General features: G+C 44.5%; 1 protein-coding gene across 4 annotated transcripts; it reads left to right on the top strand.

Annotated features, from left to right (window-relative positions):
• Positions 1-24,649: 24,649 nt before the first annotated feature.
• Positions 24,650-141,190, top strand: LOC121859062 (thyrotroph embryonic factor-like). Of its 4 annotated transcripts, none has more exons than XM_042355722.1 (8): positions 24,656-25,115; positions 105,604-105,737; positions 107,020-107,416; positions 118,331-118,419; positions 123,375-123,413; positions 123,730-123,867; positions 131,444-131,557; positions 139,143-141,190. In XM_042355722.1, the coding sequence occupies exons 1-7, from the start codon at positions 24,929-24,931 to the stop codon at positions 131,528-131,530; spliced, it is 1,071 nt and encodes a 356-aa protein (XP_042211656.1). In that variant the 5' UTR covers positions 24,656-24,928; the 3' UTR covers positions 131,531-131,557; positions 139,143-141,190. The 4 variants fall into 4 exon arrangements, with proteins under 4 accessions (XP_042211657.1, XP_042211656.1, XP_042211659.1 ...); XM_042355724.1 differs by lacking the exon at positions 24,656-25,115 and adding an exon at positions 93,238-93,418; XM_042355723.1 differs by lacking the exon at positions 131,444-131,557 and having other exon boundaries at positions 24,650-25,115.
• The last annotated feature ends 1,787 nt before the right edge of the window (positions 141,191-142,977 follow it).

The raw sequence follows: 142,977 nt of genomic DNA, 5'->3' as shown, positions 1-142,977 counted from the left end.
GTACTGTACCTCTTGACGCCAGATGTGTGTACTGTAGCTCTTGACGCCAGATGTGTGTGTAGCTCTTGACGCCAGATGTGTGTACTGTACTGTAGCCTTGACGCCAGATGTGTGTACTGTACTGTAGCTCTTGACGCCAGATGTGTGTGTACTGTAGCTCTTGACGCCAGATGTGTACTGTACTGTAGCTCTTGACGCCAGATGTGTGCGTACTGTAGCTCTTGATGCCAGATGTGTGTACTGTACAGCTCTTGATGCCAGATGTGTGTACTGTACTGTAGCCTTGATGCAGATGTGTACGCCGCCCTGAGCCAGATGTGTGTGCTGTACTGTAGCTCTTGATGCCAGATGTGTGACGAGCCAGTGTGTACTGTACTGTAGCTCGACGCCAGATGTAGCAATTGCAGCTCTTGACGCCAGATGGGTACTACTGTAGCTCTTGACGCCAGATGTGTGTACTGTACTGTAGCTCTTGACGCCAGATGTGTGTACTGTACTGTAGCCTTGACGCCAGATGTGTACTGTAGCTCGAGATGTACTGGTAGCTCTGATGCCAGATGTGTGTACTGTACTGTGCTCACGCCAGATGTGTGTACTGTACTGTAGCTCTTGACGCCAGATGTACTGTACTGTAGTTCTTGACGCCAGATGTGTGTACTACTGTAGCTCTTGACGCCAGATGTGTGTACTGTACTGTAGCTCTTGACGCCAGATGTGTGTACTGTACTGTAGCCCTGACGCCACATGTGTGTACTGTACAGCTCTTGACGCCAGATGTGTACTGTACTGTAGCCCTTGACGCCAGATGTGTGTACTGTACTGTGTAGCTCTTGGACGCCAGATGTGTACTGTGTTTGACGCCAGATGTTGTACTGTACTGTAGCTCTTGACGCCAGATGTGTGTGCTATACTGTAGTTCTTGACGCCAGATGTGTACTATACTGTAGCTCTTGACGCCAGATGTGTGTACTGTACTGTAGCTCTTGACGCCAGATGTGTGTACTGTACTGTAGCCTTGACGCCAGATGTGTGTACTGTACTGTAGCTCTTGACGCCAGATGTGTGTACTGTACTGTAGCTCTTGACGCCAGATGTGTCGTACTGTAGCCTTGACGCCAGATGTGCTGTACTGTAGCTCTTGACGCCAGATGTGTGTACTGTACTGTAGCTCTTGACGCCAGATGTGTGTACTGTACCGTAGCTCTTGACGCCAGATGTGTGTACTATACTGTAGCTCTTGACGCCAGATGTGTGTACTGTCTGTTGCTCTTGACGCCAGATGTGTGTACTGTACGTAGCTCTTGACGCCAGATGTGTGTACTATACCGTAGCTCTGACGCCAGATGTGTGTACTATACTGTAGCTCTACGCCAGATGTGTGTGTACTATACTGTAGTCTTGACGCCAGATGTGGTACTATACTGTAGCTCTGACGCCAGATGTGTGTACTGTACTGTAGCTCTTGACGCCAGATGTGTACCTGTAGCTCTTGACGCCAGATTGTGTGTACTTCTGTCAGCCTCGACGCCAGATGTGTGTACTGTACTGTAGCTCTTGACGCCAGATGTGTGCACTGTACTGTAGCTCTTGACGCCAGATGTGTGTACTGTAGCTCTTGACGCCAGATGTGTATACGTACGCAGTCGGACGCCAGATGTGTGTACTGTACTGTAGCTCTTGACGCCAGATGTGTGTACTGTAGCTCTTGACGCCAGATGTGTACTGTTCTGTAGCCTTGACGCCAGATGTGTGTACTGTACTGTAGCTCTTGACGCCAGATGTGGTAGCCCTACGTACTGTAGCTCTTGACGCCAGATGTGTACTGTACTGTAGCTCTTGATGCCAGATGTGTACTGTACTGCAGCTCTTGACGCCAGATGTGTGTACTGGTCGTAGCTCTTGATGCAGATGTGGTACTGTACTGTAGCTCTTGACGCCAGATGTGGTACTGTACCGTAGCTCTTGACGCCAGATGTGTGTACTGTACTGTAGCTCTTGACGCCAGATGTGTACTGTACTGTAGCTCTTGACGCCAGATGTGTGTACTGTAGCTCTTGACGCCAGATGTGTGTACTGTTCTGTAGCTCATGACGCCAGATGTGTACTGTTCTGTAGCTCATGACGCCAGATGTGTGTACTATACTGCAGCTCTTGACGCCAGAGTGTGTGTACTGTTCTGTAGCTCAGACGCCAGATGTGTACTGTACTGTAGCTCTTGACGCCAGATGTGTGTACTGTACTGTAGCTCTTGACGCCAGATGTGTACTACCTGTAGCTCCTTGACGCCAGATGTGTGTACTGTTCTGTAGCTCATGACGCCAGATGTGTGTACTGTACTGTAGCTCTTGACTTAACTGTTTCCTCAGTTCTTTCCTTCCCGCTTTAATGTAATAAGCTGAGGGCGTCTTAATCTTCAAGTGAAATAAGCTGGGGTGTCTAATCTTTAGGTGAAATAAGCTGAGGGCGTCTTAATCTTCAAGTGACCCAAGTATAAGAAGTGTTATTTTACCAGTGACTGAGTAAATATTATTAGGTATAACTTAAACCATCGTCCTCGAGAGGTTTACAAGACTCGTAGCCACCAGAGTGTATGAGAGAGAGAGAGAGAGAGAGAGAGAGAGAGAGAGAGAGAGACTTGTGCCACCTCCATTATCACCACCGTCACCAGTACCACCAACACCCTCATAATCACCACCACTAATTCCATAACCACTGTACCATCACTATCACCACTACCACCATCGTACACAGCAGGATGAGTGTGTGTGTGTGTATAATGAAGATAATGATGAGGGTGATGATAATGGTAATGACAATGATACTACTACGGAGATGATGTTTGATAGTATGAGAATAATGTATAGGAATATTGTAAACGTCTAACACACAGTACAGAGAGAGAGAGAGAGAGAGAGAGAGAGAGAGAGAGAGAGAGAGAGAGAGAGAGAGAGAGAGAGTTAACATCACCCAGGTTGTGTACTGTATGTGTCTGATCCTCTATACAATAATCCTTTACATTTTTCTCTTAAGTTCCTGCAAGTTGTTTTTCTCACCGTCATAATAATATAATGTGTGGGTGAGATCGAAAGGTTTGACGAGACTACCCTTTCATTTGCTGTCCTTCATTATGTGTGTATAGGAGTATGTATGTGTGTGTGTGTTTGTTGATGTATGCGTGTGTTTGTAGATGTATGCGTGTGTGTATGTTTGTATGAAGGCGACCTGGTAAGGATCAATAGAGGGCCCCACAGGTGGGATGGAGACAGGGGGTCGGCCCGGGTCGGTCACTACTGCTACACCGCCTTCATAGGAGGAAGACCTCAACATGGGTGCCGTAGAGCCAGAGAGAGAGAGAGAGAGAGGAGAGAGAGAGAGAGAGAGAGAGAGAGAGAGAGAGAGAGAGAGACCCGCTTTACGTAACGTTGCTTCCTCCCTCACTGCTCCTCACCAGTTTGGGGGAGAGGAGGGGGCGTGTGGGGTAGTGGGGGAGGGGAGCGCCACAATGGTATCGATCCTTCGCGGTGGCCCTTTATTACTACCCCCCCTTTTACGTGTGTGTGTGTGTGTGTTGTATTAAAATGGGACATCATATAACTAGAAGAGGTGGTGCTTTTCCCCCCTATAACATTTCCAGAAAGAAGGCGTCAAGTAGTGAAGATGAAGGTGTAGAGGCGAGGCTGAGTTATAACACTCCACCATACAGCGCCTCTGGGTGACGAAATCAATAGTCTGTTAATTTAAGAAACGGATGAGCCAACGTGTTGAGAAGAGGGACATTATTGACACGTTGATGTGGGAGGTCTTGTTCAATTGGTCATACCTGGGGGGGGATACCTGACCTGTGTGTGTGTGTCCGTCTGTTTTATATATATTTAATGACTTATGTAAATTATGTGTCGTATGTATAATTTTTGTTTTGTATATTTTGTGTCTTAAGTATGCTCCTCATGTATGCCATGTGTATTAAATGCGTCTCGTGTATCTTGTATGTGTCGCCAGTGTTGCTAGGTACTGTACGTGTCCTCGCTCAATGAGTCACGTGTCAGTATTTGTAAACAGAGTGACCCGTTGGCATGAGATGGCTTCAGTGGGACCATTAACCTGTGGAGGCAACAGGTGAGGAACTGGAGTACAATAGCAAGTAGTTTAATTACACAAGAACATAAGGAGTCTGCAATAGGCCGGTTGGCCTGTGCATGGCAGCTCCTGTCGAGTGTTACTACCATTCTCTATTATTCATGAATCTATCCAGCCTCCTTTTAAAACTCTCCAGCGTTCCAGCACTTACTACAAAGTTGCTGAGCTTGTTCCACTCGTCCACCACCCTATTTGTGAACCAGATCCTTCCTATCTCCCTCCTAAACCTTAACTTATCCAACTTAAATCCGTTGCTACGAGTCCTATCCTGCTCGGATATTATAAGAACTTTATCTATATCCCCTTTATTGATTCCTTTCACCCACCTAAATACTTCAATCATATCTCCCCGCACTCTTCGTCTTTCTAGGGAATGCAAGTTTAGTTTCTTTAACCTATCTTGATATGGAAGGTTTCTAAGTCCCGGAATCATTTTCGTCATTCTTCGCTGCACCGACTCCAGTGAATTGATATCCATTCTATAATAAGGGCACCAGAACTGAACCGCATAATGGAGATGCGGCCTGACTAGCGCAAGATATAGTTGCAATAAGACCTCTGCACTCTTGTTACTTACACTTCTAGATATAAAACCCAATACTCTGTTTGTCTTATTTCGAACATTAACGCACTGTTTTCTAGGCCGTAGGTCCGGGCTTACAAGTACCCCTAGGCCTCTCACAAGTCGACTTCTCTAGGTTGATGTTGTTAAGGCTGTATACATTGACAGTATTTGTTCTACCAATATTAAGTACGCTGCACTTGCTGGTGTTGAATTTCATTTGCCATTTCTCTGACCATTCCTGCAGTTTATTTAAATCCTCCTGTAGTGCATTTGCATCCTGCCTGAATTAATCTGCTGCCCTAATTTGGTGTCATCCGCAAACTTGCTTATGTCACGTATTAATACGTATTTACCTGGAGATTAGACACCCCAGCTTATTTCACCTGGAGATTAGACACCCCAGCTTTTTTCACCTGGAGATTAGACACCCCAGCTTATTTCACCTGGAGATTAGACGCCCCAGCTTATTTCACCTGGAGATTAGACACCCCAGCTTATTTCACCTGGACACCCCAGACTTAGACACCCCAGCTTATTTCACCTGAAGATTAGACACCCCAGCTTATTTCACCTGATAACTAGACACCCCAGCTTATTTCACCTGATGACTAGACACCCCAGCTTATTTCACCTGGAGATTAGACACCCCAGCTTATTTCACCTGGAGATTAGACACCCCAGCTTATTTCACCTAATAACTAGACACCCCAGCTTTTTTCACCTGGAGATCAGACACCCCAGCTTATTTCACCTGGAGATTAGACACCCCAGCTTATTTCACCTGAAGTTTTTGTTGTTGTTAGATAAATTGCCTCACCTGAGCTGTTCGACTCTGATGTTTGGCTGTGGGCTCACCTCACCTCACATATACAGTAGCTATTTTTTATTCTCCGCTCGACCAAGTAGTGGGTGATATTATAATGAGCCTCGTCATGCCTGTCCGTGTGTGTGTCCGTCAGTCAGCCCGTCCGTCAGCCAGCCAGCCAGTCCGTCCGTAAGCCAGTTCGTCCGCCAGCCAGTCCGTCCGTAAGCCAGTTCGTCCGTCCTTCGTTTCCAGAGCCTAAGTCAAAACCGATTATAATTATCTCTATTAGACTTGGTATATTTATACTTTATCCCATTAAGAATTAATTAATAGCAAGGAGCCGTTTGTTAGACTAAATAGGGTGGTCTCTTTACGTCTCTTGTGGACCATGAGGGTTGTTATCGTGGTGGTACACATTAATGAGCTCTCAATCTCTCTCTCCAGTAACTGCTATATTCTCTCTATATATCAGTCTCTCCAGCTACCGAGAATCGAACACTTGATGCAAACTTGTGAGTGGAGGTAAAATTACTCAGGTGTGTTCAAGGGCAGGTGTGTGCGTGTGTGTGTGCGTGCGCCTGTATCAGATACGGCGCAGTAACTGTACGATCAAGGCTGGGTGAAGCCCAATTACGGAGGGCTCCCGTGTGTTTTTACTCCCTACCGCTCTCCCTTACTCCCTCCCTCTCTCCCTTACTCCCTCCTTCCCTCTCTCCCTTACTCCCTCCTTCCCGCTCTCCCTTACTCCCTCCCTCCCTCACCTACCTCTATAACCTCGTTCCCTCCTTCCCTACCGCACACCTCCGAAACTCCCTCACACACACACACACACACACACACACACACACACACACACACACACACACACACACTCTTATATAATGTTATTGACGGGCGGCCGCTACCATGTATAGCCGACACCCCGTAACCTAACCTCCCTGGCTCACACAGTCCCACCGGAGAGAAGCGTGTGTGTGTGTGTTGCTTCGACTGATTTATAGCAACGTTATGCATGCCATTGTAATCTGCTCTGTGTGTGTGTCCGGCAGTGGTCGAGTTTACCTGTCCAGATTCATTAACCTTCTGAATATTGATTTTTGCCTCCCCAGTTTAGTGGTGAGTAAACGTATCTAGTTAAGGTAGATGACGGTGTAGGTGTGTTAAGTGTTGCTTAGTTAACGTGACTATTATAAGTTGTGGGAGTGATATAAGATATACAGTATATGCTATAACCTTTTGGATTAATTATTGAACTGTAGTGTATGAAGGTTGGAGAGGCGTAGCGGACGAGAGTTGTAAACAAACATGGCGGACGAGGGTTGTAAACAAACATGGCGGACGAGGGTTGTAAACAAACATGGCGGACGAGAGTTGTAAACAAACATGGCGGACGAGGGTTGTAAACAAACATGGCGGACGAGGGTTGTAAACAAACATGGCGGACGAGGTTGTAAACAAACATGGCGGACGAGGGTTGTAAACAAACATGGCGGACGAGAGTTGTAAACAAACATGGCGGACGAGGGTTGTAAACAAACATGGCGGACGAGGGTTGTAAACAAACTAAAGGAAAGAATTTTGCGAAATGTAGAGGAAAAATAAAAAACTAAACACTTTTGCTCGCCTTTATAGCTGAAGAGACTGGCGACTAACCTAACCTAACCTAGGGATAACGTTAAGGTGTTTACTCATCAGGTGGAATACATTTTTTGGGGGGCTAATCTTCAAGTGATAATTCAAATATAAAAACTTTAATAATATAGGTAAATATTCAAACATCATTCTCGAATATACGGTAAGACGCCTTAACTGGAAACGGAGGAGGAGGAGACAGGTAATACCCCTCATGACACTTCGTAACACACCAATCTACACCTGGGCCAAGTTACGTAATAAATAATAATGATCATAACAAGAGGTGGTGGTGGTGGTAGGGGCGGGTGATTAGGTAATACACGGCCTACTCCACACCTCTCTTGGTAGGCTTAGTTTATCTCGGCAACAACCGTAGGGGGGGAGGGGGGGGTGGCCTTCCTCTGGGTAACCTGTACTCTGCCAAACTCAAACGGACTGTGAATGGTGGGTTAAATTATGGTTAGTCGGGCAGGGCAGGGCGGGGTGGGGTGGACTGGGTGGGGAGAGGTAGTGGTGATAGGCCTATTTCTGTATTGGGTGATATATTGATGACAATTTAATGTTTTGTTTTTCGTAAATTAATCTCAGATGTTGCAAGTCTTGGCGGACACTGACTTGTACCCATTCAGGAGGAACACACACACACACACACACACACACACACACACACACACACACAAAACATCAACCAAACATGTTATAAATCTAACCTAACCTAACCTTACCTTACCTCTTATAAACCCAACCTAACCATTAGAATCTGGACACATTAACGTTGCATCCCCACAGAGCCCATTATAGAGTGGGACTGGCTTGAGAATGGAGGTCCTTCAGTATTAGGACCCATTCAAGACTGTTTTGGTTGGGTTAGTAAAATAATAATAATAATAATAATAATTAACGGTTTATTGAAAGAGCATGGCAGTCCGAAGGCTGAAAATATACAGTTACGTAATTGGGGAATGAGTTTCGATTACAAATAATATACAAGTAACATAAGTGATACAAATAAGATATATAATAACTAGGTGGGGAGAAGCTCAACCTACAGGGCATTTCAACATTGTGTGTGTGTGTGTGTGTGTGTGTGTGTGTGTGTGTGTGTGTGTGTGTGTGTGTGTGTGTGTGTGTGTGTGAGTGTGTCTCTGGCTAGCCCTACACTGCCTCACGGGATAACGGAGAGAAGGATGGAACACTGAGTCTAGGATGTTGAGGACGCGGTTTGATGTAGCTCTCTCCAACACATTATAGTAAAAACAAGTGGGGTTTATATGTTCGTTATATAAAGCCGCAAAAAGATTAGGACAAGTTACCACAGACTCGCGAGTCAGAGTTTCAATTTATTTTGGGGACGAACTGGGAACGATGTTGCCTGTGTATCAAGTAAAGTAACCCCCCCCCTCTCCCCCCTCACTCACACACACGATGTTGATATGAACTTAGGATGCATGCTCAGTTATGTAAGATATTTAGGTGAGGTTAAGTTAGGTTTAAGTTTAGTTTAAGACAAGTTTGGATAGGTTAATTTACTTAAAGTTAAACCAAATTGGGTATAAATCTGATTAGGTTAAATAAAAGTCGGATTAATACACATCACTTGGCAACCGAATTCCTTCCCCTCCTGACTGACTGATAATATTTTTCCACACGAGGGAGTTTGTTTTCACGAGCTCGGACCCAGACTTAACACTGCCTGGCGTATGATTAGCTCCTCACTACCAGCAGCTGTGGATCACTGTTGACGCATATTAAAGGTGGGAGGAAAGGGCGGCTATTATTATTGTTATTATTATTGTTATTATTATTATTATTATTATTATTATTATTATTATTATTTTTGTTATTATTATTATTGTTGTTGTTTTTGTTGTTGTTGTTGTTGTTGTTATTGTTATTGTTATTATTATTATTGTTATTATTATTGTTATTATTTTTATCATTATTTTTATTATTGTTATTATTATTGTTATTGTTGTTGTTATTATTATTTTTATTATTATTATTGTTATTGTTGTTGTTATTATTATTTTTATTATTTTTATTATTATTATTATTGTTGTTGTTATTATTACTAAGTGACACAAGGTACAGGTGTGTGAAAATGATTAAGACAGGTGTGTAAATACCCTCACCAACATCTAGTTCTCGTAAGTCATGGAGAGAGAAACAGTGAGGAGGTGGAGGTGCTTCCGACACTGTTTAAAGGGAGGAGGAAAGCTTGGGGGGTGGGTGGGAAGGGCGGGAAGGGCGTCAGCCATTGGTGGAGGGCCGGCGTGGTGAGCTTACGTAACCTGTTAGCGCCACCAATCAGCGGTGCCCATACTCTTGTAATGTATAACACTAATATAGGAGTTATTATTGTTCCCCCCCCCCCATAAGATTCCACTTGAGACTAAACACAAACACACACGGCTGGTAACATAGAGAGACTGTTGTGGTGGTGGTAGTGGTGTTGGTTACATAAGTGTGACTCCTTCACCTGTGGTTGTAATGTATGACCCGAGGTAATGTACGTTACTCACTGTGGTATAGTCCTCAAGTTATAACTCCAGATAGTATGATAGTAGTAGTAGTAGTAGTGTGTCTTTGTGGTTTGGAATCGATAGTTTGGGTTATGTAACGGTGGCACAAAATGGCTCTACTTTAATACATAACGCAAGAGTGACTCAGTACAGCTCACCTGTTACTCTACCTGTAGTAAATATGATTCTTTTAAATCCTTTATGTGTTAACTATGACTAAAGGTAAGGAAGGTGTGTATAAGTTACTGGTGTGTGTGTGTGTGTTAAGGTTTGTTCTTACACACAGACCTTCGCTTTACGTAACCTCGTGTAATGTGTAAACAAGCTTAGCGAATGTCTGGCACCACAAGTCATACAAAGAATAAGTAGTCTTATTTAGCCTGGCAGGGTTCTGGGCTGGGCTCTGGGCTGGGCTCTGGGCTTGGCTGGGCTGCTGGGCTCTGGGCTGGGCTGGTCTGCTGGGCTGGGCTGCTGGGCTCTGGGCTGGGCTGCTATTGTAAAGGTTGACGCCGGGACGCTAGCTTGGGTACTTGATCATTATAAGCTTCATGCAAATGTGTGCAGCTAGTGTAGGGGCAGGTGGTGGAGGGGTGTAGGTGGAGGAGGGTGGTGGTAGGAGGGGTGTAGGTGGTGGAGGAGGGTGGAGGGGTGTAGGGGTGGTGTAGGTGGTGGAGGAGGTGTGGTGGAGGTGGTGGTGGAGGGGGTGTTAGTGGTGGTGGGGGTGTAAGTGGTGGTGTAAGTGGTGGGGGGTAGGTGGCGTTAGTGGTGGTGGGGGTGTAAGTGGTGGTGTAGGTGGTATAAGGGTGTGTAGGTTGACTTACATAAAGGAGCCTCAGCACCACACACCCGTCACTCAACTCGCCCTGGTTCTCAGAAATCAATGTGCTGAATTTTCTTGGTAAATATTATTGTAACAACGTAACTAACTGACAGGCTGGCTGGCTGGCTGACTGACTGACGGAGTGGCTGACTGACTGACTGGCTGACTGACTGGAGACGTAACATAGACACGGCCTTTAAAAATGTCATCATAACCTAACCTAACCTAACCTAGGACTGTACTATATATGTTGGGTGTCTCTTAAAAAAAAAAGTATACAGGGTGTCTCAGAAAATATACAAACATTCACACGATCTCCACCAAAATATGAAAGGCAATGTGTGTGTGTGCGCGCGCATCCATTTTCCCCTGGGACACTGCAAGACGACTTAGGGGTGAAAGTTTACGTAAAACATCTTAAGTGAATTATTAACACCCATAACTATAGTGTAAATTATTCTGGTATGACCATTAAATCAACACTATAAGCTGAGAGTGTAATAAGCTTGTGCGGTACGAATGTTTACATAAAGCTTTGATTACGTAAGTGTGGTATATAACCAGGCTTAACGCACTCCTATGTTGCCCCAGGCTTTAATATCCGACATAGTGGCATTACTCCCACTACTTCAACATTTACTATAATATAAAGGGATTAATTGAGTAACTTTACGAATACCTTACAAATTTTGGCCTTACGTAAGAGTTGCATTCACGTGGATGTGTTCCTGAGAGTGTATCAGAAGCGCTTATCATATCCGTTAGTTGAGGACTTTAAAACTGAATGTAATATATGTTTTTAAAGTTTAATTCACCATTATTTGTCTATTAAGTGATCTAGTTCGTTAGGTAAGCGGTGCAATGGGTCTAAACTGCAGCTTCTACCCTGAATAAGATACACTTGTACTTCACACATATATATATTTTAAAGTTAACTCTATCAAGATTAATTTTGATGTATTTTATTTATTAGGGAAGCATTTTGTGTTACGTGATGGGTACAGTGTGTTACGTGAAGGGTACAGTGTGTTACGTGAAGGATACAGTGTTACGTGATGGGTACAGTGTGTTGCGTGAAGGGTACAGTGTGTTACTGAAGGGTACAGTGTGTTACGTGAAGGATACAGTGTGGTGCGTGAAGGGTACAGTGTGTTACGTGAAGGATACAGTGTGTTACGTGATGGGTACAGTGTGTTGCGTGAAGGGTACTGTGTTACGTGAAGGGTACTGTGTTACGTGAAGGATACAGTGTGTTACGTGAAGGGTACAGTGTGTTACGTAAAGGGTACAGTGTGTACGTGAAGGGTACAGTGTGTTACGTGAAGGATACAGTGTGTTACGTGAAGGGTACGGTATGTTACGTGAAGGATACTGTGTTACTTGAAGAATACAGTGTGTTACGTGAAGGATACAGTGTGTTACATGAAGAATAGTGTGTTACTTGAAGAATACAGTGTGTTACGTGAAGGGTACAGTGTGTTACGTGAAGGGTACAGTGTGTTACGTGATGGATACAGTGTGTTACGTAAAGGGTACAGTGTGTTACGTAAAGGGTACAGTGTGTTACGTGAAGAATACAGTGTGTGTTACGTGAAGGATACAGTGTGTTACGTATTCACTTAATCCAGGATACCTCTGTGTGTGTGTGTTGAGCGGGAGGTTGATAGGGGGTAACTGCCCGTCATCTAGGGGAAAAACCAACCGTGGCGGGGAAAGTATTGACTAGTGTATGTATAGATGGCAACCCGCGCCTCGCCACCCCGCCAGAGGTCGCCTCACTGGGTGTGCCGGGTGTACGTACGGTAAACCCCTTCACATAATTGGCGGTGTGAGATCTCTTCTAACTGGCTGGCTCACAATCTAATCTAGGTGGCTGCTGGTGGCTAACTGGCTGGCTCACAACCTAACCTAACCCTAACTGGCTGACTCACAACCTAACCTAACCTAACCCTAACTGGCTGGCTCACAACCTAACCTAACCCTAACTGGCTGACTCACAACCTAACCTAACCCTAACTGGCTGACTCACAACCTAACCTAACCTAATCCTAGCTAGTTGGCTGGCTGGCTCAGTTTTCCTTGCACGCAAAAATAACTTCTGAAAACGTTCGCACTTAAATTTCCCGCAATACCTGTTGGCGTGTGGCGTTTATTTACGTTTGCTTAAGTTAACGTTATGGCACAAAGATGGCGACCACAGTGACGTCAGACACAAACATGGCGACTGCAGTGACGTCAGATGTACTTTTTTTATATTGTTTTATAGGCAGAAACGACCTTGTACACCCAGCTGGTAGAGTCGAGAAGACAATAACTCAACTCTCTCTCTCTCTCTCTCTCTCTCTCTCTCTCTCTCTCTCTCTCTCTCTCTCTCATTGCCCGAGTCTTAACAGTTTTGGCCTATTTTATTTTTGTGTGTAATAATAATAATAATAATAATAAACGGTTTATTAATAGAGTTGCAGACGGTGGCTGAAAATATACAGACTTACATTTGATTTAGACATAATGATATAATATGCGTTGAATACATTTACAGGGCTGTACAGTACATAAATCAGGAGTTGTTTATTATTTTAACAATAGATGGGATGGTGCTGTTCTTACTCTCTATCGGTGCGGGCTCTTATGGGCTGAATTGTTGTAGTGGCGGACTGCGCAGGAGTGGGCAGGGACTGCAGGTGTGTGTGTGTGTGTGTGTGTGTGTGTGTGTGTGACCAAGGGAGACATCCCTGCTGCCCTCTCAGTCCCTCACCCTTACGTAACCTCTCCACCCTTGTAAGACCCACGCCCTTTCATCTCCCCTCACCCTCCCTCCCTCCCTCCCTCCCCTCCCCCTTGGCCTCACTGGAATGACCATTTTGTTGCCTCTGGCCTACCACCGTCGATCTACACACACAAACTATAATAATTTGTATGTTCAATTCATGTTCCTTCTCCTTTCAGTAATGAAAGCTTTTGTTAAACGACCCGCCCACCCAGTGTCTTTGTATGTAATAAGTCATTTTTGTCCAAAGTATATTTACAGCCTTCGGGCTGCAGAACTTTTTCAATAAACCAATAATAATAATAATTATTATTATTATTATTATTATTATTATTATTATTATTATTATTATTATTATTACCACCTTCCGGTATCATAGAATTAATTAGTTTGTCTGGTTTAGTTAGGTTTATGGAAGTACATGATGTTAGGTTTGGTTAGGTTAGGTTAGGTTAAGTTAGGTTAAGTTAGAAACGTCCCTGAATTAAGCTGTTTGAACTTGTCATAACTTATTATAAGGTTGAATTAGGTTACGTTAGGTTAAGTTAGGTTAGGTTAAGTGTGAGAGTTTACCTGTGTCTGCAAGTTAAGGTAAGGTAAATGAAACAGTCAGGTAACACAATCACAGCCTCAGGTGGTGGCTGTCGGGTGTCTGATGGTCCATATTTGTCTGATAACTTGTCACCTGCACTGAGGGCTGTTACTGTTCTCATCCTAACTCACCCGGAAGTGTATAAGCTGGACACACACACACACACACACACACACACACACACACACAGTCTAAAGGTCACTGTATACTGTATCTCGCTATAGTCTGCAGGGTGTGATTTAACGTCATTTTTGAGGCGAGTTTGATGTGTTGTCACGCCTCCAAGGGGAAGGGGGGGGGGGCCAGTTTACTATGATTTGTAACTTTGAGAGTGTGTGGTGGGGGGGTGTTGTGTGTGTGTGGTGAGGAGTTTAAGGCCTTAGGGGTGACTATGAACTGACTTACACAACATTGGCGCGCTAGAGGAGCCCCACACCCCTGACGTGGTCTTCTGAGGGAGGGGGGGTGGTAAGGAGAGGGGAGATAATCTGAGGGGACGGGAGGGAGGGAGGAGAAGAGACTAGGGTGAGGGGAGGGGGAGGCTGGTGAAGGGAAGGAAGGAGGGCAGGGTAGACTTTGATTGAGTAGGTTACCTGTGGGAATGGAACAGGTGGCAGAGAGGGTCCTTTTGTGTGTGTGTGTGTGTGTGTGCTGGCTGTGATGATTACACCCACACACACACACACACACACACACTGGGTAGATTGTTAGCAGTAACCCAGTGCACGAGGCATCTTAAGTAATAATAATAATAATAAATAATAATAATAATAATAATAATAATAATAATGGCAATAATATTAATGTATCTGGAGCATATTTTATTTCGGACCTGTGTTGGGATATACAGTAGGTTGGCAGGTGTAATGTGGACAGGTGTTATCCAGGCAGGTGTTAAGAGAGTGAGAGAGTACAGATGTCGTGAGAGGTGGCTCGACGGTCAATGGGTTTTGTACTGTACGCCACTCGTCTGTCCCCGAGTAACCTAACATTATGTGCCGTTGGATCAAGGGCGTAGCGAATTGTTACCTCGTTGTCTTCCTCTCAAACTCCTTCTCCCCCTCCTCCTTCTCCCCCTCCTCCTCCTCCTCCTCCTCGTCTACTTTATCCGCTAGCACTGTCTGCCTCCTCCTCGTCCTCCTTCTCTTCCTTCTTTTTTTCTCCTCCTCTTCATTCTTTTTCTTGTCCTCCTCCTCCTTCTTTTTCTTGTCCTTCTCTACCATCTTTTTCCTGTCCTCTTCTTCCTTCTTTTGCTTGTCCTCCTACTCCTCTTCTTCCTTCTTTTTCATGTCCTCCTCATATACCTTTATCATCGTCCTTCTCCTCGCGTCAGTGTCAGGGAGGGAGGTTGTGGTAAGTCTGGTCAATGAGGCGGTGGTTCCCTCCTTCCGTCCACCACTCAAACAGGATGTGTTTTAAAGATGCCGAATGGTGCTGTTGAGTGACTGAGGGCTCCACACACACACACACACACACACACACACACACACACAAACAGAGGTAATAAATAGTGGGGTTGGTTTAGGTTCTGCAAGATGAGAGATTGATAAACTATTCATAGGTCTTCTTAGATGGTTGATTTTTAGTGATAATATGTGTGAGTGTGTGTGTGTGTGTGTGTGTTAAGTCAGTCGGTGAGATACATTCTTACATCTCCAGCCACGAGGAAAATTGAACGAATATTCTTTGGGGAACCCACGGCGAAACTTTGGCCCTGCGGAGATAAAGTCCCCTTCACTAGTGCGTTTACAGGGGGTCGTCATATAGCCTAGGTACAGTTCCCTTCACTAGTGCGTTTACAGGGGTTCGTCATATAGCCTAGGTACAGTTCCCTTCACTAGTGCGTTTACAGGGGGTCGTCATATAGCCTAGGTACAGTTCCCTTCACTAGTGCGTTTACTGGGGGTCGTCATTTAGCCTAGGTACAGTCCCCTTCAATAGTGCGTTTACAGGGGCTCGTCATATGGCCTAGGTACAGTCCCCTTCACTAGTGCGTTTACAGGGGCTCGTCATATGGCTAAGTACAGTCCCCTTCACTAGTGCGTTTACGAGGGCTCATCATTTAGCCTAGGTACAGTCCCTTCACTGAGTACGTTTACAAGGCTTTCGTCCTTCCTGCTTTCGAATGGTCCTTCACTGGTGCGTTTACAGGGGCTCGTCATTTGGCCGTGCAGTCACATGCTAGTGCGTTTACAGGGGCTCGTCATTTTAGCCTAGGTACAGTCCCCTTCACTGGTATGCGTTTACAGGGCTCGTCATTTAGCCTAGGTACCGTCCCTTCACTAGTGCGTTTACAGGGAAGCAAATCATTTTAGCCTGGTACAGTCCCCTTCACTAGTGCGTTTACAGGGGCTCGTCATATAGCCTAGGTAGAGTCCCCTTCAGTAGTGCGTTTACAGGGGCTCGTCATATAGCCTAGGTAGAGTCCCCTTCAGTAGTGCGTTTACAGGGGTTCGTCATATAGCCTAGGTAGAGTCCCCTTCAGTAGTGCGTTTACAACGGCTCGTCATATAGCCTAGGTAGAGTCCCCTTCAGTAGTGCGTTTACAGGGGCTCGTCATATAGCCTAGGTAGAGTCCCCTTCACTTCTGCATTTACAGGAGCTCGTCATATAGCCTAGGTAGAGTCTCCTTCACTTCTGCATTTACAGGGGTTTGTCATATAGCCTAGGTACAGTCCCCTTCAGTAGTGCGTTTACAGGGGCTCAGCCAGGGGAGCTGTTTGCAGGGCTCGTTATGCTAAATCTCTGACGTTAGCGGTAGTTAAGGTGGTCACAAACACCTGTGGTATTACCTGAGATATATCATGAGGCTCTTAGTCTACTACCCACATCTGTGAGGCTCTGGGGCTCTGAAGATATAGAGATTTCCAGCCAGAGTTTTTGAGGTGCAAGACGCTGGTCAATGTCTGTTCAATATGTCTTCCCCTTTATTACTGCCTCTATCCTCCTCCTCCTCCTCCTCCTCCTCCCTCCCTCACTCCTCCTCCTCTCACTACTCCTCCTCCCCTCCTCCTCTCCACTCCTCCTCCTCCTCATCTTCCTGCTGTAGTGAGACGTCAACCTTCACCAACTTACTTGTCTCCTAATTGGCTCATTCAAAACCTACGTCACAAATGGCGGCTTTAATGAGACAGACGAAAATACGTTAGAGACACTAATGTTGTTGTTGTTGTTCCTCACAGTGTTGAAGTTTTTCTGATTGGCTGCTCTTGTTGTCGTCTGGTTCGGTGCGTATTCTGATTGGTTGTTCATGTTGTCGTCGGGCTCAGTGCGGATTCTGATTAGTTGTTCATGGTCGGGCTCATTATGCATAATTGGCTGTCTTGCTTGAAGTTGTGTCCTTGTCAGTTTTGTATATTTATATATTTTTTTGTGAGAGAGAGAGTGGGTAGTGGTGGTGGGTAAATTAAGGAGAAGGAAGTATGTGGGATAAATGAAGATAATATGGTAACACAATGGAGAACCTAACGTGATGACGTAACATACCCAGGTATGACGTAACAGTAGAGACCACCTCGTCACAATACACTACTGTACAATAAGTCAAGCCAGTACAATATATAGTTTACATTAGTCTACAGTCAATGTAAACCCACCAGTGACACACACACACACAGGCAAAATGACGTCAAAATTACGCTGTGACTCGACTCTGGCGTCAGTGGCCACCCCCCCCGCATCTTCCTCGGGTACGTGAGGGTTCGAGTACAGTAACTGACTGTATTATGGAGGCAAAGATTGACTGCAGGGATGTTTCAGGACCCAGATTGGTGACTGGGCTGAACCTTGGCACACTCCAGGGGTCGTGATGGGTACATATATCTGTTATTCGGGGCACGTGGTGGACAGGTACGTGGGCGTCATTTGTGGAAGTCACCAGGTATGTAAGAACTGCCAGAGAGAGTCATGTGTGTGTTAGGTAAGCGCGAGAGTCAACTTTGGCAGCGGTATTGGCAGTAGCGACTATTGCTGTGTTAATGGTACCAGTACTCTATGAAGGTGTAGGGACCACTCTCTTGTCTATACTTCCCCTGTATCTGAATTCTTGTACAGTACTTGTGTCTACCTCCTAACACACACACACACACCTTAAACACACACACACCTTAATTTAACAACAGACTACAAAACATTACAGTGATTTAGTATCTGTATTCCTTCAGTTACCGTCAGCTGTCTTAAGGAATGGTTATAATTATTCGTCTATCATTTACGCTCCCTGCAGTGGTGGACGCGTATCAGGAGGAATATTGTTATGGAGGTCTTGCTAACACGCCGGGTCCTCATGGTTAATACATCAGAAAACCTCTCCTCCACGACAAGGTTTATCACGAGGTATTGTTTTTTTTTATTTATCCACAGGTGATGATCTTGTCTTGTGCACCTGTTTTGTTTTTCTGGGAAATTAAGGAAATTGTGGGGTTAAAACACGTAAAATATGGTAAGGTTAGGAATTAGGTTAGGTTAGGTTTTCTTTTTAGGTCAGGTATGGTTAGGTTAAGTTGATATTTTTTAGGTTAGTTTTTCTGTTTTAGGTTCGGTTAGTGTTTGTTACTACTGCAATTAACCATAACGGTTATCGCCAGTGGATACAGCATAAAAAGAATATACCTGTAGAAATACCTGTCTAGTTGCTAGGTCGAGAAGCCGGTGTTTACTGTATATTCGCCATAGTTATTTTATAGTTTGTGTCATCCGTGAAGAAGATGTGTCCGTTTTCTGTAATGTGATGAATGAGAGAGAGCACAGTCAGTATGTCTATGCCACACTAAAACAAATGTTCCCTGTTGGATTTTTCCCCGGAAGTCACCACAAGCACAACCGCTGAGGCCTCTCCCCCACCACCATTTTTTTAATTTAAACCACTCGGTACAAAAGTTAAACAAACCTAACCTAACCCAAGGCTCGTCGGATAGTTTAGGCTAAGTTAAGAGTGGTTTTGGATGACTGGAAAATATAAATGGTTGGGTGGTATTCTTCCGTGTTGTCTCCTTAAACAATGGTTCTCGCAGTTGGCTCCGTTAGAGGTTTTGTGTCTGTGATTTAGTCTGAAATTCCTTTGTATTATATAATGTAGACCGCGGAACTGTCACATGTAACGACAGAATAAAGTATTTCATTATTATTATTTTATCGGGAATGTGATATAATTGTCAGAAGTTAAATTTACCGCCTTAAGAATTTCGGAGTTGATGGAATAATCTGTTGGGTGAATGTTGTGAGGCCACCTTTGAATTCCTACCCTACTGCCGAGGGAAAGACATCAGTGACCTGTGTATGAGCCCTCCATTGTTCTTGTTAATTTTGTCAAGCTCAGTACTGCTCTTGGTGCCATGACATATGTTGGTAGACTGTATGAAGAAATATTTCCTTATGTTCGTTGTAGGTGCAGGTTACGCCAGCACAATTACAACAATTACTAGTCATAAGTCAGACCCGGACAAGCTCAACAGTGTATAGTAGAATATTAATTAGGCTTTTGCCCGGCCGCCGAGTGGTGAAGAGTTATATAAACAGGTTACCGAACTACGCCGTCACTCACCATAGAAAACGTTCGTGTATGAGAGAAAATGGTGCCAACCAACCCGAGTGAAGCGTAAACTTAACTATATTGTATGGACGGGTGTTAAGGCCTTCTATTCCCCTAGTTTGTGTCTGCTTATTTTTTATTTAGTTTTTTTTCATTTGGACGGAAAACTGATCCTAACAATTACGGTGTTTGTATTTTATGTGTGTGTGTGTGTGTGTGTGTGTGTGTGTGTGTGTGTGTGTGTGTGTGTGTGTGTGTGTGTGAAACGGTAATTGATTCTGGACAATAAACCCCCAAGAGAGAGAGAGAGTATTCACTGGACATATTAAGGTTAAAAGTAAAAATGAAACACCACTTTTGAATATACACAACATACAGTACATTAGTTATCATCCTAGTGGTAAAGACAATGATTTTACAATACCTCTTCCAGGATAATTTAAATACGTGTGATATTATGTTAGCAAAAAGGAAGGGATGAAGGGAGGGGTGACTGAGGGAGAGTTCATAGTTGTATAATAAAGTAAAATCAAATACAGTAGTCTGAATTTATTTTGAAGTATGAATTGTAGTATTTGTTCTTATTGTAATTACATATTGGAAAAAAAAATCACATGATTATTAGTTCCCCTTTTAGCTTAATTCACATGACTAAACACCCTAATGCTTTCTGGGATAGGGGGTGGGGGTAGGTTAGGTTAGGTCTGGTCAGTGTCAGCATGTTTCATCAGGTGAAATAAGCTGCTAACTTAGAGAGCTTGAAGGCGCCACACGACAGCTTGAAGACGACACACAGTAACACTATACATTGGAGGTGTTATCGCCACAGCCTGTTGTTATCACCAGACGGTTAAAATGTTATCACTTATTCCACAATAATAACATTTGTTTTATTTATTTATTTATTTTTTGTTACTGATGGATTTATAAAATATTTTGGGTTAATAATTGGTGAAGTAATTTGTGTAAATATTAATGATAATTGAGTCATGTTACTACTCCTTCAGCCTCCATCCTCCCCAAGTAGCCACACCTTCGCCGCCATTTTATTACCTTAAAATTTAATATCCTACTACTACACTAATAACAACAACAGTAGCAGCAGCAGTAGTTGTGGTGGTAGTAATAGGTTTAAGGCATTGTAGTGAAGAAGCATTATGTGTTATAAATAACTAATAAGCCAATTTAGACGATCTATTTAACTTGTTGACGTCACTATATGGTTGACCCTAACGTTGTACAGTAAACCTTAGTGAATCACCACACGGTACAACCTTTAAACTTCCGTGGAGGCTAGCTGTGGGGGTGTAGACTGGAGGCTAGCTGTGGGGGTGTAGACTGGAGGCTAGCTGTGGGGGTGTAGACTGGAGGCTAGCTGGAGGCTAGCTGTGGGGGTGTGGGCCTGACTAAAATGTAGGGGGTGTAGACTGGGAGCAGCTGTGGGGGTGTAGACTGGAGGCTAGCTGTGGGGGTGTGGAGCTGGAGGCTAGCTGTGGGGGTGTAGACTGGAGGCTAGCTATGGGGGTATGGAGCTGGAGGCTAGCTGAGGGGTGTAGACTGGAGGCTAGCTGAGGGGTGTAGACTGGGGCTAGCTGAGGGTGTAGACTGGGGGCTAGCTGTGGGGGTGTAGACTGGAGGCTAGCTGAGGGTATGACTGGGGGCTAGCTGAGGGGTGTAGACTGGAGGCTAGCTGGGGGGGTGTAGACTGGAGGCTGGCTGAGGGGTGTAGACTGGAGGCTGGCTGTGGGGTGTAGACTGGAGGCTAGCTGTGGGGGGTGGGCTGGGGGGCTAGCTGAGGGGTGTAGACTGGAGGCTAGCTGTGGGGTGTAGACTGGAGGCTAGCTGTGGGGGTGTAGGCTGGAGGCCCCAGCTGTGGGGGTGTAGACTGGAGGCTAGCTGAGGGGTGTAGACTGGAGGCTGGCTGTGGGGAGTGTAGACTGGAGGCTAGCTGTGGGGGGTGTAGGCTGGGGGCTGGCTGTGGGGGTGTAGACTGGAGGCTAGCTGTGGGGGTGTGGGCTGGAGGCTATCTGTGGGGTGTAGACTGGGGGCTAGCTGGCAGGGGTGTAGACTGGGGGCTAGCTGGGGGAGGTGGAGCTGGAGGCTAGCTGTGGGGGTGTAGACTTCGGAAGCTAGCTGTGGGGGTGTAGACTGGAGGCTGGCTGTGAGGCGTAGACTGGGGGCTAGCTGAGGGGGGTGTAGACTGGAGGCTAGCTGAGGGTGTAGGCTGGGGGGGCTAGCTGAGGGGTGTAGGCTGGAGGCTGGCTGGGGGTGTAGGCTGGAGCTACTCTAAACTGGGTAGGAGACTAGGAGACAACTGTAGTTGATTGGGTAAGGGAGGCTGGAGGCTACTGTAGGGGAGTAAGGGAGGCTGGAGGCTACTGTAGTTGGGTAAGGGAGGCTGGAGGCTACTGTAGTTGGGTAAGGGAGGCTGGAGGCTACTGTAGGAGAGTAAGGGAGGCTAGAGGCTACTGTAGGTAAGAAGATTTTGTGTGGGTTGTGTCATAGACCTGACCCGTTGCCGTGACAACCATGACGCTGCTGTGTTTGAGTCATCGTAGTCGCCCCCGTCATACTCGTCTACAATTAGCGTGACTTGTATATATAGACAATACAGGTATATACGGTTTACAGACTGTGCAGGTAAACAAACAACAGTAATTTGACCAAGGTTAGTCAGTGTTTATCTCTAGCTGGTCGTCATGCTGCGTCTCTGATCTCTCATCTAAGGAAGGTATTATACGTGGACCCAGCCGGACACCCTTGTTACTGGTAGGTGGCGGTGTGTGTCTCGCCAAGGTCAGCCTCTTCACAGGTGGGTCTAGTAAACTGCGTGGTAATGGTTTTATCACGTCATCGCTCGTAACTAAAGTGAGAATTGACCGTTTTCTGTATTTTCTTGCTTTGGTTGGTTAGGTTAGGTTAGGTTAGGTTAGGATAGGATAGGATAGGATAGGTGTGGGGAGATTTGACGCTGTACCTGTGGTGTAGGGGGGGGGAGGAGGCTGACCAGGAGATGCCATGACCCAACCACGTGCTGACGCTGGGCAATGGTGTACAAGCATAGGCTGGTTGTATAAGGGCTTATCCCCGTGTCCTGCCCCACATGCACGTACTCCACACACACACACACACACACACACAGTCCATCACAGTGTTGTTGTTTTTGTTGTTGTTGTTATACTAATATATATTATACACATAATGTCCAGTATAAGAGGCGGTGCAGTATTAAAATGGACGGCAGTAACTCCCAGCGTGGTGGTGATGGTGATGATAGTGGTGGTGAGGAAGGAGGTAGTGGTGGTGAGGGAAGGGGTAGTGACGGTGGTGATAGTGAGGGAGGAGGTAGTGATGATGGTATTGGTTTGTGGTGTGTAATGATGGTGATCGTTGTGGTAATGATGGTGGTAGCGGGATAGTGGGCCGAGGGAAGGTCACCTTGATGTACACTCTTCATGCCTAGTCTCTCTCTCTCTCTCTCTCTCTCTCTCTCTCTCTCTCTCTCTCTCTCTCTCTCTCTCTCAGGGGGTGTGGGGTATGGTCAATGGAGAAGAGGAGGAGATGAAAGGAGAGGAAGGAAAAGGAGGCTGTATGGGTGACGGTGAGGAGGAATGGGGGGTAGGGGGAATAGGGGATGGGTTAGGGCCAGGGGAGGAGGGTTAGGGGAGGGATAAGTAGAATTTCAGGGTCAACCGGTAATACAAGGACGGTCGGAAGGACGGAAGGACGGATGGACGGACGGAAGGATGGATGGACGGACGGACGGACGGACGGACGGACGGACGGACGGACGGATGGATGGACGGACGGACGGACGGACGGACGGAAGGATGGATGGACGGACGGACGGACGGACGGACGGAAGGATGGATGGATGGACGGACGGACGGAAGGACGAACGGATGGATGGATGGACGGACGGACGGACGGAAGGACGGAAGGACGAACGGATGGATGGATGGACGGACGGACGGACGGAAGGACGGACGGACGGTCAGGACTTCGTCTCACCGCCAGCCTCTCACTCCTGACGACGACTCCTGCCAGCAACAATCACGAGACCGATGATGACTAGGAGTGAGCAGTTTCACCCCAACTATATCTGTAATGAGAGCGAGAGACATACATACATACATACATACATACATACAGAGTGATTGTAGGCCGCTCACATGTACAGTATAGCACCGTCATCCACCCCTATGGCCGCTGCTCTCTCTCTCTCCTCTCTCTCTCCAGGTTAGGTTAGGTCAGGCTGGTCAGGTTAAGTTTGTGACCTCTAAAAGTATTAATAAATACTTGAGATAAGGTTGGGTCAAGTTTTCCCAGCAACGTGCATGGTGTAGGACCTACAGTACAGTACATAGTGAGTGAGTCGCATCATCACTGCATGACGTCACCTACAACTCGTGCACGTCACTCAATATGAAACTAATCCAGATTTTTGTCCCCACGAAAATTCAGATTAATGGTGACGGCGACACTTCCAGATTTAGGGCAGTGACGTTAGTGTTTAGATATTATTATTATTATTATTATTATTATTATTATTATTATTATTATTGTTGTTGTTGTTGTTGTTGTTGTTGTTGTTGTTGTTGTTGTTGTTATGGGTAGGTGGGTGGGTAGGTGGGTGGGTGGACGAGTGGGTGGGTAGGTAGGTAGGTGGGTGGGAGGGTGTGGGTAACAGGTTTGGCCCGTGTGTGGTTTGAGTGTGTCACACCTCTTGTCTGCACACCTGACACACACACACACACACACACACCTTTTATCTCCTCCCTCATTAACCTTTGGTACCTGAGATGCTCCACACAGGTAAGTCAGGTCAAGGACACATAAAGCCAGATCAAGGTGTGGGTTACAGGTACAGTAATTACAGGTATAATGATTCTTATTTGGTGGCTGTAACTTGAAGATGGAATTAATATTGACGTGGTGGGTGGGAGAATACAGATAAATAGGTTGTGTTTTAGGTAGTGTGTGTGTGTGTGTGTGTGTGTGTGTGTGTGTGTGTGTGTGTGTGTGTGTGTGTGTGTGTTGGTAAGATGTGTACATGGGTGTGGTGGGGTGTGGGTATACATGGTGTGGTGGTAGGGTGTGCTTGGGGTGTAATGAGGGTCAGGTGAGATAGTTTACATGGTGTGGTGGTAGGGTGTGCGTGGGGGTGTAATGAGGGTCAGGTGGGGTGTGGGTAAGGTGAGTGGCGGTGTGCGTGACGTCACCGTTACATAAGATGTGACAGGGACTAGTGGCAGGTCTGCGGTGCCACTGAGTGTGCCGACGGACACAGGAGGAGGAGCGCGCCTTAACCTCGCCTCCTACAGTAGTGTCATTACCAGGTCCATCAGCTGTGTCACGTCCACTGCTGCTGACTAGTGTTGTGTTGTGTCGGCCGGTGTTCACCTGTGTGTGTGGTCGTCGCCTCACGAACTGAGTGTTACAAGTAGTTAGGATTTATACAAACTGCCGTCCTTCTCCAGCCGTCCACCGTCTAGTGCCTGTCACCTAGCATAACCCAGTCGCCCGTCCTGCACCACGCCAGGCCATCAACCAAGATGCAGGCAGCACCCGTGTACCCGCCGTGTGCCTTTCCTCCGTCGTTCGCGGCCTACTGTAACTTCCAGCAGTACAGGTATTCCCAGTACCAGTGGCAGAATATTCATAACGGGTTTAGTCCACACACTCACGCCAAGCCCATCGTCCCTCCGTCAGCGCCCCCGCCTCAATGCTACAGCAGCCAAGGTGACTCCCTCTTGCCCTCTCTATGTTGTAGGTCCAGGGTTATGTGTCGGCAGGACTTGTTGTTGTCACCATCCTAACCCGTCAACAATAACACGCAAGAAGAATACAACTGAGCCCTCTCTCTCTCTCCTGAGGGTGGTGACGTCTCTCATGACTCTCTTGTCACCACCGGCCATTCAGTATAACTTCCCAGGTGATTAATCTATTTTTTTTTTACAGTTTTATTATATTAACCTTCCTGACGTTACTCCTAGTGTCACCTTCCTATTTCCTTCTCAATTGTTCCTACTTCCATCATCATCATCATCGAGTTCGTCCTCAGTCTAGCGTGACAGGAGAGGTATGGTAGACGGAAAGGAGTGAACGGGTGGAGTGACCCCTACTACGTATTACTCCGCCCAAAGTAAATCCTAACCCAGCCTCACTCTTTGGGATCCAGTACTGATGGTTAGGTTAGGTTAAGACTCAGGTAGGACCGAGGGGGGGCATTTCTACGACAACAATGAAGGTAACATCAGTTTAATTGAGTTACCCCGAGAGATCTCAACCTGGTGTGTCTCCGTTTTCTCTTACACTCCTTAGAACACGTTTCCTCTTCTCTCATCTTGCTCCTCCTCTTCCATTGCCTTAATCTTTTCCTTCTGTTATGGGTATTTTCTTCTTCTTCTTCTTCATCCCACTTCCTTCTTTTCTTCCCTTTTTGTTTTCTCTTCGTTTTCGTCCTTTCCTTGTCTTCCTCCTCTTCCCAGGTATGTTCGTGGGGTCAGGTGTTATACCAGTTCTTTTGTGTGTGTGTGTGTGTGTGTGTGTGTGTGTGTGTGTGTGTGTGTGTGACAGAACACGGGGATAAACTCTTATACAACCAGCCTATGTGTGTACCTCATGCCCACGTCAGCTCGTGTAACCTAACCTAACCTTTTCAGTGTATGTATGTGTGTATGTATGTGTGTGTGTGTGTGTGAGAGGGGAGGCTTAATCCAGTCATCAAAATTCCTCGATTCTCATAATTTCTTAAGTCAATTTTTTATCCCGTAAGTTAAGATTCAAAACAAAAGAAAAACAAAAAACAATTGGAGTTGTTTGAAGATCATCTGTGCACTTGTCATGTCATCTTGGTCTTGCTCCTGTGAATCGTATCTTAAGTGGACCTGACGAACAAGGACCTCCCGGTCTACTGTTACCTGGGGGATGGGGTAGGGAAGGGTGGGGAGAGGGAAATTTGTCGTAAGAATCTTTTGAGAATTAATATTTACGTTTGAGTCTCCAGAAATATAATAGAGAGACTCATTTGTCTTATTTTATTATTATTATTTTGTTTAAACATTTACAATTTACAATTGCAAGGTTAAATTAAGCTATGACGACGTAAACAGGGTGAATAGAGTTGGGTCGATATTGTTGAGTGTGTTTTATTAGGTGTTGCCCCCCCCTCTCTCTCTCTCTCTCTCTCTCTCTCTCTCTCTCAGTCACAGGTTGGTGCCACAACTGTTGTTTTACATCACCATAAACCTGTGTGTGTGTGGGTGTGGTGTGTGTGTAATAATAATAATATATATATATAATAATAATTAACGGTTTATTGAAAGAGCATGGCAGCCGGAAGGCTGAAAATATACAGTTACGTAATTGGAATGGGTTTCGAATTACAAATAATATACAAGTAACATAAGTGATACAAATAAGACATATAATAACTAAGTGGGGGCTCAAACTACAGTGCATTTCAACATAGTGTCAGTGCAAAGTAGTATTTACTGGGAGTGAATACACTGGTTTATTACAAGTTATTGATAATTTTTACAATGGTTGGGACTGGGCTGTTCTTGTAGCGATCAGTTCGTGCACGTATGGGCTGGATGCGGTTGTGGTGTCCGAACAGCAATTCTCGGGCTAGGGATCTCAGGTGGTAGTAGGAGCCGGTGTCGAGGATGGTGTAAACTTACCAAATTTGCAGATGAGGTCGTGGTGATGGTCAGTGAGAGTCGAAAAGGGTCAGTGTGTTGAGCGCTTTGATATGGAATAGGAAGGGAAGAATAATCTTGCATGCCCTCTTTTGCACTTTTTCCAGGTGTTTACGTTGTGTGGCATTTAGGGAGGAAGACCAGGTAGGGAGGCATAGGTGAGCTTGGGAAGTATGAATGTTGTGTAAACACTGAGGAGCTCTCGGGTGCAGGAACTCGAGGGACTTGAGTCAATGGGGTAGGTGGAGACGGAAACTGGAGGTTGACAACTTCTGACGTGTGGTTTCCAATTTAGTTTGTTGTCTATGGTGACGCCGAGGAACTTCGTGGAATCTACAACCTGGGTGTGTTCCGGACCTAAAGTAATGGAAGGAGGTGGGACAATGTTCGGAGGAGAGGTTGATGTGCAATTCATAACCATGGTCTTGGTATGGTTGATGGTGACATGGTTGTTGGTGGCCCAGTTTTGAGACTTGTTCATTAAATCCTGAAGGGCGGTATAGTCAGGAGCAGAAATGTTGACGCTGATCCCAATGGTGGAGTCGTCGACATATTTCCAGCGAGCGGGGTTTCTTGGTGCCTTGGGGGACGCCACAGGTGAGTGACTGAAGGTGGAGACAGCCCTCGGAAGCGTACAGCAGCGTCGGTCACTGAGGAAGTCTGTAAGCCATGGTATAAGACTTCTCCGAAGCCCAGTCAATAGCTTTGTTGATGATTATATTGTGGTCGACTAGGTCAAATGCTTTAGTGAAATCAATGAAGGCGACAGCTACAGACGTTTTCGTTTCTCGAGATGGCGGTATATGTAACCGAGAAAGCTGACAAGACAGTGAGTGGTGGAGGAAGTTTTCATATTGCCAAATTGCTGAGGTTCTACGACTCCTGCAATATCAGCATAAGCCAGTCGAACACAAAACTTTCACAGACTAGGCTGGGTATTGGGGTGATTGCAATAGGTCGTAGCTGATTTAAGTTGTGGGCTGGTTGACTTGGGCACTGGTGATACATAGAGGTCTTCCAGTCAGCTGGGCATCTGGCTTGACTGAAAACTTGATGATGGAGCATAGGTGTTTAGCAAGCTCAGGGAGAACTCCTTGAAGAGTTTCATTGGTAAGTCAATGGGGGTGGTGGAGCGTTTTAACTTTAGTTTGTCCAGGCGTTTTGCTACTCAAACTTCTACTAAGTCAGTGGGAAGGGGGGCTGGTAGGTAAGCAGGGAGAGAGAGAGTGTGTGTGTGGGGTAAAGTTCATTAGTTATCAAACCAAATAGATATTTATATAAGCCAATATTCACAGTACGTTCGACCCCCCCCCCTTTCCCCTCCCCGTCAGGTTGTCTGCCCAGGGGGGCGGATGGAGGAAGGAGGGGGTTGGTTTTCCCAGGATAGTGGCGGTGCATGGTGATAAGACGGGCGTGGGGCAGTGATTGTGGTGGTGGGTGTATTGTGTTGTGTTGTACGTGAAGCTACCCCTGAGTGTGTGTGTGTGTGTGTGTGTGTGTGTGTGTGTGTGTGTAGAGAGAGAGAGAGAGAGAGTTATCAGTATTTAATCTTTGTGACCTTAACAAAATCATCTGTTCCACAAACTCTCAAACAGAATCACACGAACCTGTGTACAGATGAGGATGATGACTCTCTCTCTCTCTCTCTCTCTCTCTCTCTCTCTCTCTCTCTCTCGGGTGCCAACGGCTGGCTTGCAGTAATGCCGTAGTGCCACCGCTGAGACAGGCTATGGCACCCTATGATTAATGAACCCAGACTCGGGTTCGGTTATATAGGGTGTGAATCCAGCTCCATATTTCGTAAAGTTAAAAAAATAGAATGTTAAACCTTATGGAAAATAGTGTTTCATTCTGCCATTTTGAGTCCCGAAGGGTTCAAACATTACCATTAAAGGTTAAACCATCGTCATCAAAGGGTAAACCATCGTCGCCAAGTGTTGTTAAACCATCGTCGCCAAAGGGTTAAACCATCGTCACCAAGGGTTAAACCATCGTCACAAAGTGTTAAACCATCGTCGCCAAAGGGTTAAACCATCGTCACCAAGGGTTAAACCATCGTCACCAAAGGGTTAAACCATCGTCACCAAAGGTAAACCATCGTCATCAAGGGTTAAACCATCGTCACCAAAGGTTAAACCATCGTCATAAAGGGTAAACCATCGTCGCCAAAGTGTTGTTAAACCATCGTCGCCAAAGGGTTAAACCATCGTCACAAGGGTTAAACCATCGTCGCCAAGGGTTAAACCATCGTCACCAAAGGGTTAAACCATCGTCACCAAAGGGAATCGTCGCAAAGTGTTGTTAAACCATCGTCGCCAAAGGGTTAAACCATCGCCAAAAGGTTAAACCATCGTCGCAAAGGGTTAAACCATCGTCGCCAAAGGGTTAAACCATCGTCGCCAAAGGTTAAACCATCGTCGCCAAGGGTTGAACCATCGTCGCCAAAGGGTTAAACCATCGTCACCAAAGTTAAACCATCGTCACCAAAGGGTTAAACCATCGTCACCAAAGGGTTACCATCGTCGCCAAGGTTAAACCATGTCAAAAGGGTTAAACCATCGTCACCAAAGGTTAAACCATCGTCACCAAAAGGGTTAAACCATCGTCGCCAAAGGGTTAAACCATCGTCGCCAAAGGTTAAACCATCGTCCCAAAGGTTAAACCATCGTCGCCAAAGTGTTGTTAAACCATCGTCACCAAAGGTTAAACCATCGTCGCCAAGGGTTAAACCATCGTCGCCAAGGGTTAAACCATCGTCGCCAAAGGTTAAACCATCGTCGCCAAAGGGTTAAACCATCGTCGCCAAAGGGTTAAAGTGAAAGGATAATTATTGTTTACGGTCATTTAAAGGGAAGACGTATATAATTAAGATCCGTTAAAGGGAAGGCCTCACCATTAACACCTTTTAAGTGATAGATGTGTACCATTAATTAAGGGGGAATTAAGGGGGCTAAAACACCATTAACGAAGACTTTACTGTTTTATAAGAGGGAGAAGGAAGAGTAGGAGGACGAAGAGGAGAATGATGGAGAGGAGAAAAGAGAGAGAGAATGATGGAGAGAGGAGAATGGAGAGAGAGGAGAATGATGGAGAGAGGAGAGGGAGAATGGTGGAGAGAGGAAGAGGAAAATGATGGAGAGAGGAGAATGGTGGAGAGGGAGAATGGAGGAGAGAGGAGAATGGAGGAAGGAGATGGAGGAGAGGAGAATGATGGAGAGAGGGAATGGTGGAGAGAGGAGAATGGTGGAGAGAGGAGAATGGAGGAGAGAGGAGAATGGAGAGAGGAGAATGGTGAGAGAGGAAGAAATGATGGAGAGAGGAGAATGGAGGAGAGAGGAGAATGATGGAGAGAGGAGAATGATGGAGAGAGGAGATGGTGGAGAGAGGGAATGGAGGGGAGAATGATGGAGAGGGAGAAGAGGGAATGGTGGAGAGAGGAAGAGGAAAATGATGGAGAGAGGAGAAGAGGAGAATGATGGAGAGGATGAGGAGTGTGTCATTGGTGTGCTTCAGCGGCTTTACTTGTGTCAGTAATGTTGGACACTGGTGGAGAGTCACGCCCGCTGTCAGAGGCCGTGGGCGTGATTGCAGTGCTTGGTGGGGAGTGGGGGACGATTGACTGAGAGGGTTGGAGATTTGGAACGAGAGAAGTGGGGTGATGGGGGAGTTAAAACTGCTGCATCATCCTCATCTTTCTTCCTCCTCCTGCTTCCCCCTCCCCTCTCCCTTCCTTTCTCTCTCTCTCTCTCCCATCCTCCTCACCCTCCCTCCTTGTCTCTGTTTTCCTCCCTCCCTTTCCTCCACCTCCCTGCTCCATCGTCCTCCTCACTCTCTCCCCTCCCCACCCCTCTCCCCTCACCCCTCACCCCCCTCCTCCCCCTCTCCCTCTCCCCTCTCCTCCTCACCCCCTCCCCTCTCCCTCCCCCTCACCCTCTCTCCCACCCTCACCCTCTCCCCTCACCCCCTCCACCTCTCCCCCTCACCCCCTCACTCCCACCCTCCATCGAAAATAAAATAAAAAAACTTTAACAGGAAAATATTAATTAGGGTACTTGTTGATATCAGTAGTAAGCATCCCACAGTGTCAGTCACGTGTGGCCTAGAATAGATCACGGTGGTGTAGTGGTGGTGTGGTGTGGTGGTAATGTGGTGGTGTGGTAGGTGTGGTAATGGTGGGGTGGTGGTGGCGTGGTAATGGTGGTGTGGTAGGTGTGGTAATGATGTGGTAGTGGCGTGGTAATGGTGGTGTGGTAGGTGTGGTAATGGTGGTGTGGTAGTGGTGTGGTTAATAACAGTTGAGGTGCCACGGTGCGTAAGGTTTAGTAATTTTGTTGGGGGCCTTGATGTGAAATATGGCACTACTACTAATAATGATGATGATAATAGTTTGAAAGGAAAAAACCGGACCTAGACGGGAGTTATGAGAGATGCTGCGTCACTCCACCTCACCTTGTACGTGTGGCCAGGTAGGTCCTCTTGTACAGTGCCAGGTACCAGGTGATCTATATCTACATGAAGTGGCCAACTCGTCTCTCGGGGCCAGGTTGTCAATATGTCTGAGGAGCCACCAAGCTGAGAGGCTGTACACGTGAGGTGGCAAGAGTTATGACCTCATCATCATCATCATCATTATTATTATTATTACTATTATTATTATTATTATTATTACTATTATTATTATTATTATTATTACTATTATTATTATTATTATTATTATTATTATTATTATTATTATTATTACTATTATTATTATTATTATTATTACTATTATTATTATTATTATTACTATTATTATTATTATTATTATTATTATTATTATTATTATTATTATTATTATTACTATTATTATTATTATTATTATTATTACTATTATTATTATTATTATTACTATTATTATTATTATTATTATTATTATTATTATTATTATTATTATTATTATTATTATTATTATATTATTATTATTATTATTATTATTATTACTATTATTATTATTATTATTACTATTATTACTATTACTATTATTATTATTATTATTATTATTACTATTACTATTATTATTATTATTATTATTATTATTATTATTATTATTATAATTATTATTATTATTATTACTATTATTATTATTGTTATTATTATATTATTATTATTATTATTACTATTATTATTATTATTATTATTTATTATTATTATTATTATTATTACTATTATTATTATTATTATTATTATTATTATTACTATTATTATTATTATTATTATTATTATTATTATTATTATCTCAGCTGCCCCGACCACAACAATTAATCATATGTAAGAGAGACAGTAGTGTGGTGTGGTGTAGTGTAGTGTGTGTAGTGGGTGTGGTGTATTGAGGCCCCGGGGTGTAGTAGGCAGCTCTCTCAGTGTAGGATAGGTTAGGTTAGGTTAGGTCTTTAGGTGAACTAAGTGTCAACTGTCGAAAATCAGAAGTGGATTGGTGTAACAAAGGGCAGAGAGAGAGAGAGAGAGAAAGAGAGAGAGAGAGAGAGAGCTTAGGGTAGTATTGGTGTACAAGTGTTATAGGTAGACGAGGGGAGGGAGGGGGCAATGACCGACTTTACTTGTTAGGTGGTGGTGGTGGTTGTTATTGAGACCTCTTCACCTGCTGATGACGCACGAGGCTGGAGTCAACCCTTTCACGCCCTGGCCTCACCTTGGGTCACCTAACACAACACAACCTAAACACATCACACTAATTCATATTAAATCGATTTGACATTATTATTATTATTATTATTATCATCATCGTTATTGTTGTTGTCCAGGTGTGGTGATTGCTGCATGACAGGAGATGTTGGGGGGTAGTAATTAATAATATGAGTTCAGTAATGGTGTCTGTGTGTGTGTGTGTGACCTATGATGAATGATGTACCTCTATTGATTTTTTTACGTTACCGCCACGCCCTTCACACACACACATTCTCTCTCTCTCTCTCTCTCTCATAAGTCAGTGGCTGTCAGTCTGTCAAGATGGTAGTAGTGTGGCTTAATTTTTCCTCCTTCCTTATATTACTGTATTTCTTAGGTTTCATGTTTATACCTACCTCTCAGCCCCTTCTCCTTCCTTCCCTTCCTTCCTTCCTTCCTTCTTCCTTCCTTCCTTCCTTCCTTCCTTCCTTCCTTCCTTCCTTCCTCTCTCCTCCTTCCTTCCCTCCTCGTGTTGCTGTTGTGATGGCTAGCGTTGTGGTTGTGGTGTTGCTGGTGTGGAGATGGTGGTAGTAGTAATGGTTGTGGTGGTGGAGAAACAAAGAAAACGGAATCACATTATAACCACAGAAAACGGGATATAGCAGCAGCCGTAGAACCAATGGAACCGAGAACCAATGGAGCCGAGAACCAATGGAACCGAGAACCAATGGAGTACAGTAGTTAGTTACGGAGTGGTGGGGAAGGTAGAGGAAGGGGTAGGACAGGGATAGGTGGGTAGGGATGGGGTGGGGAGAGGGGTCACTTGGCTAGTTGTTATGTAATTCTGTCCATCAGTGATATAGGAGGAGGGTAACACTGTCCACTGAGATGTGTGTGGGGGTTAGGTTAGGTTAGGTTAGGTTGCTGTACCTGTATATACTAACAAAACTCTTATTTAATTTAATTGTTTATATTTTATACCGTGAGTCGCCAGCATGTCTGACCCACCGACTCATAAATTGACTCATGTCATTCTCTTCTCCACAGGTGAGTCAGTCGGGAGAGTCATGCCAGTCTCCGGGTCATGTGAGTGTCTGTCTTTGTCTGTCCAGTTAGATACCTTAGTCATGTTATAATACGGAAGCCGTCCTTGTCCTGTACAATAAACAGTAAGTAAATTTGACAGTAAAGTATCCTAGAGTTACTTAAGTGTTTTGTAAGTAATAATTGTGTAGTTTAATTTATTGTGTAACCTGACCTGACTTAACGTAACCTAACCTAACCGTGGCTCCTCCTGGGTCATAGTTTGATGGCGTGTCGTGGGTGGAAAGTTTTAAGCTGGCAATCATGTGTTTGGGTTGAATAGTGTGGTGGTGATTGTGGTGGAGATAGTGGTGGTGGTGGTGGTATGGGACAGTCATGGTGATGGTGGTGTTTAAAGAATAGGGATCACCTGAAGAATCGTCACCCCAGAGTCCGGCAGGGCGACAATTCTTCAGGTGGGGTCAGGAGCCTCCACGGTTGTTAAAATTCAGGGTAGTGTAGTCAGGACCCTCCAGTCAGGTAGGAGGACTATATAATAGTAAGTGGACTCAAAAATATTTAGTCAATTTTGTGGATGTGAATACTGATGGTCACACACAAACGATTGAATCATATTGGAACAAGAACAAGAGTTACATCAAGACCATGCGTGGCTGCAAACTAAGCTTTTTAAATTCTTACCTTCAAGAATTTATGTGGCATGATCGTTTTTCTGATAATCCTCTGGAAATTTTATGTCAACACATTGCTGTTCAGTTCCCTTTGTATTATGCATCACAATAAAGAAGCATAACACAAAGGGATATATTTATGTTATCCTAATTCACTGTGGGCTGGGGCGACGACTCTTCAGGTGGAGCAGGCTGGGGTGACGACTCTTCAGGTGGAGCAGGCTGGGGTGACAATTCTTCAGGTGTGATATCCCGGGGTGACGATTCTTCAGGTGGACATTCTGGGGTGACGATTCTTCAGGTGATCCAAGAATAGTGGTGGTAGTGGAGAATGATGGTGTAGTGGTGATGGTGGCGTCATATGCAAAGTTATAGTGAGCAGCATCAGACTATACTTAGCTAGTATGTTGTGGTTGTTCTGAGGTTTGAGCTGGAAGATGTTGGCTGACTGCCCGCGACCAGGTGACTCTCCTCTCTCTCTCTCTCTCTCTGCCTTTGATGACAATGGCTTAACTCTTAGGAGAAACTTGGAGGATTAACGTGTGGGAGGTGACGGCAGGTAAAGTACACAGGGTGAGGAGGAAGGGAGGTAGAGGAGAGATGGAAGGAGGGGGGTAGAGGAGGGAGGTAGAGGGAGAAGGTAGAGAGGTAGAGGGAGAGAGAGAGGGAAGAAGGGGAGAGAGGGGAGGGGGGAGAGAGGAGAGAGGGAAGAAGGGGGGACAGGGAGGAGGAGGAGGAACCATACTCAGGTGACCTGGTTTGAGTGAAGTCACCCAGAAGGTTTATTCTACCTGCCCTAAACGTACCAGGGCGACGCTCCTGTTGTGGTAGTTTTATTACGATGGTAGGTGGTCGTGATAGTAGTAGGTGGTCGTGGATGGTGGGTAGGTCGTGGATGGTGGTAGGTGTCGTGGATGGTGGTCGTGATGGTGGTAGGTGGTCGTGATGGTAGGTGGTCGGGTGGTGGTAGGTGGTCGTGATGGTGGTAGGTAGTAGTGGATGGTGGTAGGTAGTAGGGTGGTGGTAGGTGGTCGTGGATGGTGGTAGGTGGTCGTGGTAGGTCGTGGATGGTAGTAGTGGATGGTAGGTAGTAGTGGATGGTAGGTGGTCGTGGATGGTGGTAGGGTAGTAGTGGATGGTGGTAGGTGGTCGTGGATGTTGGTAGGTGGTCGTGGATGGCGGTTGAAGATGACTGAGGTGGGTTGTGGGGATGTCTCGTGGATGGTGTGGCAGAGGGGAGACAGCAGGAGGGAGGATAGGGAGGCAGTAGGAGAGGGAGACAGGGAGGGGGGGGAGACAGCGGGAGGAGGATAGGAAGACAGGAGGAGGAAGGGGGCAAGAGCAGAAGGGTTGATAGGGAGGCAGGAGGAAACAGGAGGCAGCAGGAGGAGGAAGGGGAGACAGCGGGAGGGAGGATAGGGAGGCAGTAGGAGGAAGGAGGAAGACAGGAGTATGGACGGTACTGTTCACTTGACATGATCAATTGTAGAGCGCACCCAAGGTTAATTTACGTAAGGTAACTGCTGCCTCATACTGCCTCCACTCACGTCTATTGTGGGTCAAGGGTGGGTCGCTGGGTGATTGACACGTCTATAGGGTGGGTCGCTGGGTGATTGACACGTCTATAGGGTAGGTCGCTGGGTGATTGACACGTCTATAGTCATGAGGTGGGTGGGTGATTGACACGTCTACAGTATAGGGTGGGTCACGGGGTGGGTTGGTGATTGAGGCGTCTATAGGGTGGGTCATGAGGTGGGTGGGTGGGTGATTGACACGTCTACAGGGTGGGTCGTGGGTTGCTGGGTGATTGAGGCGGCTATAGGGTGGGCCACGGGGTGGGTGATTGACACGTCTATAGGGTGGGTCATGAGGTGGGTTGGTGGGTGATTGACACGTCTATAGGGTGGGTCACGGGTGGGTCGCGTGATTGACACGTCTATAGGGTGGGTCATGAGGTGGGTTGGTGGGTAGGTACAGTAGCTAAGTGTACGGCATCTTGTAACAGGATAGTGATGCCCCACCTCTAAGAGAGAGAGAGAGCTCCACTACCTGGTGATCTTAACAGCAGCTTCGTTCTTTAAATGTCTAACCCGTCAGTTTTCATCACGAGCTTATTGTTGGCCAGCAGAACTATCAAGTGTTGTGAGGAGTAGGATCTGCTGGAGTACGATATGCTGGAGTAGGACCTCAACCCGACGCCTCATCCTCCAGACAGTGTGTAGGTCTTTGGTGTGTGGCTCGGTGTGAAGACGGTGACCCCCCCCACCACCCTTTCTACTGGGGGCTTCCGTGATGACGTCAGATGTCTGTACTGTAGGTGTGTCTCCATGTGTTGTGTAGGTGAGGGGAGAGGAGGGGTGAGGGAGAACAGTGAGGGGAGAACAGTGAGGGGTGAGGGGAGAGGAGGTTCAAGTAAGGCCTCCCTGACTTCATACGACCTCTCTTGGGGATGCTCTTACATAGCTGTCGGGTCACGTGAAGATTAGGCACCTCAGCTTATTTCAGCTATAAAGCTTAAATACCATAATGCTAACCTAACCTAACTTAACCAAACCTAACCTGATCTAACCTAACCTAACCTAACTAAATGCTTAACCAAACCTAACTTGACGAAATACTAACCCAACCTAACCTAACCTAATCTAACCTAACCTAACCTAATCTAACCTAACCTAACCATGACATAAGCGTAGTTAGTTATCAGTAAATTACGGAAAAAGAAATAAAAATAAATTAGCATCTCATTTATTAATCTACAGGTGGACAGTAATATAATCTAAGCAATTAAAGGAAAAGTACTTTACAGAATTGTCAAAAGTTAAATAATATTACACGTCAATTAGTAGTACACACACACACACACACACACACACACACACACACATTATCGTTCAAATGTATCATAATTTTGTTTTTATCAGAAAGTTTGTAAATAATGAGTTAAAATTGGATTATATTTGAGCTGGTTAATAATTTATCCTTACCTGTGTTGTATAATTACCCCAGGATAACAAGTCCAGGTTTAAGGTGAAATAAACTAGGTTGCTTAAATCCCCCGGGTAACGACACACACTACTATCAACCTGGACAGACAGGTGACAGGCAGGTGACAGACGGGTGACAGACGGGTGACCTATATATTTCAACAGATTCTCTTTCATGTTTTGGTAAGGTGGATCTCTGTGTGTGTGTGTGTGTGTGTGGGTCAAACAGTAACAAAACAAAACAGTGTGGGTTCATATCCTCCCCCTTGCAGGACCTCACTGGCGTGCCCTGTGGACCACCATCACTGCCACTGATTATTACTGATTGATTCTGATGGTCCGGCCCTAGATAACGTATGGTGTGTGTGTGTGTGTGTGTGCGTGTGTGTGTGTGCGTGTGTGTGTGTGTGGCACAAGAATGAGACAGAGAACAGGTAAACAGCAGCTACCTGGTGGCGTATCTCCCTCACACCCCCTTCAGGTGTCTTGTTCCCCCTCCTCCCTTCCTCACCCCTCACTCTCCCTCAGGTGTGTTGTTCCCCACACCCCTCCCCGTTACCCTCTCCCCCTTCCTAAACCCTCTCCCCTCCCTCGTAACCCATTCCTCCTCCTAACCCCCCCTCCCCTCCCCACTTCCTCTCACCCACTCCCCTAACCCACTCTCCCAACCCCCCTCCCCCAACCCACTCCTCCCCCAACCCCCCTCCTCACTCCACCCCTCCCTACTAACCCATTCCCTCACCCACTCCTCCTCCTCCCCCACTCCTCCCCCCTCCTCCTAACTCCTCCCCTCACTCCCCTCCTAACCCCCCCTCCCTCTCCCCTCCTCCTAAACCCAGTCCCTCCTTACCCATCTTGTAAACGCCTTCAAAACCCAACGTCAACTACGACTGTTACTTCAGTATTGGAAATATATCAGGATTTTGGATTAATGTCCCAGAGATAGATAGAGACGTCTCATCAATGTGGGTCACTCATGAGGCCCTTGAGGAAGTAACTCATTCATAAGGTGAGTGACGTGTGCCAATCAAGTAAGGGGTCACTCAATGGGCAGTTGGTGGCAGTGACGATGCAGTGGTTGTTGCAGTGTGGTGGTGTTGTAGAGCAGATGTAGTGTGGTGGTAGAGTGATGTGGCTGTATGGTGTTGTAGAGTGATGTTGCTGTATGGTGTTGTAGTGTGGTGGTTGTAAAGTGATGTGGCTGTATGGTGTTGTAGAGTGATGTGGCTGTATGGTGTTGTAGAGTGATGTTGCTGTATGGTGTTGTTGAGTGATGTGGCTGTATGGTGTTGTAGTGTGGTGGTGTAGAGTGATGTGGCTGTATGGTGTTGTAGTGTGGTGGTTGTAAAGTGATGTGGCTGTATGGTGTTGTAGAGTGGTGGTGTTGTAGAGTGATGTGGCTGTATGGTGTTGTAGAGTGATGTTGCTGTATGGTGTTGTTGGAGTGATGTGGCTGTATGGTGTTGTAGTGTGGTGGTGTTGTAGTGTGATGTGGCTGTATGGTGTTGTAGAGTGATGTGGCTGTATGGTGTTGTAGAGTGATGGGTTGTATGGTGGTGTAGAGTGATGTGGCTGTATGGTGTTGTAGAGTGATGTGGTTGTATGGTGTTGTAAGGGGTGGTGTGCTGTAGAGTGATGTTGCTGTATGGTGTTGTAGAGTGATGTGGCTGTATGGTGTTGTTGAGTGATGTGGCTGTATGGTGTTGTAGTGTGGTGTTGTTGTTGAGTGATGTGGTATGGTGTTGTACAGTGATGTGGCTGTATGATGTTATAGTGTGGTGATGTGGCTGTATGGTGTTGTGGTGTGGTGTTGTTGTTCAGTGATGTGGCTGTATGGTGTTGTTGAGTGATGCGGCTGTATGGTGTTATAGTGTGGTGGTGTTGTTGAGTGATGTGGCTGTATGGTGTTATAGTGTGGTGATGCTATATGGGTATAGTGTGGTGATGTGGCTGTATGGTGTTATAGTGTGGTGTTGTTGGGTGTTGTGGCTGTATGGTGTTGGGTAGTGTGTGTTGTAGAGTGATGTGGCTGTATGGTGTTGTAGAGTGATGTGGCTGTATGGTAGTTAGTGTGGTACAGTGGACCTGATACGGTGTGTGGTGATCTGTGGCTGGACGACCCTAGCGACCATTTCATTGCCATAGTAACCTCTTATCACACTTCCCACCTCACCTACCACCTCACCTACCCCACCTCACCTACCACCTCACCACCCACCTCACCTCACCTCACCTACCACTTCACCTCACCTACCACCTTACCTTACCTCACCTCATACATCTACCACACCCCACCACCACCACTACACCTCACCTACCACCTCACCTCACCTACCACCACCACTCTCACCCACACTCACCACCTACCTTACCTACCTCACCTCACCTCACCACCCACACCTCCACCCACTCTCTTACCTTACCTCACCTACCCACCACTCACCTACTCTCTTACCTTACCCTCACCTACCACTTCACCTCCCCACACCCTCACCTACCCACCTACACACCTTCACCTCACCCCACCTTCCACCGCCATTCTACTTTACATAACAATCAGGTCATGCCATATAACAAACACTGTACAACAAAAATAGACACTCCTTGTATTCAAATGATGTGTGTGTGTGTGTGTGTGTGTGTGTGTGTGTGTGTGTGTGTGTGAAAAGTAGAATCATTAGCGTAAGAATGGATAGAATTAGCCAGTGTGAAGTAAATCATTGATAAAAGAAGGAAGAAAGTAGGTGAAGGAACAGAACCCTGTGGGACACTAACTATTGGTAAGAAAGGGAGAGGTCGATCCCATGACAACAACTGCCATGGATCGGTTCTCAAGGAAGCTAGAGATTAGAGAACAAAGTGGGGAAGAGAAACCAAGAGGAGTTTAGAAAGCAAAGACTTGTGCCATACTCTGTCAAATGCTTTGGAGATGTCGAGGGCCACGACAAAAGTTTCCCCATAATCCCTAAGAGAGGATGACCAAAGATGGGTGCAGTAGAGAGCAGATCACCAGTAGATCTCGCCTGGTGAAAGCCACACTGGTGACCAGACAAAAGAGAATGGCCTTCAAGGTGACGGAGAAAATGGGAGTTAAAGATAGTTTCGAAAATCGTGGGGGGGTTAGGTTAGAATGTTAGGTTAGGAGGTTAGGTTAGGTGGGTTAGGTACCCTCGAAGTTTCAAACGATCCTATCTCGTACCCATTACCTCTGTCCGTTATCTCTCTATCTCCCGGAGTCTCACTTCATTCGATTACAGTACCACCTGAATATACGGGTCACCTTCTCTCTCTCTCTCAGGAAGCGATGACCTTTTTATTCCTTGTGTTGTTGTTATTTATTTAATTACTTTTTAGCCTCTTATTGTGTATCATCTGTTACGTCATCGTCTTCATCTGTATACGACTATTTTTAATTTATCTTTTTTTGTTTATTGTTTATGTTTTTGTTTGTCGTGTTTTCTTCTTCTTTTTTGTTTGTCGTGTTTTTTTCTTTCTTTTTTGTTTGTCTTTTTGTTTACGCCTCTGTCTCCACCACCACAACACTTCGTCTGTGCTCAGGTCCCCACTCCACCCACCCCCCCCCCCACCCACCGAGGGGGAAGAGTCAGAACTCTGAGATCCATAATGCAAGTGTGGAACAAAGAGTGGTCATGGTGTGTGTGTGTGTGTGTGTGTGTGTGTGTGTGTGTGTGTGTGTGTGTGTGTGTGTGTGTGTGTGTGAAACATCAACAACAATGGCTGGCTGGAGAGCACCTGTGGCCAGACAATGTAGGTGGTGGCAGCTGATGAGAAAAAAAATTTGGTGTGCCAGGTATAGGTGGTGGATGGAAATGAACTGAAGGTGGATGTGGATAGAGTTTGGTTATTTTGAGATCACACACACACACACACACACACACACACACACACACACATATGTCTCAATCAAATATGTATATTTTCAGCCACCAGCTACCCAGCACTCTCTATGTAACCGTTTATTGTGTACCTCAAACGTGTAAGTGTCATAAATGGAAGCCTCCTCACCTTTCCTCCAACATATAAACTTTCCTCTCTACCCATAAAATATACCTCCCAGTGTGTTTTTTCAGCATAATTTAGCATACCTCAGCGTTTTTCAGCATCTCTCAGCGTCTCTCAGCATCTCTCAGCACCATGGCATCTCTCAGTGCCTCAGTGTCTCTCAGCTTCTCTCAGCTTCCCTCGGCATCTCTCAGCGTCTCGTAGCATCTCTCAGCGTCTCTCAGCCTCTCGCAGCAACTCTCAGCGTCTTGCAGCATCTCAGCATATCTCAGCGTCTCTCAGCATCTCACGTCTCAGCATCTCTCCCATCTTTCAGCTCCCCAGCATCTCTCAGTATCTCTCAGTATCTCTCAGTGCTCTCAGATATCTCAAAATCCCACACCCGTGTTTAACAACAAGGAGAGAAACTCGTAGTGGTGGACAATGACACACCAGGTGAAGGCACCAGGTGGAAGAGACACCAGGTGGGAGAGACAGCAGGTAGAGGGAGACACCAGGTGGAGGAGACACCAGGTGGAGACATCAGACCGGAGACACCAAGTGGAGAGGGAGACATCAGGTGGAGGGGACACCAGGTGGAGGGAGACAGCAGGTGGAGGAGACAGCAGGTGGAGGGAGACACCAGGTGAAGGAGACACCAGGAGGGAGACACCAGGTGGAGGGAGACACCAGGTGGAGGAGACATCAGGTGGAAGGAGACACCAGGTGGAGGGAACACCAACACCAGGTGGAGGGAGACACCAGGTGGAGCAGCAGGTGGAGGAGACAGCAGGTGGAGGAGACAGCAGGTGGAGGGAGACAGCAGGTGGAGGGAACACAGGTGGAGGGAGACACCAGGTTGAGGGACACATAAAGAGCACAGGAAAGGGAGACATCAGTGGAAGAGACACCAGGTGGAAGGAGACACCAGGTGGAGGGAGACAACAGGTGGGAGGGAGACAGCAGGTGGAAGGACACCAGGTGGAGGGAGACAGCAGGTGGAGGACAGGTGGAGGAGACACCAGGTGGAGGGAGACAGCAGGTAGGAGACATCAGGTGGAAGGAGACACCAGGTGGAGGAGACACCAGGTGGAGGAGACAGCAGGTGGAGGGAACAGCAGGTGGGAGGAACCACCAGGTGGAGAGAGACACAACACAAACACCAAAACACCAAAACACTGGATGGAGACAGCATGTGGGAGGAGACACCAGGTGGAGGGAAACACCAGGTGGAACAAAAACACCAAGAGACACCAGGTGGAAGAGACAGGTGGAGGCACACAGCAGGGAGGAGACACCCAGGTGAAGGAGACACCAGGTGAAGGGAGAGCCCAGAGGAGGAGACACCAGGTGAAGGAGACAACAGGTGGAAGGGACACACCAGGTGGAGGGAACACCAGGTGGAGAGAGACATCAGGTGGAAGGGAGCCACTGTACCCAGGTGGGAGGGAACACCCAGGTGGAGGAGACACAGGTGGAGAGGAAGACACCAGGTGGAGGCACATTGACCACCAGGGAGGAGACACCAGTGGAGGAGACACAGGTGGAGGGAGACAGAACAGGTGGAGGGAGACAGCAGTGGAGGGAGACACCAGGTAAAGGAGGGAGACATCAGGTGGAGGGAGACATCAGTTGGAAAGACACCAGGTGGAGGGGAAACAGCAGGTAGAAGGAGACAGCAGGAGGGAGACAGCAGTGAAGGAACACCAGGTGAAGAGGGACAGCAGGTGGAGGGAGACAGCAGGTGGAGGGGGACACAGCAGGTGGAGGAGACAGCAGGTGGAGGGAAGCAGGTGGAGGGAGAGACATCAGGTGGAAGGGAACACCAGGTGGGAAGGAGACACCAGGTGGAGGGAGACAGCAGGTGGAGGGAGACAGCAGGTGGAGGGGAGACAGCAGGTGGAGGAGACAGTGGAGGGAGACAGCAGGTGGAGGGAGACACCAGGTGGAGGGAGACATCAGTGGAAGGGAGACACCAGGTGGAGGGGAGACAGCAGGTGGAGGAGACCCAGCAGGTGGAGGGAGACAGCAGGTGGAGAAAAACACCAGGTGGAGGGAGCACCAGGTGGAGGGAAGACACCAGGAGGAGACACCAGGTGGAGGGAGGACAGCAGGTGGAGAGGAGACATCAGGTGGAAGGAGACACCAGGTGGAGGGGAGACAGCAGGTGGAGGAGACACCAGGTGGAGGGAGACACCAGGTGGAGGGAGACATCAGGTGGAAGGAGAACAGGTGGAGGGAGACAGCAGGTGGAGAGACACCAGGTGGAGGGAGACAGCAGGTGGAGGGAGACAGCAGGTGGAGGAGACAGCAGGTGGAGGGAGACACCAGGTGGAGAGAGACACCAGGTGGAGGAGCATCAGGTGGAGGAGACACCAGGTGGAGGAGACACCAGGTGGAGAGAGACAGCAGGTGGAGGAGACAGCAGGGAGGAGGACAGCAGGTGTGGAGAGGAAACACCAGGTGGAGGGAGACAGCAGGTGTGGTACGAGGAGGGGGAGCCCCCTTAGTGTGTGTCATCACCTGGGTCACTAGACTGATACTGCACACCTGACTCTAGACTTACACTGCACACCTGACACTAGACTAATACTGCACACCTGACACTAGACTGATACTGATGTTGATTTGGTTCATCTTATATTCGTGTTGTGACAAAATGTGGAGATTGAGTTTACAGGAGAGTGAGAGTGAGTAGGTAGGTGAGTTGGTTAGTTAATTAGTGAGTGAGTTAATTAGTGAAATGGTAGAGTGAACTAATGAGTGGAGTGAGCTATTTGGTTAGTAAGATTTAGCTAGTGAGTGAGTTGGTAAGGTGGTGCAGTGGTCATGTCTGTATACACCTGTCCAGGAGATGTATCGTAAGTGCAGTAGTCATGTCTGTATACACCTGTCAAGAGATGTGTATCGTAGGTACGTTAGTATGTCTGTATACACCTGTCAGGAGATATATCGTAGGTACGGTAGTCATGTCTGTATACACCTGTCAGGAGAGATGTATCGTAGGTACAGTAGTCATGTCTGTATACACCTGTCAGGAGATGTATCGTAGGTACGGTAGTCATGTCTGTATACACCTGTCAGGAGATGTATCATGGTACAGTAGTCATGTCTGTATACACCTGTCAGGAGATGTATCTGTGGGTACGGTAGTCATGTCTGTATACACCTGTCAGGAGATGTATCGTAGGTACGTAGTCATGTCTGTATACACCTGTCAGGAGATGTATCGTAGGTACAGTAGTCATGTCTGTATACACCTGTCAGGAGATGTATCGTAGTACAGTAGTCATGTCTGTATACACCTGTCAGGAGATGTATCGTAGTACAGTAGTCATGTCTGTATACACCTGTCAGGAGATGTATCGTAGGTACAGTGGTCATGTCGTATACACCTGTCAGGGAGATGTATCGTAGGTACGATAGTCATGTCTGTATACACCTGTCAGGGAATGTATCGTAAGTACGGTAGTCATGTCTGTATACACCTGTCAGGAGATGTATCGTAGGTACAGTAGTCATGTCTATACACCTGTCCAGGAGTATCGTAGGTACAGTGGTATGTCTTGTATATACACCTGTCAGGAGATGTATCGTGGTAAGGTAGTCATGACTCTATACCTGTCAGGAGATGTATCGTAGGTACGGTAGTCATGTCTATATACACCTGTCAGGAGATGTATCTAATGGGTACGGTAGTCATGTCTGTATACACCTGTCAGGAGATGTATCGTAGAATGCAGTAGTCATGTCTGTATACACCTGTCAGGGAGATGTATCGTAGGTACGGTAGTCATGTCTGTATACACCTGTCAGGAGATGTATCGTAGGTACGGTAGTCATGCACCTGATTATTAAACACTCATGCGCTACCTGGAGAGGTTAAGTTAGGTTTAGGTTAGGTTAAGTTAGGTTTAGGTTAGGTTAAGTTAGGTTAGGTTTAGGTTAGGTTAGGAGGTGTTGGAGGAGGAGGGACACCTGATGCAGAAGAGCCAAGGTTGGTGGTGTATCATGTGTCAGTGTGTGGTCTCTCTCTCTCTCTCTCTCTCTCTCTCTCTCTCTCTCTCTCTCTCTCTCAAATGATATGGTATCGACAAAGGAACTTAATGCGCGCACACACACACACACACACACACACACACACACACCTGTGGCGTCCCCAAAGGCACCAAGATGGGACCACTCTGCTTCCATATGCTCATCAATGATGCCCTAAGAGAAACCCCCGCTAGCTGGAAATATGTGACGACTCCACCATTGGGATCAGCGTCAACAATTCTGCTCCCGACCTATACCGCCCTTCAGGATTTATTGAACAGTCTCCAAAACTGGGCCACCAACAACCATGTCACCATCAACCATACAAAGACCATGGTTATGCATCAACCTCTCCTCCTACATTGTCCCACCTCCTTCCATTACTTTAGGTCCGAACACACTTCAGGTTGTAGATTCACAGCTCCTCAGCGTCCCATAGACAACAAACTAAATTGGAAACCACACGTCAGTGAAGTTGTCAAATCCTCCAGTTTCCGTCTCCACCTCCTCCGCCGACTCAAGTCCCTCAGGTTCCTGCCCCGAGCTCCTCAGTGTTTACTCAACATTCATACTTCCCAGCTCACCTATGCCTCCTCTACCTGGTCCTCCTAAATGCCACACAGCAAACACCTAGACAAAGTGCAAGGGGGCATGCAAGATCATTCTCTCCCTTCCTATTCCACATATCAAGCGCTCAACACACTGACCCTTTCGACTCTCTCACTGACCATCACCACGACCTCATCTGCAAATTTGGTAGGCTTCTGCACCATCCTCACTTCACAGCTCCTACTACCACCTGAGATCCCTCGCCGAGAATTGCTGTTCAACACCACAACCGCATCCAGCCCATCAGTGCACGAACTGATCGCTATAAGAACAACCCAGTCCCAACCATTGTAAAAATTATCAACTTGTAATAAACCAGTGTATTCTCTCCAGTAAATCCTACTTCTTACACTGACACTGTTGAAATGAACTGTAGTTTGACTTTTCCCCACCTAGTTATTATATATCTTATTTGTGTCACTTATGCTACTTGTATATTATTTGTAAATCGAAACCCATTCCCCAATTATGTAACTGTATATTTTCAGCCTTCCGGCTGCTATATCTTTCAATAAACCGTTAATTATTATTATTATTACACACACACACACAGGTCACCTTCAACAACAAAAGATAATTACTCCATTAAGTGCTTAATTACGCATGACGTCACTGGTCCCGGGTCAAATGGGCGTGCAGTAGTTTGCCTATTAAGAGTTTATAAGTGGTCAACCTCTTTGTTATTTTGATGCAGGTAATTAGTAATGGTCTCTTGATCATTTGTCAGGTGAACAGGTGTGTGTGTGGGAGGGAGGGTGTACTGACGATAATGACTGTGTAATGATAATGGTAATACCTGTAATAATAATAATAATAATGATAATAATGACGCTATATATTCACCTTACCTTAACTACCCTCATTTCCCCTCACATCCCTCATCTCTCCCCTCATCCTCTCAGCGCCTCCAGGAATAGCAGTAGATCGATCGAACCTGCTTAGCTGCACCCCTCTCACCCCCACTCCTCTCACCCCCACTTCCCTCAGTCCCCCCCTCCCTCTATTACCAACAAGAATCAGGTCAAGGACTCGGGGGGCTGGGAGGGGGGCAACGTAGGAAGGAAGGGAGGAAGAATGGGAAAGGAGAGAGTGAAGTAAGGAGAAGGCAGGAGGGAGTGGGAGGGGCGAGAGTAGGGAGTTAAGGGGTATAGAGTAGGGAGAGAGAGAGTATAGGGAGGTATGAGGAAGTGAGAAGAGGGAGGTGGATCAAGTATAACAGGAAGGGAAATATCCGGGTGTGTGTGTGTGTGTGTGTGTGGTCAATTCTGACAAGGTAAGAACCGTAACTTTATCAAGTGTCAGACACCTGAGGTCTATGAAACACTCAGTACTGTTGGATTTGACGGGGTTGTCCTGGTGCCTCCTGCTGACCTGCGGACTGTTGCCACATCCTAGTTAAACACTTCCCTCTATACTCTGAAGTCAGATGCTCGTAACTTTAATCCACGTATACTCAGTATACGTCCTACCAACACCCTGCGAGAGACCCACAAGCAGCTGTCATAGTTAAATGGAAGGGGAAGGAGTGCCCACCACTGTTGAGGCCCACTCAGTCCTCCATCCACTGTATGCAGAACCCTATCACCCCAGGCCTGCTTTTTGTGTCATCTTCTCCCATTGGGGTTTGCACCTGCACCGCCTGCTGCCGACGTGATCGTCCCAGATGTTGCTTCTGTTCACCAAACCATCACTCCTCCGTCTGTGCCGAGAAAATCAAATACCACCTCAATGGGGGTGGTGTGGGCCTTTGTTGACCCCAGGTGCTGTAATTGTGGTGGCTGGCACAATGCTGACTCGCGACAATGCCCCAAACGTCACCCTGTCCCAGGAGAAAAGCTTCCCAAAGGAAGGCTGCGTCAACCTCAACCTCCCCCTAGCCACGGGCCGCATCTCGTCCCTCCTCTGAACACCTTCAGCAACACCTGCCCCTGCCTGGCCTCACCTGGCTGCAACACAGCAGTCCAGCCGTCTCCTAGCTCAACTACTACTGGGCCTCCTCCTGTCTGTACTCTGAGGCTGTCAGGCCTTGTGCTCCCACCGGTGCCCCCCACAACCCCCCTCCAGTGACACGACACGGCGGGAGTGAGGAAGGAGTAAACGTCACTGTACCTGACCTCTGTGAGTTAGGTTAGGCGAGGTGACCTTTTATGTGAGGCTCACTGGAGGACAGAGGCACCTGGAGGCACATGACCTGCTCTCCCACCCCACCTCTACGTCCCACACTCACCGTCCCCCTCCCAGAGAGTTTATCACCTCAAAGCTCTCTCTCTCTCTCTCTCACACACACACACACACACACACACACACACACACACACACACAGAATTTCAGACATTTAGTAAAAGGAGGAGGAGCATATAGGGAGAAGGAGCATGGCGTGAGGAAGAGAGAATAGAGGGAGGAGAGGGAGAATAGAGCGAGGAGAGGCAGCGCATGGAGGTGGAGGGGCAGCATGGGGAGGAAGGGCAGCATAGAGGGAGGAGAGGGAGCATAGCGTGAGGAAGAGAGAGAAGCCGTACTAGAGGGAGGGAGGAGTGTGTGGTCAGGATTAACTACGTAGCTGTGGTTGGGGCAGTGTGGGTACAGGAGGCTGTAGGTCAAGTGGATCACTGTACCTCTACCCCCACTGTGGTAGAGGTCGTGGGTAGTGGTGGTGGTGGTGGTGGTGGTGTGGTTGGGGGTGGTGGTGTGGTGGTGGTGGTGGTGGTTGGGGGTGGTGGTATTGGTGGTGGTTGGGGTGGTAGCGGGTACTGGTAGTTGTGATGTAGTAGTAGTTGGTGATGGGTGGGGTAGGGTGGGGGGGGGTGGGCAGGGCGTGGTGGTGGTGTGGTGATAGTGGTGGCCTTCACCGTCATCAGCTTATCATGTGGGGGAGGGGTGAGGGATGGTAGGGGAGGGGGGGTGAGGATGGGTGGCAGGATGTGGGTAGTGGGTGCAAGGATGGGAGGTAGTGGGTGGCAGGATGTGGAGTAATGGGTGGCAAGGATGTGGAGTATGGGTGGCAAGGATGTAGATGTGGTGGCAAGGATGTGGGTAATGAGTGGCAAGGATGTGGAGTAATCGGTGGCAAGGATGTGGAGTAATGAGTGAAGGAGTGGAGTAACAGTGTAAGGATGTGGAGAAGGGCTGGATGTGGAGTAATGGGTGCAAGGATGTGGAGAATGGCAGGATGTGGAGTAATGGGTGGCAGGATGTGGAGTAATGGGTGCAAGGATGTGGAGTAATGTGAGCAAGGATGTGGAGTAATGGGTGGCAAGGATGTGGAGTAATGGTGGCAAGGATGTGGAGTAATCGGTGGCAAGGATGTGGGTAATGGGTGGCAAGGATGATGGAGTAATGGGGCAGGATGAGTAATGGTGGCAAGGATGTGGAGTAATGGGTGGCAAGGATGTGGAGTAATGGGTGAAGGATGTGGAGTAATGGGTGGCAAGGATGTGGGTAATGGGTGTAGGATGGATGATGATAGGGAGGGGCGGCGGTGATGGTAACAGTAATTATCACTTATTATCGGTGTGTGTGTGTGTGTGTGTGTGTGTGACCGTAATCTGGCAGTACGGTTGAGAGATACTATTAGTGTTAAGGGCCGTACTACTTCCCACACCTCGAGGTCCTGTACTTGTGATTGACCTGTCTTGACCTGTGATGTGTGACCTGTCTTTACCTTTGATGTGTGACCTGTCTTGACTGTGATGTGTGACCTGTCTTGACCTTTGATGTGTGGCCTCTTGACTGATGTGTGGCCTGTCTTGACCTGTGATGTGGACCTGTTTGACCTGGATTGACTGTCGACCTGGATGACCTGTCGACCTGTGATGTGTGACCTGTCTTGACCTTTGATGTGTGACCTGTCTTGACCTTGATGTGTGACCTGTCTGACCTGTGATAATGTGGCCTGTCGTGACCTGTGATGTGTGACCTGTCTTGACCTTTGATGTGTGACCTGTCTTGACCTTTGATGTGTGACCTGTCTTGACCTGTGATGTGTGGCCTGTCTTGACCTGTGATGTGTGACCTGTTTTGACCTGTGATGTGTGACCTGTCGACCTGTGATGTGTGACCTGTCTTCTCTTCTGATGTGTAATGGTGACAGGTTGATGGTGTGGTGATGGTGACAGGGTGATGGTGTAGTGATAGTGTGTAATGGTGAAGTCTGTGGTGAGAGGGTGATGGTGACGGACTCCAGAGAAAACGGGTCTTTACCCCTAACTTGTCTAGAGTGTTTCTTCTGAGGTACACACACACACACACACACACCATCTGTGAGGGAATTACTACACCACGTGAGGCCCCTCATAACGCCATCTGTAAGGGAATTACTACACCACGTGAGGCCCCTCATAACACCATCTGTGAGGGAATTACTACACCACGTGAGGCCCCTCATAACACCATCTGTGAGGGAACTACTACACCACGTGAGGCCCCTCATAACACCTGCCCTAGAGGTGGGAATTACTACACCACGTGAGGCCCCTCATAACACCATCTGTGAGGGAACCACACACCACGTGAGGTCCCCTATAACACCATCTGTGAGGGAACTACTACACCACGTGAGGTCCCTCCTATCACCATCTGGGAGGAGTTACACTATGTTTTGTTGTTCAATACCTAGCATTAATCTGTATGTTCACTGTATGTTCCTTTACCTTTCTCTAATGAAGGCTTTTGTTAAACCACCAATGTATGTAATAAGTCATTTATGTCCAATGTATATTTTCAGCCTTCGGGCTGCAGAACTTTTTCAATAAACCGTTAATTATTATTATTATTATTATTATACACACACACACACCTGGAGAAACAGACACTCACTCCCTCCCTTAAAACATACAGAAGTTGCATATGTATTAATACAATAGACACAGGTGTGGGGGGGGGGGTGTATTAACAGGTAATTAGTATATTAATGAGGGTCTTTAATCTATTTTCAGGTAGGTGTCAAGGTGCCCACGAGAGGTCGTTAGTGAGGTGGTAATGTACTGCTGTTATTGTTGTTGTGGGAGTGAAAAGTGAGACAAATTAACGTGTGTTTGTTGTTAGGTTATTATTATTATTGTTGTTGTTGTTGTTATTGTTGTCGTTGTTGTTATTGTTGTTGTTGCTGTTCTTGTTGTTCTTGTTGTTTACTCTTCGCGTACCTAGACAAATCAACCATGGACAATCCAGCAAAGAGTGGGGGAGGGAGGGGTAGAGTTCTGCCTTGGGGGGGACTGAGCTTTGTAGAGCTGACACAGGTAGAAGTATTCCCACCAAAGGGGGAGGGGTAGGAGGAGCACTTGAGCATCGTCATGGTGAGACGTGGGCGGGCTCTCCTCCAGGTAGGTAGTCAGTACGGAGCGGCTGTATGGACAGGTCCTGGGGTGATGCTCCTGAGTCACTATCAGTCAAATGAGGTTCTTATTCATAGTAGACGCCCAATCTAAGGATGTGGTTGTATATATAAGTAGATGGCGCAAGAAAGTGGATAAAGATAAGTGGATGATACAAAAAGTGGATTAATGGATAAACGTAAGTGGATAATGCAGAAAAGTTGATCAGGTATTAGGCAGCTACCAAACAGGGAGGTACTACCGCCTGGGAAGATATTGGAAGCATAATGTGTTGTCTAATGGTAGACCCTGCTGCCATATGGCATCACGAAAATTGTGACCAAGTCCCAGGTTGATGATCTGACTTTCTGCCTCATTTACACACAATTGCAGAGTCTCAATTGTTTCTTACTATTAACAACACAACATACATATATTGTTTCTCACTATTGATTTTTTATGATCTTTTATTATTATTATTATTATTATTATTATTTTTATTATTATTATTATTATTATTATTATTATTATAATTATTATTATTATTATTTTCGCCCCCCAGGCCTAGATGTATTTATATATATATATTATAATTATCTCCCGTGTAAATTAGTGAGTTATAATTTGAGTTTTAGTTGAGGATTAGGTGAGACTCACAACAGGTAACATCCGATACTGTATCTAATTAATTTACAGGTATAGTATGTGTGGTGTTGTATATATATATATATATATATATATATATATATATATATATATATATATATATATATATATATATACACTTCATTTTTAGTCCATATAACACGCGTTCCCTAGTCCCACCCAGTAGGTCGAGGGTTCGAATCCTGGCTGGTGAGGTTATATATATATATATATATATATATATATATATATATATATATATATATATATATATATATATATATATGTATGTATGTGTGTGTGTGTGTGTGTGTGTGTTATCCACTGTCGAGGCTCTTAAAAGTATACAGGAAATTGAGTCTCGTTTCGCTCGTCCGGAATAAATCTCATATTTATTAAACTAATATTAAACACACACACACACACACACACACACACACACACACACACACACACACCTGGTCTCACTGACTTCTTGAGTGGACGTTGCCAGGCAGTGATGTATCAGGGCTTGGTCTCCACATTCCAACACCTCACCTGCCGTGTTCCCCAGGGGACCAAGATGGGTCCACTGTGCTTCCTCATCCTGATCAACGACGCTCTATCGGACACTCCTCACAGGTGGAAGTACGTGGATGACTGCACTGTGGGGGTTTCAGTGGACAACACCGCACCAGACTACTCATCGCTACAAGGCACCCTGGACAGGCTACAGGCATGGACTACGGAGAACAAGGTCACCATCAACCACACCAAAACCGTAGTCATGCACATCAACATCGCCACCACTCCAGTGCAAGCCCCAGCAGTCACAGTGGGTGCCCATCCTGTCCAGCTGGTGCAGTCTGCCAAACTCCTGGGTGTAACTATAGACAACAAACTTGACTGGAAGGCCCATGTAAATAACACAGTCAAGGCTTGTGGGTCCCGATACTCAAATATTAAGGTGGATCCCCGTAGAGTTTACCCGATACAGTATATGCCCTTCTGGAACTAGAGGAGTACAGGTGTTTTATTAGTCAGGTACATAAATACAGGTGTTTTATGAGGGTGGTACATAAATATAGGTGTTTTATTGGTTAGGTACATAAATACAGGTGTTTTATGAGGGGGGGGTACATAAATATAGGTGTTTTATTGGTTAGGTACATAAATACAGGTGTTTTATGAGGGGGTACATAAATATAGGTGTTTTATTGTTAGGTACAGAAATACAGGTGTTTTATGAGGGGGGTACATAAATATAGGTGTTTTATTGGTTAGGTACAGAAATACAGGTGTTTTATGAGGGGGGGGTACATAAATATAGGTGTTTTATTGGTTAGGTACAGAAATACAGGTGTTTTATTAATCAGGTACAGAAACAGTAATAAGTTAGTCTAGTTTTATTTTGGTGTAATTTAAACCACAAAACCCTACCAATTTCTTGTGTAATCTCGTCAACAAAAAGAGGAATGGAACAGACAAATCAGCGTATTTCACCTGAAGATTAGGCACCCTAACGCTACCTGGGGTTAGTTAAATTTGGGTTAGGTTTGTTATTTCATATTTTTATCTATATTATTCCAATTCCTGTTATTAGTATATTCTTAGGTTATTCCTCATTTATTATTTTATTTGTTTTCCTCTTATTCTTTATTTTCTGTTTTTCATTCCGATAATTATTTTTTGTTTATCCTTTTTTTCATGTTTATTATTATTATTATTATTATTTCCTTTGTTTTCTTTTTTCATTTATTATCTTCTTAAAGTTTCTTCCTCCTTCCCTTTCTTCCTTCTTCCTCCTTCCTTTTTTCCTTCCTCCTCCTTCCCTTTCTTCTTCTTTCCCTTTCTTCCTCCTTCCCTTTCTTCCTCCTTCTCTTTCTTCCTCCTTCTCTTTCTTCCTCCTCTTTCTTCCTCCTTCCTTTTCTTCCTCCCCTTTCTTCCTTCTTCCTCCTTCCCTTTCTTCCTCTTTCCTCCTTCCTCCTTTTCTTCCTCCTTCCTCCTTTTCTTCCTCCTTCCTCCTTTTCTTCCTCCTTCCCTTTCTTCCTCCTTCCCTTTCTTCCTCCTCTTTCTTCCTCCTTCCTTTCTTCATCTTTCCTCCTCCTTCCCTTTCTTCCTCCTCCTTCCATTTCTTCCTCCTCCTTCCCTCCTCCTCCTCTTCACTCTTCCCCTCCTCCTCCCTCTTCCCCTCCTCCCTCCTCCTCCTCCCCTCTCCTCCTCCTCCCTTTCCTCCTCCTCCTCCCTTTCCTCCTCCTCCCTTTCCTCCTCCTCCCTTCCTCCTCCTCCCTTTCCTCCTCCTCCTTTCCTCCTCCTCCTTCCTCCTTCCGCTTCCGCTAACTCGTTTAATTAATTTTGTATTCCTTAAAATTAGGCAACCTAATTTCTCCTGATGATTAAACACCTTAACCTGCTACCTCCTCCCTCCCCCACAAGGTGACGTTACTAGCCTACCTCCTCCCTCTCCCCACAAGGTAACGTTACTAGCCTACCCTCCCTCCCCCACAAGGTAACGTTACAAGCCTACCCCCTCCCCCAAGAACGTTACTAGCCTCCCCCTCCCCCCCACAAGGTAACGTTAACCCCCCCAAACACCCCCCCTCCCCCACAAGGTAACGTTACTAGCCTACCCCCCTCCCCCACAAGGTAACGTTACTAGCCTACCCCCCTCCCCACAAGGTAAGGTTAGGGTGTAAATCATCAGGTTTATAAACTGGGGTGTCTAATCTTCAGGTGATCCGTTATTATTATTTTAATATTTTTTTAAATTATTTTATTATTATTATTATTAATTATTATTCGTATTATTATTAGGATTGGTTATTATTATTATTATTAACATTTATTATTTTTTTTATTATTTTATTATTATTATTATTATTATTATTATTATTATTATTAATATTTTATTATAATTATTATTTTTATTCTTATTTTATTATTAATATTATTATATTTTTTATTATTATTGTTATAAATATTATTATTATTATTATTATTATTATTATTATTATTATATTTATAAATATTATTATTATTAATATTATTGTATTATTATTATTATTATAAATATTATTATTATTATTAATATTATTATTATTATTATTATTATTATTATTATTGTTTTTATTATTATTATTATTATTATTGTTATTGTTATTAATATTAATATTAGTTATTTTTATTATTATTATTATTATTGTTATAAATATTATTATTATTATTATTATTATTATTGTTATTAATATTAATATTATTATTATTATTATTATTTTATTATTATTTATTATTATTATTATTATTATTATTATTATAAGCGTTAATTAAGCCCCAGTATGTGTGGTTTGCCCGCGTGTTTAATGTCGCGTCTTCCCTCCGTCCGTCATTCCTTCCCTCCATACATCTACTTTTTTACTTTTATCCTCTTCACCACATTCTTGGTGTTTGTTTGTTTGTTTGTCTATACAAGTAGCGTGTTTGTGTTTACTGGTTTGTATGATTGTCTGTCTGTATGTGACAATTTTCACGCGTGTGTGTGTGTGGGAGGGGTGGGAGGTGTGTGATGGTGATGTGGCAACGCTGCTTGGCTCCCCGCCAGCCGGGTTATATAACAGTGACTCGCACAACACTGACTCGGGCTAAAACTCAACTTCCAATTTAAAAACTAGAAGGTCTTCTAAAAAATATTTTGCAATTCTTGAAAAAGGAAGAAAGTAGAAGACAGTATTGGGACAGTAAAATATTGGATAATTTGGTAGTAAACGGGGTAAATTTTGTCTTGTGATATCTGACGTTGTATGGAATATGGGGACCATATGTATGGCAACACAGGTTTGGCCTTGGCCGAAGTTGAAGTGTCCGAGGCCGCTTAAAGTCTTATTTTATCTTATCCGTTCTTATTATTCCCTTTTTCTATCTTTCCCGTAGTTAATTGGTTTTGCTGAATACTATTTTGCGGATGTGTTCGTTTGCGGTGTGTGTGTGTAGCCACTTGACCCGTCCCAGACCTTTAAAACTTATCGTATCAACTTCCTGAATCAACATTGCAGTTGTGTGGACAATTGTACACGATTGAGTGAATTGGGTGACGTGTTCAAATTAAATGTGAAACACTCTGTCATACATCACGATGGGAAACTGTAAATATAAATCAAACCAACTAGGTGTTTTTAGTCCCACTGTAGCGGAAACCAATAGGAAGCTCGGAAATTAACACGTCATGCAGAGCCGCGTAGTAGCCCAGTGCGCCTAACGAAGTAGTTCTCACGACACACTTCAATTGTCGACCGTCTATGATGCCCCTACACCGCCCCTACCGATGGGAAAATTAATAGATAATGAACTTGTTTTCACTTAACACGTGTCTGAAAATTCGTAGAACTTTGTACAGGTTTCTAGTACAGCGGGGAAGGGGGAGGGGTATGTTGGGAGGGGGAAGTGAAGTGTATAGGTGGATGGTAGGGGGGCGGGGGTAGGTGGTGGGCTAGAAGCAAGTTCCTAGTTGCCGGGGAGTGGCAATAGCACTAATTTGGTGGAGCCGACGTGGCCGCCAAGACACGTAGGGCAAAATTGAAGGGAAGTAAAGTCTCCTGTTGACAAAATACCGCCACACGTTCCCTCGGGATAGCGATCATGAGTATCCACAGATTAAACCGACCTCTAGCTGGACCTGAAGTAATACTGGTAACTGTTAGCATCTTTAAGCTGAGGTTAGGTTAGACTAAACTAGCTGAGGTTGGGATAGATTCGGTCAGCTTGGAATAGGTGAGGCTAGTTGTACTATAGCTTAGGGGGGGGGAGCAGGGACAGGTGGAGCTGGTTAGATGGGTGGGTTATATCTGATGGGTGAGGTAGTGGAAGAATGGGGGGGAGATGGGGGGGTTGGTGGAGGAAGGTGGGGGGAGCTTGTTACAGGTAATGGCAGAAACGTTGTCGTGATTAACTCAGGTAGTTGATAATAATAGTAAGGAAGACATCCTCCTCTTTCCCCGCCTTCTATACTCATTGTTATGTTAAGTCTGTGTGTGTACTTTTAATATATTCCTAATAGTTGCACACTCACTGCTATCATTTGGCTCTGTCCTTTCTCCCTCTCCTCCCTCTCCCCCTCTCGCCTCCCCCTCTCATCTCCCCTCTCCTCCTACAGACACACTCACATACACCTGTAGCTGTAGTGTCTCCCCAAAGTGCGTCGTGTAAGGGCCTCACCAAGTGCCTTTCTTACATGTAAATATTAATTGATTATATATGGATCACCTTTAACTAGCCCCTCTCCCTCTCCTCTCACCTCTCCCTCACCTCTCACCTCTCCCTCACCTCTCACCCCTCTCCCTCACCTCTCACCCCTCTCCCTCACCTCTCATCTCTCCCTCACCTCACACCTCTCTCTTCTCTCTCCTTCCCAGCTTAATTCACCTGTTGATTAAGTCCCCTAACACAACCTGAGGGGTTAGGTTAAGTTAGGTTACGTTGAGCTTTAAGTTAGGTTAGGTTAAGTTGGGTTGTTTACTCGCAAGGTGAAATAAACTTAGGAGGATAATCTTCACTATCACAGGTAAAAGGTTACGATTACGTGACCTATTGACCTTTGGAGTCCACACGTGTTAGGATGCTAGTTGTAGGGCAGGGCTAGTTATTACACGGCCAGTTACTTAAATAGTTTATGACATGGCTGTTGTTACACGTAAATAGTTGTCACACGGGCTAGTTACGACACGGGCTAGTTACGAATATCGGGCTAGTTGTTACACGGGGTTAGTTGTTACATCGGGCTATTATTACACGGTGTTACATTTGGAGCTAGTTAAGACATGGGCCAGTTGTTTACGGGGCTAGTTATTACATCGGGCCAGTTACTTGGGGCTAGTTATGACACGGGCTAGTTGTTTAACGGGCCAGTTATTAACGGGCTGAAGTTATTACACGGTTAGTTACTTGGGGCCAATAAGACATGGGCCATTGTTGTATTAGTTACTGAAATAGTTACACGTAAATAATATTACACGTAAATAAGTTATTACACGCAAATAGTTAATACATCGGCCAGTTAACACGGGCCAGTTGTTACATGTAAATAAATATTAATACGGGCCAGTTATTACACGGGGCCAGTTGTTACAACGGGCCAGTTGTTACACGGGCCAGTTGTTTTCACGGGGCCAGTTAATACACGGGGCCAGTTGTCACACGGGCCAGTTATTGCCACGGGGCCAGTTATTACACGGGGCCAGTTGTTGCCATCGGGCCAGTTGTTGCCATCGGGGCCAGTTGTTACATCGGGCCAGTTGTTACACGGGGCCAGTTATTACACGGGGCTATATTACACGTACAAGTATTACATCGCCAAGCAGCCACGGGCCAGTTGTTACACGCTGAAGTTGTTACACGGGGCTATATGTTACATGTAAATAGATGTTACAAAGGAATAGCATCTTTATAATACTAGTTATACCTTGTTAGTTATGTGGGGCTAGTTATAACACCATGCTAGTTGGTAAATAGCGGTGCTTAACGATGGTAGTGTGTAGTGTTAAGCCAGGGTTGTAGTGTTAAGCCAGGGTTGTGGTGTTAAGCCAGGTGTTGAAGTTTTAAGGCGGGGTTGTAGTGTTAAATCAGGGTTGTAGTGTTAAGCCAATGTTGTAGTGTTAAGCCAATCTTGTAGTGTTAAACCAGAGTTATAGTGTTAAGCCATGCATGTTGTGAGCCTCCTCCCCCCCCCCCTCCGTTACCTGCTGCTGAGTTAGTGATGACCATGCCTACAGGTGTGGTCTACCTGGTGTTGGTAATAAGCAGAGTGCCAGGTGAGGTACTGTGACGTCATCTTCATCGTCGACGTTGTTGTTGTTGTTGTTGTGTATCTTTATCATTATTGTAATCATTATTATCATCATCATCGTCATCATCATCATCATCATCATCATCATCATCATCATCATCATTTGCATCTCCCCAAATTCTCAAAAAGTTCCCTAAATAATCTCCCTAAATTTCAAAGGTTCCTCAAGGTGGGATTATTTACCACCACTGTTTCGTAACTCGAGGGACAGGTATCGTCACTCCGCTGTACCTACGATACTTATTTATGGTTGCTAGAGATTACCTAAAACTACGGCCAGAGTACTTTTATAATGGCACTCCGAGAGGCGACCGTAACTACGTGCTTTAACAAGAGGTCGTAGTTTGTTTGAAAATGCCCCGTGTCTCAATTTCCAGCAGGTCGCTTTAATTACCTCTGGGATAGAATTAATGTACCGCAGCTGTTGATTGCGTGCGTGTGTGTGTGTGCATTACGTATACAGAGATGACCTCCAGATATATTTGTAACCTGACTCGATGTGGGTGGATTAGTAGGGTAAGGTGTGTGGTATGTTGTGGTAGGCAGGGTAAGGTGTGTGTGGTATGTTGTGGTAGGTAGTGTAAGGTGTGTGGTATGTTGTGGTAGGCAGGGTAAGGTGTGTGGTATGTTGTGGGAGGTAGTGTAAGGTGTGTGGTATGTTGTGGTAGGCAGGGTAAGGTGTGTGATATGTTGTGGTAGGCAGGGTAAGGTGTGTGGTATGTTGTGGTAGGCAGGGTAAGGTGTGTGGTATGTTGTGGTAGGGCAGGATAAGGTGTGATATGTTGTGGTAGGCAGGGTAAGGTGTGTGGTATGTTGTGGTAGCAGCAGGTGTAAGGTGTGTGTATGTTGTGGTAGGCAGGGTAGGTGTGTGCATGTTGTGTGTTGGCACTGGTGTGCCTGACAGTGGTAGTGGTGGTGGTGAAGGGTAATTGTGGTGGTGGTGGGGGGTAAGTGTGGTGGAGGTGGTGTGGTGTGGGGCGCTCGGGCTCCTGCTCCAGTCACGTTGTATCGAGCGTGCACGCCCCCCCAGCCTGTCGTCATCCCCCTCCCTCCCCCTCCCTCATTCCCCTCCTCATTCCCTCTCTGCTCTTCCCCTCTCCTCCTCCCCCCTCCCCCACAATCACTACGCACACACTACTGTACTCGATTCTTATTTGGGCTCTTTGTGTTTTGTTATATATGTTGAAGACACACACACACACACACACACACACACACACACACACACCACACACACACACACACACACACACACACACACACACACACACACACACACACACACACACACACACACACACACACCACACACACACACACACACACACACACACACACACACACACACACACACACACACACACACACACACACACACACACACACACACACACACACACACACACACACACACACACACACACACACACACACACACACACACACACACACACACACCACACACACACACACACACACACACACACACACACACACACACACACACACACACACACACACACACACACACACACACACACACACACACACACACACCACACACACACACACACACACACACACACACACACACACACACACACACACACACACACACACACACACACACTCTGTCCACTTGACTGACATTGACAAGTGGACAGTCATACCAACAAAGTGTGTGGATATAACAGATTGGATGAGACCGTGTGGATCAAAATTAGTGTCTGGGTAGAGACCCCCCCTCTCCCCTCCTCCCCAGCTAGTAACGACAGGTGAGGTGGCAACACGCCCGTCTTAGTGTCAGAGTGTACGTGGATAAATTGACTTTTCTTCAGGTTGGGCGGTGGTGGTGGTGTGGTGGTGGTGGTGTGGTGTGGTCGTGGTGGGGTGGTGGTGGGTGGTAATGGTGGTGTGGTGTGTGTGGTGTGGTGTGGTGGTGGTGTGGTGGGTGGTGGTGGTGGTCGGTGGTGGTGTGGGTGGTGGTGGGTCGTAGGTGAGTGCTGTGTCGTTGTTCACCTGTCTGTCACGACCATCATAAGGCCTCCATTTATCCACCGCATTACTCCTGTCAGGACTATCGCGTCTTAATGTATAGTCTATCATTTAGTATTGAGTAAAACAGTGGTTAATAATAATAATAACAATAATAACAATAATAATAACAATAATAATACAAATAATAATAATAATAATAATAACAATAACGATAATAACAGTAATAATACAGGTACAGAACTAGACTACACTGAAGGTACCAAACCCCACACTAGGTAGAACCTTTGACCGAGTTCTGTCTCTTGACCTCTTGACGCCTTAAACAGAGCAGCCTTCAAGCTTATGGTGTGTGTGGGTGTATTGAGCTTTATGTGTGGTAGGTAAGCTTCAGTGCCATGATTAACCTCCCCAGCTTAATTCACCTGATATTAATCTCTCTCTCTCTCTCTCTCTCTCTCTCTCTCTCTCTCTCTCTCTCAGTAGTGGTTGCTACAGGCGGCGCTTCAAGAGTCATGGTGATGGTAGATGTTGTTGTGTAGTGGCCTGCCGGGGGGCCTGCTGCTGCGTCTCCTTCTCTTCATTGTGTCCTCATGGTCGTGTTGGTGGTAGTGGTGGAGGGGGAGAAGGGTGGTGGTAGTAGGGCTAGGTAGGGTAGTGGGTGGGCTGAGTGGGGTAGCGGGTGGGCCGAGTGGGGTAGTGGTGGACTGAGGGTAGCAGGGCAGAGTTGGTTAGCGGGGTGACTGAGGGGTAGCGAGGGCTGAGGGGTAGCGGGTGGGCTGAATGGGGTAGTGGGTGGGCTGAGTGGTAGCGGGTGGGCTGAGTAGTGGTGGCTGAGTGGGGTGGGCTGAGTGGGGTAGCGGGTGGGCTGGAGTGGTAGTGATGGGCGAGTGGGGTAATGGGTGGGCTGGAGTGGAGTAGGATGGGCTGAGTGGGGTAGTGGGGGCTGAGGAGGGAAGTGGGTGGCTGAGGGGGGCAAAGGGTGGGCTGAGTGGGGTAGTGGATGGGCTGAGTGGGGTAATGGGTGGGCTGAGGGTGCGGGTGGGGCTGAGTGGGGTGGTGGATGGGCTGAGTGTGGATGGCTGAGGGGTAGTTGCAAGTGTTGCAACCAAACAGGCTAGCGATCCAGGTGACACTGATGCTGGCCTGGTACCTGTGTTCTCAACCCCATCACCCCATCCATCACCCTCCTCCCATCACCTCCCCCATTACCTCCTCACCTCCTTCCCATCACCCTCCTCCTCCCATCACCCCCTCTCATCACCCTCCCTTCCCATCATTCCTTCCTCCCATCACCCTCCCCGCCCATCACCCCCTCCCTTCCCATCACCCTCCCCTTCAGGTGAAATAAGGAGGGTGTTTAATCTTCAGGTGATCCTAGGTGTATTGTCAGTCTCCACGGCGATAAGGGAGCATCTTGGCGGTCATGGGAGAGAGAGAGAGAAGAGAAAAAAAAGAGAGAGAGAGAAGAGAGAGAGAGACTAGGGAAGTAGGTAGCACAAGGCCGGGGGGGAGGGGGGGACAGGTGCCACATGGATTTATATTCTTGTCCTGATGTTGTTGTGGACACCTCCTCCTTCCCCCTCCTCCTCCTTCCCTCCCCTGTTCTACCTATAACACTTCGAAACGAGACAGGATTAACTATTATTTTGGTGTGTGTGTGTGTGTGTGTGTGTGTGTGTGTGTGTGTGTGTGTGTGTGTGTGTGTGTGTGTGTGTGTGTGTGTGTGTATATCACCATATATCACTTCCTATGCAAATAAACAGGGTGGTAGTGGTGTAGGGTGGTGGTAGGTGTGGTAGTGGTGGGTAAGTGGTGGTAGGTGTGGTACTGGTGGTAGGTGGTACTGGTAGGTGTAGTGGTAAGTGTGGTACTGGGTGGTACTGGTGGTAGTGTGGTTGTGTGAGCAGCATATTTAGTGGAGTCGGGAGGAGGGGAAGATGTTTAGTTATATAGAGAAATGGGTGGAGGGGAGGGGTTGGGGGTGTTGTAGGGGAGAGGAGGGTGGAATAGGAGAGAGGAGGAGGGTGGGTGACGGAGGTGACAGTTCATCAATATGGTCGTGTGACTGATGGTGATCTCTACAATTCTCAGTGAGTTCCCACGCAACATGAAATTACTACCACTATCACCACCACCACTATCACCACCTCACTGCCACTACTCTGTCACCACTATCACCTTTACTAACACCACCACTACCTCACAACACTGCCACCATAATTCACCACCATCATCCGTTCCTATGTTCATCGTCCAGTGTAAATGATGGACAATTTCTTAAATCATCATCGACATTACCATTGACAATTTATTAATTTGAATTCTTTCATCAAATCGGAGGTATTAGTAACGTTCAAGTCGTTTAGTTGTGTCGTGTGTGTGTGTGTGTGTGTGTGTGTGTGTGTGTGTGTGTGTGTGTGTGTGTGTGTGTGTGTGTGTGTGTGTGTGTGTGTGTGTGTGTGTGTGTGTGTGTGTGTAAATACTCTTACCTTGACTACTTGTGTAACCTGTTTATATTATGAACCTGTCGGGAAGAGATCATATTGTCGCTCTTAATTCCGGGTCACATTAACAGGACCTTTGTATATAGTACCATTAATAGTGTTGTATTAGTGGCACTCCTGTGTGGTGTGTGGTGGTGGCTGAGGGGATGGTGGTAGTAGTGGTGGTGGCTGGGGATGGTGGTAGTAGTGGTGGTGGCTGTGGGGATGGTGGTAGTAGTGGTGGTGGCTGGGGATGGTGTTGTAGGCTGTGGGGATGGTGGTAGTAGTGGTGGTGGTTGTGTGGGATGGTGGTAGTAGTGGTGGTGGCTGTGGGGATGGTGGTAGTAGTGGTGGTGGCTGTGTATGGTATAGTAGTGGTGTTGGGATGGTGGTAGTAGTGTATAGGTGTAGTAGGGTGGGTGGTGGTAGTAGTGGGTGGCTGAGGGTAGGTAGTATGGTGGTAGTAGTAGTAGTAACATCATATTGATCATTACGACTTCTCCCTTGACTACCTCTCTATATCCTCCCTCTCTCCCCCTCCCCTCTCCCTCTCTTCCCTCTCCCCCTCCCTCTCCCCTACAAACCTCCAAAACAATTATACTTTTCCTATTACCGTTTTTTCTCTCCTCAATTTTCCCTTCCCTTCTTCTTTCTCCTCTCCTCACCCCTTCCCTCTCCTCCCCTTCTCCCTCAGGTAATGAGGGGTAGAGGCGCCACTATCAGGCTCTTGGCTGTGCCAAGGAGCCTCAGTCGATACCTTAAAAATTCAAAGCCGTAGCCCTCCCTCCTCCCTCCTCAGCACCTCCCTCCCTCCTCCCTCAGCACCTCCCTCCATCCCTCCCTCAGCCCTCAGCACCTCCCTCCCTCCCTCAGCCCTCCCTCCCTCCCTCAGCCCCTCCCTCCCCAGCCCCTCCCTCCATCCCTCCCTCCCTCATTGTCGCCATGGATATTATGTCAACACCAGCCCCTCCTCCTCCCCCACCACCCCTGTCCTCCAACTCGTACTTCCCACTTTCAGCTGCAACTTTTTGACAGAAACAGCAGACTGAGGGTAGGAACACACAGGAGAGACCTACCCACTCATGAGGGAGTCCTCAGGAGCGTCCTCTCCCCCCCTTATATATTATCTACACAAGTGACACCCCGCCTCCCACTAGAATAGGTAACGAAGATATTATGTATGCAGATGACATCACTCAAATAACAACACATCAAGGAAAATCGCGATCGTTACAGATCGACAACACCAGTCAATTAGAAAGGGTAAATAATTACTTAAAACAATGGAAAATCCAAACCAGTCTCCCGGAAATTCACAGTGATACCCTTATGCAGAAAGAAAACCCATCCATTAGTAACCAATAATGTCCAGATAGAATACAAAAGCAGAGGCACCTCCTGGGCCTACATATATCCACGACAGGTTACTCCCATCATGTCCACAGCAGGAAGGAAAAGGCAAGAAGAGCTGAGAAACTATACCGCTTTAAAGCGCTTTCTGAGAAAATAAAAACTCCGCCTGGTGACATCATTTATCACACCGATATTAACTTACCCAGCAGTACCTCTTCATACTATGAGCACCAATCAAATATTAAAATTACAGGTGGTCCAAAATGAGGCCCTAAGATTTGTCACAGGTGAAAGATAATCCTCACCAGAACCACAGCCGAGATACATAGAGACCTGAGAATGAAACCCATCAACCAGCAGCTGCACACCCTGGCCAGCAGAGTCTGGCAAAAGATAGAACGATCAGAGCAAGAACTCCTTCAAAGACTCCCACCAGACAACGACAACAACCATACATGGTTCCCAAAAAGTTACCAAATCTCAAAAGGTCCATTACCACCCCCGATCTACACGGCCAGGCAATAGACAACCTCCCTAGACCAGCATCCGCCAGTATGGTCGGCGGAATATGAATAAGGCCCTCAAAACACCCATATATGGGATAGTGTAGGATGTCTAGTGCCTGTACCGACAGACAATAACTAACCCATGACACAACCCTAACACACTATTAGCTTAGTCAGCCCGCCCTCTCTTACCTCCTCCTAAATTTCTTCAATTTCCGAACTATAACTTCCTTCCCCCACCTCTAATCTTCTTTCACCCTCTCTATCTGTACACACACAAAAAACTCTTCTCTTCTACCTTCCTTCTCCTCCTCCTTACGCTTCCATCTCTTTACGCCTCCCTTCCCCTCCTCCCCACTCTTCCTTTTTTTCCTCCTTCCGCCTCCCTTTTCCTCTCCTTAGGCCTCCTTCTCCTCCTCTTTAGGCCTCCTTCTCCTACTATTGGGTTCTTTCGGACGTTGTAGTAGTATTGATAGTAGTAGTAGCTTTACTGATAGTAGTAGTAGTAGTAATAATAATAGTAGGGTAGCTACTTATGTATTAGGATATTTAATTTTAAGGTAATAAAATGGCGGCGAAGGTGTCGCTATTGGGGGAGGCTGGAGGCTCATAAAGGAGTACCTTATCCACTTGACGTACTAGTTAAGACCAGTCTCTCTCTCTCTCTCTCTCTCTCTCTCAACAAGGTGTGTATCAGATGAATAGCAATTAATTTAAGAAGTTCACGTTCACAAGGTGTATATTATTGACTTTACCTGGGTTGTATTACTGGTGTATTGCAGGTGTATTACGGGTGTATTACAGGTGTATTGCAGGGGTATTACGGATGTTTTACAGGTGTATTACAGGTGTATTACGGGTGTTTTACAGGTGTATTACAAGGGTATTACAGGTGTATTACAGGTGTTTTCTACGACAGGTGAGGCATTAAAAAACGAGGTAGAATCTTGATTACCTGAAGATTAGCCATTGTAATTTAAATCACCTTAAGATAAAGCGCCTTAACACTAACCCAACCCAACCTAACATAACATAACATAACATAACATAACATAACATAATTGTAACCGCCAATCAGGCCGATTAGAGGATTTATTGAAACTTGTGACGTTGGACTCAAACATTATAATTTGGTCAAACCTGTTGGATACAATTCCTTTTAGTATTTCACATAAATCATACATAGGCAATAACATAAAAGGTCTAATCCAATATATATTTACATAACAATCATAGCTATGTAATCAGTTTAATCTTATCACTTATAATGAGTACTTAAGTTTCCATATTATTATGTCGTCACAATGATAAACGAAGCAATGGACACAGTCTACCTGTGTACACAATAAGTACCAGTTAAACTTACGTGTTGAAAGTCTCAAGAGAAACCAGGTTAGGTGTTGCCTCTGTGGTCTGAATAGCTACAGTGCCGATACCCTGTCGCCTCCCCAACCCTCTCTCGATGGGTGAGGGCTGCTGAGTCAGGTGATTATACACAAACAAGCTCCCTTACTACCACCCAACACCTCACCTCCTCTGGGTCTCTCATGTCAACACTGTACACGGGCAGGCACACCCATTAAACATGACATGACTTACAGCCTAACATAACATTTGTTTATATGTCATCATAATTATGTACCTCTTGCGGTGACAATAATATAACATAAAATAAAACAAAATAGTCACCAGTTAGCTTTGGGGTGTTAAATTATCAGGTGAAAGAACCCAGTGTATATATGTATTTATGTATGTATGTATGCATAATATTCACTGTGATTTTCTCTTGTTGCAGGTAAGGAGGAGCCGAGAGGTGTACTGTACTGTGTGTGTGTGTCCGTGTGGGTGTAGGTAAGGAGGAGCCGAGAGGTGTACTGTACTGTGTGTGTGTGTCCGTGTGGGTGTAGGTAAGGAGGAGCCGAGAGGTGTACTGTACGGTGTGTGTGGGTGGCGCGTCGAGGTCATCATCATCATCAGCAGTGAGACGTGTATCCTTGTGTGGGTTAGGACCAGCCTGGCGTACAGTACCTCAGCCTGGCGCACAGTAGCTCAGCCTGGCGTACAGTACCTCAGCCTGGCGTACAGTACCTCAGCCTGGCGTACAGTAGCTCAGCCTGGCGTACAGTACCTCAGCCTGGCGTACAGTAGCTCAGCCTGGCGTACAGTACCTCAGCCTGGCGTACAGTACCTCAGCCTGGCGTACAGTAGCTCAGCCTGGCGTACAGTACCTCAGCCTGGCGTACAGTACCTCAGCCTGGCGTACAGTAGCTCAACCTGATGTACAGTACCTCAGTGTGGTATACAGTAGCTCAAGGTGAGTATCCCTAGCTGTTTGTACTGTACTGAGCTGACCATCATATTATCTCAGTAGTGGGGTGGTGTTCATTAGAGCCGCCAGGTGTTGTCAGTGGTGGGATGGTGTTCAGTAGAGCCGCCAGGTGTTGTCAGGGGTGGGATGGTGTTCAGTAGAGTCGCCAGGTGTTGTCAGTGGTGGGATGGTGTTCATTAGAGTCGCCAGGTGTTGTCAGTGGTGGGATGGTGTTCCGGTAGAAGCCGCCAGGTGTTGTTGTCGAGTGGTGGGATGGTGTTCATTAGAGCCGCCAGGTGTTGTCAGTGGTGGGATGGTGTTCATTAGAGCCGCCAGGTGTTGTCAGTGGTGGGATGGTGTTCAGTGAAACCGCCAGGTGTTGTCAGTGGGATGGTGTTCAGTAGAGTCGCCAGGTGGTAATGATGGGCGGATGGTGTTCCAGTAAACCTGCCAGGTGTTGTCAGTGGTGGGATGGTATTCAGTAAGAGCCGCCAGGTGTTGTCAGTGGTGGGATGGTGTTCAGAGTCGCCAGGTGGTGTTGTCAGTGGTGGATGGTGTTCAGTAGAACGCCAGAGTGTTGTCAGTCGGTAAGGATACTGTTCCAGAGTCGCCGGAGTGTTGTCAGGGGTGGGATGGTGTTCAGTAGAGAGCCGCCAGGTATTTGTCAGTGGTGGATGGTGTTCAGTCGCCAGGTGTTGTCAGGGGTGGGATGGTGTTCAGAGTCGCCAGGTGTTGTCAGTGGTCGGATGGTGTTCAAAGCCGCCAGGTGTTGTCAGGGGTGGGATGGTGTTCAAAGTCGCCAGGTGTTGTCAGGGGTGGGATGGTGTCAGAGTCGCCAGGTGAGCCAGCCATTACCCGTCTGAGCTGCCACACTCCTGTCATGCTGTGCTGGAGAGGGACCGTCAGGCGCTGTTGGTCTTGCTCACACTGGCGTTGACTCTGGCGTTGACTCTGGCTTCGTTAGACACAAGTCCCTGAGCTGCTTTCCTTACTGACTATTTGAGAGAATTCTTCCTGTAGAGTTTGATTCATATATTGTACCACCTCCTCCTCCTAGGTAGATGGGTAACTACGTAGGTGAATAGGGGAGGTATAGGTAGGAGAGGGTGTGATAGGTAAGGAGATAGGCAGGGAGGTCAGTAGGGGTTATAGAACGGTACAGGTGTGAAGGGAGGGAGTTGGGTATGGTAGGTAGGTAGATAGGTAGGTCGGTAGGTAGGAGTTTGAGAGCCACACAAGGGAGAGAAGTGAGGCAGGGAGAAGGTAAGGTAAGGGTGGACGTGGCCCTGAGATAACAACATGATGATAACATAATCCCTATAAAGGTGATAAGAGGCGACCTAAAGACTACCTTACCGCACAACAGCTGATACCCTCCCTCCTCTTACCCTCCTCTCCCCCCCTAACCTCCCCCCCCTCCTCTTACCCCTCCTTACACTCAGTTGCTGGGGTTAAACTTGGTAACATTACTCCCTCCCTCCCTCCCTCCCTCCCTCCCTCCCCACTCCCTCCCCTCCTCCCTCCCTCTCTCCCTCCTTCCTCCTTCCCTCCCTCACCCTCCCTCCCTCCCTCCCTCCCTCCTCCCCTCCCTCCCTCCTTCCCTCCCTCACTTACTCCCTCCCTCACCCCTTCCCTCCTCCCTCCCTCCCTCCCTCCCCCTTCCCTCCCTCTCTCCCCTCCTCCCTCCCTCCCTCCCCTCACCCCTTCCTCCCCTCCCCTCCCTCCCTCCCTCCCTCCTCCCTCCCTCCCTCCCTCCCTCCCTCCTCCCTCCTCCCTCCGCCTCCCTCCCTCACCCCTTCCCTCCCCTCACCCCTTCCCTCCCCTCCCTCCCCTCCTCCCTCACCCCCCCTTCCCTCCCCTCCTCCCTCCCTCCCTCCCTCCCTCCCTCCCGCTGATGGTGTGGTCTTCAGTAGTTTTTCCTCGAGATAACATAACTCGGATCACCTGAAGATTAAACACCTTAACCTAACCTAACTATGGCCGATCCTTGTGAGTGTCGCTGCTCCTAATAAACACTGTTAGTTTACCTCACTTAGCCCATCACTTATAGCCTGTAGTACCAGTGTGAGGGTTACAACATGTTACACGGTGGTAGTATATATAGTCCACTTTTGTTACCTTGATTTTACGCGGTTTCTAATTTTTTTTAAATTATTTTGATTTTTTTTACGATTTTGTTATTTTTATGATTTTTAGTTTTATAATATTTAATTTTTCTGTTATTATTATTATTATTATTATTATTATTATTATTATTATTTTAGTGTAGAGTTATTGACGTACTCACCCACTGAAGTCTGTCGCTTCCCTTCTGAACCACCAACCACCAGTAGCACCACCACCAACTCACTACCACCACAACTACCACCAACTCACCACCATCAGTACCTGCCCACTACCACCAAAACTACCACAAGGTAAACACAACCACAAGAGGCTTCGTACAGGAAGCCCTCTGTATAGAAGCACAATGAAGCAGGAAGCCTCTTATCTTATGTAGTAGTATGAAGTCCGTTGCCTCCCTGATTGTTGTGTGTATGTATGTATGTATGTATGTACGTATGTGTGTATGTATGTATGAGCAAAGAGGGACGCTTGTATGTGTGTATGTTTGGGGTGTATGGGGGAGTTGTGTACATGTGGGGGAAACTGTGTGTGTGTGTGTGTGTGTGTGTGTTAGAGGAATTCTCACGACCACTAGTGTACTATACTATTGCATAAATACTTGGCGGAGGAGGAGGGAGGAAGAGGGAGGAAGAGGAATAGGTGGAGGGAGGAAGAGGAGGAGGAGCCTAGCGTGGATCTTGGAAAATGTTAAGCACGTGTGATCCCTCCCTCTTCCCCCCTCCTCTCTTCCCTTCCCCCTCCTCTCTTCCCTCCCCCTCCTCTCTTCCCTCCCCCTCCTCTCTTCCCTCCCCCTCCTTCCTCCCCCCTCTCTTCCCTCCCCTCCTCCTCTGCCCTCCTCTCTTCCCTTCCCCCTCCTCTTCCCCCCCCCTCCTCTCTTCCTTCCCCTCCTCTTCCTCCTCCTCTCTTCCTCCCCTCCTCTCTTCCCTTCCCCTCCTCTCTTCCCTTCCCCCTCCCCTCTTCCCCTCCTCCTCTTCCCCCCTCCTCTCTTCCCTCCCCCCTCCTCTCTTCCCCTCCTCTCTCTTCCCTTCCCCCCTCCTCTCCTTCCCTTCCCCACTCTCTCTTCCCTGCCCCTCCTCTTCCTCCCCCTCACCCCTCCTCTCTTCCCTCCCCTCCTCTTTTCCCTCCCCTCCTCTCTCTTCCCTCTCCCCTCTTCCCTCCCCACCTCTCTTCCCCTCTTCCCTCCTTTCCCCCTCCTTCCTCCCCCCTCCTCTCTTCCCTCCTTCCTCCCTCCCTCCCTCCCTCCCTCCTCCTCTCCCCTCCCTCCCCTCCCTCCCTCCTCCCCTCCCTCCCTCCCTCCCTCCTCCTACCCACCTCCCACTATTTTCACCTATCCTCATCCTATCCACATATTCGCTATCCATAAGGAATGGGTGGATAGCAGGAGATAAAATAGATGGATAACAGGAATAAGGAATGAATGGATAACGGAATAAGGAATGAATGGATAACGGGAATAAGGAATGAATGGATAACGGGAATAAGGGAATCCACAATACTTTCTATAAGACACGACGGCTGCTACACAACACACTGGTGCATTTACTAGAGGCAGGAGGCGAGCCATAGATAGATATAGGCCACCCGTTCTCCATCCTGTCTTCATCTCGTGTATAATCCATTGGTGTTTCGTTATGTTCAATCTGCTGTGATGTGTTGGTGGGGCGACAGTGAGGCTCGTACAGTATAATGGTTGTAAGGTCGGGCAGCTTAGTCCTTTACGGGTTGAGCTCACCCTGGCACAGGTCACTGACGCACATCGGGGCCTGGGGGCGGAAATGTAATAATAATAATAATAATAATAATCATAATAATAATAATAATAATAATAATAATAACTTTTCTATGGATAACCTGTGATTTTGATGTGTATAATTGTCCGTCCGTTCGTCACTTATTTAAAACGTGTAGATTGTCTTGTTAAATGGCGGTGTTATCTCCCATCTTATTTGGTTTAATTAGTCATACTGTTATTGGTTTAAGCTTTACATGGTTTAAGTGTCACGAGGTGTTCTTATTTTAGGATGGGAGTCGCTGGCTAGTACAGAGTTGTTTTAATACTAGCCTAGCCAGGTCAGCTTCCCCCTCCTGTAGGTCATGAACCCTCGTGTATTGGGTGAAGTGTTTGGTGTGGCGGGTCACAGGTGAGGGAGATAACAAGTGTGGGAAACAGGTGAGGAGTGTAGTTTAGCTTACCTTTGTACCTCCCTCACCACACCATCCTCTCCCCCTCCCCACTAATACAACACACTCCCTGCCTTTAGTACACACACATACCAACACCCCTCACACATACCACCCACCCCGCCCCCCACACACCCCCACCCCCACCCCCACCCCCACACACACCCCCAACCCCCACCCCACCCCACACACCCCACCCCACACACCCCCACCCCTGCCCCCACACGCCCCCCCACCACCCCCCCCACACACCCCCCCACCCCGCCCCCCACACACCCCCCACCCCTGCCCCCCACACACCCCACCCCCACACACCCTCACTGCCCCACACACACACCCTACACACCCCAGCTATATAAAGGCTAATTGAGTATTAAATGTCATCATATTTTTCGTCAGGTGTGTAATTATCTGAGCACCGGACTGTCAGGTGTGTAATTATCTGGCACCGGACTGGAGGCTATCCCACACCTGTAGTTTTGTTCCCACACCTGTAGTCTTTGTTCCCACACCTGTAGTCTTGTTCCCACACCTGTAGTTTTTGCTCCCACACCTGTAGTTTTGTTCCCACACCTGTAGTCTTTGTTCCCACACCTGTAGTTTTGTTCCCACACCTGTAGTCTTTGTTCCCACACCTGTAGCCTTGTTCCCACACCTGTAGCCTTGTTCCCACACCTGTAAAATACGTTACTGTTACCCCACACTTACTGTATGTTTTCTCACACCTGTAATAATGTTATGACACACCAGTAATAGTGTTATGACACCTGTTATGATGTTATCCCATATGTGCACTGATGATATTGCGGTGGGCAGCAGTGGGTGGTTTGTTCCTATGGTACACTGTGTGGTAGACAGCGCACTATGTGGTAGGCTGAAGTAGTTTGTGTGGTAGGCTGTATGGTAGATTCTGTGGTAGGCTATGTAGTTAACTATGATAGGCAGTGTGGAAGGCTGAAGTAGGTTTTGTGGTAGGCTGTAGTAGACAGTGTGGTAGGCTACCTGATAGGCTGTGTGGTAGGCTGTTTTAGGCAGTGTGGTAGGCTACGTGATAGGCTGTGTGGTAGGCTGTTTTAGGCAGTGTGGTAGGCTACCTGATAGGCTGTTTTAGGCTGCGTCACCTTGTATGGTTACACAATGGCCACATAGGATGAGTGTTATCTGGCGAGTGTTGCGGCGGGTAATGGTGATAAGATGTTATCACCACGGGGCCGTATAGTGCTGGCCTCCCACCTGCTTATCGTGCCTCTACTATTACTACTACTACAACAATAGCCACTCCTTCGACGCCATTTTATTTCCTTAATATTAAATATCCTAATACATAAGTAGCTCTCCTAGCTGTGTTGAGTTAGTTGAGCCGCAGATCTAAGCGGCATGCAGTGACTGTAGCCTCATAGTCAATATCTGCAGCTGTTGTCGGCTTTGGGGCCGAAGCTCTCGTTCCCCTGAGGCAGAGCAAAGCCGACCGAAGGAGAGAGGAGGACAGTCGACATCTCATCCAGGATCTCACATAACTTCTGGGCTGCTGCTTCTGTTCGGATAGCACCTCCGCGAGTCTGGCGTAGAAACACCTTGCACTTGGTCCCATCCCACCAGAGGCTGTGAACACTAGAGGAGTGAAGCTGCCTTGATCAGCGCTTTGATTCTCTCCCCATATGCCCTTCTCTTGTCGTTCTCGTTCCTCCTGTGTGCAGCATCGAGAGCTAAGTTATGGTGACATGCGGCCATGGGATAAAAAAAATCCTGATGTCGAAGAAGGCTCGCTGTCCCCTTGTCCAGAATCCTCGAGCACTGACGTCAACACGGGCTTCGTTGGATGTGTTTGAAGTCCTCTGTTGGAAATTCTCACCGTCCAGTGGAAGGAGGGTCGGTTCTACCCTGACATCACGGCAGATTTCCTTCAACATATTTGCTGTGAGATCCCTTACTTCGTCATGTCTCATGCATATGAAGCCCCCCTTTTCTTGCACACCATGGCGTGATCGACGTCATAGGAAGAGCCACACACGCATTGGGAGGGCAAACCTTCTACTGGCCGACCGTACCTTAGAGCAATGGCATCTGTAAATTCTTGTTTATTAAGACTGAAACCATTTGCCCTTATCGGTAACGTAGTTGCTGCAACTTATCACTTTGGCCGTGCTGTCGTAATGGACCTTCGAATCTTGTTTACTTCACTGTTATCCACCTCCCCTGTTGCGTTCTGAGCTATTATGTGGTCTGTGAGGGCTGCCATCAGCTTAACTGAGTTTTGATGTTCAGTGGCAGCAATCTCCTCTGGATTGGTCAATCCCATTCCTCCCAGTCTCGGTGGTACTGCAAGGAGTGATCTTTCTGCTGGGGTTAAGTGAGGGTGTTTCACTAATTTGGGAATTAAATTGACGCTGATAGCTTCTTCCAGAGGGTGGAGGAGGGGTCCGATATCAGGGATAGTGCGCATCAGGTAGTTCCAGCGATGCTTGACTCCATGGGTGAATGCCACAAAAGCCGCATGTGGCTCTGTGTTAGCAATCTCAGACAGAGCTTGGATTTCCCTAACCCACTCATTCACCTTTCCCGTTACGTACTCGGTCTTGAAGTCTGTCGTGCCGATTACTGCGCCTATGTGTCTTTGGCCATCCATTATTATTTTGACCTCACTTCCACCGAACGCCTCCAATGTCCGTTCATAATGTTCTGGCTTCACAATGAGGAAGGACTTGCTGGCGTTTGGGTGGTACCCTATTTGTGGACCTCATGATGTTACCAGGTCCCACCACTTTTTTATGTCCTCCAGTTTTCCTGCTCCTGTAAGGTCATCAGCGTACGCCACTTGTTTGACCACAGTTGTTTCAAATTGTATTGTGTTTTGGAGCACGGATAGGCCTATTGCGTACATTGCCATTGCAACAGGGTCCCCCTGCGTTGTTCCCTCGGTTGACTGTATGATGGTATCACCTCTTAGAGCCTTGTTGTTTACTATATAAAGGTTTGATGGATTCCTATAGGAGTTTTCAACGTACATTGCAAAGCTTGGACACTTGATCTTGATGTTGTGCAGTGCGGCCTTGCGGTTAAGTATGTTGAATGCGTTTGAAGCGTCCACCAGGAGCACGGCCTCACAATCGCGCTGCTCAAATATCGTTCTCATGGCGTGAATGGCAGCTTCCCCTCCAGCCTGGTGGCCAGCACAAACTTGCAGGTTCCCTGCTGCTGCCCTGACATCATCCTTTACCACCTCCATTATTCATTTTCCAATGATCCGCCTCAGCACTTCCCCCACCCCTATAGGCCTACAGCCTGGATTCTTATCCAGGGGAATGAGGCGGCAGGCCGTCAGAGCATGGAGGTGGTGGCAGCGCGAGGATGCCAGCTTTCTTGCAAGGACGGCAATGGCAATGCAGAGATCACTTGCTACGGGGCCAAACTTGTTAGTGCTGAGGATGACTCTCTACACCGTATTTGACTGTGCTCAACCAAACGATGTTTCCCTCCCGACCTTCAAGTGTTTGTGGCTGTGGTGCGTTGTGTTGCCTCCTCTCTGTTGCTACGTCACCATCTCTCCTTTACCACACACACACTAATACGTGACTCTTAATTTATTGAGTGTTTGAAACTATACGTTACTATTAATCACATGATCCTTATCGTCGGGTTTTACAATATATTTTGTCTACAGATCGGGTACAAATTAAGTGCGGCTTAACGTCCGGTATACAGTACAGTACACGCCTAAAGCACTATTTTTCAGCTTAACCCACGTCACAAGTCAGCGCTAATCACTGTAACGACCAAACCTTCGTGACTGTCGCAGCTTTTGTGGTTTATACAATATGAAAGATGTTATATGGTACTCGAGTTTTTGTACAATTTGGTGTTAGTTTAATGAAAAGGAAAATGACCAGTATAAGAAAACCCTCAACTGTCTGGACGTGGCCAGTGTTTGAAGACTTCACTGAGGAATAGAAACAGTATTTTCATTAAATTAAACATAATTCGAAATTACTTCAGGGACTGTGTGTGTGTGTAATAATTAATAAAAATAATAATAATTAACGGTTTATTGAAAGAGCATGGCATCGGAAGGCTGAAAATATACAGTTGTATAATTTGGGAATGGGTCTCTTGATTGACAAATAATATACAAGTAACATAAGTGATATAAATAAGATATATAATGACTTGGTGGGAAGAAGGTCATACTACAGGGCATTTCAACATAGTGGCAGTGCAAAAAGGTACTTGTAAGATTGACTGGGAGTGAATACTGTACACTGGTTGATTACGAGTTATTGATAATTTTTACAATGGTTGGGACTGGACTGTTCTTATAGCGATCAGTGTGTGCTCGTATGGGCTGGATGTGGTTGTGGTGTCGAACAGCAATTCTTTGACGAGGAATCTCAGGTGGTATTAGGAGCCGGTGTCGAGGATGGTGAAGAAGCTTCTCACCAAATTTGCAGATGAGGTCGTGGTGATGGTCAGTGAGAGTCGAAAGTGTCAGTGTGTTGAGCGCTTCTCGATATGTGGAGTAGGAAGGGGAGAGAATAATCTTGCATGTCCTCTTTTGCACTTTTTCTAGGTGTGTGTGTGTGTGTGTGTGTGTGTGTGTGTGTGTGTGTGTGTGTGTGTGTGTGTGTGTGTGTGTGTGTGTGTGTGTGTGTGTGTGTGTGTGTGTGTGTGTACAGTACCGTCTCTTAGTGTTGGCTAGGGAGTGGTATTGACTTAAAATGGGATCGTATGAATAATGGAGCCCCCTGGTGACCTTGATATATAGTGCACCTCACACCCACCCCGTTAGTCCCTTGTTTTACTCGACTCTGCCTCCGTCTGCCATCTTTATTTGGTGTTTTGTAGATATTGTGAAACTCGTGTATCGTCTGTGGTGGGTCTAGCTGGCCAGAGTTACAAGGAGAAAACTGTTGATTCTTTCCTGTGGTCGTGGTGAGAAACAGCCAGTCCCACTATGGCGCTGGTCACTACTACTACTACTACAAGAGCGTCTCCTCCACCTAACCTAACCTAACCCAGAGGGACACATCAGCTGGTCGGACCGAGACTCTGCTGGGATAAATGAGTAGTAATTAGTCGTGTGTTTCCGTCTTGTGTGGGAGTCAATCAGTCCTACGTCTTGTAGTCGGGCAGAACTATTTGCCACTTGTCCTGCTTGCTGTCTGATCACTTCCCCCCCTCTCCCTCCTCCTCTTCTTCTTCTTCTTTCTCTTCCTCCTCCTCGCCCTCTCTTTCTCTCCCTGCTCTTCCTCCTCCTTTTCCTCCTCCCTCCCTTTTCTCCTCCTTCCCACTCTCCATCTTTCTCTTCCTCTTCTCCCCCTCTTCCTCATTCTCCCTCGCCCTCTTCCTTTCCCCCTCTTTCTCTCCCTCCTCTTCCTCCTCCTTCGTCTCCTCCTTCCTCTCCTTCCCACTCTCTATCTTTCTCCTCCCTTTCTCCCTCCTCTTCTTCACTCATCCTCTTCCCTCTCTCCCTCCCTCCCCCACCAAATAAAATCCTGTTCATTTCACCATAAGACAAAGCAGAAGGTGTTGAGAATGACTGGCGGACATTTTTCATCTAGCAGTCAGTGTTGCCAGAACGATTATGTCTTTAGCCTGGCACTGGAATGGCTTGTAGAGATACCCCCCCTTCACCCCTCCTTCCACCCCCCCTTCACCCCTCCCTCCACCCCCCCCCTAGTATACTGGAGGGAGGGGTGGGGGAGGTCGTTGGTTACTATAATATTACCAGCCAGATCTACTCCTGCTTCGAGCTGTCCACCGCGTTACGTGTGCACCAGAGGCAGCGGCGGAGTCATCACGTACTGTACACTCAGGGGACCTTGAAGACACAGCCTGGTCTCGTGTGTGTGTGTATGTATGTGTGTAATAATAATAATAATAATAATAATAATAATAATAATAATAATAATAATAATAATAATAATAATAATAATTAACGGTTTATTGAAAAAGTTCTGCAGCCCGAAGGCTGAAAATATACATTGGACATAAATGACTTATTACATACATTGGTGGTTTAACAAAAGCCTTCATTTAGAAAAGAAGTTAGCAGTGGGCATCTCCCTGAACTCCTCCCTGTCACTGACGTAGTAGTTTCCCACAGATGGTGTTATGAGGGACCTGACGTGGTGTAGTAATTCCCTCACAGATGGTGTTATGAGGGACCTGACGTGGTGTAGTAATTCCCTCACAGATGGTGTTATATGAGTGAGGTGTGGTCCCAGGGCTTCCTATCGTAGACGGATTAACACATCGCTGGTAGTTGTTGGGTCTCACGGGTACCTGGGATCTCACTGTGTGAGGGTGTTCCATTCCTTTCCTAAATAAAATAGTAACTTCTGGCAAGAACTTGTTGATATTCCGGTGGGGAGGAGGAGGGTTCAGGGGAGGGGGTTGGTATGGTCCAACTTAACAGTTGACCTGGCTGCTCCCAGAGGAGCGCCAGGTTACGTCTTGACCCTTCGGTGGTCAAGGATGTAGTGTGATTTTTTTATTTTGCCGCTTACAGTGGCTACTTTATTGTGCACCCCACACTCATCCTGTGAGCGGTAGCGCAAAAGGATTACAGAGTAGAGTTTACAACGGGTCATAATAATTAACCCCCGTTGTCAGGATATTATGGCACTGAATGTTAAACAGTATTTCAATTACATTATTTGTTTAGTTCTATACATAAAGGGTAACTTATTCACAAATGCGTGAGTACAGGCGTGTGAGGTAGTATGTCTGGCCTCACACTTTGTTATTCACATTTGTGAGAATGTGTGTGTGTGTGTGTGTGTGTGTGTGTGTGTGTGTGTGTGTGTGTGTGTGTGTGTTGCAAGGTATTTAGGACGGCCAGTATTGCCTCTTGGGAGCTGGGCAAACACATGTCTTTTTCACAGGTATTTATAGCAGGTGCATCACGGGCCACCACTACCACGTACCGTACCTGCTTGGTGGCCGGGTCATCACCAGCACTCACTGTCATCATCGTCACTCACTGTCATCACAACCACTGTCATCACCAACACTGTCATCACCACCACTCATCACCATCACTGTCATCACCATCACTTACTGTCATCATCATCACTCACTGTCATCATCGTCACTCACTGTCGTCACCACCACTGTCATCACCATCACTCACTATCACTGTCACCATCGTCACTCCCTGTCATCATCACCATCACTGTCATCACCACCATCCACACTCACTATCACTCTCCTCCTCTTCCCCCCTCCTCTTCCCCCTCCTCCTCCTCTTCCACCTCCTGTAGTCTGCCCTCACTCGCAGTTCTCTGGTGCCGCTTTGCAATGTTCGCTATTCGTGTGTTCCCCCCTATTTGGCACCCTGTGTGTGTGTGTGTGTGTGTGTGTGTGTAATATATGACTCACTAATACAGGAGAGTAATTGGTTGTTAGGTAGTTATGTATTCCGGCTGTTCTCCACCACACAACCTGGACATCGGGGTCATGTTAAGGTGAAGGACGGATGTTGGGTTAAAATATTAGTGGAGCATTTGTTGGCGTGGGGGCAGGAGCTGGGCAGGTTGTGGTAGGATGTGGCAGAGGCAGGTTGTGGTAGGATGTGGCAGAGGCAGGTTGTGGGCAAGTGTGTGTGTGTGTGGTGGGTAGGTTACGGCAGGTGGGAGCAGGTGGACAAGTTGCGACAGGTGGGCATGGGCTGGTTGCGGGAGGTGCGGGGACAAGTTGCGGCAGGTGGACAGATTGCGGCAGGTGAACTGGTTGCGGCAGGTGGGATCGGTGAGGCCAAGCTGGTATACACTCCAAGCTTAGGGCAGGAATTATGGTAAAGCTGCTGGGATATTGTTACATGCTCCTGCTCAAGGCACAGACGACGCCAATACTTCAAGCTGATGAGCCTTTACCTGTCGTGGAGGATTACCTGTGCACCTGGTGATGGAGTCAGATAGATAGATAGATAGATAGATAGATAGATAGATCAGCCACGGAAAACACAAACATCTTGACTGAGTTGGGTTTTTTTAATTACTATCACAGGTAAAATATAATAAAAACAGAACATTATTATTTTAAAATTTATCTTCCGTTTTTATTGTATATTATCTTCTCTCTCCTCCCTCATACCTCCTCTTCCTCCTCCTCCTCCTCCATTATCACTTACTATCTAACTTCCATCACATGCAGAGAGAGAGAGAGAGAGAGAGAGAGAGAGAGAGAGAGAGTTAAACCCATGCGTTCATCATAGTTATAACACACACACACACACACACAGACACACACACACACACAGACACACACACACACACACACACGGTTTCTGAGGTGTGTGTTGATAACTCTGGAATACCAACTTTGTCTCCGGGCTTCCTGGTAATGTTCCTCACCATTAACCACCATCTCCTCACCTACCACCCTACCTTACTATCACTACCACCTCACCCCACAGATGGCGCCACCATCTACCACCTTACCCCACAGATGGCGCCACTACCACCATCTACCACCTCACCCCACAGATGGCGCCACTACCACTCACCACCACCCCACAGATGGCGCCACTACACCATCTACCACCCAACCCCACAGATGGCGCCACTCACCACCATCTACCACCTCACCCCACAGATGGCGCCATCACACGTTCACCACCTCACCCCACAGATGGCGCCATCACCCCCTGACCTACCTCCTCATCTACCATGTTCTTGAATAGCGAGAAAATAGGTTGTACAGTAGTCTTACCGAGGAAGCTGGAACCGCGCCAGAGTGGTCGCGGGAGGGTTGTGGGGAGACGGTTTGTGTGTGGGTGAGGGTAGGATGGTGTGTGTGTGGGGGAGGGGTGTGTGTGTTTGTGTGTGGGGGAGGATGGTGTGTGTTGTGGGGAGGATGGTGTGTGTGTGTGTGTGGGGAGGTGGTGTGTGTGTGTGTGTGTGTGTGTGTGTGTGTGTGTTGGGGAGGATGGTGTGTGTGTTGGGGAGGATGGTGTGTGTGTGTGGGAGGATGGTGTGTGTGTGTGTGTGGGGAGGATGGTGTGTGTTGGGGGAGGATGGTGTGTGTGTTGTGGGAGGTGGTGGTTGTGTGTGTGGGGGAGGTGGTGTGTGTGTGTGTGGGGAGGTGGTGTGTGTGTGTGTGTGTGTGTGTGTGTGTGTGTGTGTGTGTGTGTGTGTGTGTGGAGGATGGTGTGTGTGGGTGGGGAGGTGTGTGTGTGTTGTGGGGAGGTGGTGGTTGTGTGTGTTGTGGGAGGTGGTGGTTGTGTGTGTTAGGGAGGTGGTGGTTGTGTGTGCTGGGAGGAGGTGGTGTGTGTGTGTGTGTGTGTGTGTGTTTGTGGGAGGGGAGTGTGTGTGTGTGTGTGTGTGTGTGTGTGTGTGTGTGTGTGTGTGTGTGTGTGTGGGAGGTGGTGTGTGTGTGTTGTGGGAGTGGTGGTTGTGTGTTGTGGGAGTGTGTGTGGGAGGTGGTGTGTTGTGTGTGTGTGTGTTGTGGGGGGTGGTGTGTGTGTGTTGTGGGGGTGGTGGGTGTGTGTGTGGGGAGGTGGTGGTTGTGTGTTGTGGGAGGTGTGGTGTGTGTGTGTGTGTGTGTGTGTGTGTGTGTGTGTGTGTGTGTGTGTGTGTGTGTGTGTGTGTGTGGGAGGATGGTGTGTGTGTTGTGGGAGGATGGTGTGTGTGTGTGTGTGTGTGTGTGGGGAGGATGTGTGTGTGTGTGTGGGGAGGATGGTGTGTGTGTGTGTGTGTTGTGGGAGGATGTGTGTGTGTGTGTGGTGTGTGTGTGTTGTGGGAGGATGTGTGTGTGTGTGTGTTGTGGGGAGGATGGTGTGTGTTGTGGGGAGGATGGGTGTGTGTGTGTGTGTTGTGGGGAGGATGGTGTGTGTGTGTGTGTGGGGATGTGTGTGTGTTGTGGGGAGGATGTGTGTGTGTGTGTGTGTGGGAGGATGTGTGTGTGTGTGTGTGTGGGGATGTGTGTGTGTGTGGGGATGTGTGTGTGTGATGGTGTGTGTGTTGTGGGGAGGATGGTGTGTGTGTGTGTGTTGTGGGGAGGATGGTGTGTGTGTGTGTGTGGGGAGGATGGTGTGTGTGTGTGTGTGGGGAGGATGGTGTGTGTGTGTGTGGTGGGGGAGGATGGTGTGTGTGTGTGTGTGTGTGGGGAGGATGGTGTGTGTGTGTGTGTGTGTGGAGGATGGTGTGTGTGTGTGTGTGGGGGATGGTGTGTGTGTGTGTGTTGTGGGGAGGATGGTGTGTGTGTGTGTGTGTGTGTGGGAGGATGGTGTGTGTGTTGTGGGAGGTGGGTGTGTGTGTTGTGGGGGAGGATGTGTGTGTGGGGAGGATGGTGTGTGTGTTGTGGAGGTGGTGTGTGTGTGTGTGTGTGGGAGGATGGTGTGTGTGTGTTGTGTGGTGTGTGTGTGTTTGTGGTGGGGTGGTGTGTGTGTGTGGGGAGAGGATGGTGTGTGTGTTGTGGGAGGATGGTGTGGGGAGGATGGTGTGTGTTGTGGGAGGTGGTGTGTGTGTGGTGGCTGGGATTGTCAAGGTCATTGTCCTTGACCGGGTGAGAATGTTGTGCTTGTGGTAGGTTATGGTGCCTGCGCGCGGGGCTCCCCTACGCCAGTGTGTGTCTGCGCATCACCGTGCTTGCCAGCTGCATGCTTGAATGGCGTGAGGGGGGAGGGGGGGATAGGGCGTAGTAGTCATGAATGTGTGGCCCGGGCTGGCGGAGGTGTGGGAGGTCGATGGTGTTGTTAACCTTTTAACATTCTTGCTTGCTGACACACACACACACACACACACACACACACACACACACACACTCTCAGTTGTTCTTTGGCTGAGTCAGCACACCGGAAGTAATTTAATTGTTTAACTGTATCCAATTTGTGTGTTCACCAAGTCACTCGTGTACGACGTAAATAAATGTGTGGCTGAGTGTGTGTGTCAAGCACTACACTACACGGGTCACCTGGAGGTCACCCCCACCTTATTTCACCTAAGGTTAACCATGTTAACCTAACCCCTCAGGTGACGTTAGGGTGATTTAATCATTAGGTGAAATAAGCTGGGTGATCTATCCTTCAGGTGATGCCATACAACAAGCACTGCAGTGACTACAATAATGTAGTGTACAACAGTCATGGGTCAGTAATACATCAAGTAACTCTTTCTGTTGTAGCTTCAGCTGGATAGTTGGGAGAGGTTAGTGAGGCAGCAGTGTGAAGCTGTTGATTAGTAAGCCAGTGTGTGTTTCACCTCATACTGGTATTGGTCATGAGGTAGAGTGTAGGGTCCCCCGTCCACACAATGAGGCTGGCGTGTGGTGTATGAACGAGAGTAAGGGGCGGAGCTAGTGCGGGGGGTGGGTGGGTCCTCCCTACTGGTGGAGGGGAAGGGGCTGGTGCCGCCCCCCAGAGGGCCAGGGGGTGGGAGGGCCCCACGAGCCAGGCACGCACGCTGCCACAATGTAGAATGAATTTAGCAGTGTGTTGGCCATGGTTGCTATGGAATTGAGCGCGGGGCTAGCTGGGGGCGGTGACCGCTGCCTTGTTACTGACTGCTTGCCGCTTGTGTTTATAAACAGTGCTTGCTGGCCTCACCCGGGACACTCCCGGGACATCTGACGCCGCTACCTATTGTGATGCTTCCACACCCGTCTGTCTGTCTGGTGTGAGCGTTTGCTGTATGGGTTATATACTGTACGTGTGGGAGGCTATGGTGGCGCGCTACTCTTGTGTGGAAGCTGAGGCAAACAGTTAATAGAAGGCGTCTGGACAGTTAAAATAACGTGAATGGCAAGATTACGTGTACCGTGACCACCAGGGGGGAGTAGGGAGGAAAGGTTAGCTCTTAGGGCGGTGGAGGTGTATGGTGTAAGCTAGGAATAACCTCGCAAGGTGTTGTACACCCACACCCCCCACCTGGTTCATTCATACCCTCACACTGACTTGCATCACCTCGCTTATCTACACAAGCATTTCTGTGTACCTGTTGATTGACTTGGTTAACCTGAAGATTAACTAACAATGTGTATTTGCTCGAAACAAGGCTAATAAAGTACTTGGGTTCATACAAAGGAGTGTTAGTTACAAGACTAAAGAGGTCATCCTAAAACTATATCTTGCGTTTGTGAGACCTCACCTGGATTACGCAGTGAAGTTCTGGTCACCGTATTACAGGATGGATATAGAATCCCTAGAAAGAATTCAGAGGAGAATGACAAGACTAATCCCGGGCATTAGGAACCTTGAGTACAGAGACAGGTTAAAGCATCTTAATTTGCACTCCCTCGAGAGACGTAGAGTGAGGGGCGACATGATAGAGGTGTATAAATGGAAGTCAGGGCTAAACAAAGGTACTCAAACTATCTAACCAGGATCGAACTCGTAACAATGGTTTTGAATTAGACAAATTTAGATTTAGGCGCGAAATAGGTAAACATTGGTTTGGAAATAGAGTAGTGGATAATGGAACAAGTTACCAAATATCATCATTAACTCGAATACGCTGGATAGCTTCAAACATAGGTTTGGATGGATATATGAGCGATAGGGGTTGAGTGTAAATGGGACTGCCCAGTATGGGCCAATACGCCCTCTGCAGTTCCTCCATTCTTATAAGAACATAAGAAAATAAGGAGTCTGCTATAGGCCGGTTGGCCTGTGCATGGCAGCTCCTGTCGGGAGTTACTACCAGTCTCTATCATCCGTGAATCTATCCAGCCTCCTTTAAAACTTTCCACCGTTCCAGCACTTACTACAAAGTTGCTAAGCTTGTTCCACTCGTCCACCACCCTATTTGTGAACCAGTTCCTTCCTATCTCCCTCCTAAACCTAAACTTATCCAACTTAAATCCGCTGCTACGAGTCCTATCCTGCTCGGATATTATAAGAACTTTATCTATATCCCCTTTATTGATTCCTTTCACCCACTTAAATACTTCTATCATATCTCCCCGCTCTCATTCGTCTTTCTAGGGAATGCAAGTTTAGTTTCTTTAACCTATCCTGATATGGAAGGTTTCTAAGTCCCGGAATCATTTTCGTTATTCTTCGCTGCACCGACTCCAGTGAATTGATATCCATTCTATAATAAGGGCACCAGAACTGAACCGCATAATCGAGGTGCAGCCTGACTAACGCAAGATATAGTTGCACTAAGACCTCTGCACTCTTATTACTTACACTTCTAGATATAAAACCCAATACTCTGTTTGCCTTATTTCGAACATTAACGCATTGTTTTCTAGGCCGTAGGTCCGGGCATACAAGTACCCCTAAGTCTCTCACAAGTCGACTTCTCTAGGTTGATGTTGTTAAGGCTGTATACATTGACAGTATTTGTTCTACCAATATTAAGTACGCTGCACTTGCTGGTGTTGAATTTCATTTGCCATTTCTCTGACCACTCCTGCAGTTTATTTAAATACTCCTGTAGTGCATTTGCATCCTGCCCTGAATTAATCTGCCGCCCCATGTTCTTATGTTTTGTTCTAACCTAACCCCCTCCCAGGTAAGGTAGCGTTACGGTATTCATTTATAAGGTGAGCCAATAAATATTATGAGTGGTGGTGACGGTTGACTGGTGCGGTGGACTGGTGGTGACGGTGGTCTGGTGACGGTGGTGGGGATGGTGGTGACGGTGGTGGTGGTGAGGGTGGACTGGTGGGGATGGTGGTGACGGTGGTGGTGGGGATGGTGGTGACGGCGGTGGTGGAGGTGACGGTGGACTGGTGGTGGTGGTGACGACGGTGGACTGGTGGTGGTGGATCTCAGGTGGAACTTGGCGCCTCAGACACACTAGAATTTATCGGGCTACGTCAACTATCTGTCTGTCTGTCTGTCTGTCTGTGCTGATAATGGTGATCACACTTTTTTTTGTAGTTCCTTAAGTCTGTTTTTATATTTATTTGTTAACCTGTTTATTATGTCTACATTAGGTTAGGTGTATGTGTTCCCTTCCCCTCTCCCTCCCCCCCTCCCCCTCCCTCCTCCCCCTCCCTTCCCCCTTCCCCCCCCTCCCCTCTTCTCCCCCTCCCCTTCCCCTCCCTCCCCCTCCCTCCTTCCCCTCTCCCTTCCCCTTCCCCCTCCCCCTCCCTCTCTCCTCCCCTCATTGTCTTCTCAACCAACCTGGCCTGTACCACAACAAGAAAAATTTATTAAGAAACTTTTAAAGGCAATGAATGATAGATGAAACTGACACACACACACACACACACACACACACACACACACACACACACACACACCTCAACAATGGCTAGTTTATACGAGGCAAGAAACATTGGGTTAAAGGCGACAACAATGAGGTGTATTTACCTTGCTGTTGATGGAGTGATTCTGCGCTGGTAAATGTTTTAAGTGTCCGTATATAAAGGTTAATGCTCCGGGAAGCTTGTTATATATATTTTTTTATTCTTTGTTTGTTCTTTCTTTTGTTTTTAAATGTTATTGATTTATATATTTTTATTATTTTTTTATTTATTTTTTTATTTTTTATTTTTTATTTTTTTTACGAATGGATGACTCGCCGTGGAGGTCTTAATCGTCCGTAGTGAAGAAGATGCATTCATTTGTTCCGCCTTGTGTTAAGAACTTGAACTTGACCTGACATAGACAACATTAAGGGGTCATATGGTAACTTCTGTAGGTCACGACACACACACACATAAACACACCGACCGTTCTCGTGTTTCTCCTGACCACGATAAAAATACTGTGTAGGTTAGGTAGGTTAGGTTAGGTTAGGTTAGGTTAGGTTAGGTTAGGTTAGGTTAGGTTGCCAGGAAGGAAATCACGATTTGTATGGGGTTGGATATCTCACCACCCCCCAAGCTACCCCTAGCCCTTCCCTCACCACCCCCTCCTCTCACGACCTTCCCTCCCTCCACCCCACCCCCCCCTCACTACACTAGGTTAACACACCACAAATAGTCTCGGTGTTATTGTAAGGTTTCTGCTGGACTGTTAAGACTGGTAGTGAGTGAGAGCAGTACAGCGCATCAGTAGTTATTGACGGTTTGTTATTAGGAGTTGTTCAGTAGTGCGAGAGTGGCATATGTTACTTTTATTGTTAATAGTAATAGAAAATAGGAATAATAGTGTGAGTTGTTAACATTTTACTATTTGTGTTATTTTAATCCTTGTACTAGTTATTGAGTTAACTTTATTAACACGTGATAAAAATTAATCAGTAAAGGGTATAACCTCATCAGTATGTTAAAGCTCACCTCACAGCAGCCAGTGTTGACGGCTGACTGGCGTAGTGCAGCCATTAATGACGTCATAAAAGCGATTCAGACGGGAGAGTTAAAATGTAAACGAACTTGGATGATGATAAACTTGGGTAAGTCTCCCTCGCAGCCACACGGTGCAGCTAGGAGAAGATTATGTGCACGACAATTAATTAAGTAGCCACTTGGTGTTGTATTTTTACTTTATTTACTTAAATGGCCACCCAGTAGAGTTGGCCATGCCGAGCGAAGGTCAGTGGCCTGTGTAGGATCCCTCCATTGTTCTTGATCATTTTATCAAGGTTATTTTGAAACTCTGTACTGTTCAGTTGTTCTGTTCTGTTCTGTTCTGGATTCCATAACTTGTGCTGGTAGATATAGTCACGTTGTGGAGAGTGACTGAGGTCGTTTTATTTTATTTATTTATTTATTAGTTAGTTAGTAATTATGTATTATTCACTAAGGTTAGGTTAGGCTTAAAACTCATGTAGACACAACAGGGGGCATCACCTTTTAGGGAAGAGGAGTCAGACAAACCACAGAACACACAGCATCTGTACACGGCCGTACATCAACGTCTGTATCACCATTGTATTAAATCTTTTCACTTACAATGTAAAAACTTAAAGCTCAATTTCATTATCATTTGGCGAGAATTTTAACATGATTGACCAGTTTCAACAACACATACAAACGAACAACACCCTTTTCTGTGTGGCAGGTCGAGTTTTATCTCACTGCTGACTGGAAGAGACAGACTGACACACGTTGTTATCATCAGACAGTTGTGACGTCATTGATTGTTATGTGACGTCAGAGGCAGACGCATAATTACATAGATTTACAGTTCAGGGTAAAATATAAAAGTATATATATATATTTATTATCTTATTTCTATTGGTGTAAATCTGAACATCCCGCACCTGACGTCCTTTCGTGGATCATAACGCATCTGATTGGCTCACATAGCTATCAGATTTAGTCCACCCAGACGGACAGATACTGTGTCATACAAAGAAGAAATCACAATAAGTGGTGTTGAAATCTTGACTGCTGTACGTACCTGACCCTTACATAGATGCTGTCTGATTGTGCCCTCACCCCTTAGCCCTCACCCCTCAAGGAATTTCGTCCGTCGGGTTGAGAGGGGAGGAGCCGAGCGGTGTGGCAGACGGCAGGGGGGGGGGAAAAAAATAACTGATTAAAATAAATTGTTTATTGTAAATTTTTTCTCTTGTGAAACTTGAGAGATAAAATTAACCTATGAATGGATATATTAATTGTGTGATTGATTGATTGATTTAGTTAGATACACCCTTACTGAACTAAATTAATTTGTATTTTATCTATATTTTTTTAAGAGATTATTATAACAGGTGAATTGGCTATTATGACTCCAGTATATACAGTCAATCAGCCAACCCTTCCCTCCCTCCCCTCCTTCCTTCCCCCTTATTTCCCTCCTTCCCTCCCTCCCCCTCCTTCCTTCCCCCTTATCTCCATCTCCTCCTCCCTCCCTCCCTCTCCCCCCGCAACATCACACGTCAACACCAAGACTGTTCAAAAGAGTCACTCACTGCCATCCCTTAGTCACACACACACACACACACACACACACACCTAAAAGACTGCCTACTTAGTTTTAGTCTGTCCTAACGTTACCAGGGGAAGTTTTATTATAAATACAGGTATAAGTAAGAGAATTTATTACAGTATTGTTGTAGGAGGCAGGTGTTGTAGGAGGCAGGTGTTGTAGGAGGCAGGTGTTGTATTGTTGTAATTAATTCATTAGTGACGTTTGTTCTTTTATGGAAACATTATATTTTTCGCTGACTTCGTTGTATTATTATTATTATTTTTATTAATATTTCGTTATAAAAAAGTTAAATTCGTGATCTGGAAATGAAAATACTTGCGTTTGTCTTATAATTTTGTCATGTAGTTATTATTATTATTATTTGTATATCTAGGAATGAAACCTTCCTTATCTGATACATTTTCTCTGTTTAATACAATGTTAACCGGGAGTTGATGTTACTTTTCACGCTATCAAACATTCTGTAGCTGGTCACACACACACACACACACACACACACACACACACACACAGACACAGACACACACACACACACACACACAGACACACACACAGACACACACACACACACACACACACACACACACACACACACAGACACACACACACACACACACACACACACACACACACAGACACACACACACACACACACACACAGACACACACAGACACACACACACACAGACACACACACACACACACACACACACACACACACACACACACACACACACAGACACACACACACACACACACAGACACACACACACACACAGACAGACACACACACAGACACACACACACACACAGACAGACACACACACACAGACACACACACACACACACACACACACACACACAGAGACACACACACACACACACAGACACACACACACACACACACACACACACACACAGAGACACACACACACAGAGACACACACACACACAGAGACACACACACACACACACACACACACACACACACACACACACACACACACACAGACAGACACACACACAGACACACACACACACAGACAGACACACACACAGACACACACACACACACACACACACACACAGACACACACACACACACACACAGACACACACACACACACACAGACACACACACACACACACACACACACACACACACACACACAGAGAGACACACACACACACAGACACACACACACACACACAGACACACACACACACACACAGACACACACACACACACACACACACACACACACACACAGAGAGACACACACACACACAGACACACACACACACACACACACACACACCTTCTCCTTATTCATGCACATACACACTTTATATATATATATATGAAGAAGATATACAGAATGTTAAGGATACGATCATAAAGATTTGTTTAATTAGCAGTTAGTTAATGAATAGTGATAGAGAACATAGACGGAGTTTCTACTTTAAACCCCCATCCCCGGTAGCTTTAGAGGGATTAATCTTCAGGTGAAATAATGTGGCAGGTGAGTTTTTAGGTAATATCAATAGTTCAATGGAAGTATTATCTTTTTTTTACCTTCTGATGTGTGTGTGTGTGTGTGTGTGTGTGTGTGTGTGTGTGTGTGTGTGTGTGTGTGTGTGTGTGTGTGTGTGTGTGTGTCCAGCCATTGTTCACCATCGTTGACGCTCTACCTTACTACCTCAGTTGGTTAGCTTCCTGCATGTGATTTCAGTTCATATTGACGTGAAGTTTTGTTCTACTGTTTGTTTTTACTACTACTACTGACCTACCACTACTGACTACTACTACTGACTACTACTAATACTACTACTACTACTACTACTACTACTACTACTACTACTACAAATGGCCTCCAGCCTCCCCCAATAGCCACACCTTCACCTCCATTTTATTACCTTAAAATCATATATCCTAATACATAAGTAGCCACCCTAGCTGTGGTGAGTTAGTTGAGCCGCAGATCTATGCGGCATACAGTGACTGTAGCCTCATCGTCAGTATCTGCAACTGTTGTCGGCTTTGGGGCCGATGCTCGTTCCCCGAGGCAGAGCAAAGCCGACCAAAGGATGAGAGAAGGACAGTCGACATCTCATCCAGGCTGTAACATAACTTCTGGGCTGCTGCTTCTGTTCGGAGATCACCTCCGCGAGTCTGGCGTAGAAACATCTTGCACTTGGTCCCATTCCACCAGAGGTTGTGAACACTAGAGGAGTGAAGCTGCCTTGATCAACGTTTTGAATTCTCTCCCCGAATTTTCTTATCTTGTCGTTCTCGTTCCTCCTGTGTGCAGCATCGAGAGCTAGGTTACGGTGACATGCGGCCATGGGATAAAAAATCCTGATGTCGAAGAAGGCTCGCTGTCCCCTTGTCCAGAATCCTCGAGCATTGACGTCAACACAGGCTTCGTTGGATGTGTTTGAAGTCCTATGTTGGAAATTCTCACCGTCCAATGGGAGGGGGGGTCGGTTCTACCCTGACATCACGGCAGATTTCCTTCAACATATTTGCTACTACTACTACTACTACAACTAGAATGATATTAAATTGATGTCAGAACTGATGATGATGGTAATAACAAGAACGACAATAAAATAATAAAATAATATTAATAGTAACAGCGTTGAATTCTGGAATGCCATAGTTTGTGTATTTATGATGAAAATGTGTAACACGGAGAGTTTAAGGTGTGGGGAGTATAGGTAGTGTGGGGAGGGAGACAGGGAGAGTGTAGGTAGCAGTTTGGTTGTGGAGGGGAGCGTGGGTCGATATTCTACCCATGATCAGTTACAACTTAGATTTATATCACTGCCATGTTCATCTACCTTCCCTCCTACGTCTGTCATTTAACAAACTTATATCTCTTCTTCGTTACCATTTTTGTCATTAAGTATCAAATATATTTTTTTTAAAGTATTAGAAGTTGATATTAAATGAGGAAAGTGTCACATGTAGTTACAATTGGCGTGTGACTTCCGGTGTTGCTGAAACTTCATTAATTCTCGATCACTGGTGTAAAGGAAAAGGCTTGAACCGCTCACTCAGTCGATGTATTTCATGTGTGTCATGCTGGTTGAACATGATGGCTGAAGAGACGAGTGAGGGAGAGGTGGGGGTTGCATTTTATCCTTGGTCGACAGCTGCACCACCGCTGCTATGGGCTCTCGTAGTCTTGCAAGTCTCCCACTAGGAACTAAGCTTCCCGCCCGTGCAACACAACACACACCCTGCATTATTTCACGGAAGGAACTGATTGCTTGTTTCTGGGAGTGAACTAAGTGAACTAGGTCAGCAGCAACAAGAGGAATGGTTATCAATATGAGAGATAAGATGGTGGGAGGGAAGAGTTGGTGGGAGAGGGTTGTGGGGGGGAGGAGGCAGGCTGGCTGGCGGGTCGAGCAGCTACGGAGGAGCGAGACAGACGGGTGGAGGCCAGTGTCCCGGGCAGCGCCACAGCGAGAACACACAAGGAACCGTAGCAGCACACTAGGACCCCTCACCGGGGATCTCGCCCCTTTGCTTGTTCGAGCATAATAACACCTCTAACCAACATCCTGCCATCCACCTGAGCTAAACTAACTATTACCTAGGATAGGTTTGTGCAATATAATGGAAATCATGCAGCAGGGTACGAGTCATTTAGACGGTCGCTGGAGGCCTCACATTCCCCTTCCTACAGTAGTCATGGCATGACCTTACCCAGTCTGCATGATCACCTCAGACAACAGATGGTGCACCAACAGTCTGACCAACCGCAGGAACACCAGTCAGAGCATCACCACCACCTGCAGCCGCCTGATCAACAACAGTTGCAACACCATCACCACCAACACCAACAACAACGTCAGGGCCAGCAGTTACAACAGCACAAACAGTTACTAAAACAGCGGCACCAACAGCTTGATGCTCCACCCCAAGACCACCCAGCGTCCAGAGGGCCAAGTACAGCACACCACTCCAAACAGTTGACGTCCCTCATACCCTTAGACACGCCCACGTCGTCCTCCCCCTGCACCCGCGCCCACGCCTTCCCCAGGTGAGCCACCACCACCACCCACTCACCAACACAGCAAGTCCCTGGTGATCAGTGTCCGGTACAGTGGAGGATCAGTGGCACGACACTTGAGGCACTTTCACCGTCCTGCACTTGTGTGATTCACTTAATTAATTGAAATTATATATATAAATCGTAACCTGGACCCCAAAATGTTGTTGGTTTTAACTCGGTATTGTGGTGTGGTGTTTTTACCGTGTTCGAATGTTTAGTACATTCCCATGGAAGAGTGACATACGTTAAAGCTTAAAGCTGCCTTGTTGAACTGATTTTGAGTTACAGTTTTTCATCCATGGGAGTGTTTACAGTACTTAAAGTCGTCCACTCAGTACTCTTGATTTAACTCATAGGAATTTTATTTTCTGTATGAAGTATTATTAACTTTATTAGATGATATTGATTATTTACAGTAGACTTGAGGATGATCATCTACAATGGAAGTCGACGTTTTCTCAATTCTACGTTATTTTGAATTAATATACTGCACTGTACTTTTATTTTCAACCACAACTGTTTTTGTATTTTACATTAATTTTAAAACAAGTAAAGTGCAATTCAATTGTGAAGGTTTGTATTAAAATATATAGAAGGACATGTTCCTCCGCGCAAAAGTTGGGTGGCAGCCCGTTGATCAGCCTCCCCAGTGTACGGCTCGACCGTTTCACGCCAGCAACCTACGGACAGCCTTCTACCTTCACCCGCACTCCCTACTCTACATGATGCATTCACCCAAGCGTGACATCATCCTCAATTTTTCAGGTGTTGTGGAAAATTTTGTTTGTGTGTCTGTGATTTGAATTGCAGTGAATAGGTCATTTCTCCTTCGACCTAAAGTAGGTAGCAAGTGCCGAGTAGCAACATGGCGTCGTGACGTACCTACTTTGTAGGTACCTACGACACTCCACACAATGGAATTTAGAAGCGTAAGGCAGTGACAGTGAACAAGACAGTGTAATCTGGTTATTTATTATATATTGTTTTTAGTTGTAGTGGTCAGATGACGGAAATACAAGCAAATATAGACCTTACACGTGATTTTGTTTACGGTGCGCCCTGATTGGCTGTAGCTGGAGTCGAGGCTACTGCTGCCAGGAGTACGAGAATTTCTTATCGTAGGACTATTTATTTCTGTTTTAAGGTCAAGAACAAAGTTTTATTTATTTTGAGGTAATAGATTACAAAATAATTGGACGATGTGGATTATGTAAATAGGACAATGTTTACATTGGGTTGGTGAGTAATAGTAGTAATGTTGCCACTTGATATTTGGTGTCGTGCGGGGCGCCTTTACTCACACTATTATGTAACTGCGCAGTGCAGGCGTTGCCACATCTCCAGGTCCGTCATCATGTATTCATTAATTGCAAAAGCAAACGTTATCTGGAGTTGTATCTCATTAAAGGACATTTACCCGATCATAATGATGCCTTTACCCCAGCGTGGTTCTGTTAATATTCTTGGTATGAGATAAGTTTAGTATGGTTCAGGGCCATACAATTAGGGATTGACCTTGGGACTGCCTATAGAACTGTCCTACAAGGAAGTGGGGTGGGTTAGGGGCCAGTTCTTTAACACTCCTAGCCTGTATGGCAGTCGTCACCATGGTCTTTATTTACCATTACCGCCATACTTTAATATTTTAAATTATCTGTTAACTGAACGGAATCATTACGTTAACAATATTTATAACTGATTAACAACTGATTTTTTCTGCAAATATGGCCTTCCTTCTGACACTATATTAAATGTTAATATCCATATGTTACTTGGTACATGGTTTTAGTTTTGTCTGATGCTTTTTCAAGACAAACAAATCTCTAATAAGGCCCAGCCATGTCAATACTATTAACACTGTAATATCTAGGTACAGTCAGAGGGCTAGATAAGCTATTGCAGTTTTAGGGTTTAATGTGTGTAACTCTTAGCTACATTAAGAAGTAAACTTGTGACTCAGTAAGTTAGCTCACAGTACAGTGAAGATGGTGACAAGGAGAATGATTTAGTAATAATGTAACAAAAGGAAGTTTCTTGGCTGGTGTCATTCTCAACTAATTATAACAGCACCTAGGGTCTCTTGTGAGTATGGGAGATGTCTACTGGAGTGTATGTATGTATATGTATGTATGTATGTATGTATGTATGTATGTATGTATGTATGTATCACCTTTAATATATTCCCAACTTTCAATTAACAATAATCCTTCATTATAAAATCCATTCGTTCAGATATTTTGTAAAAGTTATTAAAGATAAAAAGTTATAGAGGTGTGTGGAGGCTCGCTGAAGTGAAGGTGATGAGGGAGACATGTGGGGCAAAAACTTTCCTAAAAAAAAAATCGATGAAATGGTAAGAGGCGGCTGCAAGTATAGTACAGGTGTGACATGATGATGTTCATCTGTGCCAACCACTTGTGTCTCGCACCTGCCTCATATAGTACTCCTCCACACCCTCCCATCAGTACCCCCACTCTTCCCCAAATGAAAAAGTACTTACATCAGAAAATAAATTGACCAATCGGGTATTCTAATCTTTCATTCGCGTTTAAATTGTAGTTCCAAATAATTAGTCTACATAAAATAACCTTAGTACTTCGGATAAAACAGAGAAATAGTGAAATTATTTTATCTTATGGTAATGTTTCCCTGATGACTAATGTTGGGAAAAGCCTCACACGAAAGAGGTACTGGTATATTAAGCTTTGGGGGAGAGAGAGAGAGAGAGAGAGATATATATATTAATTAGTGTACTCTCCGGGCTGTCCATCACAAGGGTAAGTAGTGGACCGCCTCTCGTCTTACCGCTGAACAAATATTGTGTTGATCGATTTGCTGTTATTATGATCTGTCTTTAGTATTATTACTATTATTGTGTTATTATTATTGTTACTATTATTATGACTATTTATTGCTATATCTAGTTAAGACCATGGCTAGACACAGGGTATAGGGAGAGTGTATATATTTTTTAATACATTAGAGTTTGTACAGATTTAAGGGTGTGTGTGTGTGTGTGTGTACAGAGTTGTTCATAATCATGGCGTTTATTGTCATTATTCATGTAGACTGAAAAATAATTTGTTACCTTGATTTTGGTGTTGCTATTGCTGTCAGATGTACTAAATAGCCGGTATGATTGTGTGTGTTGTGTTAGGGATTGGGTGTTGTCTGTGTTGGGTGTTGTATCTGTGGTTGTGTTGAGTGGTTGGATGCCGCATGGAGACAGGTAAGACAAGGCTTTTGTCTTATTGTATTGGTGTGCCTGTTAGCCGCCAGCATCCGGGAAGGTGCGCAATGGTCCACACACACGCGTGTCTATACCTTAAACGGTGAACCTTTTTGAGTGATGATCCCGAGCAGGTGAAGTGCAGTTCTCTCTCCGAGAAAATCCTAGCCAGACAATCTCCTACCCCAGATAAAATCAACGGACAGTCTCAGTACTACCCCAGATAAAATCCCAACAGTCTCCTACCCCAGATAAAATCTCAGCAGATGGTCTCCTACCCCAGATAAAAACTCAACAGACAGTCTCCTACCCCAGATAAAATCCCAACAGACAGTCTCCTACCCCAGATAAAATCCCAACAGACAGTCTCCTACCCCAGATAAACTCTCAGCAGATGGTCTACCCCAGATAAAATCCCAGCAGGCGGTCTCCTATCCCAGATAAAATCCCAGCAGACAGTCTCCTACTCCAGATAAAATCCCAGCAGACAATCTCCTACCCCAGATAAAATCCCAGCAGACGAGCCTCTTTCACCTGATAAAATTCCACGGTGATGAAAGTGAGGTGAACGGAATCACATCAGCTCAAAGTTCCTCCTCCTAGGCCATAAGACTAACCTGGTGTGTGTGTGTGTGTGTGTGTGTGTGTGTGTGTGTGTGTAGAGATGAGACACGAGTGTTTACCCCCTCAATCGTCATTTCCTACACAAACACAGTATATCCTACGGTCACACACACACACACACTATACTCTACGGTCACACACTATACTCTACGGTCACATACACTATACTCTACGGTCACACACACACTATACTCTGCGGTCACACACACACACACTACTCTACGCCGTAGAGTCTACGGTCACACACGCACACTACTCTACGGTCACACACACACACACACTAAACTCTACGGTCATACACACTATACTCTACGGTCACACACACACACACACACACACACACACACACTATACTCTACGGTCACACACACACTAGCTTCATATTATTGTGTGATATTGAAGGTAATTATCTACAGTATATATTCGTTGTTTTCGTCTCTTTAAGCTATGTACACTGAAGTTTATAATGGGGTGTTGCTTGTTGGCCTTACACACACACACACACACACACACACGCACACACACACACAAAATGCTTGTTTATTACGCCAAACCTCAAAATGATCCCCGAAGATGGGTAAAGCTTGTAATTGTAATGTTTATATGTAATTAAATTAAAACATGTAATTGTAATTTAAACTTTAGAAGAGTAATTGCAATTGACCTTAAATAATGCAGTTAGTCCAAACCTGCTTTACAACGCTACTTGGTTAGGGGAGGTTAGGTTAGGTTAGGTTAGGTTAGGTTTGGTTTGGTTAGGTTAGGTTAGGTTTGGTTTGGTTTTGTTTGGTTTGATTTGGTTTGGTTAGGTTAGGTTTGGTTAGGTTTGGTTTGGTTTGGTTTGATTTGGTTAGGTTAGGTACACTTGGTTTGCTTGGTTTGGTTAGGTTTGTTGTAAGAGTTTTGGTTAGGTTTCTTGATTTGGATTTGCCAGGTTTGGTTTGATTTGCCTGCTTGGTTTGGTTAGGTTAGGGTTTTGCTTTTTCAGGTTGTGGCTTGGTTTGGTTTGGTTTGGTTTAGTTTAGCTTGGTTAGGCGTTGTAAGTTAGCTTAGCTTTTTCTCAGGTTAGGTTGTGCTTCTGCTTCTGTTAGGTTTGATTTGATTTGGATTTTGGTTAGGTTTGAAGTTAGGTTAGGGTTTGGTTTGGTTGATTTGGTCAGTTAGTTTAGGGTTAGGTTAGGTTAGCTTAGCTTTTTCTTGTGTTAGGTTAGGTTTGGCTTGGCTTGGATTTGGTTTGGTTTGGTTTGATTTGGTTTGGTTTTGGTTTGTACAGGTTAGGTTAGGTTAGGTTAGCTTAGCTTTAGCTTAGCTTTTTTCTTCAGGGTTAGGTTAGGTTTGGTTTTGGTTTGGCTTGGTTAGTTAGGTTAGGTGTTAGCTTTAGCTTTTTCTTAGGTTAGGTTAGGTTAGGTTAGGTTAGCTTAGCTTTTTCTTAGGTTAGGTTAGGTTTTGTTTTGTTTTGTTTTTATTCTGGTGCTGGATCAGTGAGTTTCCTTATAAATGGCGAGTGTGCTGACGGGAGGGGGTGTGGATTGTGTCGTGCTGTGATGAGTTGACAGATTGTGGTGTGTGTGTGTGTGTGGTGGAGTGAGATAGTGTGTGTTGGAGTGAGATAGTGTGTGTTGGAGTGAGATAGTGTGTGTTGGAGTGAGATCGTGTGTGTTGGAGTGAGATAGTGTGTTGAGTGAGATAGTGTGCTGGAGTGAGATAGTGTGTGTTGGAGTGGGAGATAGTGTGTGTGTTGGAGTGAGATAGTGTGTGGTGGAGGAGATAGTGTGGTGGAGTGAGATAGTGGTGGTGGAGTGAGATAGTGTGTTGGAGTGAGAAGTGTGTTGGAGTGAGATAGTGTGTGTTGGAGTGAGATAGTGTGTGTTGGAGTGAGATAGTGTGTGTTGGAGTGAGATAGTGTGTGTTGGAGTGAGATAGTGTGTGTTGGAGTGAGATAGTGTGTGTTTGAGTGAGATTGTGTTAGAGTCGTGGAGGTAACCTTGAGACAGCGTCAGGTTAGTGTGAGAATAATAGTACATTGTATGTTGATGCGCATCTCGTGTCACGTTTGTTTGTGAGTGGCAGCAGTAAGTATGTCGCCACAACACCTGACTCGCCTCAACTACCGCAGCCTCATCTTCACCATCACTGTGTCTTCCTCATCCTTATTCTTTCTTGTTCGTCATCATCACCCGAGTGGGACTATCAAGGGGGTAAGGTTATCTCTGTACGAGGGAAGGTGTTGTGATAGGAGGCCCAGGTGGTGTAAAGGAGGGTGTCTGAGTGCGCATCACCGCCCTGGCCACCTGTGACATTATCAGCAACATCTCCACGTGAAAGCAGGAGCACCTGACCCTTTTTTGAAGCGAAGGTCACACAGCTGTCTCTACATTATTTGTGATGCATTATAATGGTTAGGTCAAGGTGTGATTGTGAGGAGGTTAGGGTCGGTTGTTGGAGCCAGGTGTTCATCCCACACACACACCTGTTGGACACCTCTTACCTTACCTCCTTCATGTTTGGTGCGACGCCCTCCTCCACCACCAGCATCTCCTCCTGTGGACCTGCTAATCGAGACACAGATAACGCCTCACAGTAAACAGTATTGGTTTCGCTTCCTCACAACACTCACCAGCTGTACTGACCATCTCCTGAATCCCTTTGTTGTCTGTGGGAGTCTCTTATCACCCATAGGATCTTAAAGCTTATGTCTGGCCTTGGCCTGTTAGTCATGTATTGTATGAAGAGTTGTTACACATTGACAGACACACTGAGATTGCCCACTTGGTAAACTCTGATAGTTTTTCTGAATATATAAAATTGAACCAAACCATATACAGGGAGAGAGAGTGTGTGTGTGTGTGTGTGTGTGTGTGTGTGTGTGTGTGTGTGTGTGTGTGTGTGTGTGTGTGTGTGTGTGTTTATGAGGGGTTTAATGGAGGTTCAATTTTCGTATTTTAGATCACATAAAAATTTTCCCTCTAGTTTATTTCACCTAATGATTTATCACCTCAACGCTAACCAACCCAACCCATCCCATCCCATCCCATCCCATCCCATCCATCCCATCCCAACCCATAACCCAACCCAACCCAACCCAACCCAACCCAACCCAACCCAACCCAAGCCGCGTTACGGACCTTAATCATCAGGGTGAAATAAGCTGGGGTGTCTAAGCCTCACGTGATCCAAATATTTTCTTCAGTTTATGGGTTCTGAAATTAAAGTTCTTGTACACTGTGTGAAGGTAAGGGGTGGAGTGAAGAGAAAAAGAAAGAGAGGGAGAAAGAGAGAGAGCACAGGTGAAAGATGAATAACAAATAAATGAAACTAATTAGGAGAAAACAGAAGGAACAGGTGAGGAAAGGCCGAGGGTAACGGTAATTAACCAAAACCTTAAACTAGTCATTATTATTATTATTATTATTATTATTATTATTAGTAGTAGTAGTAGTAGTAGTAGTAGTATCATCAATCAATAGAGATATGAAAGCCCTTCTTCCCTATACCGTCCCTACGCTAATATGTCACCACTACAGTACACGGATATATCGCCCTGTTAACGTTGGGTTGTGATGGTAAACAACAGATCTGCTCGTAAAGTCAACCGGTAGTGTTTGGATATTGTGAGTCAGACCAGATGATATTACTGATGAATCGTCGTTAGGGGAGGCTGTTTTGTTTATTGGGGCAGCGTGTTGGGGGGATAGGTGGAGTGTGTGTAGGGGAGGTACAGAAAGTGTGTGTGTGTGTGTGTCGTTGCTTCTGATGACGACAGACAGACACATGCTCCCATCAACACCGTACTGTAAATTCTATCCATCACCTGTCAACCATTTAATCAAACCTGTCGTGTTTATATGTTACTGGTGTGTTGGTGTCATGAGTTACTTTCAAATATGACTCACAGAAAATAGGTAAATATTTAGTTATGAGTAATTGATAAGTGATGAAATGATAAATGAAAACAAAATATAAGAATGAGATTTACGAGCAATAAACAGAGTGGAGGAATGAAGGGACTGTCCTCAGGTCGTGGGACTGTGAGTGACCTCAGGTATAGGTGAGGGGTGTTGTGAGGTGCGTGGTGAGGGTGGATGTTGTGAGGTGCGTGGTGAGGGTGGATGTTGTGAGGTGCGTGGTGAGGGTGGATGTTGTGAGGTGAGGGGTGTTGTGAGGTGAGGGGTGTTGTGAGGTGAGGGGTGTTGTGAGGTGAGGGGTGTTGTGGTGAGGGTGTTGTGAGGTGCGTGGTGAGAAGCGCGGGTTGTTGGCCTGAGAGAGCAGGTGAGGGAACTACTGTTGCTCCCCTAACATCTCTCCCTTCCACAGTACTGTGTTCCCATCTTGTGTCTTCATGTTCCCACCACTCTCGTCCTTCCCACACCGTTCGTCTCCTCATCACCAGCTGGTCTCTTGTATACATTACCCCCCCTCACACTCCAACAGTGGTCATTATCATCTTTCCCTCCGGACGACTCTTCTGTAAACAGAATCAAAAGTCGTAAGGAAGAGTCGTCGACCTGTGCAGCTCAGCGGTCGTCTTTAAAAGTCCCAACTGATGACCTACTTTCTCGCGCAGGTGCTGCTACTGCTGTTGGCTGAACTTCCATATTTGTGTCTACAACTCCTCTCTTCCCTCACTTGTGCGTCTGGGGACACCCGCCTGTAACACCAACTTTATAAACAAATAATACAAAGTTTCCTCACCATCATGAAACTGTCTTTAATATTACTGCTAACGGAGGTTGTTGTGTGGCTTTGTTGAGGCAAACTGTGACGGCCAAGGTCGATGGTCATTACTTGTCCTTTGACGAACAAGGTGATGTGCTGGAGGGGGAGGAAGTGAGGGCCCAGGGGGTGAACATGGTCGTGGTGGTGATAGTGAGGACCAGCATGACTGAAAAATTGAAGTAGTGTAAAGCGAGGCGAGGGAGTGTGTGTGGGTGGCTGGGATCGATGGGGCGTATTTGTTGTGGTGGTGCACCCTAGCAACAAGGCCTGGGTCACCACCTTCCTCCCCTCTCTTCAGTCTAACACACCTGCCACCCCTCAGTCTAACACACCTGCCACCCCTCAGCCTAACACACCTGCCACCCCTCAGCCTAACACACCTGCCACCCCTCAGTCTAACACACCTGCCACCCCTCAGTCTAACACACCTGCCACCCCTCAGCCTAACACACCTGCCACCCCTCAGCCTAACACACCTGCCCCTTTATGCTCCCCTCACTAGTTATTCATACAATTCCCTGGTGACTTGTGACCGAGGTGTCATCCCACTTGAACTGTTCCCATGTGGGCGATCGTCTGTTTTATGCGAATTTTGCCATCCCACTTTGGCGATTAGGTTAAGGTTAGGTTAGGTTGGATTGGGTGGGTTTAGATTAGGTTAGATTAAAACAGTGATCGTCCTGGTGGGAGTTGTCCAAGTGGAGTGGATGTAATCGTGGCTTCATTCACTCGTGTGATTTCTGGCTTAATTTTTACCCATCGAAGAATATTTTACTATAATATGACCATTAGTTGGGTACAGGGTCGACCGTGTCAGGTAGGGACGCTCTTGGAAGGTGTCAGTGTACAGTTTCTCGGAAGAACAAAGTTATTCGTTACAGTTGTTCTGCTGACTTGATGTTTTGTACGCTTGTAGCTACTGTCCTTGTAAATTTCAGTGAAATTTCAGTGTCATTTTTAAGTTGTAGAAACTGACTATTGGTGTTAATGGTAATAATGTGTGTTAAGGTGTATAATCTAGAATTATTTCAGGCTGGTTGCTACTAAAGCGTGACTTCACAGCTACATCATGAGAATGTCTGTTTTCAACCATGGGACATGCACAGGCAGGTATATTAAAGGTGTAGAAACTAAAACGAAACAAAGTAATGCTATCAGAATAGAAATATCTACTTTTGATCTTTGGCTTCAAATATGTATATTTTACATCTTACGTATAAAGCGTTGTTCCATCTAATGAAACTCAAGGTAAAAGTATGGGGTGTGTGTGTGTGTGTGTGTCTCAGTAAACAAAGTACGGGGGTGTAAGTTGTATACGTCACGGGGTTGACCACGACAGAGACGGGACTTTGTCTGAAAGGTTACCATCAGCCTCGCTGGTGTTTAAGTGAAGGGGAGAACAATGGTTGTAAATTGAAAAACAAAAGTAAAATTAGTTAAATTGGCAACAATGATCTCAACACTTGGGGCAGCTGGCAGCCTAGTACCTGCACGTGGCCGGCGTCCAGCAGCGAGAGACAAGTGTGGCGTGAATGTTTTGTTTATCTTCCCCCATTTCACATAGAACTAGCTCATTATGTTATGCTAGAACTGTTTACCAGACATGTTATCACTGCCGGATTTAGACCTGTGGAGGCCCATGGGCAGCCTCTTTGTGGACGCCCCCCTCATTATAACTACCAAAGAGGGTGGGGTGGCGAGTATTCATGAATTTCAAGGAGTAGCGAGCCTAATTTCTATCACGCTTCTTGCTGAACATAGTTTTATGTGATGGAATAGATAAACATGAATTTTAAAGAATGAAAATGAAAATAATCCAAATGAATAAACAAATAAATAAAATATTGTAATAACATGATGTTATTGTTTTAACTATTGTCTACCAAACTTTTAATATGGACGCGGCTTCCAGTTAGGCATCAGTAATTGTAGTCGGTCTCTTTTGGGGGTTTCCGGCCCAGTGCCATGCAATAGATCTTCCGGTGCGATAAACCTTCCGGGCTCAGCAAATACTGATGTTCATTATTGACATGTAAGATGTATGATTGATTTGTGAGAGCTGAAAATATTAATAAATACGGTAACGGAAGGTTTTGAATGAATTTTCCATTATATCTTGGGAAAACTGACCACAGTATAAGGATGATACGAAACATACTACCAAAGACAATGAAAGCACAAAGTGGGCAGTGCTTTGAAGTCGATGGAAATTGTGGGTTAAGAACACAAAAAAATTAACCAATCAAACCCAAGGAATCCTGACCTAACATTACAAAATAATTAAATTTAATATCCAAAACTAAGCATTTACCCCGGAAAGTTTGTCGCACGACACCGGCCACTTCGGGTAATGTGGCCCCATTGTGGTCCTCCGGGGTGTGTATTTATAGGGCAGCACAGTGGGTAAGTATGATGGTGCGGATCAATGTTCGGGTGGCTGTCTGATCAACCTGAAATGAGTATTCTATCAGTTGGTATTATGGATGTTCGACTTTAGGCTGGTGACCGTGGCCGGGCGTCGTGCAGTAGCAACTTTAGCTCAAGGTCGAGTTGTGCGCTTCAGCCAGCCACCCCACCTCCACCGGCAGGGTTGGCACACCTGATGCTGCTGCCCACGGTTGTGCGGATGGTGCCCGCAACCCCACCGACTATTTAATGTACTGTACATTACAGTACTTTTATCTTTCGTTTGGGGTACAAGGCTAACTATGTGTGTTTGTTCCTCCAGGTTTATTAAGCCGCCTTCTCTTTTAAGGGAACTATCCCTTTAAACAAAAGAGAGCAATTTTCTGTTCCTTCCCCTGAGTAAACTAACTATATACTGTACTGTACACCACCTGCTTCATCCCATCACTCCACCCATCCAACTATACACCCTAGCCCACCTCTCCCACCATACAGTTATTACCTCGTTTAAAGTATACTGTACAGTGTATCCTTTTATTTATCATTGAACATTCTGATATATAGTAGTGATATGTTTCAAGTATGTACAGTAAGCGGCAAAACTCTCTTCTTCGTTTTGTCTGATGATTCCTTAAAGTTGGTGTAATATATTCAAAGATTTTCCTCGGCTCCATAGTATGAACAGTTGGTATGTCTGACTGGCTAGCATGATTCATCTGAGACGAGAAGCTCATTATACGGAACATGAAGCATGTCATGGTTTGAAACGTCCCAAATTGGTTAATGTGGTAATTTATATACTTGACAGTCATGAGGATCAATCCCTCTGTTGACGAAGTTCCCAGAGGGTGGCTCCAGTATTCCCCGACACATTCATCCAAAACTGGGAAGATAGTTTTGTCGTCCACTGTACATGAGTTTGAGCCTTCTGCCTTGTTCACAGGCTAGGTATATTATTTGAGACAACTCCCAAAAATACTCTGGGCCTTACTGAGGATGTCAAAGAATATCGTTTGAAATTTTCCTTTGTTGTGTCAGCATATAGTTGTGGGTGTACAGGTACTGTGGTGCACAGGTAGGTACTGTACAAAAGTACAGTAATTTGCACATTAATTGTTGTTTAACTTGTTTATACTGTATGTATATATGTGCTTGAACGGACAAGTTATTTAAGTATGTGTTCTATTGTCTAATGGTAGACCCTGCTGCCATATGACACCACAAAAACTGTGACCAAGTCCCAGGTTGTTGATTTGACTTTCTGCCTCATTTACACACAATTGCAGGGTTTCAATTGTTTCTCTTGCTTTGACAACTTAACATACATATATTGTTTCTCACTTTTGTTTTTAATTTTGTTTATTATTATTATTATTATTATTATTATTATTATTATTATTATTAGTGTTATTATTATTATTATTATTATTATTATTTTATTATTATATTTTCAATTTTTAATTATATAGTTTATTTACTATGACTAATTATTATTACTATTGTTACATTTTCGCCCCCCAGGCCCCAATGTGGGTCAATGACCTGTTCCCGGGTGGGCTAATCCCCGTAAAAAAAACAACAATAGGTATACATTTATTAGACAACAACTATTGTATTAATAAACAAGGACATAAGGGTGCTTCTATAGTATGCGATCTACCGGCATATTGACAGTATATATACGGTATTTAAAGTCAAGACTATTGAATAGACACGTTAGGGAATATTTTCTCGTGTAACTATACAATATAAGAGGGGTAGTTACTTCATTATACGGTAAGTACTATGTCTCATTGTCACGTGATAGGTTGGAGCACTGCCCAAGCCATACTAATGCAGTAGTATTGACAAACACTATTGTATATAAGATTCAGCAAAAGTGATTTATAATGTTAAGTAGTTGTTTTTATCTTAAGTGTAACTGAATATATCATTATTTTGTGTTTTATATTAATATTGTATTGTGTTGTTACAGGAAAGAGTGGTGGAAAAGATGGAGAGGAGAAGAAAGAGGGCGGGGAGTGGGAGCAATACAATGCAGGAGCAGCTTTTCTTGGCCCAACACTGTGGGACAAGACGCTCTCCTACGACTCCGATCTTAAAGTCTCTGTAAGTTTATATACTTAACACTAAATGTTTTTAAGTTAAGCGTGAAGTTTATAAGTAATTAAGTAATTGTGTTTTTTTATTTTTGGCTGTTGTAAAGTACAGTACTGTGGTAACAGGGTTCCTTTTGAAGAACTAGATAAATAATAATGGGTCGGCACCATTTGAATGATGCAGTATCTTCAAGTGCTCACATACTGAATTTGAATGTTAGGATCTTCCTTAGTATAAGTGAAATGTTAGAACCATAATATTTTCAAGAAGATTTATAAACTTTAATTCATCCTCCACATTGTATAGAATTAATGATAACATTGTTAATACTGTATAGGCATTTCATTTTAATGTTATCTAAATAGCACAGTACAGTACAGCAGAAATACTTTTTTGTATAACGAAAGAACAAAACATTTTTACAAATGACAAATAAGGTGGTTAATTTAATGTCTTAATTGTATATATGAGAAAAGCTTCAAGATGTGTTTGGAAAGCAAATTATTTTGTGACTGTTTAATTTAACAATTTTATTTAAAAAGGTTTTATTATATGTGTATAAATCACACATTTCCTCACTGGTGGCTCAAAATATACAGTAGTTTACTTTGGCATTGAATAATTTTAAACAGTAATAGTTGTAGGAAGCCTTATCAGTTAACCCCAGAACTGTCGGAAGCAGAATAGTGTAACATGATGTAAAACGCTTTCAATCATCCCAATCCTTAAATAACTTTTGGGTTGTGTTAATTTTTTTCTCTTTTGTTGTTGTTTAATATCTATATATAGTATCTTTGTTTAATGATTTACTGTACAATTTATTCTGTAGAAAACCATATAATTTGGTGTCTATAAAGAGTAATTTACTGTACTTCTCTTAGTATAAAGTCTTAGATTATATGTATAGAAAATCTTAAGTTACAATTTAAGATGATTTGGATCCGAGGTCTTTGTTTTATTTCTGGAGAAGTAGGGATGAGTGAAGGCCACCAGTTTGTGTGTGTGTCCATTACTGGCAACCCTGCATTATGTGGGAAAATGTTTGAAAGAGTATAACACACATGCACAGTGTGTGAAAAACATTGCATAAAAATACAACTTCCATATATCATTTATTACTATTTAGTGCTTCATTGTCTCTTGATGTTAGTAGTAGTTATGACATTAGCTACATACATACAGTAATTGATGTGCTGACTTGTGGAAAATATGCAATATTGGATAGATTTTTTCTTACTTATTTTGTCTTGCTTATTCCTTTTACTTATGTGATTTTTCTTCTCTTTTGCAGCTGGAATATATGGATCTCGATGAGTTCCTGAATGAAAATGGCATCCCAGTTGATGAAAATGCTAAAGCCAATGCTGCAAATCGTAATGGGGGCAGTAGTGGAAGTGCTGATCACAACAGCAGTACCAGCAGCATTAGTAACAGCAATAGTAACAGCAACAGTAATAGCAACAGCAACAGCCTTTCTCCTGAGACACCGTCCTCCCCTGACAACCCTATCATGGGGTCAAGTATGGGAGTGGTTCCTCAGACACCTTCAGGCTTGGCTGCTGTCCCTACTGCCCCTATTACTGTGCCCCCCCCTGCCCTCTCTCCTCAAGACTATGTTGGTGATGGCTATGTCTCCTCACCAGACTCTTCAGAACCCCACTCTCCATCCCTTCAGGTCCATGAACCAGGTAAAAATGGCCTTTTGACCATCATTTATTACTTTACATATATTTTCTCTCCTGTCTTTCATCTTAAAACTTTTTACTATACTTTTTCTCAAAGCTCAACTACAGTACAACACACATTTACAGTAAGCTACAAACACAGTACAGTATTTTGTTTAGATTTCAATACCTGTATCCTTAACCATAAATGCTGTCAAGTATTTTTCTTAAGATAGTTGAGTCAATTTCATAGAGCTACGGTAATCCAAACTGATTGACAGAAAGGTTTATGGAATTATTGGCTTTGATAAGTGTCCATAATTGAAAACTTCTCTTTAGGCTAGATAGACTTTGATATACAGAAGACTTATGTTCCTAAAATCAGTCTAAGTTAAAAATCTGTAATCTGAAGCAGATTTTCCCATTGACTACCATAATAAATTAAGAGATTCATTCCCACAAAAATCAGTTGTCTGACCCATGATAAAATAATCTAAAAATGTTTTTAAGGAAACCGTGATTCTCTATAATAAAAATAATCATAATTGTACAGTACAGTACTTGCAATAATAATGAGTTTGATCGAAATTAAAATCTATTCCACTCATGAGAAACTGGTGCCAAAGGTGTCACCATTGTTGACACCTTATAGAAATAGCAGAAGAACTGACTGGCTCTAACTATAGAGTACTGTACACTACACTACATTATATAGAAGATTCTTGATTTTTCTATCATTTGAATATGATGAAGCAGCAAGACATCTTACTCTCTACAGTACAGTATTAATATTATTATAAAGGTCAAGATAGAACGAACAAATATACCCTATACAGTATAGTCTGCATTTGCGCGGTCAATTGAACCCGTGGAGGTCCTCGTAAAACGAGAAACGCGCAAACGAAATAACAGAACATATGGGATTAATTGAAATAGAGACTGGGCCGACCCCCAAACTCCACTTTTTCCGACACAATACGTACGTTGTAGTAAAAATAACATCTTAATTTTATGATGGTATGCACACACAATTAATATTTAAGAGAAATATCAATAATATTAGGTTTTTTAACACTTACGTTAGTAGAAGAGATGGGTCGGCACATGTGGATGGCGGCTGGTCCCGAGGCAGAGGGCAGATTAGTTGCCCTCCGGTGAATCACTTTCACTACTCGCAGAGGTTTGCAGGGCCTCCCAGACAAACCCCTCAAAGTCCATATCCTCACTGTCACTATCACTGACTTGGGCTGGCTGTGGTTGTGGTGGGTTGCGGGCGAAGAAGTCCTTAATACTAAGTTGACGACTAGCATTGATGTTGTCTAGATAGAACTGGATATACGGCTCCATAACTTTCGTCAGATGGTTATTAGACACTTCATACCGATGCTTGTCTGGGTCGTTGTCAAGGATGAGCTTAATTTTCTCCCCCAACTCGATGATTTCCTTCACACAATCATGGCTTGGTCCAGGTAATTCAAGGTTTTTCTCGGGTGGTGGGGGTCTAGCGGAAGCCATTGTGAGGGGAATAGCGGGCACAAGAGAGAACTGTATACGCGGGCTGAGAACAATGAGACTGGCCCGGCTAGGTCAGCGACTTCTACCCTCTGGTGGCAGGGCACGTCATGTTACATTAGACCAATCACGGCTAGCGGCGGAGGGAATGCGTGGGTGGTAAGGATGCGTGGCCCAATCACAGTCCGATACGTCATGTGACGTCAGCGATAACATAAGAGCAGCCTAATGCACACCCCTCACCGCGCCGCTACCCGCGTATGGTCAAGAATGGACCGCGTGAGTAAAAAATGGCGCAGCGCGTCTGGACCTCGCCGCACAAATGACCAAATTTACTGTGTAATTAAAACAGTTCATTCTGGCAAGGCACCGCGTAAATGACCAAACGCGTAAACAAAAACCGCGTAAATCCAGATTATACTGTACTGTGTGTATATATATATACAATCAACACCTCAACCCCCCAGGATTCGAACTCATGGCCCACGAGCCCATGACTGTGACCGGGGAACGCTAACCGCTGGACCACCAGGATACTAAAAGCAGTCCTAGACTGTTATATTTCACACAAAGCCTGTTCAACAAGCTTATGGCGCCGTGAACCTCTTATGGGGACTACCCGTATCACGTAGGTGGTCAGAGTAACGTGTGAAATATAACAGAGTCTAGGACTGCTTTTATTATCCCGGTGGTCCAGCGGTTAGCGTTTCCCGGTCACAGTCATGGGCTCGTGGGCAGTGGGTTCGAATCCTGGCGGGTTGAGGTGTTGATTGTATGTAGAAGTCCGCGTGCTTTATTGGGCTAATGAAATATATATATATATATATATATATATATATATATATATATATATATATATATATATATATATATATATATATATATATATATATATATATATATGCAAGTAAATCACTGTAGGTGTGCGTGATCTAGGTATATGCTGATAACCACAAGGAAAGAAGAAAACACGACGTTCCCAAAGCGCTTTCGTGTAATTCACATCTTCAGGGGTGAGTACAGACTAAAGAGAAGTACAAAATAAGGTGTATATATACAGAGGAGGGTGAGACTAGGTCCACAATGGTCAGGTATTAGGTAATGACCCTACTAATCTTTAAATAGCACCGCAACGGTCGGTAGTCAGGTCAGAGGGTAAGGTGACCCAACCTTCTCACCTGGTTACAAATCTTCTTAATTACAAATTGTCCAGTTTGTACACATGCCATTACTCAAATTCATTTGAATGCTTCAAGTATGTTTAATACATTGAGATTCTATGATGTTCATCAATTGAATGAAGTAAGGTAATATTGAGGAGGCATTATCCCCAGGGGCCATAAATGTTGTTATCTCAATGAACAAACAGAGCATTGGATTCCTGGCCTGTCCTAACACTGTATTTGTGTTGTTTAATTCTAGTTGCAAGATCTTTACCTGTCTGGCCTAAGTAAAACATATTACATTCCTTGTAAGGAACTTTATAAATGCAACCAATTGTGTTGTTGGGGGAGTTCTTGATTAACATTTGTTTAACAGTGCATGAGTTTTTAAATGCCACATTGACGTTCCAGGTTTTTAGTTGTGAAGGAATGTTTTACGTTATTTGAGTAAATTCTGGTAGTCCCGTAGAATTCATTGATGAGGAATACAAATATATCTATAATATTGGCTCAAACCTTAAATACCCTAGATCTTTCATTACTAAGAAAACTTTTTATAGAACTGATCCTAAGCCCACCCATGACCATAAGAATATCTTAATATTACCATTCCACAAAAATTTCTCACACATTCCTTCACAACTAAAAACCTGGAACGTCAATGTGGCATTTAAAAACTCATGCACTGTTAAACAAATGTTAATCAAGAACTCCTCCAACAACACAATTGGTTGCATTTATAAAGTTCCTTGCAAGGAATGTAATATGTTTTATTTAGGCCAGACAGGTAAACATCTTGCAACTAGAATTAAACAACACAAATACAGTGTTAGGACAGGCCAGGAATGCAATGCTCTGTTTGTTCATTTGAGGGACAACAAGCATTGCATTGACTGGGATAATGCCTCCTCAATATTACCTTGTAATTCAATTGATAGTAGGAACATCATAGAATCTAGTCTTATTAAACATACCGAAGCATTCAACATGAATTTGAGTAATGGCATGTACAAGCTGGACAATTTTGTAATTAAGAAGATTTGTAACCAGGTGAGAAAGTTGGGTCACCTTACCCTCTGACCTGACCACCAACCGTTGTGTGCTATTTAAAGATTAGTAGGGTCATTACCTAACACCTGACCATTGTGGACCTGGTCTCACCCTCCTCTGTATATATACACCTTGGTTTGTATTTCTCTTTAGTCTGTACTCACCCCTGAAGATGTGAATTACACGAAAGCGCTTGGGAACTTCGTGTTTTCTTCTTTCCTTGTGGTTATCAGCATATATATATATATATATATATATATACACACACACACACACACACAGTGTATGCACTATACAATATAAGTAGACTACAATTTTCATCTTCTAACTTTGATTCTTCTTAAATGATTATAATGTTCATCGATGGAGTGATATTACATACATATTTAGGGTAAGTATGATGGCAAATACTCAGTTTCTCTGAGGTTTATTCATGTATAAATTTAAAGTCATTCTTGATGTACAGTATAGATTGGTTGTACTCCATACGGCCCAAAGGGTTTCTCTCATTCATTATCATGATGCTTTGTAAACATTTCCCAATTTTAGTGTACTGAACTGAACTGTACTGTACTGTACTGTACACTGTTCCAGGAGCTGGGTATTTCATGTCATTTTCTTTACACCAAAAGGTACTGTATTATTTGTACTGTATATACTGTACAGTACAGTATTGTGTAGTACAGTATATACATAGCTATTTCAATACTGTGCCACAAATTGAAGGATAATACTTTCAAAACATGTGTGATAGTGAGAAAATAGGACTTAGTGAGTGTAGGCAAGGGCAGATCCATGGGGGGTGCTGGGGGTCCAGACCCCCATCCCCCCTTTCACCAGAAAATTGCAATACTTTTTCTTTAAAGCAGTATTGTACTCAGGCATTTTTGTATAGTAAAAAGTATTTACTATTGACTTTCTTATATCTCCTAATATCAAGTGTGCATGGCTTCAAAATGGCCTCAAAATGCCCAAGATATTAGTCAGATTTCAAAAAATCTTCTGGGGGGGTGGGGGGGGGGTGCTTACAGCATCCCTCAAGAACCCCCCTGCTGGGTGGATGCACTGCACTCACCATGTTCCCCCACCCACAACTTCTTGGACTCCCCATCTTTGATATTCCTGGATCTGCACCTGGTAGGCGAGGTAGGTTAGATTTGCGATATTGAAGCAGTCACTACGCTAAAAGTATTTCAGTTTTGAGTGAGTACAGTGCCATACTGTTATTTTTAAAATGGTGCCATTGTCTCACCAAGCCAGGGCCCATTTTCTTGCATGAAGTGTCCAGTATCCACAGTACTACTGCAGTAACTAACTATAATTTACATGGTCACCTGTGATGTACAAATCTGTACATTCTTCAATATGTACTAAAATACCACTGCATTATATTTCCCAAATTTTTGACAGCACAGTTCTGTATACAGTAGACTTTTAGTATAGATATTGAAGAAAAAACCTGGACAATTTCTTTATATTCAATCTCATTAACATTTATAGTAACATAACATTATTTGGTGGCAGTTGAGAAATTACGAAATGATGGTGATATTAAATAATGATAGTGAGGTAATGATGGGTTATAGAATTGTTTTGTTAAGAATGTTTATGTAGGGAAGTGATAATGAACTAGTTATTACTTAAAAAGGATTAGTTTATAAGTCCATGATTACTGGCTAGTTATGGAACACCTACAGAAATTTGGGTACCCAGAACAAAAATATATATCTACAGTACTGTACCCCCAAATTGTCAAGTACAGTACATGTGACATTCAGATATCTTAGAAACTGGAAAGTTATGCAGGTTTACAGTACAGTACAATAATTAAGTCTTAACCATAATGTAAGCAAAGACCATACCAGACATCTGTCATCACTTCTCTCCGCTGCCCAGTTCCCTGCACCTCCACCCCTTTCATGAGTGCCGAACCTTGCCTAGTCCCAGCTAACCGAGAATACCCCCCTTCAGCTGCTTTACAACCAAAATTACCAAGTTGATGCATCAACTCAGGTCTTCCCATACCCTCACCTGCCTCCACTGCTCTTCAGGATACTGTATCTGGCCAGTTATTTTCTCTTTCCTGTTTCATCTTTTAGCTGCCCCACCCTTTACCTGCCCTACCCTTACCTGACCCACCCCTTACCTGTCCCACCCCTTTACCTGCCCTACCCCCTTACCTGCCCTACCCCTTACCTGCCCTACCTTACCTTGTCCCACCCTTTACCTGCCCCACCCCTTTACCTGCCCCACCCTTTACTGCCCTTCCCCTTATCTGTCTCACCTTACTGACCCTTTACCTGCCCTACCCCACCTGTCCCACCCCTTTACCTGTCCCACCTTTACCTGCCCCACCCCTTTACCTGCCCTTTTACCTGTCTCACCCCTTACCTGTCCCACCCCTTTACCTGTCACCCCTTTACCTGTCACCCCTTACCTGTCCCACCCTTACCTGTCCCCTCTACCTGCCCCATCCACACACTTGTACTGTCCCATCCACACACTGGTACTGTCCCATCCACACTGGTACTGTCCCATCCACACACTGTACTGCCCCAGCCACACACTAGTACTGCCCCAGCCACACACTTGTGCTGTCCCATCTACACACTTGTACTGTCCCATCCACACCGTTGTACTGTCCCATCCACACACGTGTACTGCCCCCCATACATGCTGTCCCATCCACACACTGTCCCATCCACACACTTGTACTGTCCCATCCACACACCCTGCCGTCCCACCCCATGTCCCATCCACACACTTGTACTGTCCCATCCACACTTGTCCCATCCACACCTTGCACTGTCCCGTCCACACACTTGCACTGTCCCATCCACACACTTGCACTCTCCCATCCACACACTTGCACTCTCCCATCCACACACGTGCACTGTCCCATCCACACAATGCTGTCCATCCACACACTTGCTCTGTCCCATCCACACGTGCTGTCCCATCACACTTCACTGTCCCATCCACACCTTGCACTGTCCCATCCACCGTGCACTGTCCCATCCACACCTTGCTTTCCCATCCACACACTTGCACTGTCCCATCCACGTGCTGTCCCATCTGACTGTCCCATCACACACTTGCACTGTCCCATCCACACTTGCACTGTCCCATCCACACACTTGTACTGTCCCATCCACACACACTGGCACTGTCCCATCCACACACACTGGTACTGTCCCACCACACACACCTTGTACTGCCCCAGCCACACACTAGTACTGCCCCAGCCACACACTCTGTACTGTCCCATCCACACACTTGTACTGTCCCATCCACACACTTGTACTGTCCCATCCACACACTCTGTACTGTCCCATCCACACACTTGTACTGTCCCATCCACACTTGCATTGTCCCATCCACACACTTGTACTGTCCCAACACTTGTACTGTCCCATCCACACACTGCACTGTCCCATCCACACACCTGTACTGTCCCATCCACACACCTGTACTGTCCCATCCACACTCTGCATGTCCCATCCCAACTTGCACTGTCCCATCCACACCCCTGTACTGTCCCATCCACACATTGTACTGTCCCATCCAATGTACTGTCCCACCACACACTTGTACTGTCCCATCCACACACGTGTACTGTCCCATCCACACACCTGTACCGTCCCATCCACACACTTACTGTCCCATCCACACACTTGTACTGTCCCATCCACACACCTGTACTGTCCCATCCACACACCCTGTACTGTCCCATCCACACACCTGCATTGTCCCATCCACACACCTGTACTGTCCCATCACACACTTGCACTGTCCCATCCACACACTTGCACTGTCCCATCCACACGCTTCCACTGCCCCATCCACACCCCGTCCCGTCCACACACCCTGTACTGTCCCATCCACACACTCTGCACTGTCCCATCCACACACCTGCACTGTCCCATCCACACACTCTGCACTGTCCCATCCACACACTCTGCACTGTCCCATCCACACCCCACTGTCCCATCCACACACTGCACCGTCCCATCCACTTGCACTGTCCCATCCACACACGTGCACTGTCCCATCCACACACTTGTACTGTCCCATCCACACACTTGCATTGTCCCATCCACACACTGCACTGTCCTATCCACACACACTTGCACTGTCCCATCCACACGCAATGTCCCATCCACACTGCACCCTCCATCCACACACTTGCACTGTCCCATCCACAACCCTGCACTGTCCCATCCACACACTCTGCACTGTCCCATCCACACACTTGCACTGTCCCATCCACACACTTGTACTGTCCCATCCACACACTTGCACTGTCCCATCCACACACACTTGCACTGTCCCATCCACACACCTTGTACTGTCCCATCCACACACCTGTACTGTCCCATCCACACACACCTGCATTGTCCCATCCACACACTTGTACTGTCCCATCCACACACTTGTACTGTCCCATCCACACACTTGTACTGTCCCATCCACACACCTTGTACTGTCCCATCCACACACCTGTACTGTCCCAGCCACACACCTTGTACTGTCCCATCCACACACACACTTGCATTGTCCCATCCACACACCTGTACTGTCCCAGCCACACACTTGTACTGTCCCATCCACACACTTGCACTGTCCCATCCACACGCCTCTACTGCCCCTTCCACACACCTGTACTGTCCCGTCCACACACTGTACTGTCCCATCCACACTTGCACTGTCCCATCCACACACCCTGCACTGTCCCATCCACACACTGCACTGTCCCATCCACACACCTGCACTGTCCCATCCACACACTTCTGCACCTGTCCCATCCACACACACTTGCACCTGTCCACACACGTGCACTGTCCCATCCACACACTTGTACTGTCCCATCCACATACATTGTCCCATCCACACACTTGCACTGTCCCATCCACACTTGCACTGTCCCATCCACACGTGCACTGTCCCATCCACACACTCTTGCACCTTCCATCCACACTTGCACTGTCCCATCCACACACTTGCACTGTCCCATCCACACACCCTGCACTGTCCCATCCACACACTGCACTGTCCCATCCACACACACTCTGTACCGTCCCATCCACGCTTGTACTGTCCCATCCACACAGCTTGAACTGTCCCATCCACACGCTTGTACTGTCCCATCCACACACTTGTACTGTCCCATCCACACACTTTGTACTGTCCCATCCACACACTTGTACTGCCCCATCCACACACACTTGTACTGTCCCATCCACACACTTGCACTGTCCCATCCACACACTTGCACTGTCCCACACACCTGTACTGTCCCATCCACACGCTTGTACTGTCCCATCCACGCTTGAACTGTCCCATCCACACGCTTGTACTGTCCCATCCACACACCTTGTACTGTCCCATCCACACACTTGTACTGTCCCATCCACACACCCTCCACGGCCCCAACCACACACTCTGTACTGTCCCATCCTCACCCCTGTACTGCCCTTCCACACACTTGTACTGTCCCATCCACAAACTTGAACTGTCCCATCCACACACTTGTACTGTCCCATCCACACACGTGTACTGTCCCATCCACACATGTGTACTGTCCCATCCACACACTCTGTACCGCCCATCCACACACACTCCTGAACTGTCCCATCCACGCACTTATACTGTCCCATCCACAGACTTGTGTCCCATCCACGCACTTGTACTGCCCCATCCACACACTTGTCCTGCCCCATCCACACACTCTGTACTGCCCCACCCACACACTTGTCCTCACCCCATCCACACACTTGAACTGTCCCATCCACACACTTGTACTGTCCCATCCACACTTGTACTGTCCCATCCCCTGTACTGCCCCATCCACGCACTTGTCCTGCCCCATCCACACACCTGTACTGCCCCACCCACACACTTGTCCTACCCCATCCACACACCCTGAACTGTCCCATCCACACACTTGTACTGTCCCATCCACACACTTGAACTGTCCCATCCACACACTTGTACTGTCCCATCCACACACTTGTACTATCACTTCCACGCACTTGTAGTGTCCCATCCACACACGTGTCCTGCCCCATCCACACACTTGTCCTGCCCCATCCACACACGTGTCCTGCCCCATCCACACACTTGTCCTGTCCCATCCACACACTTGTACTGTCCCATCACCTTGCTGAATTCTCATGACTGGCAGCTGAAGGTTTTTCTGGGTATGTTGAGTTGGCAGGTAGTATATTGTATGGTGGGTGGCACACCATGCTCTGGCGACCTGGCCTGCCCGATGCACTCTCCACTAACCCCTCACGACCAGACCAACTAGCGTCTGCCTTTCCATACTGACGCTGGTGTTGGTGCAGGTGGCCGGATGGTGGAACAGGAGCAGTGTGGTCGGTTAAGAGTCGCCAGCGAGCAAGGTAGGTGGTGGTTGGGCTGGGCATTGTGGCTAATATAATGTTTGGGTGATCTGTCATTGTTGATTGTGTGTGTGGTGGGGAGGGTGACGGGTGTGTGTGTGTGTTTATGAGGGGTGGTGACAGTGGTCTACCCGCTGACCTGCTCCTCAGCTCATGGCTCCTACCACAGACGGCGGTAAACTTCACTTCAGAACCATTCTTCACTTCACAAGTTGCCACTGTAATTTTCGCTGTAACTAAAGACTCGACTGAATTATTGCCTCCAAAGAAATGCATTCGTAACAAATCCAATTTTGTTACGCCTTAATCTCATCAATATTAAACAATGTCTTCTAATTAAACCCCGATCGCAAGCGGAACTCACGTTGGCAATTTGTTTCATTCATTCACTTAAGTTCACACACCCCTTTTGGGCCTAATGAGCTGTTCATTAGTGAACTTCACTCCTTATAACTATTATATAATTGCGGTAGTGAGCTTCACTCCTTATAACGATTATATAAGTGCGCCACGAGAACTGTATTTGCTGTTATACAAGAGTACGATGGGTGCATATTGGTGTTATATAAGTAAGTGTAATGAGTTGCACCACTTTTTCAGAGCTGGAGTTGGGGCTGAGCGAAGTTCTCTGTGGTTACAGATGAGGCTCGAGCAAACAGGGCGAGAGTTAGTGATAGTAAAACTCAATACGGACGGTAAACCCTTCACCGGTATTACTGGAGCCACAGCCCACCTACCATCTGCTAGAGTTAAATGCGACCCTGGCATTGACTACCAAATATCAGCTAACGATTTAGCCCTTGCTACAGTACCGGGACAGGACTTTGACCCGCGAACTCGCTGCTTCTCCGAGGAGGAGCTCAAACCACAGCCCATGATCAAGAAGAGCCGCAAACAGGTGTGTTACCAGACCGCGTGCACCACACGGTGTACACACACACAATAAGTTGTTGTAGTGAAACACAAACATAGTGATTACTTATAGTGAAACAAACAGTGTGATCACAGTGAAACAAACTGTTGTCATGGTGAAACACACACACACACACATACAGTGTTGTTATAGTGAAACACACACAGTGTGGTCATAGTGAAACAAACAGTGTTGTCATAGTGAAACAAACAGTTGTCATGGTGAAACAAACACACACACACACAACACACTGTTAAGGCAACACACACAGTGTTGTTATAGTGAAACACACAGTGTTGTTATAGTGAAACACACACAGTGTTGTTATAGTGAAACACACACAGTTAATATAGTGAAACAAACAGTGTTGTCATAGTGAACAAAACAGTTGTCATGGTGAAACAAACACACACACACACACACACAACACACACAGTGTTGTTATAGTGAAACACAACAGTGTTGTCATAGTGAAACACACAGTGTTGTTATAGTGAAACACACACAGTGTTGTTATAGTGAAACACACACAGTGTTATAGTGAAACACTCACATACAGTGTTGCCATAGAACACGCATACAGTGTTGCCATAGTGAAACAGTGTTATAAGAAACAGGTGCATATAGAAACACTGTTGTCATAGTGAAAACACACATGCAGTGTTGTCATAGAAACACACACTGTTGTCATAGTGAAACACACATACAGTGTTGTCAATAGTGAAACACACAGTGTTGTTATAGGAACACACAGTGTGGTCATAGTGAAACACACACTGTTGTCATAGTGAAACACATAGTGTTGTCATAGTGAAACACACACTGTTTTCATAGTGAAACACACACACAGTGTTGTTATAGTAGAACACACAGTTGTCATAGTGAAACACACACAGTGTGGTCATAGTGAAACACACACTGTTGTCATAGTGAAACACACACACTGTTGTCATAGTGAAACACACACAGTGTTGTCATAGTGAAACACATAGTGTTGTCATATAGGAAACACACACACAGTGTGGTCATAGTGAAACACACATAGTGTTGTCATAGTGAAACACACACACAGTGTTGTCATAGTGAAACACACAGTGTTGTCATAGTGAAACACATAGTGTTGTCATAGTGAAACACACACTGTTGTCATAGTGAAACACACAGTGTTGTCATAGTGAAACACACACTGTTTTCATAGTGAAACACACACAGTGTTGTCATAGAAACACAGTGTTGTCATAGTGAAACACACACACAGTGTGGCTCGTAGTGAAACACACACTGTTGTCATAGTGAAACACACACACTGTTGTCATAGTGAAACACACACAGTGTTGTTAGTGAAACACATAGTGTTGTCATAGTGAAACACACACAGTGTTGTCATAGTGAAACACACATAGTGTTGTCATAGTGAAACACACACACAGTGTGGTCATAGTGAAACACACATAGTGTTGTCATAGTGAAACACACACACACTGTTGTCATAGTGAAACACACACACACACTGTTGTCATAGTGAAACACACAGTGTTGTCATAGTGAAACACACACAGTGTTGTCATAGTGAAACACACAGTGTTGTCATAGTGGAAACACACAGTGTTGTCATAGTGAAACACACACAGTGTTGTCATAGTGAAACACACACTGTTGTCATAGTGAAACACACTCAGTGTTGTCATAGGAAACACACAGTGTTGTCATAGTGAAACACACAGTGTTGTCATAGTGAAACACACTGTTGTCATAGTGAAACACACACTGTTGTCATAGTGAAACACACACACAGTGTTGTTATAGGAAACACACACACAGTGTTGTCATAGTGAAAACACACACACAGTGTTGTCATAGTGAAACACACACAGTGTTTTATAGTGAAACACACACACACTGTTGTCATAGTGAAACAAGTGTTGTCATAGTGAAACACACACACAGTGTTGTCATAGTGAAACACAACACAGTGTTGTCATAGGTGAAACACAGTGTTGTCATAGTGAAACACAGTTATAGAGAAACACAGTGTTGTCATAGTGAAACACAGTGTTGTCATAGTGAAAACACACACATTCAGTGTTGTCATAGTGAAACACAGTGATATAGAGAAACACACACCCAGTGTTGTCATAGTGAAACACACACACAGTAGTTAATAACACACACACAGTGTTGTCATAGTGAAAACACACACACAGTATTGTCATAGTGAAACACAGTGTTTTATAGTGAAACACACACAGTGTTGTCATAGTGAGACACACAGTTATAGAGAAACACACAGTGTTGTCATAGTGAAACACACACACACTGTTGTCATAGTGAAACACACACACACACTGTTGTCATAGTGAAACACACACACACTGTTGTCATAGTGAAAACACAGTGTTTTCATAGTGAAACACACACAGTGTTGTCATAGTGAAACACACACACTGTTGTCATAGTGAAACACACACACAGTGTTGTCATAGTGAAACACACACACACACAGTGTGTTGCTCGTAGTGAAACACACACACTGTTGTCATAGTGAAACACACACACTGTTGTCATAGTGAAACACATACACAGTGTTGTCATAGTGAAACACAGTGTTACAGAGAAACACACACACAGTGTTGTCATAGTGAAAGTGTTGTTATAGTGAAACACGCACATACAGTGTTCCCTTAGTGAAACACAGTGTTGTCATAGTGAAACGCAGTGTTGTCATAGTGAAACACAGTGTTGTCATAGTGAAACACACACATACAGTATTGTCATAGTTAAACACACACACACAGTGTTGTCATAGTGAAACTGTTGTCATAGTGAAACACACACATACAGTATTGTCATAGTTAAACACACACATACAGTGTTGTCATAGTGAAACACACACAGTGTTGTTATAGTGAAACACACACAGTGTGGTCATAGTGAAACAAACAGTGTTGTCATCATGAAACACAGTGTTGTTATAGTGAAACACACACAGTGTTGTCACAGTGAAACACACACATACAGTGTTGTCATAGTGAAACACACACACAGTGTTGTCATAGTGAAACACACATACAGTGTTGTCATAGTGAAACACACACATACAGTGTTGTCACAGTGAAACACACACATGTGTTGTCATAGTGAAACACACACAGTGTTAACATAGTGTTGTCATCGTGAAACACACACACACAGTGTTGTTATAGTGAAACACATATGTGTTGTCATAGTGAAACACACACAGTGTTGTCATAGTGAAACACACATACAGTGTTAACATAGTAAGGTCATCAGAAACACACACACACACAGCAAGTTGTTATATGAAACACATATGTGTTGTCATAGTGTAAAACACACAGTGTTGTCATAGTGGAACACACATACAGTGTTGTCACAGTGAAACACAGTGTTGTCATAGTGAAACACACACATACAGTGTTGTCATAGAAACACACACATGTGTTGGGTTATAGTGAAACACACATACAGTGTTGTCACAGTGAAACACAGTGTTGTCATAGTTAAACACACACATATGTGTTGTCATAGTGAAACACACACAGTGTTGTCATCATGAAACACAGTGTTGTTATAGTGAAACATAAGTGAAACATACAGTGTTGTCATAGTGAAACACACGCACAGTGTTGTCATAGTGAAACACACACACAGTGTTGTCATAATGAAACACACACATACAGTGTTGTCACAGTGAAACACACACATGTGTTGTCATAGTGAAACACACACACAGTGTTGTTATAGTGAAACACACACAGTGTGGTCATAGTGAAACAGTGTTGTCATCATGAAACACAGTGTTGTTATAGTGAAACACACAGTGTTTTCAGTGAAACACACACACACATGTGTTGTCATAGTGAAACACACACACAGTGTTGTCATAGTGAAAAACATAGTGTTGTCATCGTGAAACACACACACACAGTGTTGTTATAGTGAAACACATACGTGTTGTCATAGTGAAACACACAGTGTTGTTAAAGTGAAACACACAGTGTTGTCATAGTGAAACACACACACACAGTGTTGTCATAGTGAAACACACAGTGTTGTCATACTGAAACACACAGTGTTTTCATAATGAAACACACAGTGTTGTCATAGTGAAACACACACACACAGGCATGTTAGTGCTATGTAGTACTGTGCATGCTAGTCACACATGCAGAAGTATAAACTTACACATCCGCTACACCACATAAGTATTGCAATATTATCTAAGAAATCTCTTATTTGTTTCATAATTTTAAGTAAGTTTTTATGTATGCAGTACAGTATAACAATCATTATAATCATTAATCTTGAATACTAAGGCCAATTTCTAGCTTCATTTAAACAGTGAACATATATTCTATTTTATTTTCAAATTAATTTGGCCATACTGCACTTTAAAGGACAAGGTTCATTTTAAATTCATTTGAAATCAGATTATACGCTAAATATGTATACAGTAGAGTGGTCTACAAGTCCTTCCTCATAAGGAATAAACTTATTAGATATATATTGGCTAAGTGCTCAAATTGAAGGCCATCATCTTGAAGACAGTACTGTACAGTACAGAGTACAGTGATAAGAGTGCTCATGTACTCATGGCTAGTTTTCTCAAGTACTGTACTGTACTGTACTGTACATGGTGCCCCTGCATTGTGTTGCAGCTGGGTAATTTTCTTGGCTGTCTTCATCTTAAGCAATACTGTACAGTACAGTACTTTAATAAAAAAGCTCATATGACAACATATTTGTAAGAACCTCATGAGGCAGGACATATAGACCACCTTTATGTGTATACAAGTAGTGGTGTGATGTAATTAAGACAATAGTATTCAGAGAACTGGTTATATACCAAGCCTTCTCTACTATTTATAAGTGGTCTTTTGTAAAAACTTATGACAAATAATTACTGTTGGCTTCCTCAGGGATCTGTGAGTCCCTCGGCAAATGGCATCATTGATCAGGTGAGTGTAGGAGACATGGCTTGGTATATTTCTTTTCTTTGAATACTACTACAGTAATTTTTTTTTTTTTTTTTGTAGACAAAAAATTTACGAAACAATAGTGGATTATTCATATAAAATATTAAAAGGTGTGATATACAGTATTTTAGATCTTAAGAGATGAGAGGTTGAGAAGAGATGGTGTGCATATGTAAATGATTAACTCTGAGTGAATGCAAGTGGTGACCAAAGTGTTGGTTTTGAAGAATTAGGAAGAATATTAGGCAAAGTAGCAATGCATTTTCCACCATATGAGTTGTATGCGTGTGTGTTGCAGTTTGTTCCACATGAGCTGAAGGATGACAAATATTGGGCTCGGCGCCGAAAGAATAATATGGCTGCCAAACGTTCTCGTGATGCTCGCAGACTCAAGGAAAATCAGATAGCAATGCGTGCCAACTTCTTAGAAAAAGAGGTAAGCTGTTTTCCTATTGTGCGGACTGTTCTGGGCTTCATACCAACCAAGTGACTGAATGAAGATGAAACTCTTTTAAATTATTTTAGGTTTTTCCTTGTAAATAAGTCAATGTGAGATTAGCACATTTTTAAATTGCTATGCTGTGGTACAGTTATGAAACCATGTTTTTTCCCACCTAAAGAACCATCATATTCCAGTTATTATCCCATTGATTTATAAAACCAGAATATTTTTTAAAAACATTGATATTATGGAATACTACTTACTATTGTTCTCATTATAGCTTTTACTTATATGACTTGTAGCCAGTTGTGTGCAACTCTTGAATGTGTTTACTAGACTTTGGTGGGTTTCCATAGTAAATCCCTAGGCAATGTGTGACTAGGTACTGTACTAAAAAAATCACTCGACTCCCCACTCGCCAGTGTCATCCAACTTTTAAAATCAGACACATAAGAGGTAATAAATCATGATGTTGCACATTTCCTTCTCTTCACTAAGCAAATTGCTGCTTATTTGACAGTGTCATAAACCAGGTTCACAGTCACAATCTACCCCACCCGTCCTACTCCAGTTGTCAACCTCTCTAAGGAAAGATGTCTATTTGATGCCTCAACTTGTTTCAAATGAGCTAAGTGCGTGGCTTCTTAGCATTAGAGTTGGGTAGGGGAACATATTTACTGGTGTTGTACTATGCATGGAAACAGTAGATGATTTCCTTTTACATAATTTTACATATGTTGACACATGAAACACCCTGAGAATGCTGTACCTGTGCAGCGGGTTAGAAAGAGCAGCTGTTGATGTTATGTTTAGATTTATTCCTTTTCCGCCTTAACTCTGGGGGGCATATTGTGATCATGTATGTTAGGCATATGTATCACAAATGATTGTGCATACAGTATTTTTCTTATTTATCTTTTCTTCTCCTGATTGGGGGAGATATGAATCGACCCCCCCCCCTCCCAATCCTAAAGGAGTTAAAGAAAAATAAAGTTCTGCCTCATCTTTCCCGTCACTTCTTTTGGAGAGGGAGGAGGAGTCTTAAAGACCTACAAACCAGAACACTTGGTACTGAACCTGGAGGACTGAGATCCTTTGGGATTCTTTTACCTAGATTAGACGGGTTAATTAGTAGGTTTTAATATTAGTTACAGATGTTCTGTATCTGGGACACAATTTTGGGGAGTTGGTATGGACTGTATCAACTGACACTTGGTATACCTTTTTGGGAGTAATTCTGTGAAGTCATCTGGCTGACAATCTTGTTTTGTCTCTGATTAATGAGATGTCTTCTTGATTTGGTTAAGTAATATCTCCGTTAGCCGGAATCCCTCTCAATTGCAACTCTCCAATAGCTGGAATTGAAATTTTCGGAGGGGTACTTTTCTGGAAAATTTTCCCAGTACCCAGAAAACTTCGGGAGTGGGGGGATATTTTTCCGGGTTAGAGAGATGATGTACAGTAAGATCTCATATTTCGCGCGATTTCATTTTGCTTTTTTGAATTTTGCGAGCACTACCTAATGTACCGGGTAACCAAGTCTTATATTTGGCGTAACATATCGTGAGTTTCGCTAGATCTAGCGAGCTGAATGCTGGCCACCGTCTTGAAGAAGGTCACAGGCCTCATACCAGTTAAAGTCATTTCTGCTACAATGCATGTTTTGTCAACGCAAATTGGTTGTAACACGATTGATGAATGGGGGAACGCTGTTTGTAAAACGCGAACTTTTGCATACAAATGTTGGCTATAGCGCAATTTCATCCTCAATGTTTTAAGCATGGCGCGGGATTATGCAATGTTTACAGTTTACGTTCGACATCACATGTTTAATTGATTCGTGTTTTTTGTTTGCGAAGTGTATTTTGAGAGGTACTCTGTAAATTTTGTTCTTTATTTGCAAATTTTGCTGTTACATAAATACTGTATGAAAAGAATAAGTAAAAAAAATTGTTTCGCAGTGAGGACTGACCACGGTTTACACCAGCGCTCTCTGTTTACATCACATGATCAGTTGAATCGCACGGTTTCTGTCGATTACTCCTTGATTTTCGCTGTTTTCTCCAATTTTGTCGTGTTAGCGATGAATATGGAAAGACAAGGTAAGAAGAATGTTTCCAAGAAGCGTTCAGGTGACCGAATTGTTGGTGGCGAGAGTAAAAGAGGTTCACAAGAACGCAACTATCGTGTTGTAGCCCTCGCCATCCTAGCGACTGCTCAGGTTGCTAGTGTGTGCTTTTTTGGTGGTGCAACCACCTGTCGAGTCAAGATAATGGCCTCTACCTCTACTGGGGGTCCTGCTGGTGGGGGTGGGACAGACCCACCTAAGCGGCCAAATAAGGAAAAGGAGACGTGTATCATAAGGGAGTTAAGTTTGCCAAGTAGTTGATGCAGGATAAGTAGTGTGTGATTAAGTTACTTGAGGAAGGCCTAAAAAGTTGTTTCCGGAAAGCGCAATCTAGTCAATAAAGGCAGAATTTGTATAATTTGGAAGTTATAAATGGGAAAATCAGAGGTTGATGTAGAGTGGCCAGTCTCTTTGCTATTTTTCCCATTAGTTTATGTATTTACATTTGGCGCAATTTTTCCAGTCTATATTACAGTGGTCCCTTGGTTAACGAGCACAATTCGTTCCAGAAGGTTGCTCATTAACCGAAAAATTCGTTAACCGAAACTATTGTTTCAATGGGTTTTGGGGTAATTGGTTCCAGCTCACCGAAAATTGCATAAAGTCAACAAAAAAGGTAGTAAAGTACACTTACTTTGAGGTGTGTATGTAGAAGGCTCCTGGATGATGATGCTGATGTGAATTTGAAGTGGGAGGTGGAGGAGAAGGGAGAAGAGAAGGAAGTGGAGGTGGAGGAGAAGCATTTTACTGCTTCTTGGAAGGTGAGTCACCTTCCATGAAAATGTCAGGAACCTCTGGACTGACAGATTCTCCAGCAGGAACATCCTCTCTCCTTCTTGAAGTGGAAGGCTGAGGGCTAGCATCTTTTTCCCGCTGCCTTTTAGTGAAGAAACTGTCAATTTTTGTTTGTGGGGCATCTCTCCTCCTCATCATTAACTGATGTTTGAAGAAGGAGACCACTGTGTCCTCAACATTACACAAAGCAAGTTCTGCTTTTTCCACATCTGGGTGCCTTGAAGCCAGTTTCCTGAACTTCTCCCAGTAATGAACAACATCTTTCAAATATGAAGTTGACATATGGTCATCACTTTCCTTTCCTCCTCACCATTGTCAGCCTCCAACATCTCATCCAGTTGCTGCAAGTCTTCAGGAGTAAGTTCCTGCTCATGAGACATCACATGCTCTTCTACATCATCCTCCTCCACTTCAAGGCCCAATGACTGACCAATGGACACAATCTCCTGGCCCAACTCTGCTTTTCCTCAAATCCCTCAAAATCATGGAGTACTGATGGCCACAGTGCTTTCCATGAAGAATTGAGGGATCTAGTGGAGACTTCTTGCCATGAGGACACAATCAATTTTACAGCCTCCAGGATGTTAAATTGTGTCTTCCAGAACTGTGCTAGTGTTAGTTCAGGATCAGTGGAAGTTGCCTGATGACACCTCCTGAACATTTTCTTTATGTACAGCTTCTTAAAGTTGCTGATCACATTCTGGTCCATTGGCTGTATGATTGATATAGTGTTGGGAGGTAAAAACAACACTTTGACAAAGTCATATTGAGACTCCAAAGTGCTGGCAAGTTCAGGGTCATGACCAGGAGCATTATCTATAAGAAGAGCCTTTAAAGGAAGGTTATTGGTGGTTAGGTAGCTCTTCTCAGAAGGGCAAAACACCTCAACTGCCCATTCATTAAAGAGCTGTCTTGTCACCCATGCCTTACGGTTGGACTTCCAATTACCTCCAAGCTTTCCTCTTACCACTTTTTGTTGTTTGAACACCCTGGGGTTCTCAGAGTGGTAGACAAGCATAGGCTTCAATCAGAAATCCCCTGAAGCATTGGCACCAAGCAATAGAGTGAGATGGTCTTTCATGGGTTTATGCCCAGGTAAAGAGGCTTCATCTCTGGTGATGAATGTTCTTTTGGACATCTTTTTCCAGAACAGCCCAGTTTTGTCCACCTTGAACACTCACTTTGGAAGATAATTTTCTTCATCCACCAGTTCTTTAAAGTCCAGTAAAAATTTTGCTGATCCTTCCTTTTCAGCACTGGCAGCCTCACCATGCCTAACAAAACTAAAAATGTCACTTCTTTTTTTTTAAATTTTTCGAACCAGCCCTTGCTGGCCCTAAACTCTTCAAACTCTGTGCCTGAAGAACCAGGTTGATCTGCCTTTAAATGTTCGTAAATCTCCCTGGCTCTTTCACAAATAAATTTGGTCGAAACTGAATCACCTGTTTTTCCTTAATCCAAATGAGAAGTAACCTCTCTGTTTCTGCTATAAGGGATCTACCTTTAAACACTGGTAGATTTGTCTCTCACTTTCACTTCCTTGAATTTGTCTTTCTGTGAAAGAATTGTCAACACAGTTGATGTCGACATGCCATATTCTTTGCTAAGCACATTTGTTCTAATGCCTTCTTCAAGTTTCTTAATAATTTCCTGCTTCACCTGGATTGAAATCGCTTTTCTGGATTTCTTGAGAACCATGCTGGATTCAAAAACAATTTCAACACTAAAATTTTAAGTTTAATTGCTGTAAATAAAGAATATTTTCTTTAAATCAACACTGCACTGCGCTATATATCATCTATATGTAAAATAAATTTCAAAATGACCAATAATTTCACTGTAAAAATGGAAAAAATAGTTTGTTGAAGAGAGAGTGAAGCAAGATGTTACCTCCACTGAAGAGACACAGAGACTGACGCCTGTGTGGTGTGTTGAGTGGCTGTTTGGCGCGCTAAAAACTAGTTTCCCTGTACTTCAATTATGTTAAATAATTGTTAAAATGACAAAAAAATTTAATATAAGACTTTTAAAATTAGTGAATAGTACAAACATCTTGATATTTACTAAAATAGTCAGAAATTTAAACCCTAGAACCGATTACTGTATTGGCGGACTAATACGACCGCTAGTGAGCAAGCGAAAACATGTTGAGGGGCTCTCGTAAGGAATTCGTTAATCGGGGGATTGCTTGTTAACCGAAGTGAAGAATCTTATGGAAGGTAATTCGTTAACCGAAATTTCGTTAACCGAGGGATGACTGTACTCGCGAAGTACAAGATCTTACTGTAATGCACAATTTCTGGAACTTCCGAGGACATTTTTCCGGGGATGAGGGATTTTTTTCCGGCTTTGAGATTGTCGTCTCATTACCCAAAAATCTCTCATTCCCAGAAGTGCTGTGCACTAATTATTCCAGCTAATGGAGATATCACTGTATTAGTACAGTGTATTGAAAACTCAGGACAACACTAACATTTCTGCCAAGGCAAAGTGGGAGATGATAAGTTGAATGTCTGTCTGTTTTTATACAGAAGGCAAACTTCACATTGAGGTACAATACAGTACATGCTGCAGAGTACTTAGAGCTTCTTTCCATTTCCTCCCTTCCATTAGCTGACTTTTAAATCATCGTTAACTCTGAACTAGTATCAACTTATAAATGATGGTTTGATCCTGGAAACCAATTTTATGACAATGATTTTCAACCCAGATCAAATACTGTATACATCTATGGGATGATCTTGAGGGTTGGCTGAGGCATGCTGGAAAAGTGGTTAAGGACTATTTACTGCAAAATCTTTGCTGATATGCTTTTAAAAAATTGTCTCCTTACAATTTACAACAAGAAAAACTTAAAACAAAATTAACACAGTCAGTTTTGGAAATATTTGAGAAAAATTCCTCATACCAAATTAAAGGTTATTGCAATTTCTCAGTGAGAGGACAGCCCTCACAATGAGAGTAGGTTCACTTGTATGTGCAGTAGTTATTAATTCTGTGCATATAATACACAGGTAATTAATCAAACACTTGTTCCAGACATTTAGACTTATAACCTTAAGTTAAAAGAAGATATACGGTAATAAATCACTTCAATTAATTTGGTGTTAAATCGGAATAACACCCCATGGTAATTTTAATATTGAAAAAACTATATAGTGCACCCGAGGTCTTCCAACAAGTTACCTGTATCACACATACAGGGCGGTAGGGTAGGGGTATGTATAGACTTGGCAGAGTTGCATACAGGTGGCTGCTAAAAGTCTGTGATTTTCTTTTCATTCCACAAATTGATTTTCTAATTTAGACATGAGTCAGGCACTGCTCACACTAACAATGTTTGGTAAATACTTCAATACATCAAAATAACCACAAAAAAATCCATAAAAAGTTTAATGTTTGAGGAGACTTTTTACTGCCATTCAGTGTGACATTTGTGAACTCTCCACATGCACCTCAACCCTCCCTCCTTCCCTGCCAAATTCTTTTTAACCACAACTGTACAATCCTATAGTCTACTGTATACTGTACACACCAATGTCTGCATTGTAGATTATAAAAACAAGTTCGATACTAAAAAGATTTAACGTCTCTTACAAAGTTTGTAACGCTGAGTTTGACAATTTTTAGTAAACGAACCTCCACTATGGCCCAGTGCCATGATGGTCCAAATTTTATTATCCAGTCTTATACCATATGTAGGCCTTATTATGCCATAAATTTTCAGCCTGTAGTTATTTTCACCTTTTTTATGGCTTACTGTCTTTCTCATATGTGAAGTTATAATCATGGTTATAAAGATCATGATTTTCAAACTGTTACCATAGCTTATGATTTTCCTGAATCAATAATTGTTGTAAGTGAAATAAAAATTTCATTTCGAAACATTGTAATTTTAAGTTTTCTCACTTAATGGTGTTTGCCAGACAGCTCCTTAGTGTGCACATTTTTTAGAGGGTTTAGGACAGTAGAGAGGCCTGTAAGTGGTAACCTGGAGGTACTGTAATATTATTAATGGTTAGATAAACATGGCTGAATTTACAGACTCCTGACATTTACATGGGAACCTTTATCTCCTATCTATCATGTTAAGTGAGATAATTACAACAGTAAGGAATGGACAATCATAAGTTCAGCTTCCAGCTGTCAGTTAATGACTAGTTGATTCTCCTAGACCTTCATAAAGGGCTTGCACATTACCAGAAGCTGCCTAGCAAGAAGCTTAGCTAGAAAATACAACTCCAAATCAGTGATGTGTGATTTTATGTTTAACAATCCTAAATTTATAATTTTTTTTTATTATATTTTCTTAAGCATACAAACTAGAGTTAAGCTTGACTGCTAAAGGTTAAGGTATGAAGCCCATTGCAGAAGAGGCATGATAGTGTGAGAATGGATTAGCATCTGTGTCCTGTATGGTGTATTGCAGATTACTGTACAGTATAGTGTATACGGTATGTAGAAACTCATTACCGGTAAGTGTGAGACAATGGATTGGTACCAATAGAGAAAACTGTCTTATGGGGTGGATGTGGCAGCCTCAAGCATATTGTCAGTCACATTCTTCTCCTTCCAGCTAATGCTGGTGAAGATTGTAATAAGTCATTTTCTGCGTTAAGCTTATTGACATGTTTTTCTTCCGTGCAGAATAATGCCCTGACTGCAGAGTTGCAGAAGGCTCAGGCAGTGATGGAATCGCTTAAGAAGAGACTGGCTATGTATGAGGCAGTTTAAAATGCCACAACTACTCCCACACCTCTGGTTAGGATTTTGTTGTTGTTGACCCCAAAAATGGAGGTGTTTGAATTTATAACCAGTATGAAAGACAGTCTTATGAAATACACATCATACATCTACTCTTTTGTGTAGCCTTAGTGCACCCACCCACTCAAACCCATCTATATCTTCATTTTATCTAGTCACATCCAACAACCTGTTCACACACACACACACAAAAAACCCACAACCTGTCACTAATAAAGCCATTCATTGCCACTCCCTACCTTATCCACCTTGACAGCCATCATTCTCCCACCCACACTTAATACATTCAACCTAACACAGTTATCTATATAGCAACCTAAACATTCACCCACTAACACTTTCATACCTTTATTATCCACATGGGAACTTTCTTAATCCCTCACCCACATCACTAGTTACTCTTGCTACTATTTACAGAAACACTTAAAAGAGAGGATTAGTAATATGTCATGGCCGGGTCTAGGTTTATGACATACTACCCAGTACTGTACAGAATCTTTCCAACTTATTTTACTTTTTATTTATTTTTTTTTTTTTTGCAAATTAATAAATACTTTCATCATAAAAATAAATCACCAAGAGTAGTTATTATAGAAATTAGTTACAGGTATTATAAAATTTATTTTGTCACACCTTATGACAATTATATTATTCGAGTTTCCGATGTTAAGTTGTAAATTACTTTTAAGGATATTATTGATATGTGGATATGTCATATTTTTTAGCATCTGGTTTACCTAATTGTGTCAATTAGTATACAGTACAGTTAGTGTATTATGTTAGTACACAAAGACAAAAATTGTGGCTGCATAAGATAATAAATTCACCATAAACAGCTAATGCACTGGAGAAACACACTTCATCTACTGTTACAGTGCATTTATTAGCAGTAGTACTTATAGTAAAAAATATTCCAACAGTACAAACGCTTTGAGTTTATTAGGCATACATGTTTACTAGTACAGTATACAGGGGTACTTTATGTTTGAGTGTTTGAATGTTTATATGAGTAGGTGTGTGAGGTAAGTTTTAAACGTAGACATCACGGAACCTCGTCACCTTCATAGCCATCAGTGGTGTTGCAGACCCGGCCATCTCCTTGATCTTGTCGGCTCTTTTAACTATACACTACAGTAGAATGCACCGTAGAGGGAGCCAAGCCGTGCACCCGCCCAATCACTGACGTTCTTTTTCCTTGTTTGTGTCTTTTTACGATATCCAATTTCACGTCCAACGTAACGCTACACGTGATCTCTTAGCAACATTGCTGGGAGTTTTAGTAGCTGGTCGCATAGGCATTGCGAAATCACACAAAACACACCAGCACGTGTGAGACTGCGGCAAGCAGGACCGTATGGCGGAGGAATATGTACACACGCTGTCCTACGCAACGGTTGAGGCGTGCGGTTCAAAATTTTTGGTCGTAAGAATTTGCGAATAGTGGAAATGGGTAACAATAAATTGATTGCGGATAAACGAGGTTACGAATACCGAGGCTACGAATAACGGGGTTTGCCTGTACATAACTTTAATATGGTCATATTGTCGTGTTGAGTTACTTTAATATCATGACACCTATATTGTGTTATTGAGGTGTTTTAATATCGTAATGTTTGGTCCTGTTTGGGTGACCCTCACCTTGACTTACTTTTGGAATACAACCCGATCATATATCAAAGGATGTCAATAATTCTGTGTGATATCTTGATTGACCCAGTACTTGCCATTACTAGATAGAGATCTTGTTTAGTGATGGGACCACCTACTCTAATAACATGACCTGTGCAGAACACATTGAAAAATTGTTTTGCCTGTTTTATGGCAGCTTGGTCAGTGCACATGGTTTGAACAGCTTATAACTATGAACTCCAGTATTGTAGAATGTGCTTGGTCATTCTTTTAAATGTACTGTATTTTTTGGCTTAGAAGACACTGCATCATGGAAGATGCGCATTGATTTTGGAAATTTAATTCTAGGAAAAAACTGTTTATACTTACTAAACGACACCAGTGAAACAGTTGCTTGATATACAGCCCTTTTGACATAAGTACACACACCTTTTTGAATATCATCACTTAGAACTGCTTATCAGTTGTCATTTTCATCAATTTTTAATAAAAAATCTGTATAAGAAGTGGAAATCTTTAATACAGCACTCATTTTCTACACCTGGTCACCTCCACGTCTAGTTGGCTGTAGCGTACATTTTTTCTCTTGTTTTTGTCGGTATGACAACGTTGGGAAATATTTTCCAACAGTAGAAAGTAAGCAAGATGTTTCCTCCACTGAACAGAGATACAAGCTGAGGCCTTGGTGGGTGAGTGAAGTGGCTGATGGGCACACCAAAAAGTAGTTCCTTGTACTGCAATTATGTTAAATAAGTGTTAAAATGACAAAAGAAATTAATGTAAAACTTGGAAAAATATTGAATAGTACAACCTTCTTGATATTTACTCCAATTTTAACAAATGTAAGCCCTAGAACCGATTTCTGTATTGGCGGACTAATCTTCCAGCTGGTGAGCAAGCCAAAGCATGTCAAAACATTTTCGTAAGAATTTCGTTAACCGAATTTTTGTTTGGTAACCGAAATGAAGATTCTTATGGAAGGTAATTCGTTAACCGAGGCGTTTGTTAACCGAGGGACCACTGCATATCAACGTCTAAAGAAAACGAAAAATCTTTATTTAAAAACAAAAAATAAAAAAGCAACTGGGTAAAAATCAGTTGAAATTAAAATTTTTGGTAAGCAAGTATGAAAAAACAAACATTCCTGCACTTTGAGGCCAGCAGACAACCTTTAGCAATTCCTCAATAGATGGCACTGCCGCACCACTGCCATTAGTAAACAAACCACACAGCAGCAAGGGTTGTGTAGCTGCAGCCGTTTATTTTTTTACCTACTGAGTAAGTAAATTATCGTTAATTGGTTCCAGCTCACCAAAAATTACCTACTGTAAGTAAAAAAAAAAAAAAATGCAGTACAGTATACTTACTTTGAGGTGTGTATGCAGAAGGCTCCTGGATGATGATGCTGATGTGAATTTGAAGTGGGGAGTGGAGGAGAAGCATTTTACTGCTTCTTGGAAGGTGAGTCACCTTCCATGAAAATGTCAGGAACCTCTGGACTGACAGATTCTCCAGCAGGAACATCCTCTCTCATTCTTGAAGTGGAAGGCTGAGGGATACCATCTGTTTCCCGATGCCTTTTAGTAAAAAACTAAATTTTTGGTTGTGGGGCATTTCTCCTCATCATTAACTGATGTTTGAAGAAGGAGACCACTCTGTCCTCAACATTACATTACACAAAATAGGTTCTGTTGTTTCCACATCTGGGTGCCTTAAAGCCAGTTTCCTGAACTTATCCCAATAGTGAACAACATCTTTCAAATCTGAAGTAGACATACGGTCATCACTTTCCCTTTCCTCCTCACCACTGTCAGCCTCCAACATCTCATCCAGTTGCTGCAAGTCATCAGGAGTAAGTTCCTGCTCATGAGACATCACAAGCTCTTCCACATCATCCTCCTCCACTTCGAGGCCCAATTACTGACCAATGGACACAATCTCCTTGTCCAACTCTGCTTCTTCCTCAAATCCCTCAAAATCATGGACTGCTGATGGCCACAGTGTTTTCCACGCAGAATTGAGGGATCTAATGGAGACTTCTCGCCATGATGACACAATCAATTGTACAGCCTCCAGGATGTTGAATTGTGTCTTCCAAAACTGTTTCAGTGTTAGTTCAGGATCAGTGGAAGTTGCCTGATGACACCTCCTGAACATTTTCTTCATGTGAAACTTCTTGAAGTTGCTGATCACATTCTGGTCCATTGGCTGTATGATTGATATAGTGTTGGGAGGTAAAAACAACACTGACAAAGTCATATTGAGACTCCAAAGTGCTGGCAAGTTCAGGGTCATGACCAGGAGCATTATCTATAAGAAGAGCCTTTAAAGGAAGGTTATTGGTGGTTAGGTAGCTCTTCTCAGAAGGGCAAAACACCTCAACTGCCCATTCATTAAAGAGCTGTCTTGTCACCCATGCCTTACGGTTGGACTTCCAATTACCTCCAAGCTTTCCTCTTACCACTTTTTGTTGCTTGAACACCCTGGGGTTCTCAGAGTGGTAGACAAGCATAGGCTTCAATCGGAAATCCCCTGAAGCATTGGCACCAAGCAATAGAGTGAGATGGTCTTTCATGGGTTTATGCCCAGGTAAAGAGGCTTCATCTCTGGTGATGAATGTTGTTTTGGGCATTTTCTTCCAAAAAAGCTCGGAATAAACGCCTTGGGAATAAGGACGTTCAGGTGATGGGCAAGTCAAACGGAATGATTGAAACCCGCCTGTTGACGCATTCAATATTTATTGATGTGGTCAAAACCTGCAGAGAACAAGGCGTTCATTAGTATTATATGGTGATCTAACTGATACATAATTAGTTAGTCTCACACAATTTGTTATAATTGATTATTGAGCATAGTGACATAACTCAATTAATCTTAGCTTTGCTTCATTCGGGGGGGGCGCGGCTGAGAGATCCAATGTTTGTTCAATCAAGGCAGCGATCGTCAACAACTGACACCAACATTTATAAGCCAGCGGCAATAACACTCAGTTTTGTCCACATTGAACACTTGCTGTGGAAGATAATTTTCTTCATCCACCAGTTTGTTAAAGTCCACTACAAACTTTGCTGCTCCTTCTTTATCTGCACTTGCAGCCTCACCATGCCTAATAACACTGAAAATGTCACTTCTTTTCTTAAATTTTCAAACCAGCCCTTGCTTGCCCGAAAATCTTTGAACTCTGTGCCAGAAGAACCAGGTTAATCTTCCTTTAAATGTTCGTAAATCTCCCTGGCTCTTTCACAAATAAATTCTGTAGAAACTGAATCACCTTTCATTTGCTTTTCCCTGATCCAAATGAGAAGTAACCTCTCTGTTTCTGATATCAATGATCTACCTTTAAACAGTCTGGTAGATTTGTCTCTCACTTTCACTTCTTTGAACTTGTCTTTCTGTGCAAGAATTGTCGACACAGTTGATGCCGACATGCCATACAGTAGTCTTTACTAAGCACATTTGTCTAATGCCATGTTCATGTTTCTTTATGATTTCCTACTTTACCTGGATTGAAATAACTTTTCTCGATTTCTTTGGAGCCATGCTGGATTCGATTTCAACACTGAAATTTAAGTTTTATTGCTGTAAATAAAGAAAATTTTCTTTAAATAAACACTGCACTGCGCTATATATAATCAATATGTAAAATGTATTTCAAAATTACCAATAATTTGACTGGAAACACAGAAAAAAGCATTTATGTTGAAGAGTATCAAACAAGATGTTCCTTCCTCTGAACCGATAAACAAACTGACGCCAAGCTTGGTGTGTTGAGTGGCTGTTTGGCGCGCAAAAAACTATTTTCCTGTACTTCAATTATGTTCAATAATTGTTAAAATGGCTAAACAAATTAATATAAAACTTTTAAAATTATTGAATAGTACAACCTTCTTGATATTTACTAAAATGGTAACGAATTTAAGCCCTAGAACCGATTACTGTATTTGCGGACTAATACTACAGCCGGTGAGCAGCCAAATGCAAGCGAAAACATGTTGGGTAAAATTTGTAAGGAATTTGTTAACCAAAATTTTTTTGTTAACTGAAGTGAAGAATCTTATGGAAGGTAATTCGTTAACCAAGGCGTTCATTAACCGAGGGATCACTGTACTGTAGAGAACACTTGTAATTGCTAAGTACTGTAATGAGGTAACAGTCTTTGTAAGGGGCTGATTTCAGTTGACCCTAAGAAAACCTCTGCTACACCTCATCAACTAGCGTCATGGAAGACACATGGTAATTTTCAAGGTATATTTTTGTAATAAAAAGTGCGTCTTCTAAGCCGATAAATACGGTAATCTTTGCACCATTTTGAACATCTCGTCATATCTCCCAACATGTTTTCAAACATAATCAATAGAATCATTATCTTAGATGGTCTTTATATACTGTAGTAAGTTTAAGTTCCACAACCATTGCAAAATTAGTTCTGAAATGCAGATAAATATTTGAGCAATAAACAGCAAAGCATTTTGGAAGCTTATTCAGCCAATATGCTTGAGCTGGAAAGGTCAGAAACAATAAATGGTCCCCTATAGATATACAGTACTGTACCGTAATAGTGCAAGATGGTTGTGATGCAAAACACGATGGTGCATCCAGTTTATATTGTCGTAACAAAAAGTAGAACGTGCTTTGTAATTACAGGAGTAATACACAAAATACAAGGCAAGAAAATTTAATTAAATCTTGCCAAATATTGAAACACTGGAGATATATATGCAGAATGTGGCTGCAGTACTGCCAGATGATAAAAATACCTAGGATAGACGTACAGTAACTATTTACAGAAGTACAAAAAAAAAAAAAATTGCCAATAAAATTTTGAGGAAACTGACTAGTCTCTGTTTCCCTTGGCCCACTCCACATGTGAGAATGGTGAACAGATAATGTAGGTATAAAAGTGAAGCTGATGTACGCTGGCCATGATAGGACCTGTGTATCTGGGAACTCAATTTAGCCAAGTAAATATACTGTACTTTAATTATTTCACTACTTGGCCTGTCCCCGAAGATACTTATTTGACTAGTTTCACTATTTTGAACCATTTAACCTTCAAAAATAGGAAGAGTTAAGGAATGGAAAAATTAACACAGAAAAAATAAATAAGAGATAAGAAAAGGGAAGAAAATCGTGCTCTTTTCTGTCTCCTCATCTCTTATGAACCAAAGCCACCAGTGTCACATCTCGCTGCTTTGGTTAACTATCCACTAACCCGGGCCTGAGAAAAGTTGACCTGGGGGTATAATATTGACTCCAGCAGCATATCCCATCTGAAATTTAACTATTCCCAGAAGAACTATCACTGGGGCATTTAGGCATGATTGCGTAACACACGAAGTCAGAAATAACGAAAAAACACGAAGTTCGAGACAATTGGTAAGTGTAAACAAAGTGCAGAGAGGCGGGAATGAGTTGGAGGCAGCGCAATAATTCCCACCACGTCGCCGCCCACCAAATTTAAACCGGCTCCTCCCGCAATCGTCGGATCTCCAGGGTATCAACGAAACTTGCGGGGTATTTTGCCAATATGGAATCGTTGGTTATGCAAATCGGCGGTTAATCTGACGTCAGTTTTTGGGATATACCTGTACTGTATTCAAATCAGTAAGGTAATTTTGATTTATGCATGCAGTATTTTGTTACCGGTAAATTGTTTTGCGGTAATTGTACCTTTACATGAAATCTTGCCGAGCCAGAACAAAATAAAGAAATGACATTATACTTTGTAACATATTACAATGTAGGATATTAATAGTGCAATACTGTACAGATCTTGAAGTCATTACTCATGACCCTTTCTTTACAAAGATTATTATTTACAAGTATTCACTTTTCTGAGACAATATTTTATGGATGTACGGTAATGTATGCTTTAGCCAGTACTTAAATTGACTAACTTGCTCCTTTATTTAAATTACCTTTAAAACTATAATATTTGGTTTCTTTTCATCAGAACTTGGCACTGAGGATGCAGATGGAAAAGATAGTAAAGGAGGTGGATTCTCTGAAGACTCGTCTGGGCAAGTATGAGAAAGTGTAAAGACACCACTACTGTGTATGTGAAACTATGTCACTCAGGATGAGCTTTGCTCACTATACCCTATCTGCATTAGTAAGTTTGATTTTTAGGGTAGAGTAAAAGCAAGTAATGCATATATACCTCGATGTTGAAAACTAAATCAGACCCAAGCAACATAATGTTTAATTGTGTAATGTATTAAGGACTTGGTTCAAGATTTGGTGAAGTTTCCCCTATCTTATTGAGCTGATATTGTTATCATGTTAAACATGAATTGATGCATTAAAGCAAATTAACAACAAAGCTCAAAGCTCTTCATTGTTGTTAGGAAGAATAATTAATACCTTGTCAGGTGAGGTTTTAAGTCTTAAGTTAAAGAAATGTTTGGTCATTATTCATATAAACCTTATTTCATGTATACAAGATAATTAGTGTTGCCTGAGACAGACTAAGTTGTTGGATCTCATTACTGTAGACACCTGCAAAAAAATTTATTGGAGTTCTTGGGTTAATACACTTCTATACTTGACCATAAATGGCCCAGCTCATCTTAGGCAGATCCAGGCAAAAGAAAAGGGGAAAATCTGCACTATAATAGCTATATGTCGTATAGTGATGTGGGTATGTCATGGGCAATCTCTCAAATTTTACTCTTTTTTTCAGAGTACAGTAATGCACATATAACAATCATATCAGAACTTTATCATAAGGAAGTGGTGAAATTTATCATTTATATAACACCTGAATTTACTGTTATACGAAGTAATAGTATAAATTATAAATGTCCAATACCTGTTATAATGTGCAATCAAAAGTGGTGCTCCGAGTTTCAAATAACAAGGAGTTATTCGAGTAAGTCTTTTCACAATTGCTGGAAGACCTACCGTAATGACAATTTATTCTTCTTGGCAAGTGGCAACTTACTTCGTATATGGACAGTACAGTAGTTCCTTACTGTTTCAAGTCCAGAAGGTGAAAATTCCTTACTGATATTTACAGAGGGCCTCAGATAGTGCAGCTAACACACACTGCTCCACCTTATATCAGGTCACCATTAACTTAGAAATCAGCACTGTAAGACAGCCTAGGGGACTGTTTCTTCAGTCTAATTATTTATACAACAAGTTGGGAGATTGTTGTGACATGAAAAGTGATCTGTTGCCTGAGTTAATTTCTGAAAGGTTTACTATACTTGACAGGGATAACCAAGCCTTTCAGATATTGTACCCAGAATCTAAATTTTTGAAAGATGTCAGTCACATCTACTGGGTACTGCTCAGCCAAACAGGGTAACTAATTACAAATGGTTCACAAATGCATTTGCTGTAGGTCATTTCTGTCCAAATTTTAATTGCCCAAACAGGGCCCACTGTGATGACCTATGGTTGTCTTAACTTGCTGATGGCATTTGAAGAAGTATGGGATACATCAGCAATTTAAGAATTCCATAGAAAAATTTCCTATTTTTTAATTGGCTGTTGTAATATATTAGGAACCATATTAATTTGCTGATACAATAGTGATGCTTGCTCAATTATAATGTTGGTCACTTGTACAGTTTAATAAGGTATTGGAGAAGAGAAGTTATATTTTTTGGTGAAAATTTATGTATGATATCTTGAATAATGAAAAAGGTATATTATCTTGATGTACAATATATGTTAACAGTTTTATCTGTAGGTTAGTCGTAGGATACATCGTAGCAAGTAATGTTTAGTGTAAATAGTGTAAACCTTAAGATCAATATTATGAACCAGTATATTGTATGTCATTTCATCATGGATGATTGCATTCACTTGTCACTGGTATTATTTCCTATTTTCATTCCGTCTCTTTTCATAGTGAATCCATTGATCATTGTGTGTATTGATGTTTGTGTTACTCATTTGCCATTATGTACAAGTTTGTTAGTCAGTATTCTGCTTTTAATTAGCCTGTGACTTACTCTCAGATGTTTATCATATAAAGTATAACAAACAAAAGTGTGTCAATGTATCCTCAAATTGTGATGTCAGAAACATTTCTGCTTTTTTAAACACAGTACAGTATAGTATACATACATGGGTATAGATCCCGTCTATAATTTGGTTGGGGGATTTCCTATATAATATATATATATATATATATATATATATTACTGTATAAGTAATGATTACTTATAATGGAATTTTCAAACATTACTGAACAAGATCCGGTCAAATCTAATCTAAAATAATGGACTGACCAGATTGAACAGAAAAACTAATGTGATCATATTATATAACATACATTCACTACACAAGGGACCACAAGATGTTGATACATCGAGACCTAAAAAACACAGTTGATGTGTAGGTGTACATGGAAAGGGATTGGTGGGATCAGAAGCTGGCAGTTCTTGTAAAGATAAAAAATAAGTAAAGAGAATACAGTAGTGAAGATGGGAAACAATGACAAAGCAAACCAGAAGATGGGCCTTGTGTGGCTATGATTCTTCCACGAGGATGCAAACAACCTGACAGTTGTACTAGGCCTCAGTGTGACCACATATGAAGTGCCAATTCTTCAGGGCATCCCCACATATGATGATAAACTTGAATTACACAGGATTACATCATTCATGGGAATAGTCATTTGACACCTTCAAAATGATGCAAAGACCATATAATGGCATTACCAAAGAATGTTAGTTTATGTCCACACATCAAGTTGTGCCAAAATTTCAAGATACAGTGTACTACATTGTGGAACATGGCAAAACAAAATTTCAAGAAAATCTTAAACAAACACTGGATAGGTCTGTATATCGTGTTCAACTACAGAACAATGTATAGCTATATAATGTAGTAGAGCCACAAGTTGGAAATACAGGAACAAAGAGTTTATCCAGAATATTTATTATGTACAGCAATCAAACGGAGTGGTTACTACCGCCTGGGAAGATATAAGAAGCATAATGTATTGTGATTGTTTAATGGTAAACCCTGCTGCCATATGTGACCAAGTTCCAGGTTGATGATCTGACTTACTGCCTCATTTACACACAATTACAGGGTCTCAATTGTTTCACTTTGCCAGCACAATACAAGTACAGTAAAAGTCCAAAAATCCGGATGCCAGAAATCCGGACCACCCGAGAATCCGGACTTTTCGAAAACTCAAACTTTTTTTTAGCTGACTTTTGCGTGAGTGCCACAGCTGCACAGCGACAACAAGCGACCACGTGGTCGCCACTTAAAAATGAGCAATCAAACTGTGGCAACGTATGTAATTTTGAGTCCTACTCTTTCCATTTACAGAGTACTGTACAAGCCCATAATAATGGCTCCTAAAGTAGATAAACTTCGTTGTGTGAAGAGAAAGAAGAACACGTTGAAATTGAGTGACAAACTTGAAATAATTAAGAAACTAGAACGTGGTGTGAGCAATACTGATCTAATGGAAGCATACGACATTGGAAAGTCTACAATTTATGATATAAAAAAGGCAAAGAATAAAATTTTAGAATTCACAGCTTTATCTTTAAAATTGCTCGTTTTGATAAATGAAGCATGCTATATTTGCTAATGAATAAACTCTCAAAATGTATCTGTTCATCTCTTCTTTATTCCTCCTTAAATTTGAATTTTAAAAGTACTGTACTGCCTGAGAATCCGGAAAATCCGAAAACCCAGACCGACCCAATCCCCAGGCAGTCCGGATTTTTGGACTTCTACTGTATATCGTTTCTCACTCTTGATCTTTTTTTTTTTTACTTTTGTATCTACACTATATAGTTCTTTATTATTAG

The sequence above is a fragment of the Homarus americanus genome, unplaced genomic scaffold (assembly GCF_018991925.1).
Source record: "Homarus americanus isolate GMGI-L3 unplaced genomic scaffold, GMGI_Hamer_2.0 scaffold5773, whole genome shotgun sequence".
NCBI lineage: Eukaryota > Metazoa > Arthropoda > Malacostraca > Decapoda > Nephropidae > Homarus > Homarus americanus.
Note: the sequence above shows the minus strand (reverse complement) of the source record. Positions and strands in the feature narration are given on the sequence as shown.

What these genes read in the sequence shown, in the direction of transcription:
- LOC121859062 (XM_042355723.1), top strand. Translation starts at nt 24,929, where the DNA reads ATGCAGGCAGCACCCGTGTACCCGCCGTGTGCCTTTCCTCCGTCGTTC. An exon ending in CCTTCAGGTCCATGAACCAG is followed by an intron (nt 107,417 to 118,330) that starts GTAAAAATGGCC and finishes CCCTTGCTACAG; the next exon opens with TACCGGGACAGGACTTTGAC. An exon ending in CAAATGGCATCATTGATCAG is followed by an intron (nt 123,414 to 123,729) that starts GTGAGTGTAGGA and finishes TGTGTGTTGCAG; the next exon opens with TTTGTTCCACATGAGCTGAA.